Raw genomic sequence first — 144,179 nt, 5'->3', positions numbered from 1 at the left:
GTTATTAATTTCAAGGCGTTGTTCTTAGAGATATTTGAAATAAGATGTTTTAATGCAATTTTACTTGTTTTTTTAATTCCTTTTCGAGAAAAAAAAATGTTCTATATGAAATATTTAGCATGATTTGGCAAATCATTGATTTAATTCGCAATATGCTCAATTAATTTAGGAGAGCAGTGTATTGTGATAATAAGTAATTGGAATAATTTTAGTTTTGTACTCGTATTTTATATATGCAGAAGTTTGATCCAAACAAATTTAATTTTTCGTTTTGGAAAGATATTTTAAAACGTAATGCATTCTGACAACGCTGTAAAGGTTATTGCTTGGAGAGAAGCAGATACATAGGCCTATACGTAGCTCCAGGCACCCTGAACACCTGGCGTATTCGAGACGACAGATGAGAAAATGAGAAATGTAGGCTAAACATAACACACACAATTACTTTTAAAGGCTGCTCGGGAATTTTAATTTCTTGTATGTAAGTTACCGGTTACCACTTTAAAAATAAAAGTGGGAGGGAATTATTTCTGTCTGAAGAAAATACTTTCAGTATGACAAACGGAATTTTTTAAAATCATTAACTAGTTTTATATGGTATAAAATAAGGTTTTCGTATTGCCTGTTTTCAGCGAATATTTAATTTACATGAAATCGATAGAATTTAAGAAAAAATTTAATCTTGTTCATTTAACGTAAAATAAGATTTTCTTATTTTTATTTCTTCCTATAGAGTTTTAAATGCTTTGAAACTTTGTTTGTATATAGTGAAATAAGCATTATTATTGTTTTATTTCTCTAGAATATTCAATTGAAATGGAAGTGCAGAAATAGTAATATATTTTTTTATGCTCGACCATGCCGAAATGTAGTAATTATACACCTGGTAGCAGCCCTTTAATGCACCTCATTAAAGTACACCTATTCATTAAAGTTCAGATGTTCCACCAATCAGAAACCACCATTGTAGCAATATCAAAGCGCAAGTAGGTATCGATTATTCCCGGATATGCAATCGAAAGACAACTAGCGAAACGTCACGTAGGCTGGAAATCCAATACTGTCGCAGAAAGTTATGTTCTGTTACTATAATACTTAGCGTTAATTGTAAATAATATTCAGATAAATTCAATTTGTCATCTCGTTTTTCAATGTCTAAATCAATTTCAAGGTTATATCAAGATTAATCTTTATTTTACTCTCTAGATTATATCAAGGTCAATGACATTTGTTTCTAGGAAAATATCAATACTTTCGCGTCTGCGTACATCTCACAATTTACGAGATATTGCACAAGATCACTTCCGCTCCCCAGTTAGATTAGAATAACTTCAAGTTAGAAATATGGTCGAGGATAAAAAGTCGTATGAAACTTGCCTATAATGGTAATTAAGACGCTCGTATGAAAATTATGAAACTCGCTTGCGCTCGTTTTATAAACATATTCGCGTCTTAATTACTACCATTATAGGCTGGTTGTATAATGTACTATTATTATTTTGAAATAAGGGTATCTTATTGTCTGCGTTCTCTGAACATTTAATTAAAATTATGTTCTTGAGTTTACTTTCAATCTTCCAAGATCTTGTTTAACGTGAAATGAGCAGTGTTCATTCTCCGTTCTCTAACACAGTTTAAACACAAAAATTACACTATAAATCATGTGTATTTTTCTTACGAGTTTAAAGGCAATGTAGATGGCAGTGACCTTCCACTTCCCTATTCAGAATAAGCCAGGTGAAGGGGTTCAGAGCAACACAACCTGATGTGTACTCGCTACTGATTACAACGTTGCATGATCTCATAATTTACATACTTTGAAATGTACGTTTTTCTGGAAAACTAGAGCTGAGAAATTATGAAATAATCCTCAAGAGGTAATAAATAACTTTAAGTTAGAAACTTGATCAACTTGATCAATTTCTTTCATAGTAAACATATATAATTAAAGTCAAGATGCGTGTCATATAGCCCTAAAAATTGTATCATAATGAAGCTTCTGATTCATACACTAATCACTGCTAGACTGTTCAACATTCACAGCTTTTCTTTGGAGAACATTGAAGCTGACATCATTCTGAATAGAAGGAAAATTTAAAAATTATTCTATCTTTATTCATTCAACAGCAATAACAGAAGTAATGGAGTATCACATCAAGTTTTTTTTTTTCAAGAAAGATAACTATCTTTTCCATTAATATATAGATTTATGAGGCTGATAATGACTCTTTTAAACTTTGTTCAATATTATTCCTTGAAGAGCATAAAATGTACTTCCATAATCATAGTTATAACATTTTCAAACTTGACCCTACTATTAATCTAAGAGGAAGAATGTTAGGATATTCCCTGGTGTAATAATATTTTTTTATTACTTCTAAGTAATTTTAGTCTTTGAAAGAAGTGAATACTTACGCATATTTGTGAATAATATAATAAATCTTATTCAAACGATGCTTTCCTTTGTCAGAAGCTGGTATTTGGAATGTGGTCGTCCAGTATCAGCGAATTGTCTATTCCACTGGGACTCGTAGGAGAACTGATTTTTTAGTAGAAGCAAGTGTTCTTGTTTACTGTATGGCTCCTTACCAAGTTAGGATATCACCTAATATGCATATCTTGGGTGACCTTTCAGAAACAACTTATAAATACCTAGTAACCTCGCAGAAATATTCTTTCAAAAGTGTTATACATTTTCTTCTTGCATTTCCGTCGACTTGAGTTATAAAAAAAATTGTACAGTACATATTTTCAGGTATTTTGATTCCGTCTTATGAATAAGTTTATTGCCCGAATTATAATAAATAGCTGAAAGACCGAGAGGACAGGCATTCCATGTTACCGGGGTATCTCCAACTGCTTTCTTTCTTCATAGTAGAGTTCCATAAGCATTTCAAAATCACTGGGCAGGTCTAGGTGTTAAACATAGTCTTTCATTTTAGCGTCATATTTTCAAATAAATCAAATGGATATAGTGAATTAAGTAAATTGATCATTCTTTCTGCAAACTCGTGTAAGGAAGTGATAGATTAACCCTTAAATATTCGCGTGCGACAAATGGACACAGGTAGTCGCGTGGTAAATCGAAGTAAATCGAAAGAATTAAAGCCCTTAATGACTTTTTTGTAAATCAGTTTACTCATAGTATTAGTTTATAAGTGTGTTATACATTTCTACTCTAAAAAGCACAAACATTTGTGTGGAATTACAGAGAAAATACACAATTGCCAATCCTGCAAAATGTTCATGGAAGTTAGAGTAAAACATGAATTTACATTACATATATTATTAAGCTAGTATCGTCCAAATAAGGTAATGAAGACTTGATAAAAATCAAGATTAATAACGCTTGTGAATGAATTGGCACATAAGGTAAAGAACCCAAATAAGAGACACTTTTTTTTAACTGCTTATAAATGAGGATGGGAATAGACATTTTTAATCTGAATGAGTGGAATACATACAGCATTTCGTCTATTTTTAGAATTGACAATACAAATTTTAGTCAGTTGTTGTTATTACTTTAAATTATAAAAAAAAGTAAAACTGGGAAATACTGATGTTTTGAAAAGGGGTTCCAAATAAGAGATACGTGTGTTATTTAAGTATATTTTTGAACATGGACAAAAATTATCATCATTTGGCTGAAAATTGAAGCAATATATAACATTGTGAAGTCATATAGATACTTTAATAAATTCAGGAACATTTTAAAATGGAAGAGATCAGTGCAACAGTGGTCTAACTCCTCTCAACAGAAATTTGTTGTTTATTTGGAATTTTTCCAAGTGGAATTAAGATGGTTTACGAAAAGAACACAAAGTCGGTCAAATCGGACATGAATGTACTAATCTTATTTCGGCTATTATTGCTAACGTTAATATTTTGCTAGAGAAAGAAAAATGATAGAATATTAAATTTGGATCTCCATGTTTTAATATTAAGTTGATTGCACTTATTTTGCCGACCCCTTTAATTGACACAATTCTTATTTCCCTGAATTGAGCAAGTTGGACAAACGAAAGGCTCATCATCAGTGCTGCAGTCTTCGTGTGCCCAACGACGACATTTTGAACACTGAATCTATTTCTCCCCCCTGAGCCCTGGTATCCTGTGAAAAAATTCAGTGCAAAACAAGCACTCTCCATCTTCATAATTGTCTCCATATTCCGAGTCACTAGAGTTAATTAATTGCATTTCCACATCGGATTCTTCATCACTGGACGAACCTAAGCATAGCTTCTTGGACTGAGTTTTCTGTGATTTTTGTTGTTTTTCGAACAACTTCTTGCGAGCTCTGTCTTTTCTTTGATTTTCCTTATCTAAACACTCTCTCATTTTTTTTTCTGATCAGAACTGATATTATGATAGTTCCTTTTCCTGCCCTGGATGACTTTACATGCGACTACCCACTGCTTGAAGCTTACGGCTCTTGAAGTGGTGGTGGTTGCTGCTGCTGCTGCTGTTGCTGCTACTTCTGGTAGGCCTAACTGTGGTATAACCAAAGTCACCGTTTCTGGCGCGTGAAATAACTAATGAGAACGTTGAGCGCGAGTAACTTATCTTTGCCAAAGTCTGTGGACATTAAAGCTGACAACTGTGACTCGCAGATTGCTTACGTCACATCTGTTTAGGAGGTGGTACCACTCTCAGTCGGAGTGGCAACAGATGCCACTGATCCTTGAATACACTGACCAGTCAGTGGACTGGTCAGTGTACTCAAGGACACATCCCAGAAACGCAAAGTGCGAGTGTCTTGCCTTTGACGCAATCAGTTGGCAACAAGACTGACAACTGTGATTGGCAGATTGCTTACGTGACGTGATGGATGTTACCGTTCTCAGCTACATTGGCAACAAGTGCTCACTGACTGGTTTTTTACTCAGGAATACGCACCACAAACGCTGCCACTGGCTAGTGGCGATATTTACACAGGTCCAACGAAATTTTCGAAATCAGGAATCACAATTAAATTTAATAGTTTTAATAATTACACAAGATTTTGATTTGAAATGTATAGAGAATATTTTACGCATTGAGCACTTATGTTTTGATCTTTAAGTAAGGTAAATATTGTCGGGCTAGCTGATTTTAATTGACTTTAGCTTTTGATATTATTGTCATCTCAATGAATAATTAATTTTAGTCATTAATAATGATAACTTAATCATTTCAATTAGTAATTTTTGTAATGAATAATTGAGGACAATGGATAATTAATGATTGACCTAATTCGTAATTAATTTTAATTAATAGTTCAATTAATCTTTCATTGATTCTTATGTACTGTAGTTGCTGACAGACAAACTGACACGATAGAAGCATTAAAGCTTTTCGTAAACTCTCAAAGATGAGCATCATAATAATACCAAATAAGAGTCCTATATAAGAGACACTGTCTCTTAATAGGACCCCTAGGTATCTCTTATTGGGGAACGGAGTAAGCAAAAATCAAATAGCTACCCAAGGTCATAAATTATTATCTTCCTTATTAGCAATCCACCTTATTAAATGCAACATTTTGCCAGCAATTTTATAAAATTAATAATAAATTTGTTGTAGCTTACATTACCTGCTATTCTGTTCCTCAACAAAAACCAGTAAAAAGTTCAAAATGTGAAAAATTACTTTTCCTGCTCTCAGCTTCGTTGCTTACTTTCAACTGAGGTTAGACAAAGAACACGATGCCTTGGAAGCACAAACATTGATTTACCATAGTTGTCGAGAGATGGCAAATTATACCGGAGAAGTTAACAACGTATCTCTTATTAGGGCACTGTCTCTTATTTGGGTACTTTACCTTATTCGTCATTTTTCCTACCTTCTAGACATTCTACGCATAGATGCGTGTTTCATATGGCTTTAACACACAATTTTCCTGGATGCAACACAAAAATTCCTTGTTTTATTGTCTTTGTTTCTCGGAAAAAAAAAAAACACTACATCTTGCACGTCAGGGATTCTCCTCTGTTTCTTTCGTCTGTGGGGAGGGGTCGATTTTAGAAATTTTAGCAGCACTAACTCGAAGACGTCTTGGAAATGTGGCTAGTCATTACTCCCTATTTGTTGTTTGGCCAGTTCATAGCCAATTTCTCTAAAAAAAATATATATATCCTATGATTTGTAGTGTGAGGACTCGTGTGAATAAATATGGTTTGGGCATTGATGTAATTCGTTACTTTTTCTATCTGAAAGAAACTCCAGTTACCTGAATTAGTCCTATTCAAAATAATGTATAAATTAAATTATTGATTAATTAATTAAATATAGAAAAAACGCAAGGACGTAAAAATAAACACATTCTCACCTCATAAGTATGCAGATGAAGGTTTCAGAACTCTCTTAGCTGAAAATCTTATCGCCAACAAAAAGTTACATTATTAGTCGTGTGGGGGTCAGTGTGACCCAATGGCAAATCGACAGGCCCTAACTCACCCAAGATAACTGTTAGACAACAACGATGACAATGTCCGAAAGGTATCCTTGTTTTAGTAAGGTATGCAAATATAGAAGAGTATGGCCAACGTAATAATGAAAATACAGCTAAATTTAAATACCCACGGGTCAATTTGACCCCCACGCGACTACTTCATTACACTATGAAAATGCATATGATCTAATTCGTAACAAACGTTTACATGGCGCATGAAATGTTGAACCATTTGATTTTGATTTTGTGGCTATATTATTAAAGAAATATATTTCAAATTCCGCTCGCAAATGCAATGATCGCTGGAGAGTCCGCTAGGGCTCAGCACAGATCAGTGTCCCTACACAACACCTGATTCTCTGACGAGGCGTATTTGCATGTGTATGTGAGGTTTTGGGCTAGAGAACGTCCACGCAAGGGACCATTAAGGCCAAGTGTGTATTTGGGCTGCCTTGTCAAGTCACTGAATAATTGGCCCTTTCTTCTTCTACCACACGGTGAGGGTGAATGCGTCGCGGTCGAGCCCCACGTTGGGCGCCATTTGAGGGTGGATGCGTCGTGATTCGGGCCCCACGTTGGACGCCATTTGAGGGTGGAATCGTCGTACTCGAGCCCCACGTTGGGCGCCATTTGAGGGTGAATGCGTCGCGGTTGAGGCCCCACGCTGGGCGCCATTTGAGGGTGGATGCGTCGTGATTCGGGCCCCACGTTGGAGACCATTTGAGAGTGGAATGGGTCGTTATTGTGGTCCTCAATCGATGATGATGTACGGCTGATGCCCCTCACTCGCACCAGCCGGCAGGTCCACGGCTGTCAGCACTCGTTCTTCGAGAAGCGCGAATAGGGTAGGCAAATTTATTATTGTTTTAAGTAGTGGGCACCAGCCCACCCTATTTCGACGCTCGGTGTAGCATGAGATCCATTCAGGGTAGCCGAAGTACAGTTGTGGTGTAGGATGATGTCGGGAATAATACCAAGCCTGCTACTTAGAGAAAAGGCAGTGTTGATTTCGAAACTATAAGTTTATTGTCGTATTCAATTGGTAAACCCTTGAGTATGTATTTCCGGCTGAACTTGTAATTTAGTAGTTAGTCGCACTTCTGTATCAACTCTATGGCAGCGCTGAATATACTCTATTCAATACTATAAACTCGATCCTCTGTTCAATACTCTATAATCGAAGCTCCTATTCGGTCACTCCGCTTTCTCTCTATCCGAACGGCTCCCGACGGTAACGTTGACGAGTAGCCTCGTCGATGACAAAGTTCTGTCTATCGAGTCTTCACCGGAAGAAAGACTAGTAAGTAGGGCCGTCGACACCAAAAAGCTCCTCTCCGCGCCATGTCAACCTTATTTATTAAAACCTATCCTACGCTAAAACTAATTATCCTATTGGCTAACAACTACGTCATTTAACCGACCTAAAATCTATTTTATATTGGTCCCAAGTGACCTCATATGCTGAACCGAGATCTCTTCTGATTGGTCACGAAATACGTCATCTGTAAATTTAGACTTGGACTTCCCACAACATCAAATTAGTTAGTAGATTTTTCGAGAATGCCCGTTCTTTTGGAAAACCCCGAGCTTTGCAATTGCTTTCCCACGAGTCTTGTCCAACTTACGGATTCTACGCTTGAAAGCGCCTGTATACAACCCCGCACAAGGTGGCCGTAAATCTGTCCGATGATGCTAAGTGACTCAGTAAGACGAAACACCTGCATGGGAAACTAATTCTGACAAAGTCGCTAAAACTTCCCCGCGAATACATGTAACTAAAATACGGTGATATCAACTACGCTATTAAATCTGTCTCTCCGTCTCCTAATTACTGCTTCAACGGTCAATTCGGAATGGTACATGGCCATGTTGCGAAGCCAGTTCCTTGCTGCACTTTATGTCACTCGATTTCTAATGCACATGCAGTGGTTTATGCAGAATGGAGCCCGACCACACAGCCAATGTTGTCCTCGAATTCCTGCATCAAACGTCTGGTGAAAGAATGTTGTCGCACAGCTTTCTTCACCGTCATCAATGTAGTCAAATTTGGCCACCTCATACTCCCGACATCAATCCCTACGATTATTATCTTTGGGGATTCTTAAAAGAACACGTTTTCCGTCGGCATCCTCAAGATCTGTTGGAACTCAGAGCCGTGTTGTGGAAGTGTGCAACACAATCGATGAAGATCTGTGCCGGCGAGTATTGCAGAAATTGAACTTTCGTCTTGAAGAGTTACTGTTGCAAAACGATGACAACATTGAACAAGTTCTTCACTACCATCAATTCTCCACGAGTTTATGATTCTAAGTTTATGTACTTAGTTCGTCATTTTATGTGACACAGTATTCAAATAAATTGAAATATAAATACTTCATTTCGTGCGCCACCCTGTACTATGGTTATCATCAGGTTTTTGGTTGCATAAATATGAACACAAAATCACTTAAATATAATACATAACATCGCATCATAAAACACTATGTTACATAGAGGTTAAATGTTAAAATAATGAAATGAAATTGTACATAGATGTAGCAAAGTTAAAATCAAGGTAACATAGATACTTTTACAAGTAGTTTACGCATGGTTAGAAGTGCTCAGCTTGTGTTGTGAGGCATTGTAATTGGATATTTCCATTATGCACGTGTAACCCCGATGTATCTAGTTATGAGGCATCTGACATGATATTCGTACATTTATTTGATTTAAAAATGTTGAAGTTAGAATTTAAATGTTAACGTTATGTGGAATAAAATGTTACTTACAATTTGCCGAATCGTGGTACAGACTGTAACATAGGCACCGGATGACTACTGTATTATGTTCCAGTTATACAATACGTTTAACGTTCAGGTTGGAGAAGGGGGGAGGGGAATGTTCGCTTGATTGACAGAGAAGTAGATTCTACGTGATGTTTGGTAAAGGGGGTTCTGGGGGTTTGTAATTTGTTCGTTTAATAGCTGAAGTTTTTTATTGCAATGATTGACAATGAAATATTAATCAGCTGCATTAATAAATCTATTGATTATTTTCAAAATTTGCAATGTATTGTTAACAATGTTAGCTCATGTCCAATTTCTGTTAAATCACTCACGTTTTACTGTTTCATAAAGCTTTCTTTGTTCTGGTTGTAAATGTGTCTCTTAGATTTATGTTATTACTTTCGCTTGGCGTAATAAACTGAATGTTTGAACTACAGTTTTACTGTATGTTTGTTTATTATTTAATGGTCTCTATGTTTTCCCCGCTATCACTTCAAACAACCTTCCATTTATCTTACCTCTGAGCAATAGGTGTGTAAGCAAAGTTTCTTAAGTCAGGTTCCGACAAAGAAGAATGACGTTTTTATATTGTGTAGTATAACAGACAAAAAAGAGAGTGAAGTGTTCAAGGTCGCGTGCGCATAGTCACGGTTGACTCTAGTAGAAGGTCAGAAGGCGGAAACTTGGCAACATGTGCATCAGGCATCAGTCTTCTTACGAGCGCGTGGTATATGCGATTTAAGCCTTGCTTTCACGTATTGAAGGGTACTTATTTACAATTGATGCTGAGTTTTTCTTTTTTAAGTTCTTGCATGAAATCGGCCAAGTATGGATTTCTAAAATGGTCCTCGAAAATATATGAAGCAGCAGACGATATAGAACCAGAAAGAAACAAAATGGTAAATGTACCGGTAGCTCCCTTTTTTTAGAGTTATCCAAAACCCTGATACTTTTAGCTTTGAAGCTGATACGAGGGTGGATCCAAAAGTAACCGGAACCGTACTGTTGCGCGCGCATGCTTTGTAGTCACGAGTTGGGCTGTTAGATGGTGTTAGTTTGGGGTCTCCCGCGACCGTTAGTGAGCTGGCGTCAGTCTGAGTTAAGTGGGTTGTTTGTGGTGCTGTGTTTGCGTTCCTGTTTCAACCCTTTGACGATTAGTGAGATGACCGACCACAAGGAACAAAGAGTGTGTGTGAAATTTTGTTTTCTGTTAGGGACAACTGCAGCCGAGACCGTTTGGATGCTTCGGCAAGCCTTTGATGATGATGCTTTGGGGAAATCACAGGTCTACGGGTGGTTTTCACGTTTCAAATCTGACAAATGTCAACTGAAGACATGCCACACCCCGTGCGTCCTTCGACAGGACGAAATGACGAAAACATTGCCAAAATCAAACGTGAAATTGATGAAAATCGTCGAAAGACCATTGACGAAGTTTCTGAGGAAACGAACCTGTCATGGAGCACTGTCCAGCGAATTTTAAACTAAGATTTCCTCATGAGACGGGTGTCTGCGAAATGTGTTCCTCGCTTGCTCCCAGATGACCAAAGAGAAAACTACGTGAGAGTTTGCCGCGACTTGAAGAATGAAGTGCAGAACGATCCAAATTTTCTTAAAAGAATTGTGACGGGGGATGAGTTTTGGTGCTATGGGTACGATCTAGAATCAAAGCAAGTATCGAGCCTGTGGAAAACTCCAAATTCACCACGACCCAAGAAAGCACGTCAAGTGCGATGCAATGTGAAAAGAATATTGATTTGTTTTTTTATGTGAATGGCATTCTCCACAAAGAGTTCGTTCCGCCAGGACAAACAGTGAACTAACATTTATATTTGGATGTGTTACGAAGATTACGAGAGAGTATGCAACGAAAACGCCCCGAAATGTGGAGAAATGGGGTTTCTTCACCACGACAATACTCCAGCCAACACAGCTCTGACGGTCCGACAGTTTTTGACAAACAACAACATGGTGCTTGTGCCTCAACCACCCTACTCACCCGATCTGGCCCTGTCGGACATTTTTTTTGTTTCCACGGATGAAGAAATGTCTGAAAGGAAAGCGATTCAGTGATGTGGATAACGCTAACGGCTTTGAACAGTATCCTTCCTCAAGAGTTCCAGCACTGTTTGCAGCAGTGGCAAAAGCGTTGGGACAAGTGCATTAATGCACATGGACAATACTTTGAATGGGAATAAATTACTGTGATGTAGATTTCAAAAAAAAAAAAAAAAAAAAAATCCCGATTATTTTTGGGTCCCCCTTGTACATCCAGCCTTCTGAACATATCAGCTTATGCCTCTTTCAAGGTATCTTCATATTCCAGTTACCTGAGGTATTCTGAAAGTTACATTGCTCACTTTGTATTGGTTACTTGGTAGGGAAAGAAACCAACAAATCACGATATTTATTTTGATACTTCGAATCAAGGAGGACTTCACTCTTCCTTCAGATTTTGTGCTTTACATTGCAACAATTGCCTAATACAGGCCTACAGAACTCGTAAGTAGGGGAAATATGACGTCAGCTCACTCCACTTCTATTGGGGATGATCGACTTCGGCGTAGAGTTGTTTACATTCTCTGCCCGTGGCGGCACTGTAATTTTCAAAAAAGATTGTAATAAATTCATTATATTTATAATGCATTATCTTGTTTCAAGGTTTACAATTATGCTAGATTTCCTGTCGGTACTTTCTTCGAAATTTCTTTGCAGCTAACCTGCTTTACATTTTCGAAAACTTTCCTCCTACCATCACCTACGGAAACATAAATTTATATAATTTAAGTAATGAACCTTTAAAGCCACTATTCATTTCAATACAAAATGAACACGACTAACGTCCTTAATTTAACAGTATATAAATAAATAATCAATACTTATAGACTTCATAATAATGAACTTACCCAAAAGTTTGTGCATTCCATAATTCTTAATATGGGTTTGGAAATAGTATTTCTTCACGGGGTAGATTTTGCCATGTTCCAGTTCTCTTTCCAGTTCACGTATTGTATATTTATTTATTTATTTATTTATTTATTTATTTATATTTATTTATTTGGCTGCAGTGCGTTACAATGTTGAATGATAGCATTGGCATGCGGTCATATAGCTATCACTAACTGATCAACGTACAATGTATTTATCGTCTTATTACTAGTAAAAGCAGTTAAGACCAGTCATGCAAGTTTTGTAAAAACAGGAATTAAAACTTTATTGTTGTACGAAACATCATAATAAATTCTTCAAATAAAGTAATTGGTTTGTTGCCTGAATGCAACATTTCGGACTTATTTCATTTTAGTAGAATACAAAGCACGGAAAGACAAGTCGGAGACTACTTAATTTATTTTACACAAAAAGTGGACTTAATTGGCTTTACTAGTAATAGAACGATATGTACATAGGTAGACATTCTTACATTATATGCACACATACATTTTAAAATTTATTTTACATGTCTTTTAACTTATTTATTTTCCTCATTCATTTTTTCTAGTTCTTTCTAAAGGCATGTCCCTAAGGATTTTATTATCTGTTCATTTGTAATTCTTGATAGCGTATTGTATACCTGCCGCCGCGAGAATGAATGTTGATGCAGCCGAGCGTAACTAGAACGCCATGACCGCACTGGTAGAAAAGGTGGGTGGGATAAGAAGGGGTAGTAAAGCAGTCGTTCTGAGGAGCTACAGTTCTGCAGATCTGGCCTAATACACTGTAAATACACTGATTTGAAACAGTGTTAATGAAGAAAACTATGTAAAATATGGGAATTAAAAGAAGTTGTTGAAGTTACTCTCAAAAACAGTGTTGTGTAGTGATGTTGGCTTTGTAAACGATGTATGCCCACGTGCGATGGAATAAGTTAAACTTGCTGATAAAATACTTTCAGGCATTATGAACATGGTTAAATAATATTATTCAATGGCAAGGAATGATATCATAGCTGCCAGTAAACCAGTGTATGGTAAGAGAAAATTGCAGACATTTTTAGAAAAAGATGAAAAAATGTAGGCCTAAATAAGATAAAACGTATTTAAAATAGTGTGCGGCCTAGGCCTAGACCAGGCCTGCAGAACTCGCCTCGCTCCACTTCTATTGGGGATGATCGACTTCCGCCCCGAGAATGAATGTTGATGCAGCCGAGCGTAACTAGAACGACGTGACCGCACAGGTAGAAAAGGTGGGTGGGATAAAAGAGTGGAGGAAAGCAGTCGCTCTCAAGAGCTACAGTTCTGCAGGCCTGGCCTAGACATTTAGGCGTAGGAATTGTACAGTATGTATTGAGTATTGCATGTAATGTAATGGCATAATGTTTTGATAAACAATATAGAACTGCTATATCGATGTTGGAAATAAGATAAAAATATCTAATAATAAAGACATTATTCCTTTTAAGATGTCTACAGTGTCTTTTAATAAATGAATATTAGTGAAGTTTGAAACAAGTGGCCTAGCCTAACTGGATAGATCCATTAATTCTGGCTGAAAACCAACTTAAGATAGGCCTTTGAACTAAATAAATACAGTGTAACAAACTGTGTTAATATTCAAGCCTATGAATTTACGAGTCTGAATTTTGTTCTTACATAATATATGGAATATTTTTATAAACAATATAAAATTATAGCATGTGGGAAATAACGAGAAGAATAATGAAGACACGACATAACCCTTAGGAATCCTTGTATTAAATTACAGAAATTTGTTCAGAGATGATATTATTCAAGATTTTAAAAATATATACAGGATTAGGCCTAATTACTGTGTTGCAAATGTAGGTATATATCTATCTATAATCCGTAACGAATAATAATAATAATAATAATAATAATAATAATAATAATAATAATAATAATAATGGCTTTATTTAACCTGGCAGAGTTAGGGCCGTAAGGCCTTCTCTTACACTCAACCAGGATTGAAACTTGCTTACATAGTTGAACATAAAACTTGATCGGAATTAAGTAATTACATACTGATACAATTTAGGTACATAATGAGATCAAAAGAGGTAGTTGGCTCCTGGCTCCTTGTACGACGTATGATTAACTTTTTAAGGGTTTTCTACTGATATTAACATAAACTCTTTGGTTCTGTTAGTGAAGTATTGACAGCAAAAATTTAAATTGTTAACTGCCTCCCATTGGAGGAAGCCCAGAAGGACTCATTATACTCTCCTACATGAATGTTACAAGTATTAAATGTTTACATAAATTTGTTGACAGAAAATTAAAATAAACATATATGAATTATAAAATGAAGAAAAAGAAATTAAACAGAGTGAATATGATGATTCAGAATTTGGGAAGAGCGTTTCAAAACTGAAGTTATGATGTCAGTAGTAAGTATCTGTGGTAGTTCAAAAGTCTTCCTGAAGCTTTCAAAGAACTTGGGAATCACACCACGAGCTCCAATAAGAGGACCAATCACCTCAATGTTTTCAAGCTGGTATTTTGCTTTGAAGTAATCAACTGTTGGCAGATAAATGTTGATCTTTTCTTGATTGCCATCCTCCGGCTGGCTACTCCCCGTTTCAATCCTTAAGGTAGGATCAATTATATAATCTTTCATGGTAGTCTGGGAATATGCTATGATGTCAATACATTTAGAGCAGCCATTAGTAGCAAGGCAAAAGACTTCGTCTTCTACTGTCCAAGAATTTTTTTTTCAAAGCAGTTGCAATTAAGGATCGAACATGATGATGTCTGGCATTTCGGACAGACGACACAGTATTGCCAATTTGAGCCCTCCGACGTTCTACTAGAGTCGACCGTGGCATAGGGCAAGAGTTGGAGTTTTGTCTGTACTCAGTCATTTGTCAAGATGGCTACATGTTCTGTGGAATATCGCATTGCATGTGTTGAGTGGGTTTTACGTGATATTTGGTAAAGTGGGTTCTGGGGGGTTTGTAATTTGTTCGTTTAATACCTGATTTTTTTTGGCAATCAATAATTCCTTACTTACATTAATATATCTATTGTCTGATTATTTTCAAAATTTGCAGTGTATTGTTAATGGTGTTCAGTTTATGTCCAGTTTCTGTTAAGTCATTTATGTTTTACTGCTTGGGTAAAGCTTTCTTTGTTCGGGTTGTAAATGTGTTACTTAACTTTATGTTATTACTTAGTTAAGTTTCGTTTGGAGTAATAAACTAAATGCTTGAACTACAGCTTTACTGTAGGTTCGTTTATTTTTAATGGTCTCCTGTTTTCCCCGCCATCACTTCAAACAACCTTCCATTTATCTTACCTCTGAATAATAGGTCTGTAAGCAGAAATTCTTAAATTAGGATCCGACGGAGAAGACTGACGTTTTTATGTTGTATAGTATAGCAAAACAAAAAAGAGAGTAAAGTATTCAAGGTCGCGTGCGCATAGGGTAAGAACTGGAGTTTTGTCTACGCTCACAATCATTTTGTCAGGATGGCCACGTGGTCTGTGGAACATCGCGTTGCATTTGTTGATTTCTTTATAGTAAGTCAGTCAATAGTGCAAACACAACGCAATTTCCGACGGCGCACAGTGGTCCAAAATCCATATTTAGGAGGACAAAAGTAGAAAAATCATGTCAAAAAATGAAATAAAACCCTTAAATTATATCTCCTATATAACTGAGTAACACTTAACACTTAATTGATAATCTTCATCAGCGGAGGTGGCTGCAGAGCGAGATAAGAAGCCGGTAACATACCACATTTCGACCACCCAACATTCTTACTCAGCAAGGGCCTCGAGTTTGCCGTTTTCTTTGTGCTGTACCTCTGTTATAAGCGGTCGATTCCCTTCATATTTGATATCAACATGTCAAGTAGTTCTTCAGGTATGTAACACTGTTTGTTTTTTTTACATTTAATGTTGTTACAGCATGTTAAATGAGCATGAATAGACACGGGACAAAATATAAATGCGTATAACTATTGAGTGTAGACTTGGCTGAGGTAGAGAATTAAAAAAACATCCTTTGTTCCGTTCCAAAATCATCTTTTTCTTTTCACTTCCTCGAGTATTTATCTTTATTTTAAATGAAGTCTTAAGGTACACATATTTTCGAAAGTAATATGTATGCGCACTATTCTTTCCAAGTGCAATAGTGCAATTTTTCTCGATTGCAGTTGTTTAAATATCTGAGAACCGAATGTTCTTCTGAAGTACAATTCAGGGAATGCAAAGTGTTAATTGTGTATCAAATGAGCTTCCCGTGTGCCCAGAAGGTGCAATAGTACCTAAAATGGTACATTTTCATCATAATTTATCGTTGGAGAGCAAAGGAATAAAGAATATGAGTTTTTTTTTTAACGAAATGAACATTGGCTTAGTGGGTTACTTATTAAATTAAGTTCTCATCGTGATAGTCATGAAAATTTAGAGAAAACTTACCTCTGGAAAAAGTCGTGGCTGCCCAAGAAGACTTTTTCATTCGAGCAAGTACGAGGTCGAAACAAAGACAATCCAGAACTTCGTGTAATTCAAAAGAACGCGGATACGTTTTGCCAAGGAAGATAAATGAAATGTTTCCATTGTTATTAAAAAGCAACAATAGGAACTCCTCGTACAATTAGACCAATGAAAAGAAGTAAACCTAGGTACATCTATTCACGCCCGTTCATACACTCCAGAAGATGCTCTGGCATTGACGGTGAATCCAAATTAACCAGACACCGATGAGTGTGTCTGACATAAGGGTACAGAAGTAGAAATTTTGACAAATATGCGTATAGCAAAATTTTAGAAGTCAAAACACTTACCCCCAAAGAAGAATCGAATACTTACTATTACAGAAAAATGGCAGAGGTAGGATTGCAAAATCCTCATCAGAAATAGGTTTCTAACACTTCTGAGTTTGTTCTAGGTTATCGAGTTGGATTTGTGAAGTAGGGTGAAAGGTTTCCTGCTCTTCAATCAAATCATCACTGGGTTTTGATAATTCAACAAATGCGGGGATTCTTGTTCATGTACAGTGGAGACATAAAAAACCGGACCGACCCTTGTAGCTGATTTCAAAGCCTTGTTCACTCCAGAGCACGATAGATTTGTAACTAAGTCTTTCGTTGTTCGAATCCTGCCTGGGAAGGAAACTTTTTTTTTGTTCCTTATTCAAATTTATTCCCAATACTTTTCGGTTGCAGCGATATTTTACTACTTAATTAATTTATTATTCCCAGAACATGAATTTTACTAGCAATCACTGTTCACAATAATAGTACTACTACTAATAATAAAACTACTACTACTACTACTACTACTACCACCACCACCACCACCACCACCACCACTACCACCACCACCACCACCACCACCACCACCACCACCACCACCACCACCACCACCACGACCACGACCACGACCACGACCACGACCACGACCACTACAATTACAGCTACAGCTACAGGATCGCAATATTAAACCTAAAAATATATTATATTGAAAAAAATATTTTTTCCATTTGGAGTGACAATAAAGTTAGAGGACTTAAATCCAAAATTGCTTAGGTATAAAACTTTATTTATTTTCATTTCTTTCAATATATGGGACTCTGACCAATATACTCTCAAAATAAATACAAAAAAAAATCTATTACTTCTAACTCCATATGAAAAAGCTGCTGCTTTTGTGTATGTGTATACATTTTCAGTCGTCTGTAAAAGCACAACCTCTCCTTTACCTCTTATCCTATCTCACTCCTTTTCTCAGCAGTCTGTTCCGCTCGCGAGTTGCGAGTCTTCTCAGGGAGTATAAATAGTGTACAGTCCTGCTTTAGATCTATCGGTAAATGAAGTTGGAGGGTATTAACGTGTGGGCAATACTAGGCTTTGACCTTCACGTATTAAATATCAAATACTGTATCTAATTGGAAATATTTCGGCGATAATGCTTCCTTGCCATATTTGACAGTTTTATTCTGCGGCTACTGCGTACATCACATGAATATCGGCCATTTCAGTATTACTCAATCCTTCCATTATGACAAATACTGGCGAGTGAGCTTCCTGAAGGTCAACAACTTAACTTAGAATAGTGTTGAATTACATGTGACAGAAAGATGCGTGTGTAGTCTAAACTGATAGGCGTTTCATAGTACTGTTATTTCATAAAAATTACTCCGGAGTATGTACAGGGACATCATTTTATTTTTACTAACATTTTTTAATGTTAACCTGGCTATACCTTTCTATTAACGATTGAAACAGGAAATACCGTTTGCTACCCCTTACACGACTGGAGTTCGATGATATCGGCGTAAAATACAAATCACTTTACTAGGTATAGGAGGGAAGAAAAGTAGTTCATCCATTTATGTAAACTAGGAAATACCGCAATTTTGAGTTTGATAATTTTCATTAGGTTTTTGTTTAATCAAAATACAGTACTGTATTAACACTTAGTGTTTTTACTCACGAATTGAGCTATCCATTCGGACGTATTAATTATGCAGTGTATATTGTACTGTCTACAGCACATTAGCGTACAATATAGAGAATGAAGTTAAATTGAAAAATAATCATAATATGGATATTTAAACACATTTTTGAAAATGGTGGCCGTTCATTTCGATACAGGCTTCAGTTCTTTTGTGCATATTATAGCACTATAGACTAATGTACCTAATTCCAATTACCAGTTTCGTCCTTCGTACGGGTAACTCATGTTGAAATAATTCCGTACCTACTCTATAAAAGAATACCTTACGTACTGTAAATTTAATCTTCACTTCTGCCCGATCCGAAAAGATAAAATTACTCAGAAATGCTATCTACTGTCCGTTCAAGTGGTTTTGTCGCAGGGTCGTAGAAAAGGGGGGAATCACGTGACAGTTAATTACTTAACGAGGCCCTTTTATTTAAGTTATTCTGAACAGTTGTATAATATTACGTAGACGTCCAATTCCTAACAGAAATTAATGTTTTCAGAAAAGAGCTAAGATAGCCCAGCTACTAGACTTAACAGAGGGGCGAACAGAAGCAGATGCGGGAAACCGGGATGCGACGTAGGCAAACGGACGACAGTATCTGTACGAAAATATGATTCAATATTGAAATCTCTTTCGTCACTGGAAAACGCTAACATATTTCTGGAACTTACTATACTCGCTAACTCAGTACCGCTTACGCGCCCTCTGCTCTGTGTCGTGAACGGCTGGAAGTTTACTAGTAGAAGGGGTGGGAGTGAAGTACATTCAAAAACTCAGGTACAATAAAAATTGAAGTAAAAATAAAATGATGTCCCTGTATGATAAGACTTTCTTGTGTTAAATTCTAACGTACCTTGTTTACATGTTTCGACCTTTATTGGTCATCCTCAGAACTGGTCGTTGTTGTGTAATCAAGATGTAAAAATTATTCGTATATCGTAACATATGTGACTCTATACAGAAAAACTCTTAATAAAGGGGAAAAAAATGAATAGGTCCTTGACTTACAGACATTTTTCTTAAAAAAAATATCAGTTAATATTCAGCATAAGGTAGATGATACATTGTTTCATATATTTATTTACGTTTTTTGAGTTAATTCTGACAAGTATTTTGGTCATGAATGTCATTAATTCATGTAAGTGTCGCTGGTTAAAAATGCATTTTTAGGGAAGAAGAAAACTTAATAAAAACAGTTCGTATTATTTTTCTATAGTTGTGTTACCGAAGTCTCCGAAAGGTCTGCAGTTTATTTGAAAATATCAAAACAGGAGCAAATAATAAAACTCGGGCAACGCCGGGCAAGCTAGATTTTACAGAAAGAAACAAAGCATTCCTTTTCTGTATTCCGTTATCACTAGCCTTGTGTTAAATTTACAACGTAATATGTATTTTCTGTAAGTTACAACAGTTTTACGAATATATAAAAGTACATTTTTTGCTATCTTTTTTTTTTTTCATAAGGCCATTATTTTTGCCTGGTGACCTTCAAGGGTCAATGCATAATTGAGGCGGAGGCTGGGAAAAAGGGCACATAAGAAGAAACCATGTTTTGAGATTCAGAGCTTTGAAGTTTTATTTTCACTGCACAGAAATAAAAATAAATATTAACATGATCTCACACCCCACAATTTATTTGAGTCTTTTTCAATTACCATTTATTTCTATCGGGCGAGTATATATTGAAGTGTTGAAATAATATTACAAAATATTAGCGGTATGTGCCCTTTTTCTGCCCAACTACGAAAGGTACGAATTAAACAACTAAAAGTTGAGTAAATATTTGTTTAATACATACTAGAATCACAAAACACAAGAGTTTGAATATTAACAAGAGCATGGAGTAGCCTATACTATAATCATTACTTTACATATCAGACATTGCTTCCTGCTCCTCTGTACCTGAAATGTGTACAGTCCTTTCTTCATCAATAAACTGATACAAATCTTGAATGTCTTTCACTTTTTGACTCTTAATCATGACGTGTTGATGATCAGAAGGTTGGAATGATTTTAATATACGACTTAAGAATTTCTTGCTATCTTTCTTTTTTCCTTAATTCTAGACCAGCGTTGTCAGACAGAGACTAAACGGAGCGGAGCGCTCCACTAGACTCGTTGTGCGCTCCGGTGTTTCCACAGGCATAAGCAAGTTCATGCTCCGACTATAGCTCCACAACCGGTTTTGGAGCTTACAACTCTGACACTACTGCTCTAGACTCTCTTTTTACCAGTATGCACAGAACGATTGCATGATTCATTTCAATCTTCCTCGTGAGGATCTATTTCTATTTACTTAAAAATAAATTTTAAGCTCAGAACTAATGAGTTATTTATTAATTTTATAAACACTAATCAATAATTTTTATTGTTCAGAAATAAAAATTATGAAGGAATTATATAGTGGAATTTAATTACGGTCAAATTTTTTGCATTCGATAGATATTGGTGAAAAAATGGGAGTATAAGGGTACAGTACATCAGTTATTCATCGATTTCAAAAAGGCGTATGGCTCGGTTAAGAGAGAAGTTTTATATAATATTCTTATTGAATTTGGTATTCCCAAGAAACTAGTTCGATTAATTAAAATCTGTCTCAGTCAAACTTACAGCAGAGTGCGTATAGGCCAGTTTCTATCTGATGCTTTTCCAATTCACTGCGGGCTAAAGGAGGGAGATGCACTATCACCTTTATACCTTCACAGAGGGTTTGGAATTGAACGGATTACACCAGCTTCTTGTCTATGCGGATGACGTGAATATGTTAGGAGAAAATCCACAAACGATTAGGGAAAACGCGGAAATTCTACTTGAAGCAAGTAAAGCGATAGGGTCACAAGTAAATCCCGAAAACACAAAGTATACGATTATGTCTCGTGACCAGAATATTGTACGAAATGGAATTATAAAAATTGGAGATTTATCCTTCGAAGAGGTGGAAAAATTCAAATATCTTGGAGCAACAGTAACAAATATAAATGACACTCGGGAGGAAATTAAACACAGAATAAATTTGGGAAATGCCTGTTATTATTCGGTTGAGAAGCTTTTGTCATCTAGTCTGCTGTCAAAAAATCTGAAAGTTAGAATTTATAAACAGTTATATTACCGGTTGTTCTGTATGGCTGTGAAACTTAGACTCTCACTTTGAGAGAGGAACAGAGATTAAGGGTGTTTGAGAATAAGGTTCTGAGGAAATTATTTGGGGCTAAGAAGGATGAAGTTACAGGAGAATGGAGAAAGTTATACAACGCAGAGCTGCACGCATTGTATTCTTCACCTGACATAATTAGGAACATTAAATCCAGACGTTTGAGGTGGGCAGGGCATGTAGCACATATGGGCGAATCGAGAAATGTATATAGAGCGTTAGTTGGGAGGCCGGAGGGAAAAAGATCTTTGGGGAGGTCGAGACGTAGATGGGAAAATAATATTAAAATGGATTTGACGGAGGTGGGATATGATGGTAGAGACTGGATTAATCTTGCTCAGGATAGGGACCAATGGCGGGCTTATGTGAGGTCGGCAATGAACCTCCGGGTTCCTTAAAAGCCAGTAAGTGAATAAGTATTTAGTACTCAGCACAATTTGGCTACAGCACATAGATAAAATATACACCGTGTCCCGCTTAGAGGGTTCGAGAAGTAAGTGTTAATTTAAAATATAAATAATGATTTTATAACATAACTTTTTGTATAACTTGATGTAAAAACCTTCAGAGTTTAAAAAATTTTCCAGAAAAATATTGGGAGCTGTTCGAGATACAGATACTTTGGAATGAAAGAAATTATTATATTTACTTACAAATGGCTTTGAAGGAACCCGCAGGTTCATTCCCGCCCCCCACACATAAGGGCGCCATCGGTCCCTATCCCGAGCAAGACTAATCTAGGCCATATGATCATATTCCACCTTCCTCAAATCCATTTTAATATTATCCTCCCAAAGGTTTTTTTCCGCCGGCCTCCCAGCTTTATATGCATTTCTGGATTCACCCTGCCCAACTCAAACGTCTGGATTTAATGTTCTTAATTATGTCAGGTAAAGAATACATTGCGTACAGTTCGGAATTGTGTAACTTTCTCCATTCTCCTGTAACTTCATCCCTCTTAGCCCCAAATATTTTCCTAAGAACTTTATTTTCAAACACCCGTAATCTCTGTTCCTCTCTCAAAGTCAGAGTTTAAATTTCACAGCCGTACAGAACAACCGGTAATATAACTGTTTTATAAATTCTAACTTTAAGAATTTTTGTCACCAGACTAGATGGCAAAGGCTTCTCAACCGAATAATAAGAAGCATTTCCCATATTTATTCTGCGTATAATTTCCTCCCGAGTGTCATTTATATTTGTTACTGTTGCTCCAAGATATCTGAATTTTTCCGCCTCTTTGAAGGATAATTCTCCAAATTTTTATATTTCCATTTCGTACAATATTCTGGTCACGAGACATGGTCATATACTTTGTCTTTTCGGAATTTACTTCCAAACCTATCTCTTTACTTGCTTCAAGTAAAATTCCCGTGTTTTCCCTAATGGTTTGTGAATTTTTTCCTAACATATTCACGTCATCCGCATAGACAAGAAGCTGATGTAACCCGTTCAATTCCAAATCCTGTCTGTTATCCTGAACTTTCATAATTGCATACTCTAGAGCGAAGTTAAAAAGTAACGGTGATAGTGCATCTCCTTGCTTTAGTCCATAGTGAATCGGAAAAGCATCAGACTGAAGCTGGCCTATGCGGATTATTATTATTATTATTATTATTATTATTATTATTATTATTATTTTATTATTATTTTATTATTATTATTATTATTATTATTATTATTATTATTATTATTATTATACAGTATGTTATCATTACGTAGAAACGTAGAGTGACAGAGGCCAGGTTTTTAGTCGACTCAATAACAACATTGAAAATATCAGTTACGTGATCTTAATTTTTTTGTTGTGTAACGATAATTGTATTTTCTTCATAAGTCGAATGCTTCTGTAAGCAACCCAAATTGTGAATATGAAAACTGTGATAATGAAAGCGATGACGTCCAGCAATAGGTACTGATACCACGTGAGGTCCACAGCTGCTGAGCGAAGGTGACGCGCACCTCTATGCCTGATGACGTACTCAACCCACCAGACTGCGCGGTCCAAAGGACTGTTAGGCTGATCGCTTAATCTGGTCGACATCTTCCTCATATTTTCCTTGTATCTGAAATAGAAAGGCAATGCCAATGAAGTAATGTGTTACTTCTAATTTAAGGATAGATCTTACTGCATTGGTGTCATCTTTAATTCTTAATATTTTCCTTGTTGATTATTGAACATTTAGGTGTGAACAGGGTTCTCAGGGTTGCAGCCGCAGCATTTTTGATATCGGTTTTGTTGAAACTTTTGCTGCGGTTGCGACCAGTGTTGCCACCCAAATGTGCCAATGATACTTTTATTGTTTGGATAAATTTAATGTTAGATGTGATGAAAATAAATTATTTATAACAATTATTAAATGCACAGCACAGTCTGAGCATATTTGCTGACGATATTTTTAGTTTTCCGTAGCGTAGTTTCAAACAGGAGGGTTGCCAACATTGATTACGTGAATATGCTGTTGGTTATCATTTAAGTATATAGGCGTTTTTAAAAGCTTCATAGTAAAAATAATGCCATTTTCTGAATACTAGTTAGGGCAGAAAAGCAAATAATAGATTAGTAAGCTATCGCATGAGTTTCATAATAATGCGAACATGACCACAAAATGTACATTGAGAAGTCAACAAGCAGATGGGAACCTGCAGCATGACTGCGGCTGCAAAAGTAGCGCCTTGTGTGTGAACAGACTCGCAACCTCCAGTTGCAACATTTGTAGCACTCGGGTTGCGCAGCACGAAAAGTAGCGTGCAGCGCGCTACTTTTGACTTACGTGTGAACTCGACACGCAACGTTTGCAGCTGCAGTACAAAAATTGCGCAGCAAAAGTAGCGACGTGTGACCGTACCTTAACTTGTACTTCCTTTACATCATAAGCAGGCTTCGAGACTTTGACCCGATACAATAAGTTTACTGTGCATGCACTATATGTTGTTGACTCGCTGCAGGTAGATAGAGATGTGTTCAGGTAACAACGTTACTATTTAGAGTAGAGTAAGTTAGTATGGGGAAACACGCATATGTACATTCTGAAAGTAAATATACAATACACAATGATAATGTCAAAAGAATGTGAAAATCATTTATTCTCCTGTCTTTTATAAACATTTGTGTTTAATTATACACAGTGTTAATGGTGGAAATAAGCATGTAGTAATTTTAATTTTTTTAATTTATCCTATTGGTAATCTTTAGGAAGTGCAGTTACAGTACCGAATTGCAATGTAGGCCTACCTACTACAAGATACATTTTCAGTGTCTCAAACATAAATCTTTTTTGGTTACCTGCCAAAGTTTGTACTGTAGAAAGCTACGCTCTACGTCGCTTGACGTAATAGGAGCAAAACGAAAAACCTAACATCATTGCAGTCTCTAAGAGACAGTCCTTTATTCTCGGATGACTCTATGTCCACTAATTTGCTGTTTATGTTACACAATGTTCCATATCCGTTATTTTTACATAAAATTGATTTCCACTTCTGTTTTACACGTTCAGTAACCGGTACTTGTTGATGTCTCATTAATTCTCTGCATCATTTTCTAAATTAATTTGAGGGCATCCGGCACCTCTTGCTCTGACTTTTCTCACCGTGTACTACTTTCAGACACAGTTTGTATGAAAACAAAATTATTTGTCAGAACCTTCAAATCCAGAGCGTTTTCCTTTGGGTATTTGTTGGCATTCATTCTACAGTACCCCCACCCACTGTGCGCTCTACCACTATACTCAGTACGCCGTTATGCAGATTTCCCACTGAACTGCTCTATTGGGTCCGAAGTCTCGAAGCCTGATCATAAGTAAAATATATTTCAATTGATAATGTTAAATAAGTATTATGATGACAACGATTGTAATATAGTGAAGATGATAATATTATACATTCATTCATAGTTTTCTGTTCAAGTGCAGGCCATTCACTGCAAACCCAGCTTTCTCAAACCTCCTATTTTCCGCCGTCGTTTTCGTTTCGCATACGATTCATATATCGTAGTGTTGTTTATCATCTGATATTTTCTTCTGCCCAGAACTCTTTTCCCTTTCACCATTCCTTCAGTAGGCATTTTCTTTTTAGCCAGTGACCCAGCCAATTTCATTTTCTCTCTGTGGTCAGTTTCGGCATTAATCCTCTTTCACTCTTTCTAGCACAGCTTCATTTCTTATAACACTGGTCAACAAAATTTAAACTTTTGTCTGTTAAATGGGAAACAATGGGTGATCCTAAGTGACTTTTTTGTGCTGATTTCAAATCTATTTACATAACATTTCCATCACCCTGGGTTTTAGAGTAATCACATGAGAAACATTTTTCGTATCTATACATCATAGTATTACGATATCTTAGCTGAAATTACATTTATTGACCTAAAATGTAGGTATGTGAAGCATATTTTCGTCTGTACTTTGCTTGAAGAAAATCTCTCTTCAGTATCCAACAATAGTCTGCCAACATATTTGGACATCATTTACCCTGGTAGCGCCTTTCAATTTCAACGATGTCCTGGTGGAAATGCTCCCCGTGTTCGTCGCTCATAGCCCTAGGTTTTCAGGGAACAAATAGAGATTTCCAGGGTCCATGTCTTGTTCTAGTCTATTTTGTTGTTAAAATAAAGTCATAAGCTCTTCTAACTAGAGGAGGAAAATTTTGCCTCTGCGCTTTTGAAGTGATCTCACCACACACTTAACAGAAGTTGTTTCTATCAATAAGACACTTTCAAGACATGTTTCTTATACATTATACACTTACACACTACTCCTTACAATGTACTATTAGGTACGGTATTATACACTTCTATCACAATTCAATTGACAACGGAAAAGAGCACAGAATAAGCTTATTTCTTTAAAGAAAGCTTCTATTCATCTGGGAAATTTACCTTACAATCAAGTTTTGTGAGGGAAATATCATTGTTGTTATTCGTGAATTCACAGGCAACAATAGCAAACGTTACAAGTCAATTTTTGACACAATGTAATGAAATATAAATGTAAAATACGTCTTCTAATCAGCATGTTATATACCACAAATGCTAATAAACAGGAACAAATTTATTCTCAAAATAAAAAAAAAAATAGGTGGGTGATGGAAAATTTCTGACTTCATTTTTGGAATCAGCAGATGGCAATACATAAGAAACAACCGAAATTATTTATTTAACAAAGTCATTGTTGACCAGTGTAATTATTAGCTGTCCATTTTACACGCTTCATTCTTCTCCATATCCACATTTCAAATGCTTCCAGTCGTTTCTCTTCACTTCGTCATAATGTCCATGTTTCTGTCCCATATAATGCCACACTTCACACATAGCACTTCACTAGTCTCTTCCATAGTTATTTTTCCAGAGGTCCGCAGAAGATGCTCAGATGCTCCTTTTACTATTAGAGCCTTCTTTGCCCTTGCTACCTTCCTTTTGACTTTCTGGCAGCAGCTCATGTTACTACTTATAGCACATCTCAAATATTCGAAGCTGTTCACTTGTTCCACTACCTCATTTCGAATTCGCACGTTTACTTTCCTTAAATTTCTTCCGATAACCATTGTCTTTGCCCTGGTTGCATTTATCTTCTTCAGACAATGCTCACAGCTGTCACTCAGCTTCAGTAGTACCTTCTTTATACCTTCTAAGGGATATGGTAATGGAATTAAAGGTCAGCTTTGAGAAGTAGATGGGATGAAGATAAAATAAATACAAACTAGATGAAGCTATAGAATAACTCTTCTCGGGTTCTCACCCAGGTGAGTTGGATTGTTGCTTCCAAGATTTCGATGACTAGCTCTGCCGTCTTCTTGAGATTGAAGTACCGCGAGACCATGTCTAGCCGGTACATAAGTGGTCAGTGAGGCTTTCTATTGCGTGCCAATCAGGAGTTTGTTCCTAGTACCGATTGCCTGCCGTTTTCTGGTTGGTCGAAAATTGTTGATTACAGTTTTTCACGTTGTAATCAACTGTAGGCCCCTGTCTCTGTTGAAATTGTCATTTAGTTGGATTTTGATGGTATCTTTGATGACCTGGTCCTAATAATCCGTTGCCTTGTCAAAGATAGTGGTGGCGTAGAAAACTATCTTGTGGCTGTGTTGCGCTGCTGCCGACTTATCGGGGTATAGTCTTATGCTGCGTTGATGTTCCTTGCAGTGTTCCATAATGGTGTGTCCCGCCTGGCCAATGTAGCATTTTCCACACTCACAAAGTATTTTATAGACACTAGGTATCCTAAGACGAAGATCGTCCTTAACTGGTTTCAGTTAGTTCTGCACCTTCGTGGACGACTTATGGATCGTCTTAATCCCGCGTTTTCTTAGTACCCTGCCAATCTTGCCTGAGATCGGGTCATAAAACTGGATATATATGCTATGCTCGTCTCCTCTTTTTCCTCGGCGGGTGGTTTTTTAGACGAAGATACAATATACGGCAAAACAAACGACACTGAAATACATTGTTCATAACGTTTATGAAGATTATTCAACATGTTGATAAACAAAGGTTGCTGTAAGGTCACAAAAATGACATTATCTTTTGCATAATTAGGGAATATTTGTAGATGGGTCATCTGTCTTAAAACTGATTCTTTCAACATGTCCCATATGCAGGCATCTGGAGCCATGAAATCTGGGGAGCAGGGAGGGTATGGAATGGAGTTTCACAAGAAATTAGGCGATCTCCGAAGTGTCGTTGAAGAAGGTCAAGTGACTCTCCCGTGATGTGGACTGTAGCTCAGTCTTGCTGCATACATTGCCGTTGGATGCGTAAGTTTCTGGAGCGACAAAAACAGCGCAAATCCCGCACGAATTGGGAAATAGTGAGGATTCTGTAGAGTACCTAGTTTATTGTTTTTGGATTCCGTGCAGCATCCTAGACGAAATAAGAGCCCAATATTCCATGACCGGACACGGCGCACCAAATCGTAACCCGCGCACTGTGAAGTGGTTTCTGTGTAACGACACCAGGTCGTTCAAACCCTAAAAAAACAAGTTATTTATCGCTTGATTTTGCCATCAAGGTGAATATGGCTTTCATCTGAAAACCAAATGTTGCTTATAGATCCTGATACTGTTCTTTAACGGGAAGCAAACTTGGCCCATTCTGACATCCTACTTTCGTATGACCGAAAATAGTGTTCCATGATAAACACCTTCTTTTGTGAGAACCATAATTGCAGAAATCAACACAACACTGAATTCACAATATATCAATCTCCTAGTGGCTTGTGCAGCAAATGCTGCAAACTAAGTTCATTAGACGTTCAAATAAAAATTTTTCAGATTTATTTTCAATGAAGAATACCAGACATTTTGAAAGTTATTTGCTTCCATAATAATGAAACATACTCCCTCTGAATGGTTTTTATGCCAAATACTTTTCCTTGAACCTGTCCACCTTCAGTTTTTGAGTTTCAACTCGAAAACGTAAGTAACAATGTCAGGAAGATCAATGGGTTTTTCATGTGGGAGTAAAGCAATAGCTATTTCAGGTCATTGTGGATTGTAGGTGAAAGTTAAAAAAAAGTCAGGTTTGCTATGCTTTCGAACAATAGACATGGCATCTTGGTATAGCTGCTGCATGTAGAGCTTGAAATATAGAGAGTAAAATCATTTTATCCTGCTAAAAGATCTTGCTGAAATAATCGGGTGACCACAGAATTTTGTAGGTCTCTTATTTTATCAGTAAGTAATACCTTTGAGTCTTTCCTTAGGAACTGTAATAAAATGTTTGCTCTCTCTCGAGTCAATACTGAAGAGAATGACGCATATAAATATCTACACCGTACCGCCATTAAGTATAGGAAAAAGGCCCAAGCCCACTTGATTAATAACTATAAAATATTTGATATTTAATAACAATATTATCTTACGTAAGTTTGTAGTTGTATACTATATAGCCGCCACTCTGTAAATTATAGAAATGAAGATCTAATTTAAGATATTCTCTACATCTACTGTTATAACCCCGAAACGTTTCACTTTCATATCATCAATACAGCACGAATATGTATAATTAATGAAAATAGTCACATCATAGGATTAACTATAATAATATTTCATTTCTAATGGTAATAATGTCATCAAACCACCTCAAGTTTTGTAAATGTTTAGTATCCAATACAGAGCTGTACTCAGAAAATTACACACCGCAGAATCAGGCCTGTAAATTATTTTTAGTAAGTCTTGAAGTTTTTAATATAATAACCAATTGAATTTGAGCTCTAAATATATCAGCAATTCTGCAGGTCATGGCCTTCGTGTAATAGCCTATTGTTTATTGTAGTGTGTGTTTTGTTTTATCCTGAAATGCAATTAGTTCTCAAAATTGACGGAAGATAGATTTTGGAAAATAGGAAAATATGTAGGAAAACTAACCCTTCACTGAAAGTTACTATTTTTCTGAAAATCCGTAGATGTTAAGCTTCAACATGACGGGTCATTCATTAAAATCCGTTCAGGTCTTTTCCCGTCATTTCGATTACCAGTTAAAATTATATATACGAGTATTATACAATGCATTCTTCGTTGCTAGGGAAACGTGGACAGCAGTTGAGAAATAATTTCAGTGTCGTTTGTTTTTTTGCTTACCGTAGTTCATACTCTTGAATAGTGTTTAAGACAAGGTCAGGTGTTACGTCATTTTTTCTTATTGTAAGAGATAGAGTTTGTGAAGTGTATTCAAGAAAAGTGAAGTTGAGTTAATAATAAGACAAGTGCATAACTTCAACATAGCTTCGCGACACGAGTGCAGTTTGACAGCTGTTATGCGTCGTCTTTCAGAAATATAGTTACAGATACGGGACTCACACGTCTCACGCCCATATCCTATGAAAGGAAGATAATATATTGTGACAGCCACGTCGAGTGTCGATCACGCGTCCCACACAAGGGGGGCGCGCGAGAAGACATGAGGCCCGATAGACGAAGCGAGCTCCTTGGAGCGCTGAGGGCGCGGCGTGGAGGGGAGACGAAACGATGGTCGCTGCGGCGAGGCGCGACATAAGGAGACGGCGACCGCGGTAGAGAGGGGCAAGTAATGCGCCTGCGACTGAGGGGAGAAATCCAGAGAATTCGAGAGGCGCCATCTTCTGGGAATCTGTAGAAATTTCCAGCATCGTACTTTCCGGAAACTATGGTTTAGTTATAAATATGACACGCGAGTGAACTTGAGTCAGTTATTTGCAGTCGTTGCTAGTTTTGGCCAGCAAGGCAGTCTTGTGTAGCAGTGAAGCCAGCTTCGAGACCGGAGTTCGACTTGTGTGAGTGCGTCCGCAGCTGTGTGAGTGCAGTGGACCGCAGTTGGGGGACCTGAGTTCGAAGTTCAGTGGACTGTCTCTGAAGGTCTGGGGTTCGAGATACTGTGAACTCGAGTGACTGAGCTAGAAGAACTAGCCAAGGCATACGAACTGTGAACTGAGAACTGACAGTTCTGTTTTGTAAATAGTGCTTTGTGAACATTAGTTAAGATTAGCAGTACCTTGTTGTTCGTAATAATCAAAGTGAATTGTCATTGTCGTCTGTGGAGTGCAGTAACGAATTCTGTGTTGCTGTTTGGAGTGGAAATCCCATTGTTGTCGGGAATATTTAAACTAAATTATAGAAAGTGACTATTGTTGAAACAATAAAGTTACATTATTGTTTTGTATTAAAGTTACAAAATTAACGTCCTTTAGAGGAATCAATGCAGGGAACACTGGATTCGAGGCCCATGTTCCTACTACTACTACTGCTACTGCTACCGAACCTGGGTAGTCCGTATAATGGAAGTTGGCCAAAAAGAAAATACACCCAAAAAATTTCGACCAAGAATATTGACCTAGGAATATTCGCCCAAAGTGATTACACCCAACGATTTTCATTCTCACCCTCACTCACGGAAAATTCACCCATTGCGATGAAGTTTAGTTCTTTTTATAGTAAATACATTTTAGCATTTAGCTCCAGTGGTAACATTTGTATTCGGAAACGTTTAAGCGTATGAATATTTTGAAGTTCTTTCTTAATAATTCAAAATTAGTTTCCGTGGTGATAATTTTATTACACAATTCTTAAGTTTAGATGAATATTTTGAAGGTATAAATTTTCAATGTATAACCATGGAGTCAACACCTGTGGAGTAACGGTTAGCGCGTCTGTGCCGCGAAACCAGGTGGCCCAGGTTCGATTCCCGGTCTGGGCACGTTATCTGGTTGAGGTTTTTTCCGGGGTTTTCCCTCAACCCAATATGACCAAATGCTGGGTAACTTACGGACTCATTTCACCGGCATTATCACCTTCATTTAATTCAGACGCTAAATAACCTAAGATGTTGATAAAGCGTCGTAAAATAACTTAATAAAATAACCATGGAGAAATTATTCCAAATGAAAGGAGTAGGTATTTTACTCATTCATAAAGGTTATATGTACAACCTTGACTCCAGAAATGCAGATCGAACCAAGGGATATTGGGTTTGCAGAAGGAAACTTCCATGCGAGATCTTCCAGGTATACCACCAGAATTTCGTGTAACAAGCGGGGAACAGTTTTTGTTCTATGATAATTTAGATGATCGAGATGAAGATGATAGGGTAAATTAGGGTCGGTTGGACAGTCGGGCATGTTGGGCACTTTGTACTTTAACGCGTTACCTCGCCACTTGTGGGCACCACATTCTGTTAGAAATCAATGACGGAAGTAGCCATGAGTGGAGGTACTTCCGTCATTGACTTCTAGCAGAATTTGGTGCCCACAAGTGGCGAGGTATCTGTTAAAGTACACAGTGTCCAACATGCCCGACTGTCTAACAGACCTTAATTTACCCTATAGATAGAATATTAGAGTATATATTTATATATTATTTTAATGTACCGAAGTACATATGATATTTCCATGCAGATATTCTGTGTCATCATACGATGAAAGAGTGATGGAACGGAGAAAAATTCTCTTCGGCGCCGGGATTTGACCCCGGGTTTTCAGCTCTACGTGCTGATGCTTTATCCACTAAGCCACACCGGATACCACCCCGGCGCAGGAGGGAACCCAAGAGTTGGAGCTTAATCTGAGACGATTCTGTCCTGCGCCGGGGTGGTATCCGGTGTGGCTTAGTGGATAAAGCATCAGCACGTAGAGCTGAAAACCCGGGTTCAAATCCCGGCGCCGAAGAGAATTTTTCTCCGTTCCATTACTCTTTCATCGTAGAATATTAGAGTATTACGCAAATTGCACCAATCAAAACTTAGTACATTGTCGGTACATTTGAGACCGCACCGTAAATATTTACGCAGATTGTGACAATTCATGGAGAGTATGCCGGTAAGGCACTTGTTTTTGTGTACTCCCTTGTACCAAATAAAAGGCAGGCATCGTACGAAATAATACTCCGATCGGTTTTACAGCAATTTTTGGATTATGGCTGGGATAATTCAGAACCATCTGTTGCCATTTGTGACTTCGAGATGAGTATAATAAGAGCAGTTCAACGTGTTTTTTGACATGCAACACTCCGACTTTGTTTCTTCCACCTAAATCAAAGTATCTGGAGGAAGATACAAGAACTAGGACTTCAGATTGCGTACACTGATGAAAATGATACTACCATCAGACAATGTTTCGGTGAATTTTCTTTGTTATAATTTTCTCTTGGATCAATTTTTTTGGGCGAATTCTCCTGTGCGTCAATCATCCAGGGTTCAAATTTCATTTGGGTGTACTACTACTACTACTGCTACTGCTACTGCTACTGCTACTACTACTACTACTACTGCTGCTACTACTGCTACTGCTACTGCTACTGCTACTGCTGCTGCTGCTACTACTACTGCTACTACTACTACTACTACTACTACTGCTACTACTACTACTGCTACTACTGCTACTACTCCTACTACTACTACTACTACTACTGCTGCTACTACTGCTACTACTGCTACTACTACTACTACTACTGCTGCTACTACTACTACTACTGCTACTACTACTACTACTACTGCTACTGCTGCTACTACTGCTACTGCTACTACTACTACTGCTACTACTACTACTGCTACTACTGCTACTGCTACTACTACTACTACTACTGCTACTACTACTGCTACTACTACTACTGCTACTACTACTACTACTACTGCTACTACTACTACTGCTACTACTACTACTACTACTGCTACTACTACTACTACTATTACTACCACCACCACCACCACCACCACCAAATATTTTGCATCTTATTCGCACTATTGACTTACATAGGATTGTATATAATTTCTGTAATAGCTTGTTTTATACTGTGTTTGGTTAGCATGTCGAGATCCAATACCACTCCGGCTCCTTTTTCAGCTATATTCCGTACATTGAGGAACTGATCACCGAAGAATGGAATACCTATGAGAGGAACACTGGCTTTAATGGCTTCCAGTGTGCTCTGTAAGCCTCCGTGGTAAATGAATACTTTGATGCTGGGATGATCTGAAAGGAAAAAAATAAATGTTATAGCCATAAAATAACGGCAATGCAATTGAAGCGTTGATATCAATAACCATTCAAGTCCACTTCTGGCCATTCATTTTTTGCAAATTTGAAATTAAATTTTGGATGTTTCCACAAGTGTTACGACTTTAAAAGTTGATATACTACTTTGTCTCGATCTCTAAAACAACCAGAAATATTACGTGAAAAAAAGTAATAATTAGGTAAGAAATAAAAAAAAAGTTTTTTGCATTCTTCTCGAAACTCGTGTAAATGGATTTGAATGTTTATTGATCTCACCGCTTCAATTTTAGGCCAATTAAAATTTTGGCGTTAATTATTATATCTCAATAAAAGTAACGATTAACTGAAGATAATTTTTCTAAAAAATAGAAATTTGATTTAGTAATAAAATAAATAAATTCACATACCTTCTCCACACATATTACCTTTTCTTTGATGAAGAAACGCAGAATTTAATACAGCGATGAGAATAATGATTTATCAGTGGCATAGTTAAATCTTGCATATTAGTTTTCGACATAAATTAAGAATGGTAATTTTAAATAGTGAAGAAATAAAATCAAATACTTCGGAGCATGTTAATTATAAAATACAGGGTGTGTCAAAATTGGTGTCAAATATTTCGGGGACGTGTTCCTAACACCAAAACCTTACAAAAAGTTCATATGAACATTGGCCTCAAAATAATTTATTTCAGAGTTACAAGACAAAATTTAATGTTACAAAAATTGCTCGAAGTGGCTTCCTTCTGCTTCGATGTGTTCCCTAAACCTGCGTTACATGATCTGGCGTACTCTGTTGAAAACACATTCGTTGAATGACGTCCAGAAGCACATCATCAATTAAATGATGCAAATCATTTCATTCTGTTCACTCACAGAATACATTTTCTTCTGATTTCTTCGCTCTACAAAATACAAACAAATAAAAAACCACCAAACAATTAGCGGTCAATGAAGGGACAAATCCTTTAATAACTCCCTAACGAATGCTTTTCGGACCCATGTTCTTATTAACTTTTTTAATTGTTTTGATATTAGGGACACGTCCCCGAAATATTTGACACCAATTTAGATACATTCTGTATAACAAATTGGAATATTACAATAAAATACTAAGTTCGGTTTGATGTAGTCTGATAACAAGATACATGGAACACATGCTGCCGGATTTTGTCAGCCAGGGGCGTATATTGCGGATGTTCAAGGTGTGCGCTGGACACCCTGTAAATTCAGTAATCTCATTTTTTGTTTTAAGTTGTTTTATATAATGCAACAATAATTTTAATTTATCACAATTTAAATGCGTCGTAATCTCATTGGAAGTTGACGTATATAGTTCAAGACTAATTTTAATTCATTACCATTTAAATATTTTAAATGCCTGCTGATTGAATGTGCACACCATCCCCAGAACGGCTTTCGTTTTATAACATACGCTCTGCCTGACGAAGTGGGATGAGTTCTAGTCTGGTTGTCCTGTCCGTATAAAAGAACATCCCTTGCTGAGAGTTACTGCTATAATTCTCTGCGTGCGCACGGTGGCATGGTGGCATGGTGGGGATACTCGCTTCTCTCAAGCTCGCAGGTCGTCCTGTATACAGGCAGCTCAACTTGTCAATAGCGTTACAAAATATTGTGTTTGACGTGTGTGTTTACTGTTTGTGTGAGTGAATTTACTGTGTTTAGGTTTTACTAGGGTTCATAGTTGTGTGCCAGCGTAGGTGAACAATTTAAATTACTTATTTAATGATAATAGCACTTGGAAATGTACACTGTAAAAGATCTTTTGCAAAAGCCATTCTCTTCTCGCCCACTAGGAGAGAAATTACACAGGCCTATAGTGAATAAGGGTAGACCTACCCCGCCACTTCCGAATTTAGTGCAACAATATAAAACAAAAAGCGAATAATACACTAGACATTTTTCACGATATGAAATTGTATAATAGTTAGCGGGTTGTGGAACTTCAAACAGGTTATTTTTCTGGCCATGGTTATTGTTTGATCATAAATAATGCAATTTTGAATAACGTTATTTGTAGTTGCCTCCTTTCTCCGGCATTTGCAGGGCAGTCATTGAAACAAGGTGATTAATTTTTAAGAAATTGTGGTGCGAGGACTTTCAATAATATTTAAATGTCATTTTCTTTTAATTTTATGTCATTTTTCCTTTAGTTTAAGGGTATTTTAATGATCATTTTAAGTAGATTTTTAGGTCATCAACATCCGCCCCATAGTTATTATTTATAAATAATACTTAATTATATATTAAAAATGGCAGTTAATGTTGACCCGATATTCCACTTAGGCCTATAATAATTGTGCGAGATAGACCAACTATATATTTGTAACAGAACACCCAAACTCCTGGTTCAGCATACGCCACTGTTGTCAGCATAGATCAACTGAATGAACAATAAAAATAAAGTGTGTATTCCAGGGTCCCAACTCCTCATAAGAGCAACAAGACTAAGTCCGCAAAATAATACCAGTAATGTTACCTGTGAATTTATACTCAGGAAAAACGTAGATTCTAACATAAAGTCTCTTATTACATTCGAAAACAAAACTATGAGAAAGATATTTGAACCCACTGTGGACAAGGATACTTAGATAAAGCTAAAAAATAGTGTACTGAGAATCTTATACGAGGGGGATCCAGGAAATAACGACCGTTTTGTTGTAATAATTAAAAAAAATCTTTATTTGAAAAAACAAAGTCTGTTACATAACTGAAGCTTCCTTTACTTCTCTACATAATCACCACCTACATTTAAACATTTTTCGTATCTGTTCACTAGCTTTAGAATTCCCGTGTTATACTCCTCTGCCGCCAGTTCATTAAGCCAGGTGTTAACTGTCTTCTTCAACTCTTCATCACTTCCAAAACGCGTACCACCCAGAAAGTCTTTCAGCTTAGTGAAAAGGTGAAAATCGCTAGGAGCAAGGTCTGGACTATAGGGCGGATGATCAAAGATTTCCCAAACGAATTGATCCAGCAATTCTCGAGTTGAACATTTCGCACCATTTTCTCACATTTATTTCATTCATTACAGTATCACCATACACTTCTTTCAATTGCCGGTAAATTTCTGCAGGTTTCAAATGTCGGGCATTCAAAAATCGAATCACACTCCTTACCTCACAGTCGGCGGGATTATCAATCGCGTCGTTCATTTTGAAGTAACACAAAATGCACAATGGCGACTTGTTGCAACCAGTACTCACAACATTATGAGAACACATGTTAAGGAAGCCAGTTGACCTTCAAACAAGGAAGGGGAGTCAGCTGCGCGGCAGGTATGCGCGAACGGTCGTTATTTCCTGGATCCCCCTCGTATAAAGATCCAGATGTAGTAGTACTGGTGAAAAGCAGACAACTACGATGGCACAACAACACTCCTCAATATTATTCATTCTCTCCCACCGAAAATTCTCATACTCATCTTCTTTCACTGTGGCTGTTCCTCGACTTTGAAATTCCCTATCTAGTAATGTCAGAAAATGTCAGTCATCAAATCAATTTAGGAGTAGACTAAGGAAATATTTTTCAAAGAATTCTAGTTAATATAATAGATGTGTCAAGTGTCTCAATGTTTGATGGTTATTATTACAGGATAAATATTTAAATTATCTCATTATTATTACTTATTTACAAATGGCTTTTAAGGAACCCGTAGGTTCATTGCCGCACTCACATAAGCCTGCCATCGGTCCCTATCCTGTGCAAGATTAATTCAGATTACTATTACTATTTTGATCAATGTTTATTATTGTCTCACTAATATTACTTATCTAACTTCCATTATTCACTTCCATGTTGTTTTATAGTTTAGATAAGCCTATTATATTTGATCAGAATTAGAGTCTGGCCGGGCGGAAGAGAAGGCCAACTGATCTTAGCTCTGCCAGATTAAAAAATAAATAAATAAATTAATAATAATAATAATAATAATAATAATAATAATAATAATAATAATAATAATAATACTAATGAATATTGTATTAAAAGTCATGTTTTGTAACCTATTTTTTTATTTTCAAATGTATGGGAATTATTGTAGTCTACTTTTTGCATAAATGAATATGAAATCAATGTGCAAAATTTCAGCATTCTGTCTCTGATGGTTGTGAAGTTATGGAATAATATGTGTGGAAATATTGCAACTTCAGGGAAATTTAATTTGAATGACTTAGCTGATCTGTATTGTGTTAGTACATGTCCATTTAAATAGAAGAAATAAATAAATAAACTAGGTATATTATACAGGGTGTTTTCTGGCTAGTGTTACAAACTTTCAGGGATGATGGTGAAGGGCACATGTATCAATTTGAGATAAGCAACCCTCATCCGGAAATGACTGAATCCAAAGTTATAAGCAAAAATAGTTGTGGAAATGGAATTGTAATTTCGCACCACGTGCCCTCCTTCCCTTAATATTTGGAACAGTCGTGGAAAGATGATATGGGCCGGATGTCTCCTATATGGGTACTTGACCCGATACAATCTCTGAGCTTGTCTACTGTTCCCATTGGCTCATCCGTATTCGAAAATCAGGTCTGCATATTCCGCTCTCGTGTACTCCTCCATTTCACTAGGACTATCGACTGGACACTGCAACTTGTACACATACACTGCTGTCTACAGACGTGCATATCAGGACCGACCATGTCCGTTACACATTACGCTATCTGCATTGCTTTAGTGTAGTTTCCTGTCGCCACCCCTCAGACAGCGCACTGAATGAAATACTGTAAGTAGACAATGTAAACAACGTCAGATGAATACAGTATGTGTAAGATATACAGATAAATACACATAAATAAGGTGTACAGAGGAATAAAATTATGTCATTTCCACACAACTATTTTTGCTTGTAGCTTTCGACTCGGTCATTTCCGGGCCAGGGTTCCTTATCTCAAATTGATACATGTGCCCTTCCCTATCATCCCTGAAAGTTTGTAACACTAGCCCGAAAACACCCTATATATCACTGTATTCAGAAAAAAGTGCGTAATTTTTTAATACAAATAAACTTCAAAATCATTCACTTGCATATACTCTTAATGATATTGCTCAACACCTTACTAAAAATATCAGAAGAAATTGAAATAAAAGAACGTAAATGCTGAATTATATTATTTCTTCTTAGATTATGGAAGTAGCAGTTGTCTATGTTACATTTTTATGGACAGAAATTTTACAAAAATTATTCAAGAATTAAGGGCATGTTACTGTTTACAAATAGACAGACGATTTCATGAAAACCATTTTTCTGTCTGAGAGATGATGAAAACTATTACCTTTTCAGAATATAAAAATGGCGTTGTTTGGCAGAAGGACAAGAAAACTTTAAGGAAGAAGATATAAATGTAGATACTTTACGTAGAAGATCCTGTTGCGGAAACCACTTGGCCAACTTGACGTTGCTGGGTTGTCCCGGCAACTCATCTGTGTCCCACTTCCACAGCACTCTGAACTGTGGCAGGTCCGAAAACACGTCCAGGAACATCTGCCTTACATCTGGTGCCAGATTGCCACTGTTAATATTAGTCCCGAAGTTGAAGTATATCACGCCCTCAGGTGCTCCATCCAGGAAGTTTTGCAAGTCCTGAGCATAAGAATATGACCTTTAGTCTATTAGAAAAATATAAAAAAAAAATATTACTGATAATCTGACAGCGGATTTTCTGTCCCGATTCTGAACGTTAGGTGTACGTCAAATGCAGGGTGGTCACTCAGTATGCCAAGGAACGTGACATCTTGTCGCTGTGTAGGGACCGAAATCCGCTGTCTGCTGATAATAAATGGCTGAATATACAGTTCCAGTCTTAAGCTATTGAACAATCTCCAGACAAGTTGCGTACCGGAAATGTCCTGCATTCGACATCCAAAATATGTCTCCTATTTCTTAGTAATGTAACTCAACTCTCGGAACATTTAACAATAATTTTGGTTATTAAATTTATCTGTATCATACTGAAGGCTGGAATAGACGGCTTGTTAATCGACGTCAACTTTAACTTCAGTTAAAATATGTTTCTAGTCATAATGCGATAACATTTTTATTTTGGTCATATCAAAAGTATGATGCGCGTTAGAATAGCGAATATTTATATAATACAGAATATCGTAATAGTAACTACACACTTAGAAAATGTATGTTTTTAGGTTTGTAGGACATACTACGTACGTACATTGATATGATTGGTAGGAAACAGGAAATGACGCGTAGTGTTAACAAATGAATAATTCATTTATTAACCACAGTAACCATTGTAACTTAAAACATAGTAAATTGGGAGTATAAGGGTACAGTACATCAGTTATTCATAGATTTAAAAAAAGGAATATGACTCGTTTAAGAGAGAAGTTTTATATAATATTATTATTGAATTGAAATTAGTTCAGTTAATTAAAATGTGTCTCAGTGAAACTTACAGCAGAGTCCGTATAGGCCAGTTTCTATCTGATGCTTTTCCAATTGTATTGTATTGTATTTATTAACATTCCATGGTATTCATACATGCTTACAGCTAGAATATGGAACAAGTCAAAAAACTTAATACTATTATAAAATCTTAATTTATAGTCACAGCCTAGATGAAATATATACAGATGAGATTTACAATATAGTCTACTAGTGCAACACATAGTTTTAGTATCAATTTCATGAAGTGTTATTGAATGTCATGAATTCACCTACAGAATAGAAGGCGTGAGAAATTAGGTACTTCTTTAATTTGGCCCTGAATAATTTTATGTTTTGAGTTTCATTTTTTATATCGATAGGGAGGCTATTAAAAATTTTTACTGCCATATAACGCACTCCTTTTTGATAGCACGATAGACTTGCAGATGGAGTATGGAAGTCATTTTTTGACGTGTATTTATGCTATGAACTGTTGAATTAGTTACAAAGTTTTCACGATTACATATGAGAAAGACTATTAATGAAAAGATATACTGACAAGCCATGGGCATTATTTGTAGTTTTTTGAAAATAGTCCTACACGATTCCCTAGATTTGGCACCTACTATTATTCTAATTACTCTTTTTTGTAATAGAAATATATTGTTACTATCTGTGGAATTTCTCCAGAATATTATTCCAAAACTCATTACCGAGTGGAAGTATGCAAAGTATATTGTTTTTAAGGTATTGATATTTACTATCTTTTGCATAGATCTAATAGCAAAACAAGCTGAATTTAATTTGGGGGTAATTTCTTTAATATGATTTTTCCAATTTAACACATTATCGATTTTTAAGCCAAGAAATTTGGTTGTTGTTGTTTCTAATAGGGATCTATTGTTAATTATTGCGCTAGAAATTTGCGACGTTGAATTTGGACAGGATTTAAATTGAATTATGTTAGTTTTGTTACAATTGACTGAGAACCAGTCACATATTTTGAAGAGAATTTCCTCTGTTGAAGATTGGAATGTGTTGGAGTTATTGGCTGTAATTACTATACTTGTGTCATCTGCAAATAATATGGGATGACCTACATCTTTTATAAGGGAGGCAAGATCATTTATAAACACTAGAAAAAGTAGGGGACCTAATATTGATCCTTGAGGAATTTCATTATTAATAGTTCCCCATGTCGATGTAGATTTCATAGTTGTATTGATTTCAACTTTCTGTTTCCTATCTATGAGCTATGAGTGAAACCATTGGTGTGCAACACCTTTAATTCCATAATAATCTAATTTATCTAGCAGCATTTTATGATTTATACAGTCAAATGCTTTGGATAAATCACAGAAAATCCCTCCAACTTGTAATTTTTTATTTACTGCCTCCAGAATTTTGTCAGTTAAACTAAATGTTGCATTTTCTGTGCCTTTATTTTTCCTAAATCCAAATTGTTCTGGGACTAAAATGTTGTATCTTTCTAGATGATGATATAATCTTTTATACATTACTTTTTCAAAGATTTTGGAGAAGACTGGTAGAAGTGATATGGGTCTGTAATTTTCTGGAGACGTTGTTTCTCCATTTTTGAAGATAGGAATAAGCACTGAATATTTTAATCTGTCGGGAAATATACCATTGAGCATTGAATAGTTACATAAATAACTTAATGGCCCAGCTATAATATGTGAACTCGCTTTTAATATTTGCTTGTTATTTCATCATACCCTGAGGAGTTTTTTGACTTTAGATTTTTAATAATTGCAATTATTTCTTGTTTGTTTGTTGGAAATATTTGAATATTTGGGAATTTTGTCGGAAAATATTGTGTTAAAGAATCTAAACTGTTAGTAACATTATCTTGGGGGATGTTGAGGTTATCAATTATTGTAAGAAAATATTTGTTAAATATGTTTGCAATTTCATTTGGGTCTGACGTTTTTGTATTGTTAGATATAAGGGTTTAGTTTGTTACTTTACTTTTTGATCGTACACTTTCTTTTTTAATTATGTTCCAAGTTGTTTTGATTTTATTATCAGAGTTTTGTATTGTTGTATTATAGTGTAATTCTTTAGCTTTTTGAATTACTTTGTGTAATATTTTTGAATAATTTTTATAGTGTTGTTTTAAGTTTGTATCATTACTGTTTCTGCTCTGTATGTATAATGATCTCTTGGTTTTGCATGAGATTTTAATACCTTGTGTAATCATCTATTGTTACATATTGTTTCATTTTTATACTTTACAGGAAAACTGGATTCAAAAATATTTAGAAATGTTTTATGAAACTCGTTGAATTTACTATTCATATCACTTTGACTGTATACTGATTCCCATGTTTCATTTTTAAGATTTATTTCAAAATCATTTAATGATTCCCTGTTTATATTTCTGAATCTCACTTTAGTTGGTTTTTTTTTATGATGTGTTAATATTTATACTTAGGAGTTGAGCATCGTGATCCGAAAGACCATTAATTATTGGGGTTGTTTGAGATATACCAATTTTTTTATTTTCCGATGAATATGTTGTCTATTGCAATAGCTGAATCCCCTTGTATTCTGGTCGGAAAGTTTACTTTGTAAATTAAATTGAAAGATGCTAGCAATGAATTTAGTTGATCTTTCCTATTGCTTTCTGTTAGATAATCGACATTGATGTCTCCGCAAATAATGCATTCACGTTTCAGTTTCTGTAAGTATTCTAGTGCCTTTTCCAATAAATGAATAAAATTTTCGTAGTCTCCAGATGGTGCTCTATATAGACATATTATAATGAAATTATATGTTTCATTTTCTAATTCAACAGCACAAATTTCTAAATCCCTGTCTTTGCAAAAATGTGAAAGATCAATATTTTTTAATTTAAGGTCAGATTTGAGAAATACACTCACGCCTCCATCCTCAAGAGTTTGTCTGCAGTAACTAGCACCTAATTTATATCCTTCCGGTGAGAGAGACAATATTTCCCGTTGTTTCATATGCTGTTCGGTAATACATAGCACATTCGGATTTAAATGTTCAGAAACTAAGGATGCAAGGAGTTCATCAGTCTTATTTCTTATACCTCTTATATTCTGATGGAATACACTGAATGTTGATTGTATTACGATTTGTTGATTCTGTTTATTATTATTATTGTTGTTATTTTGACTTTTTTTATTTACCCTAAAAAAGGACAAGCCCTGTGACGGATTACAACAGGAATTTTATTGTCACACTTGCCATGGTCACATTGAAGACTGTCAGCAATGAGACGCGTTAGCGAGTCCTTGCCTCGAGAATTCAAATGCAGTCCATGATTAGTGTATTACTCTCTTACAATGGAGGATGTGTCTATAATATTAATGTGGGCCATGTCCCTCTCCAATTGAGCCAAGTCAATCCGCAGTTTTACACTCTCAACCCTCCTATTCATCCACTGCTTGTCATGCCTCTGGAAAAGGTTCACAAAACCCACATTCGTATGGCCACTCTTCTGTGCAATGTTGTGTATATCTCCATCAATTGCATAATTGAGGTTCCTGTCTAGGCTGTTTCCTGCACCCCCACTATAATCACATGATCTTCTTTATCAAGATCTTTAGCAAGCGCAGATAGATCCCCTACACCATTGGACAGAGAAGCATTGGGTTTGAAAAAGCTGGTAACAGTATATTTCTCACCCAATGAAGCCTGGAGCCGTTGACTTATTCCTCTACCATGGCTGCTACCTAACAAAAGTATCTTCTTCCTACGCTTGGGCTCCGATACTGAGTTGGAAGGAGCATCAGATTCAGGTTCTAGAGAATCCAGAACAGAGAATCTGTTGCTCAGTTCCACTTCAGTGCTAGAGGTAGCAGTGGCAGTACTAGGGACACTGGAACTCTTCCCTTTACGCTTCTGATTAGAGACCACCTTAAACTCTGGTGATTTACTTCTAACTTTAGGCTTTATAGATTTCAAGGCTGCAATTTCCTCATTAGCAAGCTCTAATTGTCTGCGTAAATGGGTGATGGTTTCCGCCTGTTCCTTTACAATATATAATTGTTTACATATTTACATTTCCATTGACTATTTATATTTTCAGCATTAGTATTTGCACAGTCCCAATGAAAGCATATATTACATTGCATACAATTTACACCTTGACACACTTACCTTCGACATGCACCACACTTATCTGACATAATGCACATTTTCACTTCACTCACTTCACTTCACTTCACTAATGTTCTATTACTCACACTAGCACATACACTTTTTGAATTTACTATGCTAAACTAAATTAGGCCTAAACTATAACAAGACACGAAGTTGTATTATTCTTATATTTAACCTTACCTCTTAATATATCACTTCACTTCACTTGTATTATTCACACGGCACACGACACTAGCACAACACTTCTAAGCTTTATTATACTAAACTAAATTAGGCCTAGACTATAATAAGACACGAAATTATTCTTACATTTAACTCCACCTCTTACCTAATATATTTTGTTCTTTACAAGTAGTTTCACAACAGTTCAATGTTATAAAATATAAATATGTACAGCAAAATATTATAAAATATAAATATGTACAACAAAAATACAATGAGTCAGAGTGGTTTTAGCACTGGTCAGAGACTATTCAATATGGCGGCCGGATCAGCTGATTGGGAGTCAAGGAACTAATATTCAATTATAACTATTTTAGTTTTTACGTATTTATGAAATTTATATATGTAACTGTAGGAAACAAGTTAAATATTTAGTTTATATTAATATTTTCCGATTAAAACACTGTATTACCTCTGAATTGTTTAACAAATACGGAGCTTACTTTTGCTGCTGAAGTACGCAACCAGAGCTGCCACCATCAATTCACTGTGGGCTAAAGCAAGGAGATGCACTATCACCTTTACATTTTAACTTCACTCTAGAGTATGCCATTAGGAAAGTTCAGGATAACAGAGATGGTTTGGAATTGAACGGGTTAAATCAGCTTCTTGTCTATGCGGATGACGTGAATATGTTAGGAAAAAATTCACAAACTATTAGGGAAAACACGGGAATTTTACTTGAAGCAAGTAAAGAGATAGGTTTGGAAGTAAATCCCGAAAAGACAAAGTATATGATTATGTCTCATGACGAGAATATTGTACGAAATGGAAATAAAAAATTGGAAATTTATCCTTTGAAGAGGTGGAAAAATTCAAATACCTGGGAGCAACAGTAACAAATATAAATGATACTCGGGAGGAAATTAAACACACAATAAATATGGGAAATGCCTGTTATTATTCGGTTGAGAAGCTTTTATCATCCAGTCTGTTAAAAAATCTAAAAGTTAGAATTTATAAAACAGTTATATTACCTGTTGTTCTTTATGGTTGTGAAACTTGGACTCTCACTTTGAGAGAGGAACATAGGTTAAGGGTGTTTGAGAATAAGGTGCTTAGGAAAATATTTGGGGCTAAGAGGGATGAAGTTAAAGGAGAATGGAGAAAGTTACACAACACAGAACTGCACGCATTATATTCTTCACCTGGCATAATTAGGAACATTAAATCCAGGCGTTAGAGATGGGCAGGGTATTTAGCACGTATGGGAGAATCCAGAAATGCATATAGAGTGTTAGTTGGGAGGCCGGAGGGAAAAAGACCTTTAGGGAGGCCGAGACGTAGATGGGAAGATAATATTAAAATGGATTTGATGGAGGTGGGATATGATGATAGAGACTGGATTAATCTTGCACAAGATAGGGACCTATGGCGGGCTTATGTGAGGGTGGCAATGAACCTATCGGTTCCTTAAAGCCATTTGTAAGTAAGCAAATAAGTAAGTAACTTAGTCCTGACAACACAAGTAACAGTTTTCACAAAATGTTAACGAAAGAAGAAATATTTTTCGCTTTGAAGACCGCTTACCAAAGCGGTGTAAGTGCTGTACTGAGGGAATGGAGAGAGAACATTTCGAGTCAAATCTACCAACACGTAAGGCTGTTTACAATTTAATTCATTAATTTGAAACTAAAGGTTCTGTTTTGAATGCATCTTGCAGTGAGCGACCTAGGACAGCACCAACTGAGGAAAATGAACTCAATATTTGTCTTGCTGTTATGACTAGTCCAAAGAAGTCCACAAGACGAGATTAGCGGTAGAGTTTCCAGAAACGTCGCGTCGATCAATCCAAAGAATATTGCATCAGCAGGACTTGAAAGTGTACATTCCGCACCTGATAGGCTACATAGTTCACTGGAAGATGATTCAGACAGGTGGCTAGAATTTTGTGAAATTATGCTCGAACAGTATCGATTTGGCCAGAATTTATTTCTTAACATTTTGTGTTCTGATGAGACCACATTCAATTTATCGGAACATGTAAACCGACATAACTGTACTTAATTTTACACTGAAAACCAAGAATCTGGAGAACAACATTCAGCTGTGTTTGCATATGTGTCAGAGTGTTCAGGCAGACTTCAACTGTGTACTGATGAAGAAGGAAGACAGTTGGAACATAAAAATAGGTGATGTGTACTGTACTTTGTTGGTAGGGCCTGTATCATGTTCAAATTATTCAAAATTAACATAAGTGAAGTATGTAGTTACTTTTTCTCCATCCTGTATATTTAGAGCCCAGCGCTTGGTCACCGGCCCACTTGTAACAGATTACATATGTACAGAATATAATGCACTCTGCAGAGTTAGTACATTCAGTTCCTAGTCTCGTTTTCGAACCTTGATACATTGACTAAACACTAGTTGAGGTATTATTGGTGGTCATGTTAATGCTGAGAGTGATGATGAGTCTGAATTTGAAACGATACTGGTTTGATAGTTAAGGTTATTTTTCAGATACAGTCCTACTGCAACAGTAGGAAGGTATTAGATTTACTCCTGTCTATTTTTATACTTGTGGTATTGAAGGTGGTTGTTCGTTATTGATGTTGATGTTGATGATAATGATATTGGAAAACGTAATGATAAGAGTGATGTTGAAAATAAAATGAAAATAGGCTATCTTACTGTGTCTAATGGTTGAGGTTCTCTCAGATGAATTCCTCCTATTTCTACAACGGCAGGAACATTTGGTTGCGTGTAAGCTATTTTGCTTTCGTAGTTAACCAGCAAAAGGCTAACATTCTTCTGCAAGTCTCCAACATACGGCAAATCTCTTCCGAAGTACTCTTTTGCAATTTTGTCATGAGCAGGCATCATTATCATGAACCAAATATATCTGAACAGCAATGAATACAAGAAACGTACGAGCCTTTCCCAGAACGTGGCTCGATCTGAGATGGGGATATTAATATCCGTTATATAAGTCGGGTTAGTAGGATTGGCCACTGAATCATGTCCTCCATGTATCAATGCAAACGGTGAGATACCGATCAAAGGTGCCGAGAAGTGGTATGCATAAGCATTAGAGCAAACACATCCGAGCCATTCTATTATTATCACATCAAAGTGATTCTCTCCTTGTAACAGCTTCTGAACTTCAGGCTTTTGAAACATTATTCTGCATAAATCTGTTGATATTTCTGCCATATCGGAAAGTAAATTGAATATTTTCATATTCCTTTTTTCCTGTGCAGCGAAAATATATCTCTTCTCCCAGTATTCAACTGAAATTGACATGTCTATTTCCGTATAGTTTTTCACATTCATGTCCCACACAGGATCGGTAGTAATGGTGACAATTTCGTGGCCTCGTAGCTGTAATCCCCTCATCAGTGATCGGTATATCATTTGGTGACTTTTTGACGGTAAGGGAAATACTCCCAATATTCTTGCCCCCAAAGCTGTCGACGCCACGAAGCTTATAATCTGAAGAACGTAAATAATTTTACGCATGCTTGTTGGTGAGAAGATATGAAGTGTTACCTGGAAGGAAATATTCAACATATTATGTAGTGACACAATTTCGGGATATTTGTTGTTAAAGGAATATATTTTCCAAAAGGAATTAGCATGTAAATTGTATGAAGATTAGGTAGACAGACAGACAGACAGTTCAGTCGGTAGAGCGTTCGCGCTCTAAGCGAAGGGTCCCGGGATCGATACCCGGCTCCGGAACAATTTTTCCTTGAAATTATTCAAACCTGCTTTACAGGGAGCTACTACCTGAAAGCCAGATTTGTATAATACATTCGTTACTGGAGGTACGTCAACAGAAAGCCACAAATGAAGTCACACAGTATTGTGTGTACTCATAGTTGAGTTCTGGCGTCTTGTCAGCTCATTTGAGTTGTGTGGAAATAAAAGGAATAATTGTGACGGTGTCGTGTAGAGTTCCTGGGGTAGCTCAGTCGGTAGAGCGTTCGCGCGCTAAGCGAAGGGTCCTGGGATCGATACCCGGCTCCGGAACAATTTTTCCTTGAAATTATTCAAACTTGCTTTACAGGGAGCTACTACCTGAAAGCCAGATTTGTGTAAGATAGATAGATAATGATATATATATATATATATATATATATATATATATATATATATATATACACACACAGAGGGTTAGTTAAAAGTCCCGCACCACCTAAATAACTTTTGAAGCATGTGCTTCAGTGACATGAAACTTGGTATGTTGGGATACCCATATATTAAGAACTCAATAATGGTATTACTGAGTTTTTTCTATTTTCGGTTTAATCTGAAGTAACTCCAACTCTCTTATTTTAAATGGAACACCAAATATTTTTTTTATTTTTGAATAAAGCTCATTAAGAGCTTTTCAAAAAGTACCCACACTTGATACTTCTGTACAAATTCAGTGTTGGTAAATAAGAATGGATGTGGTGCAAGATATTCCTAAAGCCTGGTTAAATCATTCCTTAAATGGTTTCTATGATCGAGTGACACATTGTAAAGCAGCTGAGGGCTACCAATTTGAACACATAATTTAGAAGGTGCGCTAGCTTTGTTTTGTTTTTGTTAAGGAAGGAGTATTTTATTATTTTAATATTCGATACACTTTTCTGTTTTCTTGACTTAGCAACACTGAATTTGTGCAGAAGTATCGAGTGTGGGTACTTTTTGAAAAGCTCTTAATGAGCACAATTCAAAAATAAAAAAAATGTTGGGTTTTCCATTTAAAATAAGAGAGTTGGAGTTACTTCCGGTTAAACCGGAAGTGGAAAATACTCGGTAATACCATTATTGATTTCTTAGTATATGGTTATCCTCACATACCAAGTTTTATATCACTGAACCGTATGCTTCAAAAGTTATTTAGGTGGTGCGTTTATTATTTTAATATTCGATACACTTTTCTGTTTCCTTGACTTAGGCCGTGTCTCAAAGCTTCATTTTCAGCTGAAGTGAACTAGATTGTTGACTAAATAGCCGGATGTGACGTCAGAAGTTATGATCCAAAGCTACATAGTGCATAGAAATCAAGTCCGTAGTAGCTAGTCAACGAAAATGCTTGCTTGATTGATGACTTGTATACTAAACAAACATGGATACCTCATCAGCAAATGGGGTTATGAAGTCTGAAAATGCTTTGGAAGTGAAATAATGTAAATATAATGTAGAATAACACGTTAACTTTGAACACTGACATTGTTAGTACTTTCTGTACAATGTTTTAAACATTATTGTAAAATATATTAAGCCCTTATCTTTTCCACATAACTCGTAATGAAACTGCATTAGGACTCTGCCTTCTTAATTCAGTGCTGCACCGTGATTTCATGGTTTTTAGAAAAATAGTCATGTTTCTTATTTGTTATACAATGCAACCATAGTTTAACGAAGATTGACATATCATTTAGTTTTAATGTGTAAACTTTATATTACTTGCTACATGTTTCCATTGAATTATGGTAATAACTTAATTTTAACCATTGTATTCTACGTCTTCAGTAAATGGCGCTTGGCCCATTATGGTTCTGAACCCTTCAAATAACTTAAATAGTGGTACAGCATATACAGTGATATGTAATTATATTTCTTTCTTTCGAAAATGTAAGAATTCACGGTCTCCCATGTACCATTGCCATGGAATGAATAAATGTGTTTTTTCTTCCTACTCAAAAATTTTATATTTTGCACATAGGAATTACTGCAGGAACAACAACGCTACAATCTGAGGCGGCGGTGAGAATGTATCGTATTGTTATTTTAAAAGTCTTGTAATTTCAAAAAAGCGATTTTGGGTCTCAGGATGAATAATTATACATGTTAACACCAATTATTTTTGGAAAAGCGAAAATTATCAGAAAAATTTCGGTTATATTATATTATGTTATGTTATGTTATATTATATTATATTATATTATATTATATTATATTATATTATATTATATTATATTATATTATATTATATTAGATTATGTAAAAACTGCGTTCATAACGGATGTACTCCGATAAGTAAGTTTTTAATTTGTTGTGGGAGCTCTTGAATCTCAGAAGGAACAACTTTTACAACAGCGCAACTTAATCTGCTTGGCTCATTTCCCAATTTTTTTGCATTGCATTTATTGCATATATATTTTATGTATTTTAACACGATTCAATTGAGCATAGTTAAAATTTGAATTATAAAATAATGGATTGCTAAGCTAACGTACTACTGCATACTAAATCAATACACTCTCGTTGTTCGTTAATTCTCTGAGATTGAAATGAGTGTGTACATAAATATTATTTTAAGAAATACAGAAAACGAATGTAGAAAATAGCGTATCAAATTTTCTGTGTATAAGAAGGTATTTTAATCTTACCTGTCCTCGATTTACTCAGAAGTTACTGTAATAACATTATAGCAGTATGTCCATCTAGAGAAACTACACTTTCCAATGGTGAAATAATAATTAAGTATACAAATCGGTTAATTTAGCTTCCGATATTACTTCATACAAACACAGAAACATTCTCTGTAGGCTATTTTTAATAGCTTTCGATTGTTGTTGTATAAGGCCCCTTTTTCGATTGTTGCCTCTTATAGACGAAGTCATTTGTTCTTATTTCATTGCACCGTCTTAGATGGCGTTATTTTAATTTTAAAACTCATTTATCTCATTAAATATCAGTCCTATGAAAATTTTGTAAAGAATAAAACTTATCGGAAATCGTTTTCAAAGAAACTTTTGTTATGTAACATTGTTTACAAAAATCAATAATAAGCGAGATATTTCGATTTATTTAATTCAGGCCCCCTTATAACCCCCCTTTGAGTAAAGTATTTTGAATGCCTATAGCCTAAAATCTAAGTTACAACGAACTTAATTTATATTCCAATTTTCATATAAATCGGTTCAGCCATTATCGCGTGAAAAGGTAACAAACATCCAGACAGACATACAAACAAAAATTTCAAAAAAGCTATTTTCGGTTTCAGGGTGGTTAATTATATATGTTAGGACCAATTATTTTAGGAAAATCGAAAATTACCATAAAAATTTCGGCTACAGATTTATTATTAGTATAGATAAGAGAGAAGAATATTACGATTAGGGTAAATGAAGGTATTAACGCCATCAATTCAGAAAGTGGCTTACAACTGATGTGAAATACGAACAATAATATTAATTTGTTAGATATTGATCATTTGTAGCATCTCCGTAGAATGTACATTTTAAAAGTTGTAATTGTGACAAGGTTTTACAGCAGTACAAATAGATAAAAGTATGATGCATACAGGCGCTATTACCTGCGATGAAGTTGTTTCGCTTTATGAAATCAAGTGTAAAAACATATGCATAATTATTAATAATGTAATAAATTTTATACTTACGATACTTTTCAGTCAGAAATATTTGGAACGTGGTCGTCCAGTATTAGTGAATTGTCTAAACAACTGTGACTCCTAGGAGTGAATATTCAGCACACACTAGTATTTTTCGAACACCTTCATGCTGAGTAATTCCTTATCAATTTAGGATATCACCTGTTCCTGCTATGCATATCTTAATGTAGTAGGAGTAATGTTACCACGAATTGGGTGACTTGTTTATGTTTAGACCTATGTAATTACTTTCCAGAACAGACTAGTCTCTGAATACACTAGCTCACTGTCTTATCGCATTTCCGTCAACTTGAGTGATACAAAAACTTATAGAGATGTCGCCATGTAATTTGTCCGCGAGGTGCGCAGATGGTGTCGGGAGGGAGGAAGGGAGGGCGGGCGGGCGGAGCTTACAGCCTGATCAACCGTATGTGAGCTGAGCGTGTCTGAGCGGCTGGCAGTAGTATCGGGAAGAAGAGTGTAGAAAGGGGAGGACTCCCGTCACGTGAAGGTAGAAGGGACTGAACAGAAATTGGTTTCTGCGTCGCGGACAAATTAAACGGCAATATCTCTACGTATTTTCTCGTCTTTCTATTCCGTCTTACGAATGAGTTTATTGTCCATGTTGTGCCTAGAACAAGTACAAAATTTAAATTATCTGGGTTGTGAAATATCTTATCAAAATGAAAAAGATGTGAACAAGAAAATCACCAAATTTACACCAATTTTTGGAATAATAAATAATACATTAAAAGCTAAATTGGTACAAAAATCCACAAGAATAAAAATATGTAATACTCTAGCATTACCCTGCCTTTTATACGGAAGTGAGATTTGGACATTAAGGAAAAGAGATATGAGCAGAATCAAAGCGACGGAAATGAAATTTCTCAGACGGACAGCAGGATATACTCTTTTAGATGAAAAAGGAATGAAGAAATAATGGAACAATTAGAAGTAGAGTCAGTAGAGGATAAAATAAACAGATACAAACTAAATTGGCTACACCATGTAAAACGAATGGACAATTCAAGAATCCCCAAAATGATGATGCAATATCAACCCAGAGGACATCGACGGTTAGGAAGACCCTTTAGAAGACTGCCTACACAGGCCTAATTCGTGACGGATGTTGATGATGATGATGATGATGATGATGATAATGATTGTAATAAGTACCTGGAAGACCGAGAATCGGTTGGTAAGTAAAGGGGGATGATCGCAGCTGAGAGGCCTTTTACTGAGGATTTGTGGACAATTTCAGAAAACATATTGTTGGCTGTGGGGATGAGGTACATCGCCAACATAAACTGATTTTTATTCCGGCCTTCGCAACTATCAGAGCAACAAATTAGTTTTTTTTTTTTCATATCGATTAGCCATAGTTAGCTATTTGTATCTACTCGTATAGAGGGTCGTACTGAAAGTCATGAGCATGGGTGGGCAACTCGTGCTCTCAAAGTGTCAACACAATCTCAGTGCAGGTAGAACGGACTCTCTACTAGCTGTACTGTCTGTGTGCGCTTCTTTCAAGACACAAGTTCGATCGCGTCTGCAGTAAGAGGCGGCTTGTTGTAAGCGAAAAACAATATAATTCCCAGATCATTTCCCCTTTAGTTACGAATAAAAAGATAATTTTTTTTATTAAGAAGAGAGGTAAAGCTTGTATTATGCTAGGTTTACACGGCGACAGTTTAGAGCGAGAGAAGATCTAAAGTATCAGGAGAGCTATCTAAAGGAGTGTTTACACGGTGATAGAATATAGCTTCCCTAAACCCATTAGCGAGCTCTCATGAGATTTATATAACTCTAAACTCTAATGTTACTCTCCGGACCGTTTACATGGTGCAGACAGTTTAGAGTGAGAGAAAGTGTTACGAGCATATAGAAAAGAACAGGGTGGTCAGTGCGTTTACAACTATGGCAGAAACACGTGGGGAAAAACCCTGGATATCTCGCCGGAACACGCATGGAGCTTACACATCGGACCTGTAATTGGCAAAAAAGACACAACTATGAGGATTGTCATTAGTATAAAGGAAAGGCTGTTGGTCACATTACGCTTCCTTGCAACAGGTTTATACCCTAAACACATTATTTTATTGTTCTTAACATAATAATAATAATAATAATAATAATAATAATAATAATAAATAAACGTATGAAAATGGTAGACTACATTGCTCATGTAAAATGTATTAAGCTTCTTTCATTATGTTCGAAAAGATATGGTGTATGAATTGAACAATAGGAAGGTAGTGCCTGAATTTATAATATGTAATATCTTTTCATATAAAAAATGACAACCATTTATTTTAATATAATTGATACGTAGAAGTTTTGAACTTACGTCTATTGACCATAAAATATTGTAAGAAGCATTTAATACGCAACGATGAGTCCTTTAAATGTCCCAAATGTCAATGTCAATAAGTGTTCTGCTACAAATACGAGTATCTAGAACCGAACAGCTCTCTTAGCGGCGGAATTGCCTCTCTACATTTACACGGCGAGAGTTTAGAGAAGAGAGGGCTAGAGATTATAGCTGAGTATAGCTCGTGCGGAACCTGGTAAAACTTGGAGGGAGAGAACAGTATTGTGGTGTGGGATCGGCTACCGACCGATGTTATGTGACGAGATACAAGCGAGACTGAACAAGCGTTACCCCATCCACTCTTAACCGCCCGTAGAACTGGTTTCTCCATCAAGGTCAAGCTTCACCAGGTTCCGTTCGAGCTATATCACCGTGTAAACGGTTTTGAGAATAGGTATCTCGTTGACTCTAATTAGATACTAGAGAGACTAAATAGAGCGGCCTTGAAAACTGCTCTCGCCGTGTAAACACCCTAGACAGAGAACTCGCATATGCTCTCAACTCTCATTATAGCTACTCTAAATTATTCAACTCAGTTGAACTTTCTCATAAACTCTCGCGACAGAAGCAGTTTAAATGACGGCCAAGAACAATGGAGTGTCGAAGACACGAAGATTGATTGAAGCATATGAATTGGAAAGTTGTTTGTGGAATATGTTTAACAAGAATTACAAGAATAAGGACCTTGAGAAATCAGGCATTGTCAAAATTAGCTGAGACTGTTGAGGCGTCTGAATTTGGCTTTTAGTTTTTTTAATTTATTGTAATTTGGCCGTAATTTTAGCAAGGTCCATTGTTTTAGTTGTTGATTTGTAGGTTTTATTCTTGCTTATTTATTTGCTGGAGGAGGTACAGCGAAAGGTCCATAACCTCCAGTAAGTGCGAACTGTAATAATAATAATCAGGGAACGGATTTATATGGACTAAAAATATATGAAATATGTAAATATATATGTAGTTATTTTTACCAAAATATGGAATTAAATATGGATTTTTACCAAAATATGGAATTAAATATGGACTTAAAATTATAAAAAAATGACTATGTACGTTAAATATTGGTACATTTTAATCAAACTAAACAAAAAATATAATGGACGTACCTTATCTTCCAATGTAGTTTCAACAAAACACAATTTTTATTGTCTGTTACCATAACAATAGGTTACAAACATTTCTTTCAAGTGCTGAAAAGTGAATCTTCTTCTATTGTCTCTGAGGATAGATTTATACTGACTAAAAGAGCGTTCGACGTCACAAGAAGTAACTGGTACATAATTCAATTTCACAATGTCTGCTGGGGATACGTCCAAGTTAATCTTCACTGTTGATTCACCACTCATCACAGCAACAACCTTTTGTAGTTCTTCATATCCAGGGTTTTTTGAAAGTACAGTGTCCACCTTAGCTCTTACTGCATCTGCAACTTTACCTCTACCACGATTCAGTTGTTCCACAGTACTATTTATAATTTCAAAACTTTCAGATAGTGAAAGGTGCCTATTTTGGAGACTTTTGAGCGTTTTTATGATGCATGAAAATGTATGCTGAATGTGAGCTAAGTCATTCTTCACACTTATGTCACAGGTAACTGTTTTCGCAGTATCAATTGAGACTGCATCTTCAGAGTCCAATGCAAGGAGAACATTGTTAATAGAGTCTATATGTTCGGCATAATATTCAACTGCTTCTAGCCATGTACCCCATCTAGTTAAAATTGGCTTTGGTGGCAATGGAATTTCAGGGTACATTTCTTTCAACACGTTAACTCTACTGGGAGCTTTGAGAAATACTTTTTTCACTGATGAAATCAACAAATCTACTTTAGGGAAATTGTCTCTGACCACTTCTGCCACACGATGAAATGCATGCGCCACACAAGTAAAATGAGTCAATTTAGGATATACAACAGATAATGCTTGTCCAGCTTTGACCATATAAGGGGCAGCATCGCTAATAAAGAATAACACATTATCGTACATAATACCCTTTGGCCACAGGATACCCATAGCTTCGTTGAACAGTTTAACTATAGTTTTGTTATTGCACTTTTCTAGAACATCACAATGTAAAAGAATTCGTTCAGAATATTGTTCACTTAACAAACCGATAACTACATTACCAACAAGTCTACCTTCTTTGTCGGGAGTCTCATCAATGGAAACCCAAATTGAACTATCTTTAATTTCATCTCTTATCTTCTGTATTGTCTCATCGTAGATGGATGGAGCATACGTCTTCCTAAGTGTTGACTCATCCGGGATTGTATGTTGAGTATATTTTTCAAGGAATTCCCTGAAGACCTTATTCTTTAGTTTGTAGAGAGGAATATCAGCAGAGATGAGAGAACGGCACAGGTCGATGTTAAACTCAGATCTTACATTCGATGTTGTTGGTTGTGTTAAAAACAATTGTCTCTGCTTGGAATTTAGTTGTTTGTTGGCCTGATGTTTACTAGTTGTAATGTGTTGTTGCACCAGGAACTTTTGTGTAGATGATACTGCACACTGACACAAATTACAAAATAATATTTTATTGTCAGTTGATAAACCATCTTCTTTAAATTCTGAAATGTAACTTGTTAGTTTTGATTTTAAATTGACTGAATGACGTACTTTTGGCATATTTACCGTCTTTATAGTATGATTTACAAAACTGAACCTATGTGTACTCTGACTGGCATTTAACTGTTGAGCTGCACAACTGAAGTCTGTTAAAAATTTTAAATTAAATTAATACAGTTTTGTAACTTACTTTCCCATTGTTGATAGGACTGCTAATTTTCAAATAACTCTGATGTTAAAGGGATTACTGAACATGTGTTTAAATCTCTATTGTTGAAATGTATTTTTAAAAGTTAATGGAATTTTGTTTTGTTTTATTGTTAAACCTAATATAATATGGACTGTTTTATATGAAATATGGAAAATATATGGAAATTAACGAAAATATGTACTAAACTCTAAAATATGGAAAAATATGGAAAATAAAAGTAGGATTTTTCAACCCTACACATTGTGAAACATAAAGATAATGCAAAATATAAATTATATTAGCTTTATAAGTAAATATGTATTTACATATAAATCCTTTCCCTGTTTATAAGAATAGGTTGCTCATGACTTTCAGTACAACCCTCGTATAAGAGGAAATTTCTTGGGACCCTCTTCATCCAAAGATCTCTGACCATACGTGCAGTAGTGGCAAAAAAATCTGGACCGACTTTGTAGCTGATTTCAGAGCTTTGTTCAATCCAGAGCACGATAGACTGGTAACTAAGACTTTCGTGGTTCGAATCCTGCATGGGAAGGAAACTATTTTTTGTTCCTTATTCAATTTACTCCCAATACTTTTCGATTGCTGGTAAAATTCATGTTCTGGCAATAATAAGTTAATTAAGTAGTAAAATATCGCTGCAATCGAAAAGTATTGGGAATAAATTTGAATAAGTAACAAAAAAAAAAAGTTTCCTTCTCAGGCAAGATTAGTTACCAGTCTATCGTGCTCTGGAGTGAACAAGGCTCTGAAATCAGCTACAAGGGTCGGTCCGGTTTTTTTGCCACAACTGTACATACAACCGCTCCCAGTGACACAATCATGTATGCCTGAATTACAGCACACGAGTTGTTGAGAATAGTACATGTCAAAGTGGGTTATTTGAGGGTATACATCTGCTTCTGTAAATTAAAAGTTGTAACATAAGCATCTGAATCTCCAGAATTCTTTTCGTTGTTACTCGTTGCAGCAAATGTGGTTCCGCTTTTCGGTTATGTAATTCTTATTCTATTTTTGTTGATGCCTGTCCAGCCTTTATTTTTTATGGCGAATGAGTCGCAAGTTGCCCAAGTATGAACTTTTAGTGCTTGGATAATTAGAATAAATTTAGATAGAAATATTTCATGGTACCACTGCTAACTGGGGGGTTTTCCTATGTGGTTGGGTGCATATTCAGCTATAATTTTATCTACATCCTACTGACATTGAGGTTCGGTGATAAAAGTATTTTGTTTGGCTTTTTTTCTTTCTGGAGTAGAGGCTGTCATAAGTAGGAAAGTTCTTAATGTGCTGTATTGTTTTGTCACTCCGCACTATGTTTTCACCATGTTTTCTTGCACCTCCTCTGTTATCTGAACCTGCCATTTCGCCTTTCAAGATTTTTTCTCCACACAACTGAACTCGTCTTGGGTTACACCAAGAGTATCACAAAAAGTCTTCAGGCAAATGCTAACTTGGAACCTCCATGTAGCAGTAAGAAATATTCAAAGAAATGCTGCCCTCCACTTTCGCTGAAATGATCGTATTTACCATATCTTCGTCTTTTTATCAACTGGGGATGAATGAGTCTTTAGAGAGAAGAAAGACACTCTTTCAGCTTTCCCAATAACGGGACTGCCTCATTGGACAAAGGATAACACACAGAGTGAAAACAAAAACAGACCACAAAAGAGAAATGTGGGGAACGAACAAGAAAGGGAAATTAAGTGCAGGACGGATAAGAGCATACATATAACAGGCCTAAACATAGTAAACAAACAGATTAGACGTTCAAACAAAAGTTCTTCCTCTTTAGGAAACAAAGTACAGGTGGTATTTTAAAATGGCAAGTGATCCTCTGATAGCAGTAAGGGAAACATCACGAATGAAGTCGTTGTTCAGCTGGAACTTCTTGCAGAAAGTGACAAAGAGGCGAGGTATTGTGCCCCTAGCGCCAACCATTAGCCCAACTACTTCAATGGAGGTGAGGTGATATTTATCCAAATAGAATGGAACTGTGGGCTCATAAATTCTGAATTTTTCTGCGTGGACTTCAGCGGGCTGTTGTTCCTGTGCCTCGAACCTGACTGTCGGGTCGATAATGTAGGCGGATGTAGAGCCTGGTGGAATGGCAAGCATGTCAATTCGCCGACAGGATCCCTCTTGAAAGATGTCATGGACTTCTTCGTGTACAGTGAGACCTTTCTTCCTCAAGGCTTCGGCAATCATGGACCTGTTGTTGCTTGCTGTAGTCACCCAAATCGTAAAATTCTTCAAAAAGTTGTTTGCGATACTCCAAACTTATTTCTTTGCATGAAAAAGCACATTTGTATGTTGTCTGCAGGAAAACACCAAAATGTAGCTGTAGTTATATTTCTAAGAAAACAATTGAAAAGGAGAGAGAGAGAGAGATATGAGGGTTTTATTTTCTGATTCATCATTAATGTTAATGTATTACACCTCACGTAACTAGTTGCAACTATAACAGTTATTTTAATAACAGCAAAGCATCTGTAGCCTGCCTGCAGATGTTTAGCCTACAAAAACTTGAAACTAACCTAGGAATGGTTATCCCTGTTTTCGGGGATTTATGCTCTTCACCTGAGTTTCTTGATTTCTTCGCCTTTTTACACCAATTATCTGGACACTTTTTCTTTGTCTTAGGCTTCGAATCCATATTAATAATATTACAGAAAGTATCTGTGAAAATAAAAAAAATGAACACTCAACATAACCTCAAACTTTAGTCAATAACATCAGATTTGCAATGAGAACAAGGAAGCAGTTGGTTGCATACCAGGCGTTACAATGTTTTGACCAGTGCTGCCAACACATAAATTGTATCCCCATCAGTCTATCACCTGGAAATCCGTCAGAATCAGTCAAAAATAAAAAAGTAAGACCCATTCAATATTTCTATATACAAATAAAAGGAAATATTAACGCAGCTTCCTTAACAATTTTGATTAAACTAATAATAATAATAATAATAACAATAACAATAATAATAATAATAATAATAATAATAATAATAATAATAATAATAATAATTCATTAGTTTTGCAGTTGATGTGCTTTGTTGGTCCAAAAATTAAACAATTACAGATGCAGCTAAAAAAAATCAAAGGATAATGTAAATCGTAATTTCCTCCAGAAAATCCGTAATCCTTGAAAGCCATTCTTTTCCCGTCTGCTACATTGAAATTCCGTAACTTTTGACGGAATTTCCGTGGTATGCAGATAATGTGCTTTGCCAATGTGGAACATGGGATTTGCAACGTGTTTTTTTTAATGAAATGTATTTTACAAAAAAATGTAATTTACGACGTTTTGGAAATGCACGATTCATTTGTTTGTATAAGCTTACATATTAAGTCTGATTAATGTAATGTGTTTAATACATTACTAGTCAGCGATGTATGCAATGGAGAAAGAAAGTGGCCAGCATAATCCATTATCTCCTGGCTTAGTCGCCTCATGAGTGATGCCTTATTGGTGTCACTGATGATGTTCAAATCTGTCTTCGAACTGTTGACTAAATTGAAGAACTATTGTATTTACGTAAAGTTAAATATTTCTCACTTCATTTCTTGCAAAACCCTCCATTGAATAACGATGTGTGTTGTTTGTTGTTTGAAATGTTTTCAGTTGATAACAATACTGTCTCTTCAGATATTCTATGACTGTGACGCATTCTCTTTGACTGGTACCTATGTAATTATAACTTCTGTTTTACTCAACATATGGGCGAATTGTAGGAGTCGCGTACACATGTCAGGTTTTACGATAAATGCCCATTTGTTTAAGGATTTTTTCGAGGTATTAGACTGGCGATAAATTCAAGATAATCTCTCGCATACTCCGTTCTATGTTATGTAAAGTGACATCTTTTGTCATTTTAGGTCAACTAACTACGTAGTTTTGTGGCCGGTGGGAAAATTTATGATTAAATTCCGGGTACGTCTTTTCATGTTACATAGAAAAATTATTATAGTATTATCTAATATTTTCTTGAACGAATGTGACCATTCTTTCAGTCAAATTGTCATTGCAAATGAATATATAATTCTTTAATTATACAGTGTGTTCGGAAAATGTTCAAACACAGCACTGCAGAATAGGTAATATATGAAATGTTTTAGAGGGTGGTAGGGATGATGTAGTTGTGAAACGCCTTGTGCTGCGGTAAGCAGAGCATTGTTTTCGGCGTTACAAGATTTCAAGTTAGTAGTAAGTCAGCGGCTTGGAGTAAGTGGAGGTCATAGGAAGCAGTAAGTAGATATAATGGAGGAAAGAGATACTGTAATGAATTTGATATCAAAGAAGACTGCTCTTCACCATTAGACGAAGTAATCTAATCTGAACAGTAAAAGAGTAGTGGAACGGAGAAAAATTCTCTCCGGCACCGGGATTTGAACCCGGGTTTTAAGCTCTACGTACTGATGCTTTATCCACTAAACCACACCGGATTCCCATCCCGGTGTCGGATAGAATCGTCTCAGTTTAATTTCCACCTCTTGGGTTCCCTCTAGTAGCCTGCTCTCTGCACTACGTCATAGAAGTCTATGAACATAGGACAATTTCCACATATGTGCGGAGGTGCACTCGTTATGAGTGGCGGATTGGCCGGGATCCGACGGAATAAGCGCCGTCTTAAATCACAAAGTGATTTACGCATATCATATATATTATTTTAATGTACCGAAGTACATATGAAGTTTCCAAGCAGATATTCTGCGTCATCGTACGATAAAAGAGTAGTGGAACGGCCAATCAGTCAGTCATAGTATAATTTCCTCTTCTGCTAACAACGCCATATAATCAGCAAATCTTACGCACCTTATTCTTATTTCTCTTACTATCACTCCTCCCATGTTCTGAAAACAGTTTTTTACTAAATCCTCCAAGTAGATGTTGAACAGGGTAGGTGATGAAGGACATCCTTGACGTACTCCTCTCCCAATTTCACTTCCTTCTGACATTTCTTCTCCTATCCTGACTTTCAGTCGTTTCATATGAAGATTACTGAACAATCTTCTGGCTTTCCAATCCACACCAATTTTCTTTAGTTGAAATTGATTCGACATTGAATTCTTGTCTGATGTTGATACTGTACGTACTTTATAATGTAGTAATCTGTATCTTGAACGGAGAAATCTCATTTCTGATAGTTCATTTCGCTCTACTTGGTCTCATGCCCATGTTGAGCTTTCGTATCCATATAGAAGTAATGACCTTGAGATAACTTCGTATATTTCTGACATTGTTCTCTATCGCAATTAATGTTTAATGCTATTTCTATTGTCCAACAAGACTGTCTCAATCTATTTAAATTTATTTTTCGTCTACTATAATTTTAGCCATCATAGGTTTTAGTTCTTGTTGATTGTCGTATCTCATTCATTAGCAACTTTTCTTAACTATGTACAGCTTTCCGAATTCTATTCTCGGATCAGATCGTCAGCAAAGAGAGAGGTATGAAGATTTATGTCATTAATAGTTAAAACAGCCCTTTTTGCTTACATCGTCCTATGAACAAACGCGCAGGAAGGCTCTGTTAATGAATGGTGGATTTTAGGTGACCAGCAAGAGCCGTAAGTGCGTAAAAACTATGATTCCCGCCTAATACAACCCGTTACTGACCTTCCTGCCTATTCGTACCGCACCAAACATTACTTTCTCAGCCGGGGAAGGTTAAGTGGGGAGTTAAGTGGTGACTGCAGTGACTCAATCGAGTTAATAACGCCCAATCTTGAGTTAAGGGGAGAGGATGGTATTTTTTAAAACTTTTTTCCTATTTGGTGTAAAATATTAATTTTTTGTATGTATAGAGCTCATAGCTGTAGCAACTCAATCAAATATAAATATTTTGAAAAAAATTATTTGGGGGCCCAAATTTGAAAAAAAAAATACCCAATGCACCATTTTACTAAAACCGATATATCTAAACCATTTTTAAATATAGATTCAAACAATTTTTTGCAATGTATTTGCAAAAGCAAGCTCTACAATCTGACTGTAACAGAATTTTGATATTAGTGCCTACGTTTGTAAAATAAACAATTAAAATTTAATAACACTTTTTTATTTCCTTTTTCGCAAACAAACGGACATATTTTAAAAATGAAATCTATTAACAAAATTCTGTTACAGAGAAACGTTTCCTAATAGTCTAAAGAATGTGTGTTCTAAATTTCATGCATGTATCTTTAATAGTTCAGAAATTATATTCATTTTTATCTAGCGATGTAGCAAAAAATGAAGTTACCGGAAACAACGATAAAATGGGCGTGTGATTTAAAAATCCATAGCGCAGGAAGTTTAAAAATGGCGTCTCAACATCTGATAAGGGCACAAATACCCATAAAATGTTATGCAATGCTCACAGAGTATTCTAAAGATTTTTTTTTTAAATTTTACTCATTTTTCACAAAAAAATATCGTCCTCTCCCCTTAAAATGTCCTGAGGTATCATAAGCCAAATTTTAATGACTTCGTCATTGTTAATATTAAGAAGTGTTGGTGAATGATGACACATTTTCCTGACTTCTTCGTTAACATCAGCTGCAGCTGTACCATTTCTCAATTTAGTTCAATGTTCTGTAGTTCTTGAATTGTTTGCTTATAATGTAAGATAAATTTTTTTCTATGCATGACGCATTTTCATCAAAATGTAGATCATTTAGCATAATCTAGGATGCACCACAAGGAGGCGGTCTACTAAAGCAGCTGTGGTGTAGAGCAATGTTTCTCAACCGCCGGGCCGCGGCCCCGTACCGAGCCTTGGCGTCAGTTATACTAGAGATATTCTCCTGGAATTTGTCACTTTACTCTTCTAAGCATTATTTCACTAATAAATATTTTATGCTCGACCATGCCGAAATGTAGTAATTATACAGCTGGTAGCAGCCCTTTAATGGACCTCTTTAAAGTATACCTATTCATTAAAGTTCAGGTGTTACACCAATCAGAAAATACCATTGTAGCAATATGAAAGCGCAAGTATCGATTATTCTCGGATATGCAATCGAAAGACAACTAGCGCGAGATTAGACAATATTAAACTCAGTCGAAAAAACAACACACAAATTAACATCAATTCACCGTCATCTTCCAGCCTTTCACAAAGCACATTCCCGCAAATTCATTTCACCAATTGCCGGAAAAAATCAATATGGTCGAGCATAAAAAGTCGTATGAAACGTGACTATAATGGTAATTAAGACGCTCGTATGAAAATTATGAAACTCGCTTGCGCTCGTTTCATAAACATGCTCGCGTCTTAATTACTACCATTATAGGCTCGTTGCATAATGTACTATTATAGTAGAAATATTCTTAGGAAAATAATTTTCGTGATTGTGTCGGAAAGCGCAGATCTAGTTCGTCTCTGAACTCTAACACTCTAAAATCTAACTAAGTAACATCTGTGTAGAAAATATTATTGACCAACCCACTTATTTCTTAATGTTCGGGAATTTGTCAGTTTTTGAAACCTGCCAACACATTTTTATATCGCATATCTTTGTGAAACTGCGTTTTCTGCCATGAAAGTGCTTAAAACGAAACCTAGTAACTACCTGCTGTGACTTTATGACTATCCGTTTGGCTATCACTTCAGTTCATCCCAGATAACAAGCTAAGGTACTGGAGGCAGCAATAAAAGTTTCACTAGCCTCGCTAAAACCTTAAAAATTCTCAGTTGTAATAAAAATAGAATATATTAAGTACTAAGCACACAAAAAAAGTTAATGAATTCTAAACTCAGACCTTGTTTTTTAAAACTATATGCTCTTAGTTGGAAACTATTTCTCATTTACTCTAATCTAATATTATCTAGTACATCTACTTTGGCAAAGATATAAATGATAATTTACAGTTATTTTATACAAAAATCTGCGGCAACGCTGGCACTGAGCCACTCAATTATAAGTATCCTATGAGCAAAACTCAGCTCGGACTCCACGCGGCGCTCATGCTATACCCCTCTTACTCCCTTACACGCTGGGAACGGGAGCATACGTCATCTGCGCGAGACGCCCGCTGGTTTCTGCGCACTGAGTTTTCCTTGTTGGATGCCTATAGTGTTGGAAATAGTGTTAAAATTGGGAGATTCATACCTATGTATACATAAAATTACATACATTGCGTATAAAAACATTTGGCGTGTATATGTGTGATAAGTGTTTCGCCGAAATGTTAGCACCTTTCTGCTGCTTCCTCTGCCCAGCTGATTTCTGTGGTGAGTTACAGTGCATATTCATTCTCCTCATTGCCATTTATGTTTCAGACTAATATCATTAAAATGAATTTAATAATACAGTGATCAATGTTATAAATTTTATCACTAAGCAGAATAATATTTTTAGCTTTAGAACAATCATTAATACAATATGGTATAATAAATAGGGGTGGAGTAGCATCATCTGTATTTAATCCATTAATTTTATTACACAGAAGATTTGTCTAACCAAAAATATTGATTATCCAACAAATTTAATTTATATAGATTTTAAAGTATTAACTATTGAAGAAATTTATAAATATAGTTTACTAACTTACTACCACAGAAATCAAATAAAACATAAATCTAATCGACATGAATATCGTACTCGAAGACAAAAGTCAACTTTCCCATTAATTGAGCCTAAATGTCATACAAGTGCAGTTCTTAAACATGGTGCTAGTGTCGGCCCAAAACTTTATAATAAACTTACAAACCATTTTTCAAATTTAAAATATTTAAAAATTAAAGCTTTTAAAATAGGAATTTATAAAATTATTCATGATATATGTAATATTAACAAATGTGTGTAGTTTTTTACTTTTTATTTCTGTCTACAATATTCATGTTTTTATTGAATATCACTGGCGTCTGTCTGATTGTCAATTTATATTAATTGTGTTTTTCTCTCTTTTTCTCTTTCTTCTTCTTCTTCTTCTTCTTCTTCTTCTTCTTCTTTTTTTTTTTGCTCTTGTGTGTTATTTATTGGCTTGAATTAAGTTACTTACTGTATTTAGTAAACCGTCCTTGTAAATTTTATGTTATTATTGGCTAAGACCACACCGTACACGAGCCTGGCTCTTACGGTAGTGACTAGAAACATTTTGTTTTATAACTTAATTTTAATTTGTACTAACTAGCTAGCTAGTTAAATAAATTAAATTAAATTAAAAATAAATGCTATAAGTTTTGATGGTCAGAAATGGATAATGTGGCAATGAAAATTAGAATAAATTAATTAAGGAAACTATAACATATTACAAAATTTCTTTAATCAAGTATCTCATAATTAATTAAATTATTTGTCAACACGTCACACCGTTTTTATAGTGTAGCAATACTCTTTAAGTGTTACGATTACGTCACACTCAATTATTAATACTTATGTTAGTTAAATGTATGAACTTTAAACTAATTGAAAAACGTATTTACTAGTAAATGTGTTGCAACGGGCCCTGGTCTTATGAAAAAAGAATTTACTGGGCCGCGGTCTGAAAGATTGAGAACCACTGGTGTAGAGGATGAAAAAGGTAACTACTTCCAATTAATGAAAAGCGAAATTACCAATGATTTCATGAGCTCAATAAAAATCACTACAATTATTAATATAGTTACAAGTTTTAACTTCAGTGCTATTTGGTAAAAAAAAATGATTTTTAACTGGGATGTTACAGGCTTACTATTTGGAGCGAGGGGTTGTTTACCAAAATTTACATGTAATATCCTTAAATCCTTTAAAATTCCATTTTATGAGGTTCAGAAGATTGTAATGTATATTCTGGAGGCCTCTCTTCAAAGTCTACATTATCATTTAGATGTTAACATATCAATTTTTGTTTTAATGTACAAATCGAATAATTATTTTGCTCGTTTCATTTCCCTTTATCCTTTATGTTTGTTAATTCCGGGTCCCAGTGGTCAACCTCACTTGAGGACGGATGATTTTAAATAAATCTTACTAGTCATTTGTGTACAACTTAAAAGCAGATTTCAGTAGTACAGTTTTTTTGTTGTTATAATGGACTTCGAATTGCATTTTTACAAACGTGCTACGTTGTGCAAATAGTCCAAATATTTTCTACATTGTCGTGATGTTGGTACGTACAAGATTAATTTCAGTAATATAAACAGCATGTGATGGGCTTTCTACTGAATGATGCATCGAACATGATGTGATGTCAGTTAATGGATTTTGGAAGTGACGAGAGTATCCATAAATACAATGTGTCACATGTAATTCTCATCGAATCTTCAAACAGTAATTGGAATACGCAGAATTATTGACTATCAGCTGTTGCTACCGTGAAATCTGAAACTAAATACATGTTATTCCCATTCCTGCTTCATTACATGAGGTCTTAAAAGTTCCACATAAAAAGTGAGCTGTTGCAACACTTTCGTTTGTATATGAAATGATATTGATGCTGTTGTTTGTCTCAAACTACTAATAGAAAAATGAATGCCAGTTTAATGTAGAAACTCGTGTTTTAATTTTAGATTATGGAAAGACAGTCGACAGTTTATAATGAAACAAACTGTTTGATATCTTCATACTAAATGAATATACTATTGTGTTTAGATAGCTTGGTTGGTTATAACATTATGCAAGCCCGTTTTATACTGATGAGGAAAGAAAGGGATGTATGGGTTAGTCGCTCAGCAGCTCTTATAATGTTCACATGTTTTCTTTGTTCAAATTAGTAGAATACTGACTACTATAAAAATTTTAGTACTGTAATGGAAGCAGTAAATAAGTTTATGCTCGATCATGCCGAAATGTAGTAATTCTATACCTGGTAGCAGTCCTTTAATGCATGTCATTAAAGTACACATATTCATTAAAGTTCAGGTTTTCGATTATTCTCGGATATGCAATCGAAAGACGAGGGAAACATCACGGAGGCTGGAAATCCAGTACTGTCGCAGAAGGTTATTTTCTGTTACTATAATAATTAGCGTTAATTGTAAATAATATTCAAATAAATTGAATTTGTCATCTCGTTTTTCAATTCTAAATGAATTTCCAGGTTATACATTCTTTGCATTACATCAAGGTCAATGACATTATTGTTCCTCGGAAAAAATCAATACTTTCGCGTCTGCGCACATCTCACAATTCACGAGCTATGAACAAGGTCACTTCCGATCTTCTGTCAGATACAAGTAAAATGAATACTTCTGAATATTATCAAGTTAGAAATATGGTCGAGCATAAAAAATCGTATGAAACTTGCCTATAATGGTAATTAAGACGCTCATATGAAAATTATGCAAAAACAAACATACTTGCGTCTTAATTACTATCATTATAGGCTCGTTGCATAATGTATTATTATTTTATTGTGAGTGGAAGAGTAAAAAGAGAAGACTGCATTCTGTTAGGTACGAGTGTTTAAATAGCAGCTAGTGGAAAAACTGTGATCGCCCATGGAGTGCAGGTACGTGATCAATGTTTTTAAACATAGCTATAACTTATGTTAGCATGCAAGCAGTTCTCCTCCTTCCCCTTCCTGTCCCACTGCTTCTGCTGAGAAACTGACTCACTCCACTTCAACTCTATTCAGATGTTCGCGCGTAACACACAACAGTACCTATTAAAATACTGAATGCCATTATAGATTTTTACAGTAACAATTAAAAGAATATAAAATTTAATCTAATATTGTAATGGAAATTAAAAGTTCCTAACTTTATTTTATTTATTTTAACTGAAATCTTGACATAAAAACGATGCTATTTGCAGATGATCAAACTTGCTGATATGCATTTCATTTATGGAAGAGCAAAAGGAAATTAAAAAAAAAAAAAAGTTGCAAGGTTCAATGAGTCAAGATATCATTTACGATACCAACTAGTTTATCCAATGTTTATGAGAAATCACCAACGTTTGGAAGAACAGGTCGTCTGCAACCAAACTTCAAAAGGATGGCCTTGATTTCGATTCTAGCTGGTTACACCGACTAACATAATATCTAGGCTTGTAACTAGCAAAAGGAACGTTTCCGGACATTCATAATTGTCTCCTCTATCATCCCTAAAAGTTTGTAACATAGTCACTGAATCACCCGGTATAAAAGAAGAACGTTGCTACGACATTTGAAGGGTTCAGAGCCATAATGGGCCAAGCGCCATTTATTAAAAACGGAGAAAGCAAGGGTTAAAGTTAAGTGAATGCCATAGTTTAATGAAGATTGACATATCATTTAGCTTTAATGTGTATGCTTTATATTACTTTGCTATATGTTTCCACTGAGTTATGGTAATAACTTCATTTTAACCCTTGTTTTTTACGGTTTTAGTAAATGGCGCTTGGCCCACTTGGTTCCAAACCCTTAATTTCCTTTGCATCAGTGCATATACCCTCAATAAAAATAGTTCCATCAAACTTCAATAAAGAAAAATAAAATAAAATGCGACAATTTAGTCGCGGCCTTGGAAAAAATAGTATACAAGCCTACACAACGGGATCGAAACACATTTTCTCCTCAATACATTTATAGCCCTCGGGCTACAATTATGTACCTCGCGGAAAATCATGCGTTTCTCTCCATTAATGTATAATATTCTATTATTGATTTTGTTAATATTGTTCTTTTTGGTTTCAGGTACATGTCACGAAGTTCCTTTCGTCCAATTTTGCAGTCGTAGAGCATCTTTTGAAACCTACTATCAGGTAGTCTCTCAATGCTACGGTATATTTATACTATTTCTCTTCATAGTTTTTATTTTGTGTTGTTATTTAATTGACTTATAACTTTATGATTGTATATGATTTGTTTATATTTAGCCCGCGATCACAATAAGGAGCAGATTTATGCTGCTTAAAATATTCCTATTCGTTTTTATATGTGTGTTGTTTAAACTTTATTTAAACAATTACTTTGTTTAATTTCAGTAAAAAATCCTGTTACGGAAGTATATACTTTTTGAAGCTTAAATATTTCCCTCTGAAAATTTTTCTGCTTATTTCTCCTGTCTAGGAACGTTTTAAGTTTTTCTCTACATATTGACAATTTCTACTTATTTGGATTTGAATAAAACTCCATGATTATTTTCATGACCTGATATTAAACCTATATATCTGTATCACGATATAGCTGTAATCTGCTTATTTTTGTCAGGATAGACATTTCTCACTACGAAAACTGAAATTAAACTAAATTAAGTTTCTGCCCGATATGATTGCTGGTCTGTTATAATATTTTTTCTTTGGTGTCCTTTATCAAACACAATTGGACAAAAAAAATATATAAATAAATAAAGGTACCTGTGTGTCAAAAATCTCAACTTTTCTATACTGGATGTCCGATGAAAGATTTTTATTATCGTTTTTGAAAACTCAGCTACAGTATTTAAATTAATATGAAGTCTGCGCTTGGTGAATTGCACAGAGTTTCTCTATACGTGGCATTATGATTGACAGGCCAACATGTAAATCATCTTCAAGATGCAAGTCTTTTTTTTTTTTACTATTTCCGTAGTAGAAAAATGCTGTTCACACAAGTAGGGTATAAATTTGAAAACGGAAGTTCAAAATAAATTTTTAGTTTATTCGGCACCATGGACTGATTTGACAAAGCATTTCCTCATATAAGACACTCTGGATTTTGATTATATTCATTGCTACGCCACGTAAAACTATATTGCAAGTATTCATCACTATATTTACGAAACGCAGTTTTTGTGAACCCTGAAGGGAATTATCGCTCACATATTTGAATTAGCACTGCTGTCATCTAACCCATCTGATTCAGATTGTCTTTTTCGAATTAAAAATTTGTCCATGACTATTACACTCTTCCTACGTCATACTACTTTTGACCAATAAAACGGTACGAAAGGATGTATTTCAACCAATCACGGCTGCTTATCGCACAATTTTATCGCGTCCCTAGCATTTGTTTAATTTTATCGCGTCCCTAGCATTTGTTTAATTTTATCGCGTCCCTAGCATTTGTTTCTTTGTTTGCCAACATTTGAAACTGCGCTATATATATATATATATATATATATATATATATATATATATATAAAATTACAAACCACTCCAGTCGATGCACAGCAGTTTCAAATATGACTCGCATTGGCATTCAAGAACAAGAATTAATAAAAATCACTGATCATACCTATGCATCTTCTGATATCCGATTTACAAATAAATGAAGAGCACCATTCGGAAATCCTGAATAAGTTGAATGCACCATGTAGGCCTAAATCAACGAGTTCCACTTCTATTACGCACACGTCCAATATAACATCAATTGAACCACCAACCATATTCAAATTTGAAAATTCTACATTCAATAATTATTCCTTTTAAAATTATTCATTCGGAAATTCTGAATAAGTCGAATACACCATGTAGGCCTAAATCAACGAGTTCCGCTTCTATTACGCACTCGTCCAATATAACATCAATTGAACCACCAACCACATTCAAATTTGAAAATTGTACATTCAATAATTATTCGTCATCGTCGTTAATTAAAACTTTTCTAACACTTGTGTATATTAGTTAGGTTATGTTATAGCTTCTGCTATATGATATTATGGATAGTCAAGTATCAGAGATTGTTTAATATTAAATCATCTGTCAAGTGACGTTGATTACTGGGATTCGGATAATTGAAGTGTAATGTTACATTTTAATAAAAATGAAACTGAAACAACAAAGCCTTCTTGACTAGTAACATTGCCATCGTGTATAATAGATCGAGAACTTCTCGACGAGAAGGCATTGCTCACTACTGCCATCTAGCATGCATCTAGCGTAATATTTGTAATGTTGAGATGCTACAATAATACATTTGAAGACAGTTATATTTTCGTAAGTCAATATTTTATTGTATTGGAGTACTTTGTTACTTCTAATCTTTATATACTTTCTTCTAATCGTGTAATAGTCAATTAAATCCCACTCGAGTTTTGATTTTCTCTAGATAAATCAAAACGTCTAGTGAGATTACTGTTGATAAAATCTAAGTAAAGCACTTTTGATAAAATGTCGCACTATCACCCGCTTTCACGTACGTATATACTGAAACTGACCAATATATTCTGACTATTCTAAACTCTGTTTTTTACTAAGGACTGTTTTTTACTAAGTGGGAAGAGTAAGCAAATTACAGAGCATTGTTGTAGGTGTTCGATTTCATTCGAATTATCGCAGGCAGGAAAATTAAACTGAGCATTGTTGCAGGTGTTCACGTTTCATTGGTAAAATCTATCTAAAAATGAAATAATGTACCATATCAAAGACTTCGTTGTAAATAAAAAAAAAATGTGTTGTAAAGAAACTTTCTGAATGGCATAAAATTTATTTTGTGCGAGATCGTGCGTATTTGCTTGCTTTCCGCACAAAACCAATACGCGGTAAGTGTGAAATACCACATTCAGTATTCCCAACGTAACACACATAACAATTTCCCTATTCTTAGCTCTTAAGCGTCATATTCATTTTACTGCTTTAGGCTTTTAACATATTATTTTTAAAGACGTTCAACATTGTGATAATTATAAATTGGAGACTTACTACTGCAATTTCACCTAAATTGCACTGTTAATTATTGTTTTTAAATATTTGCAAAAATTAAGTAAACTCTACTACTCCACTAAAGTTATTGCATTCGTGATGCAAGTAATATTAAGGAAGTCTTGAAAAAATCAACAAACTTGCCGATGTTATTACTGCAATATGTTATATAAATAATATTGTTAAAATATTAAAATGAAAAATAAATCATTACATAACCTTACCGTTTGTTTTAAGTTCGCATTTATAGATTGGAGGAAAAAAAAAGAAAGACGTATATCACGGCCTGCTGCAATATAGTAAACACAGAAAACATTTTATAGCAACAATGTTGAAGAGAGATATTTTTGTTTTCCAAAATTGCCGTCATTGAACAGAAACCAAGATGGAGATTTCATTGCAACTAATTAGAAATTCCTCTTTCAGATATGTAATAAACGATCTTTGCACAAAATAATGTACGATACACGAGCGGTATGTTTGTTTTCATGTTCTCGGAAATTAAAAAAGCTCAACTACGTTTCGCTTTTTCAAACTTTTCCTCGAACATGAAAACATCAACATACCGCTCTTGTAACGCATATTACTATTACAATTCCAAAATTCCGCGACACACTCCATGGGGCTGCGCTACACACCAGTGTGTCGCGACATAGTAGTAGGGAACCCCTGATCTATGGGGCCCTTTAGTTATTGCAGCACAGTTGTCAGGCTTCTTAATGGTAGGAATTAACATACGCGTTAATGTTTTTGTTAATTTGCAAGAAAAGAGTTCATTTTATTTAATAACAGCACAAGGATAAATCATCTTTTATCAGTTCCTCTAATAGTAAGTGTAAAATCATGACCAAACGGATAGTATTTATCGCTTAAAACATTGTTAACATTAGTACAGAGTCATCATTTTATTTTTACTTCAATTTTTATTGTACCTGAGATTTTGAATGTACTTCACTCCCACCCCTTCTACTAATGAAGTTCCAACTGTCCTCCACACAGAACCAAGGCCGCATATAGTAAGCAGTACTGAGTTAGTGAGTATAGTACGTTCCAGAAATATGTTCGCGTTTTCGAGTGACGAAAGAGCTTTCAATATTGAATCATATTTTCGCACAGATACTGTCGTCCGTTTGCCTACGTCGCATCCCGATTCCCCCCCCCCTCCTGCTTCTGCCCGCTCCACTGTAACGGCTAGTGGCTGGGCTGTCTTAGCTCTTTTCTGAAAGCATTAATTTCTGTTAGGAATTGGACGTCTACGTGATATTATAAAAATAACTTAAATAAAAGGGCCTAGTTAAGTAATTAACTGTCACGTGATTTCCCCCCTTTCTACTATCCTGCGACATAACCACTTGGACGGACAGTAGATAGCATGTCTGAGTAATTTTATCTGTGCGGGTCGGGCAGAAGTGAAGATTGAATTTGCAGTACGTAAGGTACTCTTTTATAGAGAAGGTACAGAATTATTTCAACATGAGTTACTAGTACGAAGGACGAAACTGGTAATTGGAATTAGGTACAATAGTCTACAGTGCGATAATAAGCACATTAGAACTGAAGCCTGTATTGAAATGAACGGCCACTATTTTCAAAAATGCGTTTCAATATCCATATTATGATTATTTTTCAATTTAACTTCATTTTATATATTGTACGCTAATGTGCTGTAGACAGTATAATATACACTGCATAATGAATACGTTCGCATGGATAACTCAGTTTGTGAGTAAAAACACTTATTGTTAATACTGTACTGTATCTTGATTAAACAGAAACCTAATGAAAATTATCAACCTAAAAATTGCTATATTTCCTAGTTTACGTACATGGATGAACTACTTTTCTTCCCTCCTATACCTAGTAAAGTGATTTGTTTGTGTTTTACGCCAGTATCATCGAACTCCAATCGTGGAAGGGAGTAGCAAACGGTGTTTCCGGTTCTTAACTCTTAATCCAAAGGTGTAGTCAGGTTAATATTAAAAATTTTAGTAAAAATAAACTGATTATCCTGTAGATTGGAGACTAATATGGTATTAGGTATTTTTGTTGTATTCTATCCCAGGAATAAGCTATTAATATCTGCAGAGTTACATTACTTTCACTCCATGTGCTTCACCTTTGTCGCAAAATGATTCGCATTCTTCTTCGGCACGTGGGCTAGGTCATGTACATCCCACTCAGTCTCTTTTAGGTCTTGGACTCATTCGTGATTTGATTACGTACACGATGAATCGAGTAATGCAGGATATAAGCCAGGTCGCAAACATGGGAATGACGGCAAAGAAAGCAATGACGTCAAGCAACAGATACTGGTACCACGTGAGGTCCAGAGCCGCTGAGCGTAGATGACGCGCTCCTTTGTGTCTGATGACGTACTCTGTCCACCAGACTGCGCGGTCCAAGGGATTTTCAGGTTGATCGCTCGCTATTTCTGATAACTTCTTCATACTTGCTTTATATCTGCAAACATAACAAACGGTTAGCCTGTATGTGGGTTCTTTGATTAAGAGTGACACATTTGAACATTAAATGTCTTTTAGAGATGCTAATAAAAGATGACATAAAATAGTAACAGGCTTAAATACCAACTGCAATCCAGGAGGAATATGAAGAAGAAATGTGGTATTACGTTTTACTGAGATTACAAAATTTTCTAGTTTTATTTTATACGTTGTTAGAACCAATTTCAGCAAACTATTACAAAGACATTTTTGACTAAAGAAAATTTAACTTAAAGAGGGGAAGTTAAGGACAATTAAGTTTGTGTGCATTTCACCAGTGTAATAGAGATATGAACTAAAATCAATAATTACTATTATGTACCGAAGTACATATTATATTTCCGTTCAGGAATTCTGCATTATCTTATGGTGAAGAATGGGTAGAGCGGAGAAAAATTCTCTTCGGCACCGGAATTCGAACCCGGGATTGAAACTGAGGCGGATTGTAAAAAAAAATTGTAAAAATATAATTGTGATTGTAATCTTGTAAAATTTTGACTTGTTCCACATCTTAAAGCTTCATTGCTAATTATGGAATACAATAAATGAAGTGAAAAATAAAAACAATGCTGGATTGAAAACTGAGAAGGATTCAATCCGGCATCGGCTTTTGAATCCGGTGTGGCTTAGTGGTTAAAGCGTCAGCACGTAGAGCTGAAAACCCGGGTTCGAATCCCGGTGCCGGAGAGAATTTTTTTCCGTTCTACCCATTCTTCACCATATTGTAATGCAGAATTCCACCACGGAAATATTATATGTACTTCGGTACATCATAGTAATATAAGCGTAACTAATCAATAGGGTACGGATTTTTAGGTCGATAAAATGTAATTTTAGGTGCTTAAAATAGGCTTAAAAGTGTAGGAATTAGTCTCTAAAGAATTGAAAATAGGCTCTGGCAAAAAATAATGTTTTCTTTATAAACATGTTACAAAACATCAGGAATTCACTTCTAGAATTTAATAATTTTAAATGCTTATACACCGTTACCACCACTACTACTAAAAGTACAAGAACAACACATATCTAACTACTGGGTGTTCGTTTCAAAGTGTGTCATGACGTCACTGGTGAGTCAGCGATTTGAAGCGAGTTTCAGCTCTTGTGTCAGAGAAGTTGCCTATTAATCAAAGCGTTCAATCTGGACTTGAGAACGTGTGCTGTATAACTTGAACGTCGTAGCAACAGATGGCGGTCTGTACGATCTGTGTGCTACCATAACCTCTTTCGAACTGTGTTTTGCGCAGCCAAGTCGTACGCAGGGTATTTGTTATCATCGGTTGCGTACGACAACATTCCACAGTACAAATCAAATGCTCCGTGTCCATGTTGACCGTCGAAGTTAATGTCAACAAATACGTAAGTAATCGTCTTAACCCTCTCCCCATATCCCGACAGTAAGAAAAAACTCACCTCAGTACATGTTTCGAAACAGTTCACATTCCTGCCACTACCGGCGTTACCGTACGTATCGGTAAGTACTCTTCTGAATGAACGCCGTACTTGGTAGGCAACTTCTCTGGCAGATAAGTAACACACCTCTGCGGAAGTGTAGGAAGTTTGAATTCTCTAGGCTCATCGACTAGCCATGTGACGGCATACAGCGAGCCATGACACATTTTGAACTGAACACCCAGTAGTTATAGCATACATAAACTAAACAATAAAATGTGAAAAATGAGTTTCAGACATAAATTCAGTACACAAACAACTCAAATGTAATCAATTTTTATCAAGCCTTGTCCGTTAATGTCCATAATTAGCTTCACAATAAATTACTTATACTTTTTCTAAATTTTCAAGTAAAAAGCAATGCTGTCTGTCACTCAACACAAATTTGTATGCTGAAAATGAACGCTCCACGTCCACTGAAGTAACAGGAGCGTATTTCAATTTTAACACTAATTGCACAGGAATGTTACATTGTAAATCCGTGTTCTTCCCTGCTAGGATGTCTGAAGCAGTACGCAGGTCCTTCAGCGCTACATTTCTCTGCAGAACTTGCTCCAGTTTATCCCGTACTTTATATCCAACAGAACCAGCAACACATTTCGAATATGAAATACAAATTTTCGAAATAAGATGGCTGTTTTGACCGATTAGAGATACAACATACTTAATAGGTCAAAATAGACTTTATCATCAAAATAGGTATTTTAGGTGCTGTTAAAATACCAATTTTAGGCATAATTTTATATGAAACATGTCCTTGCAAGTTTTTATGAACTTATCTTTTAGGGATTAAAATAGGCTTTTACCTAATATCCGAAGTATAGTGATCACTTAGTGAATCAAGACGGCGCCTTGTTCCGTCGGACCCCGGCCACTTAGTCAATCGTAATGAGTGCACCTCTGTACATAGTGTTGGACATTGTGGCACTGTGACATATTCTTGACACAGTAGGCTTACATGAGAGTAGGCCACCAAAAGGGAACAGAGAGGTAGAACTTAAACTGAGAAAGATTCAATCCGGCATTGGAATTTGAATCCGGTGTGGCTTAATGGATAGAGCGTGAGCACGTAGAGCTGAAAACCGGTTTCGAATATCGGTGCCGAAGAGAATTTTTATCCGTTCTACCCATTCTTCACCACAAATTTAATTAGCTAAAGCTTCTTTAAATTTTCACAGCTTTCCTGTTTTGTAGTAAAATATAGGCCATCGTGTGTGTTTGGGAACGGATCCTCATTTGTCGTCCAGTTTTGCGAAATCATTCATTGCTTTCAAATCGCACGCAGTTTATAGTGGAAACTAGAGAACGAGAAAAGGACGGTTGAACATCTTTATAACAAGGAGCGGATTCATATGCATTTAAAAACCAATAAATGAAAAGAGAGAAAAGGAGTAATTGTTAATTAAAAGTTACGTGATCAAATCTGTGTCGTTGCAAGAGCTCTTGGAACTTTTTTTTATTTTTATGTCGAGCAACTATCTACGAAGAGGAATATCAGTGATTGGTAACATGATACCAGTAATTGAATTGTTGCGAAACTTATGAAAACTATAATACATTTTAGAGACAGTACTATTTGCTGATGACCAAGTCATTTTTACAGAAACCGAAGATCAACTACAGATATCAGCTTATCAGCTAAACAAAATAATGTCACAATATAATTTAGAAACTTCAACTGACAAAACAAAATGCATAACCTTTCAAGGTAAATACAGCATAAGACAGGGCTGGGTATCGGGAGCGGAACCAATCTCCAAACGGAGATCCTTAATATTCATCCGTCACTGAATCAACGCTGCGCGGTGTTCGGCGGGGAAGAAAGTGGATGAAGAGAAATCATATGGCTCCCCGTGAGAGAGTAGAATCCCTCTTGCTGCCCGGCCCTGGCGTAAGATAAAAAATAATAATAAATAATAAAGCCATTGAACAAGTTCGAAGTTTCATTTATCTAGGATGTGAAATTTCATATATCCATCAAGGAGATATTGAGCATAAAGTACACAAGTTTCAGAACTTGTGTGGAACAATCAAAAGAACATTGAAAAAGAAAGTTAGAGAGGAAACATTACTTAAATTCTACAAAACAATGGCTTTACCTGTATTATTTATTTATTTTAAATAAATAAATAAATAAATAAATAAATAAATAAATAAATAAATAAAATAATACAGGTAAAGCCATAGTTTTGTAGAATTTAAGTAATGTTTCCTTTCTAACTTTCAAACTCTATTAATGTAGGATCAGAAAATTGGACCTTGAATACCAAAAATAAGAGAATGGTTGAAACATCGGAAATGAAATTCTTACGTTATGTAGCTGGATATACCCTACGGAATGATGTTATGAGAGGTAAGCTGCATATAACTGACTTAAATAGTATGATTAAAAAAAATAAAAAAAATGGTTCCAATATATACAAAGGATGACACTATCAAGACCAGCTAGATGCCTTTATGAATACATACCAAAAGGAAAACGAAGTATTGGTCGACCACGACTACGATGAGAAGACGACCTCTGAGTCGAAACGGATCGGAATCCGTCCACCTTGAGGTAGATGATGATGATGATGATGATGATGATGATGATGATGATGATAAGAAATAAATCTCTCATGATAGAATTTTTCTAACTGTACTCACGAAGGATCATGGATTATTTTGTGGATTGTGTTCAGGATGACATCCTTGGTGATATCTTGGAAGTCCACGTATATTCCTGCACCCGCCTCAACAACCTTCCTCACATTGACATCTTGATCTGCGAAGAAGGGAATCCCGATAAGAGGGACTTGGGCCTGTATAGCTTCTTCTGTGCTCTGCATGCCTCCTTGGTATATGAATACTTTGATTTTTGGATGGCCTGTAATTATGAATGTTACAATGATTAATTGATTGTGATTGAAGATTAAATTATGCTATATAGACTAAATTAATAACTGAAAAAAAGAAAGTCTCCTGGATAGGATGACAATGATACGCCGGTAACAAATGACTAGGGGTCGGACAACCTCACAACCCCAGTCCATCATGTGCTTAGCGGCCAGTGCTGCCACTTGAATTCTCTGCCTAGTGGATTCTTGGCTACACAAGCACTGCGGAGAGACTTTTCGATCGCACTGTACAATAAAATAAAGAAAAATGTGAAGTTAGGTATTCAAGTAGGCCTACGTCTGCCTCTAGAGGAAGAAATTAGGTTCTGTGATTTTTTGAGCCCCTTATTGATTACTTCAATAATGAATGAAATAATTAAGAAAGTTGAAACTAAAAATGGTTACTCTATGGGAAATGAAGAAACGAACATTTTATGTTATGCTCGTGATGTTTCGTTATGAAAACGAAAATGACTTACAATGATGATTTTACCTGCTTCATATAATCAGAAAATTAATTAAACATAATTGTATCTTGTCAGAAGTACTATACTTCATTCCATAATGTCTGACAGGAGAAGTAAATATTGCCGGGAGAGGAGAAGAGTAATATAGGTGATATTCAACCAATGGCAGAGGTCTTATTCCACGCTTATTTTGAAGTTGGGCTGTCTGAAGCGTTCTACCCCCATCTAACTTCAAGACAAGCGTGGAATGAGACCTCTTTCATTGGTTGAATAGCACTTCTCTCCTCCTCTGCCGGCAATATTTACTTCTCCTATCAATCATTATGGAACGCAGTATAGAGCTATGACATAATCTTGAGTTCCTATAAGATGCTAGTTATTTTTGGATAATAATATTATTGAACTGTTGTCTAATTCATATATTTTGGTATAAATATTACTTACTTACTTACTTACTGGCGTTTAAGGAACCCGGAGGTTCATTGCCGCCCTCACATAAGCCCGCCATCGGTCCCTATCCTGAGCAAGATTAATCCATTCTCCATCATCATATCCCACCTCCCTTAAATCCATTTTAATATTCTTCCCATCTACGTCTCGGCCTCCCCAAAGGTCTTTTTCCCTCCGGCCTCCCCACTAACACTCTATATACATTTCTGGATTCGCCCATACGTGCTACATACCCTGTCCATCTCAAACGTCTGGATTTAATGTTCCTAATTATGTCAGGTGAAAGAATACAATGCGTGCAGTTCTGTGTTGTGTAACTTTCTCCATTCTCCTGCAACTTCATCCCTCTTAGGCCCAAATATTTTCCTGAGAACCTTATTCTCAAACACTCTTAAACTATGTTCCTCTCTCAAAGTGAGAGTCCAAGTTTCACAACCATAAAGAACAACCGGTAATATAACTGTTTTATAAATTCTAACTTTCACATTTTTTGACAGCAGACTGGACGATGAAAGCTTCTGAACCGAATAATAACAGGCATTTCGCATATTTATTCTGTGTTTAATTTCTTCCCGAGTATCATTTATATTTGTTGCTGTTGCTCCAATATATTTGAACTTCTCCACCTCTTCGAAAGATAAATGTCCAATTTTTATATTTCCATTTCGTACAATACTCTCGTCGCGAGACATAATCATATACGGTACTTCGTCTTTTCGGGATTTACTTCCAACCCTATCTCTTTACTTGCTTCCAGTAAAATCCCCGTGTTTTTCCTAATCGTTTGTGGATTTTCTCCTAACATATTCACGTCATCCGCATATACAAGCAGCTGATGTAACCTGTTCAATTCCAAACCCTCTCTGTTTTCCTGGACTTTCCTAATGGCATACTCTAGAGCAAAGTTAAGAAGTAAAGGTGATAGTGCATCTCCTTGCATTAGCCCACAGTGAACTGGAAATGCATCTGACAGAAAGTGACCTATATGAACTCTGCTGTTTGTTTCACTGAGACACATTTTAATTAATCGAACTAGTTTCTTGGGAATACCAAATTCAATAAGAATATCATATAAAACTTCTCTCTTAACCGAGTAATATTACTAGCTATGCAAATTTAAGAAGGTACTCTTTCAACAAAGAAATAAAGACCGACATAATTGCAGGTTGTTAAAGGCAAAACATTTGGAAAATACGAATACACAAATGTGTTGTTAGACTAATTTTCATGTACAACATAATCCGTGCCAGACACAAATGAAAAAAAAAAATGCTTTTAATATAGAAAAATTTGGGTGAAAGTTTCAATAACAGTAGCAAATAAAACAGAGGGACATATAAACAGAAGTCAACAAAATAAGACAGGATTTAAAATGAACCAAATATACTATTGGGTTCAAAGCAGAATCATATAGTCGTATATAAAATACAGGTAACTTAAAGAACATTGAAATGCTATTCGTTTTCGATATGGTTTAATAAAATAAAGTACTGTAGAAAATATTTTCTTGTAATTACGAAAGTTACTGTTAATAAGTTAAACATCACTACTACACCTGCTTGCTTTCTCAACGTTCAACAGCCACACCGATGCCAAGGAAAACAGAACCTACATCATTAAACATTTACCTTTAACTTGAAACTCATTTAGTTATATTTAGTTTCTATTTCCATCTGGAACGTGAGTTTAATAATTACATCCATGTAATTTAAAGAATGCAAAATGAAATATACATTATTTTGCCAAACGTAAAAGAAATAATAAGTTGTAAAACTGTTGTGTACCCCGCTAAAATTAACTGATACGGGTCTAATACGGAGAAAAAAGTGAAGATTTATGTCTATCTATAGAAATAAAACTAAATGTAAAAGCAATATTTTAATATAAATAAAACATAAGACAGAAAGATTTAACATTCGTAATGAGAAACATGTTGTTTAGTCAACTGTCCGAAGACAGGTTTGAACCTCATTAGTAACACCAATAAGTCATCACTCATGAGGCAACTAGACCAGGAGATAATGGGATAGGGAGGCCAATTCCTTTCGTCCAGGGGGGAAGAAAGGAGCGTGTGAAGTGGACAGACAGAATAAGAAACGAAGCTTTGTTGGAAAGAGTGGATGAAGAAACAATGATGCTGAAACTGATCATAAAGAGGAAAAAGAATTGGTGGGTCATTGGTTGAGAAGAATCTGCCGTTTGAAGGATGCACTAGAACAGTGGTCGTCAGCACTCGCTGAAATGTGCAAAGGGTAAGCGGTGTCGTCCCGTGTGCACCGTCGTGCAGCAGGAAGAGGTAGAGAGCATACCCGCTAGCAGATACGAGTGCACCATGGTGCACTGTGTTTTCCGCGGGTAAGAGACGCCAGCCCCAGGGTGCTGTTCGCTGAGGACCGCTACACTAGAAGGAATAGTAAACGGTAGAAGATTTTGGGGCAGAAGATACAGGGACATCATTTTATTTTTACTTGCATTTTTATTGTACCTGCATTTCTGAATGTACTTCACTCTCACCCGTCCACTAATGTCCTTGCTCCCGTCAGACACACAAACTTACGGCCGCTGTTGCATTCAAAATCTTCAAGCAGTGAAGTAAACACTGCATTGTATAGTGTGTTTCAGAAATATGGTTGCGTTTTCTATAGAAGAAAGAACCTATATTAATAATATCGTACTAAAAATTATATTCAAGAAACGATAAATTAAATTTCAGAGAATATGCTTCAAAATGTTTTTAATAATATGCGTAAAGAATTGAAGCAACCATGAACGGCAACCATTTTCAGCAACTTGTTTAAAAATTCAGATTAGCTTATTTTTAATTGAGGTGGCTAGAAGCAAAGGAATTCTAGTGACATTTGTAATAACATGAGTTAAGTGCATCCAGTGTAAGCTAAAGTATCTAAAATTTTAGTGGCAAAGGGATATTTTAATCGCATCACACATTAAAATTTAAATAAAAATTTCACCGGTTTTACGAAAGCTTAAATATGTAAACCCCATTTTCTCAAAAGTAACAAGTGCACTTACAGCCCTTTACTTATGAGCCCCTCAATTTAAATGCCCTCTCTATATTGTATGTTAACATCAATAATTAATATGCTAAATAAAGTAGAGATTACATAACGAACATAGCCGCCTAAAAAGTTGAGTTTTTGAAAAAAAAAATGTTACTACTCTACTGTATTTTGATAAATTCCGTAAAAGTGATGATCAAGCTGAAAATCGTAATATCGTATTTCCCTACAACATAAATGGATACACTACTTTTCTCTCCTCCTATACCTAGTAAAATGATTTGTTTACATATTCACTAGTAACATCAAACTCCTGTAATGGAAGGGGGCAACAGTGTTTCCGAGTATAGCCAGGTTAATGTTAAAAATGTTGGTAAAAATAAAGTGACGTCCCTGTATATCAGATGATAGACGACATTAAGATGCATGGATCATATGAGACGACAAAGAGGAGGGCAGAAAATAGGAAAGACTAGTAAAAACTGGGTTTGTAGTGAAAAAACCTGCTCTTGGGCAGAACACTATGAATGAATGAATTCATATCCATTGTATTTTGTTTTGGATCATAATATATTGCAATATACAAACAACAGGGAAATATTTAATATACGGGCTGTTTCCGAGGTGGTGTTACAAACTCAGGGATGATGGCGAAGGGCACATGTATCAATTTGAGATCAGGAGCCGTGGTCCGGAAATGACCGAGTCGAAAGTTACAAGCAAAAATAGTCGTATGGAAATGAAATAATTTTATTCCTCTGTACACCTTATTTATGTATATTTATCTGTACATCTTACACATACTGTATTCATCTGACGTTGTTTACGTTGTCTACTTACAGTATTCCATTCAGTGTGCTGTCTGAGGGATGACGACAGGAAACTACACTAAAGCAATGCAGATAGCGTAATGTGTAAAGGACATGGTCGGTCCTGATATGCACGTCTGTTAGACAGCAGAGTATATGTACAAGTTGCAGTGTCCAGTCGCTCAGTCCTAGTGAAATGGAGGAGTACACGAGAGCGGAATAAGCAGATCTGATTTTCGAATACGGATGAGCCAATGGGAACAGTAGACAAGCTCACATATTGTATCGGGGCAAGTACCCACGTAGGAGACATCCGGCCCATACCATCTTTCCACGACTGTTCCAAAGGTTAAGGCAAGGAGGGTACGTGGTGCCAAATTACAATTTATTTCCGGACCATGGTTTCTTATCTCAAATTGATACATGTGCCCTTCGCCATCATCCCTGACAGTTTGTAACACCACCTCTGAAACACCCTGTATAAGATCTGTGCTCAGAGAGAGATTTTGAGACATAAATCAAACTAGAACTTGCTAAAATCTGATGGACAAAAAAATATTCTGTCCTTTTAGTTTAGTTATCATTAAAAAATTAAGTGTAAGAAATATGATGAAATAGTTTGCACTTTACATCACCTTCATACAAAGAACGTTATGTTAGAGAGTATTTACTTAGAATATCTTGTTGTGGTAGCCACTTGGCCACTTTGACATTGCAAAGTTTCCCTGGTAATTCGTCACCTTCCCATTTCCACAGTATTCTGAAATTTTGTAGTTCTGAAAAGGCGTCCAGAAAAATCTGCCTCTTCTCCACTGACATTCCGTCACTTCTAACGTTGGTACCAAGGCTGAAGTAGATTACTCCTTCGGGTGCTCCGTCAAGAAAATTCTTCAAATTCTGGAACGGCATAAATACTATTCATTTCTTTCTCTATATGCCATCGATGATATTGCTTCGTGTTTAAATTAATTTTGGCGAGATAGAAAGCACATATAGTCGTTGTTCCTACAATAACTCCTATATGCAAAATATACAATTTTTCAGTAGGAGGAAAAAACACATTTATTCACCCTGTGGCAGCCGTACATAGGAGACTGTGAATTCTTACATTTTCGAAACGAAGAAATATAATTACATATAGGAGATTTTATTACTTGCTGTATCACTACCTACTTAAAGTTATTTACTAGAGGAAAAATCTGAAAGCGATAAATATGTTACATAGGAGTTATTGCAGGAACAACGACGATATATGATCTTGCCTGTAATAATACTACTACTACTACTACTACTACTACTACTACTACTACTACTACTGCTACTACTGCTACTACTACTACTACTACTACTACTACTACTACTACTACTACTACTACTACTACTGCTGCTGCTGCTGCTGCTGCTGCTGCTGCTGCTGCTGCTGCTGCTGCTGCTGCTGCTGCTGCTGCTGCTGCTGCTGCTGCTGCTGCTGCTGCTGCTGCTGCTGCTGCTGCTGCTGCTGCTGCTGCTGCTGCTGCTGCTGCTGCTGCTGCTGCTGCTGCTGCTGCTGCTGCTGCTGCTGCTGCTGCTGCTGCTGCTGCTGCTGCTGCTGCTGCTGCTGCTGCTGCTGCTGCTGCTGCTGCTGCTGCTGCTGCTGCTGCTGCTGCTGCTGCTGCTGCTGCTGCTGCTGCTGCTGCTGCTGCTGCTGCTGCTGCTGCTGCTGCTGCTGCTGCTGCTGCTGCTGCTGCTGCTGCTGCTGCTGCTGCTGCTGCTGCTGCTGCTGCTGCTGCTGCTGCTGCTGCTGCTGCTGCTGCTGCTGCTGCTGCTGCTGCTGCTGCTGCTGCTGCTGCTGCTGCTGCTGCTGCTGCTGCTGCTGCTGCTGCTGCTGCTGCTGCTGCTGCTGCTGCTGCTGCTGCTGCTGCTGCTGCTGCTGCTGCTGCTGCTGCTGCTGCTGCTGCTGCTGCTGCTGCTGCTGCTGCTGCTGCTGCTGCTGCTGCTGCTGCTGCTGCTGCTGCTGCTGCTGCTGCTGCTGCTGCTGCTGCTGCTGCTGCTGCTGCTGCTGCTGCTGCTGCTGCTGCTGCTGCTGTCATCGAATACATATACCTGTATCAACCCAGTTAATGGCAGTCCTGTTATATTTCTATTTCTAAAGTAATTTCCCTTAACTCTTACAATAAATAAATTAATTAGTTACTTATGTTAAATACTTTTAATACCGGTTGATCCTTGTTGAGTCTGAAACATTTTTAAATAGCCTATCTAGTCATTATTATGACAGGAGAACTTTTATTTTATTTATACTTACTTACTTACTGGCTTTTAAGGAACCCGGAGGTTCATTGGCGCCCTCACATAAGCCCGCCATTGGTCCCTATCCTGAGCAAAATTAATCCATTCTCTATCATCATATCTCGCCTCCCTCAAATCCATTTTAATATTATCTTCCCATCTACGTCTCGGCCTCCCTAAAGGTCTTTTTCCCTCCGGTCTCCCAACTAACACTCTATATGCATTTCTGGATTCGCCCATACGTGCTACATGCCCTGCCCATCTCAAACGTCTGGATTTAATGTTCCTAATTATGTCAGGTGCAGAATACAATGCGTGCAGTTCTGTGTTGTGTAACTTTCTCCATTCTCCTGTAACTTCATCCCTCTTAGCCCCAAATATTTTCCTAAGCACCTTATTCTCAAACACCCTTAATCTCTGTTCCTCTCTCAAAGTGAGAGTCCAAGTTTCACAACCATACAGAACAACCGGTAATAGCTGGAGGACCACCCCTCATCGGCTGTCCGCGACTGCTTATTCAATATATTCACAGCTACCCTCCATATCTGGAGGCCGTCTCCTCGATCCGCAACCTGAGGACGCGCCATGCCGTGGTGATAGGGGCCCACAATATACATGCTTTATTTTATTTATAACCTAAAACAATTCAGATAGCATACTAGCAGAGATATTTTTACACAACACAGAACAAACATACATACTCAACAATTAACACAACAAATATGCAAACAACATAATATACTGGCACAGATACGTAGACGACATACTCATACTATACAAAGGAAACAAACGACAAATACACAAACTACACCAATACATAAACGAAATACACCCAAAACTTCAATACACACTAGAACTTGAAAACAATAACTCCATAAATTTCCTAGACATCACCATAACAAAAGTTGACAACAAACACGCCTTCAAAATATACAGAAAACCAACCACCACCACCACCACCACACATACACAACACAACTAATCACTCCACACAACACAAACATGCTGCATTCAGGACAATGGTACACAGATTACTCAACATACCCATGAGCCGACAACACTACAATGAAGAAGTGAACAAAATCAAATACATAGCACAAGAAAATGGTTACAACCCATATATAATAGACAACATCATAAGGAAGACAAAACATAAACTCAGCAAACACAAAAAAACACAAAACACAACACAATCACAAGAAATACATCACATTAACATACGAAAACAAAAACACACACAAGATCGCATCCTCATTCAGAAAATAGAAATACAACATAGAATATAGAACAGAAAACACACTACAATGACATCTCAACACACAAACAAATAAATACAATCACACAGGTGTATACAAACTCACATGCAATAGTTGCGACAGTTTCTACATTGGACAGACAGGCAGATCATTCCAAACTCGATACGAAGAACACATTAAAGCAATAACCAGAGGACACAATACATCTACATTTGCCGAACACATAACTAATGCTAACCACACATACAATAGCATAAATACAGACATGGAAATCTTACACATATAACCCAAAAACCAAAAACTCGTCACACTAGAACAATATGAAATATACAGACACACTGAAACACACCCTAATCAAATTCTCAACACACAGATCAATTTCAAAACACACTCTATTTCACACAATTCTTCATCACACGAACTCACCCACACAACAGGCAGCGAAGTTGAGATAGCGCCCAGATCTAGTAGGTGTCAAGTAGCACCGAAACAGCTGTGAGCCACACATGCTTACATAATTAACACGAGTAAGATCGCCATTTAATCAATTATTTATATTCAAGTGTTAAAAGTAGTGTACGAAAGATTCAACATGTATTATTATTCTCATTATTATTATTATTACTATTATTATTATTATTATTATTATTATTATTATTATTATTATTATTATTATTATTATAGAGGTGACGGCCTCCAGATATGGAGGGTAGCTGCGAATATATTGAATAAGCAGTCGTGGACAGCCGATAAGGGGTGGTCCTCCAGCTTGGGGGTTGGGCGAAGGGCTAACAACCCATCACCGTAAAAAACAGCTTGTTACGAATCCTTCAATGGATTCGAGGGAGGTGGGATATGATGGTAGAGACTGGATTAATCTTGCTCAGGATAGGGATCAGTGGCGGGCTTATGTGAGGGCGGCACTGAACCTCCGGGTTCCTTAAAAGCCAATAAGTAAGTATTATTATTATTATTATTATTATTATTATTATTATTATTATTATTATTTATGTTTTGGTACAGAACAATTTGATTTTACCTATCTACTTAGGTGGTATCTGGTAATAGTTGCCAACATTAAAATGTGAACCTCACTATAGTTTTGTTAGTGTTGCAAATTCATTCGTGAGATACCTAAAACATATTTACTTACCTTTGGCAGCGGTTTCGGCTTATGTAAATGAAGACCTCCTATATCGACCATTGCTGGCACGATGGGTCTCGGATAGTGGAATGAGAAATGTGATGACACCAATACCAGACTGACATTCTTGACAACGTCTTCAATATATGGCATGGAGTTGTCTTTAAAATGCTTTCTCACTAACGCATCATGAGAGGGTAATATCCAGAAACGGTACACGAACTGTAATGCTACGTAGTGAACTGTGGCATGTATACGTTGAATGAAATTCGGACGATCCGTGTAACTCAGAAGAATATCAGGAGAGTAGGCAGGATGCGCCGGGTTGCCAACGGTGTCGTGGATTACTATCGTTGGAGGGATAGAAGATATACCAATAACAGGAGCTCCAACCTTATAGCCTATAACAGCGAAACAAGGAGACAAAATCCATTCTATCATCACTAAGTCAAATTTGTTGTCTTGATAAAGAAAGTTTTTAACCTCTGGTAGATTCAGTTCCACTTCACATACGTCAAGCCCAAGTTGTATGAGATTCGCTGTGGTATAAATATAATTTAAACCTTTGTCCCTGTTTTCGGTCAAGGAACTTAATCTGTTTTTCCACATAGTATACGCAGCAGAGAGGTCGATTTCGATTTCTGTGTAATTTTGTAAACTGGAATCTCGTATAGGGTCTGGTGTGAGTACAGTGATGTGGTGTCCTCTGGAATGAAGCTCCTTCATGAGTGAACGGTACACAAGTTGGTGGCTAATAGATGGGATGCTGAAGACGCCCAAGATCTTCGCAGCTTCAGCGAGTCTCACAGCTAGAACACAAAACGCAACAGCTAACACTTTCATTTTGGTTCGGACATGAGCCAACGACAGTTAGAAGTGTCGTTACAAAGCGAAGTTGTGGAATGAACGTTGTCGTTACACGGTTTACTCTATAACCCCATCGTAGCTCAGAACTGATTACGCGAAGGACTCCTGTCAACACTATGCAGACGACCTTCAAATATACATACAAATCACACTGGCGAAATAAATGATGCAATAACTAAAATTAATGACAACCTCGACTCAATCTGGACATGGACACGGAAATTCCGACTTAAACTAAATCCAGAAAAATCATAGTCAATCCATTCACGTTTGTTAAGCACTATTACCATACCAAATTTGTCCCCGATTAAAGTATACGGCACCGAAATTCCGTTCAGTGGATCAGTAAAGAATCTACATAGGTATTTATGTGGATAAAAGTTAAATTGGAACATTCAAGTTGCAGAAACCTGCAAAAAAGTATTCTCATTAATCCACTCGTTTAGGCGATTGAAGAATTTTCTACCCTTTTCTATGAAAATAATGTTAGTGCAAACACTCGTGATGCCCCACTTCGATTACTGTGATATTCTGCTTACTGACCTAAGCGTTACTTCGGCGCAGAGATTACAACGTGTTCATAATATGTGCGTCCGTTTCGTCTGCAGTCGCCGGGCTGATCACGTAACACCATCTCTCGAAATGTTGTCCTGGCTCCGCCTAGAAGATCGTAGGAAAATCCACTGTCTTTCCATTCTCTTTCACATATTGCATTTCTCCACTCCTGTCTATCTTGCGTCTCGTTTTCAAAATTTAACCACCCATCGTAACCTAGACACTCGATCACAACACTCCTCAATATTATCCATTCCCTCCCACCAAACATCCTCATATTCATCTTCTTTCACTGTGGCTGTTCCTCGACTTTGGAATTCCCTACCGATTAATGCCAGGGACTGTCAGACATCAAACCAATTTAAGAAAAGGCTAACGAAATATTTTTCTAACAATTCTTGTTAACAATAATAGCTGTTCCAGGTTTCTCAGTGTTTAATGGTTATGTATATATCACAGATAAATATCTAAATTATCTCATTATTATTATTATTATTATTATTATTATTATTATGTATTATTATTATTATTATTATTATTATTATTATTATTATTATTATTGTTATAACTATTTCTTACCAATGTTTATTATTGTCACACTAACATTACTTATCCAACTTTCATTATTTACTTTCATGTTGTTTTATGGTCTAGATATTAATGTAATAACTGTGTAAGCAATTGTATTCAATTAGAATTAGAGCCTGGCTGGGCGGAAGAGAAGGCCTACTGGCCTTAGCTCTGCCAGATTAAATAAATAAATTACTATTATTAAATTATTATGTCGTCACAACTTACAGGTCTGAGTTGCTTCTAGCAGAAAATATCGGTGTCATAAATGTAACACGTAACATAAGTAACGTGTTTTTTAAAGCCACTGTTTGAATTCCGAAGTTATCCAGCGTGTTATCTCAAAAATAACTTTTATATTCCATCGGCAAGTCTATCGTATTATCAAAAATGAGTCCGTTATATGGCAGTAACAATTTTTAATAGCCTCGCAATGGATATAAATATGAAACCCAAAACATAAGATTATTTAGGGCCAAATTAAGGGTATATGTACGTGAACGACCACAAATATTATCAGAAAATGCAGGCTCTAAATTTCTAAAATTTTTTAAGAACATGAACTCATAATTGGACAAAAATAACAATGTACCGCAACAAGGCTTATTAGAACTTAAATATATAATAAAAGTATAAAAAAGGTTATTAATAATATTTTTCAAACCAGTTTTATCGAAGTATGAAAAAAAAATCTGCAGTTACATCATTTGGTAACCATAACATTGTTATGGTCTCTCTGACTCTTTAATATTTTTCCTGCATGTAATAAACATTTATTTCTGAAAAGTAGACTACTCTCAGACATGTAGAGTTGTTTATTTTAATACAATTAATTTTTTATTTGTCCTATATCAAATATATTATTTATATAATGTTTTGTGACATAATTTTTATATTTTCAAAGAAATGGGCATTATTGTAGTCTGCCTTTTGCATAAATGCAGTTAAATCAGTGTACAAAATTTCAGAATTCTATCTCTAATTGTTATGGAGTTATGAAATAATGTGTGAAAATTTTGAAATTTTGGAAATTTTAATTTAAAGTAAAAAGTGAATTCTAAAAAAAATATTATTAGTAACCTTTTATACTTTTATCAGATATTTAAGTTTTAATAAGTCTTGTTGTGGTACCTTGTAAATTTTGTCCTATTCTGAGTTCATTTCCTTATAAAATTTTAGAAATTTAGAGCCTGCATTTTCTGATAATATTTGTGGTCCTTCACGTACATATACCCTTAAAGAAGTACCTAATTTTTCATGCCTTCTATTCTGTAGGTGAATTCATGACATTCAACAACGCTTCATGAATATTTCTGTTTTCTATTAAGTACCTATTGATACTAAAATTTTGCGTTGTACTAGTACACTATATTTTAAAACCCTTCTGTATATATTTCAACTAGACTGTGACTATAATAAAGACTTTATAGTAATGTTAAGATTTTTTTTTTCGTTTGACATGTTCCATATTCTAACTGTGAAGCAATGTACGAATACCTTGGAATGTAAATACAATACAATACAAGTAGGTGTGTAATAGAAGTTTCATCACCTAAATGCAGTAGTTGTGTAACGAATGTATTTACAAAAATTTTCATTGGTGCTATAAAGTCCACATTGCATAATCCAAGTGGATAATTGAGTCTTCAATTTTTTTAATTTTCATTATGGTCTAAGGATATTTGTGTAAACCTATGTATATATTTCAGATTTTATTCCATAAATTACTATGCATTTAAGATACATTTTTCATTACAGTATATTTATTTTTTTGTTCTTACTGTTTTGTTTAATTATCTGAGTTTCGTTTACGTACAGACTGTTAACTGGTATGTGGGAAGATTCTGCAAAATACCTAGAGGATCGAAAAACAAGCAAACAAGTTCGTGTAGGCCTAATGTATAGTCAATTTGACTTTGTTTTCAATTAAAAGGTGCATGTTACTTTGTACATGTTTGCCTATTGTAATTTTATTTTTAGGCGTTTGTTTGCAAATTCCAGGCAAAATTCTACGGATAATGCTCAAAATGGCCACTATGGGTTCTAATACAAGCTTCTCAGTTACCCACCATGGACTTTTTCACTCTTTCCCATATTGCAGATGTCTTGTATCTGCTGAAATTTTTCTTCAACATGCTGGAGAAGAATGTCAATGTTCTAAATAGGTCTTGAATACACGATTGCTTTGAAATGTCCCCATAAGTAAAAGTTCAAGTGATTTAGAGGTCAGGGGAACGAGCGGGCCAGAATGTTGGTCACCCACGACCATTTCATTTATGAGGGAATCGCTGACTTAGAATGATTTAAGGAGAAAGAGAGAAATGTGCTGTACCCCGTCATGTACCTCGAAACTTTCACTATCCCTTGTTCTGAGTTGCTAAGTAACAATAATGTGTAGACACAATTTTGTTACAAGGCCTACTGACTTAATAAATGTGACCCACTAATGTAATAACTAAACCACATGAAATTAAAAGCCTTACCTGTAATTAAAAACAAAGGGAAATTTACTACATATTTACATGAACTTTTTTTTTATGTTCTCTAGCCATTCTCCAAACGTTTTCAAGTTTTCTAGACATTATTTAACACTCTGTATAGCGCTATGGAAACTGATGCAGTTTTCAAGAATTGCACTGACATTTTTTATTTTCATATCTTACTTTTTAGTGTTATTTTTAGGGTTCTAAAATGAATGAGTATAATTTAACTTGTTTTGTATGTCATTGCTTAAAGAATGAGAAACATCGCAATGAGTTAATTATATTTGAAATTTGATTTGTAGTTTCTTCAGCTTATAAGAAACTAAGATTAAAATATTATGGTTCGTAGAAATAATGTGCTAGAATTAGAGCATGCTACATATTTCAAGTTTGTCATAAATAAAATAGGTTCAGTTTACAAGTGATATAATTTGTAACATATTTATTGGTCGTCGTTTGTCACAATAAAATGTTAAGACGCCAGTCTTCTGCTGTCTTTGAAGTGAAGCATTTGATGTTTGTCCTATAGAGTCAAGGTCTGCTATAACTTAGCACTGTTGACACCATCAATATGGAAAATATAGGCCTACTAATTATGTAGAAAAAAATTGCATGATTAATTATTTACAAGAAACCATGTCTGAACAAATCTCTATTACTAACCAAGTTGCCTAGTAAGTTTGCGTTTGAATTCAATTTTATTTCGACAGTCCCTGATGCTAGCTGGTAGCGAGTTCCAGAGTCTTGGCAGGGCTATTGTGAAAGAGGATGAGTATAAGGAGGTGCGATGGGATGTTATTGTTAGTATTGTTTCATGGCGAGAGCGTGTGTTCAGACTATGGTGGGAAGAAAGGCAAGTGGCAAGTGAAGCGAGACGACAGGTACGAAGGAATAGAAGAGTTCAAGATTTCGAAGAGAAGGAGAAGTGAATGTAAAGTTGTTTTCTTATCTAGTTTAAACCAACCTATTGCTTCCAGGGATGGGGTAATATGATCATACGAGGCACATCCAGAAAGTAAGTTTCCCTATTAAAAAAAAAGAACACACACTTTCAGGCAAACATTTATTGGCGACAGGTACAGCAATGTTTCAGCTATTTTTCAACATAGCCACCATCAGAATTGAGACACTCGTCGTATCGTGGGATCAACTTTTGTATCCCTCTGTCGTAGAACTCTGCCGCCTGTGAATGAAACCAGCGTATGACAGACGTCTTCAGCTCTTCGTCGTTGCCAAAACGCTCACCGGAGGACAGGAATTTCTTGAGGTGCAAGAAAACGTGAAAATCGCTGGGAGCAAGATCAGGACTGTAGGGTGGATGATCAAACAACTCCCAGCCAAATTCCGTCAAAACAGCTGCTGTGCGCCGAGCCGTATGTGGACGAGCATTGTCATGGAGGAGCACAACACCTGCAGTAAGCATTCCACGCCTCTTGTTTTGAATGGCACGTCGCAATTTTCGCAGTGTTTCACAGTAACGGTCAGCGTTCACTGTTTCACCTCTTGGAAGGAAGTCAATGAGCAGAATGCCCTTCCTGTCCCAGAACACCGTGCACATCACTTTCCGTACAGTCAGGTCTGTTTGAATTTCGTCCTGACCGGAGATCCACTGTGCCGCCAATGCATTGACTGCTGCTTGGTTTCCGGGGTGAAGTGCGAAATCCAAGTCTCATCGCCCGTGACGATCCTGTCGAGGAACTCGTCGCCGTCATCATCGTGATACCGTTGCAGAAATGTCAGTGCTGCTCCTAAACGTTGCATTTTGTGTTCGGGTGTCAGGTTTTTCGGCACCCACCTGGCACACACTTTTTTGAACAGCAGGTGCTTAGTGACAATCTCATGCAACAAGGATTGCGATATCTGCAGAAAAGGCTGCTCAGCTCCGTAATCGTGAAGCGACGGTTCTCCATGATGCACTGCCGCACCAGCTCAACACGATCGTCATTGATGAGGGACGGTCGTCCACTGCGCTCTTTATCATGGACATTTTGACGATCTTTGGAAAACTGCCTACACCAGCGACGCACCATCTTCTTACTCATGATGTTCGACCCATAGACCTGATAGAGCTGCCGATGAATTTCAATTGGCGCAATGCGGCGGCGGGAGAAGGAATAAGAGCTTCCATTTCGGACCACTGCTGCCACGCTACTGGCACCAGGCGGGATCTGTCCGACTGGCATATGATTGATACGTCATAGATCTGTTACGCATGCGCAATTGACACGACTAATTACGTTTACTTTCAAGGGGAAAAATCGGGAAACTTTTTTCTGGATGCGCCTCGTATTTATGAACATTTCTTACAAAACGAACACACAAATTATGAGCGTGTTGAGATTTCGTTTTGTTGTCGCTGGAAAGGTCAGTTAGTAAAATGTGAGCATAGTCAAAATAGGGAAATACATGCGTCTACACAAGGGACTTTTTTTTTAAGCAAGAGGGAAGTCGAATCAATTTCATGACATCAACAATATATGACCTTATTGTAGGAGGTGTCTAAATACATTCACTTTTGATTCTACAAAATCACATCTAGGCGATGCGTACTTTTGCCCTGGCTCCTGAAATATTACACTTATAAGGGAAAGTATTATTGGAGCAGCAATACTAAAATAATAAAAGACAGTCAAATGTGGAATTACTTTTGAGCGGGGACTGAAGGCCCATTCACAATGAAAAATAAACATAATGTAAACGTTACGGTAAAATCACATCATTCATGATGGAGACATAAGCATAATCGCAAAGATACTTGGTAACCATAGAAACATAATAACGACGCCATTTCCTCATATATATAATATATTCGTTGTTGGTAACTCTATAGCATCTATTAGGTCCTTTATGGTTGTGCTCACAGATGGAGTTACTTGTCAACAATGTGACGCTGAAACGTGCCTAGGTTACTGCCCAGCGACAGCCCTGATGTATTTTTATATTTGTGATGATTGGTTAATTAATATTAACTTGGCACAATCACATTCATACAAATTTCCAGACTCTAGACACCCAGGGAATTCTTCCTCTTCAAGAATCGAACCCGGGACCTACTGATCTGGAAGCCAGCATGCTGACCAACAGTCTATTTCCTCATATTGTGTCGTGATGAGGCTATAGTAGCGATCCTGGTGGCTAGCAACTATCTATGGATGCATATTTCAACAGTCTATGTTTGCATATTTAGTAAGTATAGAGCTTCGAAACTGTATATACTAAACTGTGATATAAGCATGAAAGTTTGGAATTCGGAAACTTTGATGTTAACGTCTAACGGCAATGTTAATGTCAGTGTTTATGTGAATCATTGTGAATGATCCCATTTGGTAACCTGGCCGCAAACTTCTGTGCTTATGTTACGGTTATGTTTAATTTTCATTGTGAATGGGTTTTAAATCACTGTCGAGAAATCAGAGGCTTGGCAGTGGTTAATGAGGAAAACGCGTCGATAATACAGAGCTAGTCCCAAAGTGGAAAACGGCCCAACTTATGTATTACTTAGAAATGTCCATTGTCGCAGCAATTTCATGTCCTCAACAGAAATTAATTATTGGTTTTATCTCTGGCATAATTGTAATGTTCCTTGGAAATTATTCTTATCTTTATTAAATAAATTTTTTAAATTAGATAATAAATCGGACAATACAAGGAAAGATGTTAATATAGGCGTATGCATTAAAATATGGAAGTAAATTATATATCCAAATCCATGTATTGTGGGTCCCTATCACCACGGCATGGCGCGTTCTCAGGTTGCGGATCGAGGAAACGGCCTCCAGATATGGAGGGTAGCTGTGAATATAATGATTAAGCAGTCGCGGACAGCCGATGAGGGGTGGTCCTCCAGCTTGGGGGTTGGGCGAGGGGCTAACAATCCATCACCGTAAAATACAGCTTGGTACGAAATCTAAAAATAATCTCGGAATGGGACTGATTCTCTGGCACAACCACAGCAAAGGAATAAGGTTACGAGGTTTGGTACCTGGAATATTACAAGTCTATATAGAACAGGAGGGTACCATTAGTAGCATAGCTAGATATAGAATAGACTTTGTGTGAGTGCAGGAGGGTAGGTTAGATGGGATGGCATAACACAAATAGGAGATTACCTGTACTATGGGGAAGGAAACGATAATCACCAATTAGGAACAGGATTCTTTGTTCATGAAAGAATAACATCAGCAGTAAAAAAGGTCGAATTTATCAGTGACAGGTTTTCATATTTAGTACTTAGGGTAGATGTTGCGATATCGTAGTTATAAGTGCTCACGCCCCTATAGAAGAGACAGATGACCATATAAAGGATAGTTTCTATGAGGAATTGGAACAGACTTTTGATCAGTTCCCTAGATATCACATGAAAATTTTTATTGGGAGATTTCAATGCTAAAGTAGGACGGGTGAATATTTTTAAACTCACTATTGGAAAAGAGCCTACACGTAACTAGTAATGATAATGGAGTTAGGTTAGTCAACTTTGCCACATCAAAAAATTTAATTGTCAAAAGTACAACGTTCCCCCATAAGGATATACATAAATATACCTGCACTTCTCCATATGGATTGACACATAACCAGACAGATCACATCTTGATAGATAAAAGAAGACATACTAGTATAGTAGACATTCGGACCTTTAGTGAGGACAGACTGTAATTCTGACCATTATTTGGTAATTGGAGAACTAAGAGAAAGACTATCAGTAGCCAAGCGAGTAGAGCAACAAGTTAATATTAGAAGATTCAATATTCCGAAATTAAAGGATGAGGAAACTAAGCAACATTATCAGGTCGAAATTTCAAAAATAGGTTTGCCGTATTAGCAAGTTCCGATGAAGTTGAGGAAAAGGTAGATGTTAATAGCGTGTGGGAAAATATCCGAGATAGTTTCAGAATTGCAGCTGAGCAGAGCATGGGTAATTATGAAACTAAGAAAAAGAAACCGTGGTTTGATGAAGATTGTTGCATGGTAGTAGAAAAAAGGAAACAGGCAAAATTGAAATTCTTACAGGATCCAGTTGAGACGAATAGAGATAATTGTTTCAACAAAAGACGGTAAGCAAACCGTACACTTAGGAATAAGGACAGAAATTACTTGAAGGGAAAACTGAATGAGATAGTGAGAATAAAAACATTAGAGATTTATATAAGGGCATAAAGGAATTTAAGAATGGATATCAGGCAAGGGTAAACGTAATCAAGGATGAGAATGGTGACTTGCTTGCAGACTCTCATTGAATACTGAACAGATGGGAAAACAATTCTGGGCAACTATTAAATATACAAAGGCCAAATAGAAATGATCGGGACGAAACTTAAATGACGTTTGAGATGGACAGGGCATGTAGCACGTATGGGCGAATCCAGAAATGCATATAGAGTGTTAGGTGGGAGGCCGGAGTGAAAAACAACTTTGGGGGGCCGAGACGTAGATGGGAACATAATATTAAAATGAATTTGAGAGAGGCAGGATATGATGATGGAGACTGAACTAATCTTGCTCAGGATAGGGAACAATGGCGGGCTTATGTGAGGGTGGCAATGAACCTCCGGGTTCCTTAAAAGCCAGTAAGTATGTGTGTGTGTATGTATGTATATATATATATATATATATATATATACACACACATTTAAAAGTAAAAGTCTCGAAATATGCAATGTGGAAAATAATGTTGCCTTCATTTGAACTTAGAAACCATGACCGGTTAACATCTATTTTTCTTTTTTCAATATGCTGTGCAATTGCGTGAAGTTTCGCGTTCTAGTTATCTTACTAAAAATGTTTTTTATATCAAAATATGACTATTAATTGACATTAGTCTACAATTTTTCTACCGTAGAATGCGAGTAAAACCTACTTTTTGAGAAAGACTAATGGAAACTAATAGAGACATATTCAGGGTAGCGACATAGGGTAGATTGTCATTTATTTAATCCTTTTCTTTCATTGTTGTCATTATTATTATTATTATTATTATTATTATTATTATTATTATTATTATTATTATTACTACTACTGCTGTTATGATTATCATCATTATCCAGCACATAAATGTCAATAAATAGATAAATTAATTAAATAAATAAATAAATACGTAAATAAATAGATAAAAATTATTATTGTTATTGTTATTATGCATAAATTAACAGTTACAGGCCCCTAGTAGTAGTAGTAATAGTAGTAGTGGTAGTGGTAGTGGTAGTGGTATTTGTAGTTGGTAGTTAGTACTTAGTAGTAGTAGTAGTAGTAATAGTAGTAGTAGTAGTAGTAGTAGTAGTAGTAGTAGTAGTTAGTACTTAGTTGTAGTAGTAGTAGTAGTAGTAGTTAGTACTTAGTTGTAGTTGTAGTAGTAGTAGTAGTAGTAGTTTGTGGTATTGTAGTAGTAGTAGTAGTAGTAGTAGTAGTAGTAGTAGTAGTTAGTGATGTTAGTATAGCAATAGCCTAGATCATATATATCCAGATTGTTCGGCGTTATAGGCTTTGACGTTAACACCTATTGTCAGGTTTACTATGCTGCCATCTAGTGGTTACATAAGGAGTCTCGTCATAACTCCCATTTGAATTGCATTAGCGACTGTACTGTCATCTCATGTTCGTTTACGGCGGACGGGTGGCGATCCTGGCGGTTGGTCTCTTCAAAGTGCAACCTATTTTAACATAGGAATGAACAATCTATATGTGATCTGGGGTACAACTAAAGTATACTAGTAGTACCTTCTCTTTCTCTCAGCCAGTATTAGAACAATAGTAAATATAAGAATGGCAGAAATAGCCCAATAGGTACAATATACAACTAATGATACTACTACTACTACTACTACTACTACTACTACTACTACTACTACTATTAATAATAATAATAATAATAATAATAATAATAATAATAATAATAACATGAAAACAAGATTACTTGTACAGACAAAAAATATTAGTAAATTGATATATCAAATAAATAATTATAATAATAATTGTAATAATATTTATTATTATTTTTATTGTTATTATTATTATTATTATTATTATTATTATTATTATTATTATTATTATTATTATCTGAAAGTGGGAATAATACAATGACTTTGAAGTAGAAACAGTAAGTAATCAACACTAGACTTCGAATTTGAGGTACATAAACTCTGAAGTTATTTGCACACAGGATAAAGAATGTCTGGCCATCCTACCCCATTATAGGAGAGGAGGCCTAGTTGATTCATAAGTGGTGCCATGTCGGTATCACTTGTTAGGTTGAATCCTGTCTTCGGACAGTTGGCTAAACAACAAGCGATAATGATAATAATAATAATAATAATAATAATAATAATAATAATAATAATAATAATAATAATAATAATAATAATAATAATAATAATAATTGTGGTTTGTGTATACAAATTTTGAGATTTTTCCGGCAATTCCTACACCTGTAATGAAAATTACGCATTTATTGGACTTGATCTCACTGAATAATCCTTCATTGGGTTTAAATTACGGACTGATATTTAACAGAAGAGGAGAATTGTGTATACGAGTTTTTAAATTTATTCCAGTAATTTTTATGCCTATAATAAAGAATTATACCTTTACGTGGCTCGAACTCCGGAAACAGTGCCTTCACTGAGTTCAAATTACAAACTGGTATTTAATGGAAAGATTCATTGAGTATACTAGTTTTTCTATTTTTTTCAGCAGTTCCTTTGTACCTATAATAACGAATTACATATTTACAGTTCTTGAACTCAGGATGAAATGCCCTCACCGGGTTCAAACTACAGACTTATTTATCAGAAGAGGTGCATTGTGTATACCAGATTATTGCAGCAGAGTTTTATACTTATAATAAAAGAGATTTATGGGTTCTCGAACTCAGTAATTTATTGCCTTCGAACTAGCTACTACGTATTATAATTTTTCCAGTCTCGAACTCTGGAAACTACGTCGACGGCAGTTCCATAGATGAAGCTGTAATCATTGCAGAATAACTGCCGCTTTTTTATGTTCGGCTCTTGTGAAAATGTGTATTTGTTTATGTGTGTGTGTGCAATGCCTACCCACTTCCCTTACGTGATTCGGGTTACGCCAACGGCACGTGGTGTTCCCATGCGTTCACTCATCCAAGTATTGACCACGCCGAATGTTGCTTGACTTCGGAGATCGGATGAGAACTGGTATTTTCAACATGTTATGGCTGTTAAATATGTACTTTTGTTGTTGTTGGTAACTCTATAGCATCTATTAAATGGTTTATGTTTGTGCTAACAGATGGAGTTATTGTCAATAATGTGACGCTGAAACGTGTGTTCAGATTACTGCCCAGCAACAGTCCTGATGTATTTTATATTTTGTTGATTGGTTAATTAATATAAACCCGGCACACTCACAATCACATTCATACAAATTTGCACACTCTTAGACACCCAGGTAATTTTTCTTATTCAAGAAAAATTCAGCAGACACCCAGGTAATTTTTCTTATTCAAGAAAAATTCACCGAGAGTGGAGCCTGGGAATCGAACCCGAGACCTCCAGATCTGTAAGCCAGCCTGCTGACCAACAGACCACGGAGGCACTGTATGCGTATTAAGTGCAATTTCTCCCTCATTCCATTACATGTGTAGATCATTTAAATAAATCTCATTTGATAGAGAAATGTGTAAGTACCTAACCTAATGATAGAAATATACTGCATATGCAACATGAAATTTTCAACACTTGCATAATTGTTATCTCTTGCGCATAGTACGCTTAGTCTAACATCTAATATATAAAAGTGAATGTGGGTATGTATGTTCGCTATACAAATCTACACGCTTTGACCAATATATGCCAAAGTTTGCACATTTAACCTTCATAACCAGGAGAAGAATATAGGCTATATTAAAATTGTTAAAATGGACGTTAAATTAATTAAAACAGTAAAAAATAGAAATAAATACGATCAAACATTCATGTATAATACTAAAATGCAATCTTCTATAGTCAATTGTTCTTTATTATTGTCTGTTGTATTCAACATCGACTTCCATGAGGCCATGGAAAAAGCAAAACGATATAAAATAACATTGTAGATACATCTTGAAGGCCAAAATGTGGACAATTCATGCAGTAAGTATCCTTATGCAGTCCAGAACCGTATTATGTGTTTCTCGAGACAGTTGTAGATAGTGAGCAGACTGTGTTTTATCAAACGAATTCTTAAATTCTTTGAAATCACAAGAATTGCCAACAGATAATATAATACTTAATATTGAATCACCAATTGTACTATTGCGAAATATTGATCCACAAGACTTATGCAATGGAATAGGAATTGGTGTGAAAAAACTCATGACAAACGTAATAGAAGTGACAGTATTAACTGGCAAAACGAAAGGAAAATATATTTTTATCCCAGATATCCTTATGATAGCCAGTAACATGCCATTCGATTTTAAGCAACTGCAATTTCAGTGCAACTAGCATTCGTAATGACCGTAGTAAAATAAAGCTCAAGGATAGTCGCTCAAAGTTGCAGACATTCACTTAAATCTCCGTGTTTTTCACATTGTCAATAATTGCGTAACTTGCTTTCGAATGAGCACACCTAAACCTATATACACATTTATACAAAAGACGGGAAAACGAATTGTATGCATATGAATGATATTTTTGTCATGTTCCTAATGTAGTATGTGAATATACGTAAGCCCACTGAAAATAAGACATTAATTTACATTTTCTCTATTTTTGTTCATTTGAATTGATTGGGATGCCGATATTTTAAATCCAAGATTTGGACGGCTATCATTTCGATATACTACTTAATTCTAAAATATATATCTTTCAAAATATTATTGCCCATGTCCAATAATGTGTTATCTGTGTAATCAGGTTGCCAGTGTAGTATGTCAAGCGTTGTGGAAAGAACGGTCACTTTATTTTCTATAACATAGGATGTCTTTCAGAATATTATTATTTATGCTGAACAATGACTTCATGCAAAATGATACTCTATCTGCATTCTGTATATAAAATAAAAAGTAATATATTTAATATGTTCTGAATTTGTTAGATATAATATCTTAAGTAATATTTAAAAAAAGGCCGGGTATGATATAAGCGGGCGTACAGCTGTCAAGGTGTAAAAAATATTCCAATATAAATTGAATTACATACGTATATATTGATTCTTTGGGACAACCGATAGATAAATTTAGGCCCACTATGACACCCCAACGATTCAGACTGGGAACAAGAGAATTCTCTAATTAGCATCAACTGTCTCTGAAGTTCAAGTGAAAGCATACATAGACATGAAATTACGTGAAATGTATGTCAGCACAGCTTCAGTTAAATGTACAGATCTTATAATTATTTTTTCTCTGCCTCTGTACAACGTCACATTTGTGGCGGGGGGGGGGGGGAAGGAGACAGCAGAAAAATTAATGGTGTTTAATACGCTGACAGCCACCACTAAGATAAAGCACTTGAAATTTAGCGGTAACTGACCGGCAGAGATAGATAAACAAAACAAATAAATATATAAATTTAAAACAAAGTTGAACGTCAGGCACATGATAAAATATTTTCTTTTCGGTGCTTGATCTACAATTGTTTTAAATTTAGTTAAACCTGGCAGGCATTTGGCTAAGTAGTATTAATTCATGTAAGTGAAGTTAAGTAAAGATTCATCTTTATGTGCGAGGAAAGCTTAGTAAAACAATTCGTTTTGGTTGTCTATAGTTGGGTTTCCGAAAATTTTAACAAACAGTTCATTTGAAAACAGAAGCAGAAAGGAAAACCCGGGCAACGCCGGGTACTTTCAGCTAGTTACTATATAAACACGAATCATACTATAGAGTTTGGTCAGCCAGGTCTGATGCGTAAGCTTGTTTAATATCTTTGGGGTACGTCGTGCGATCTGGGAGACACATAAGTGTGACCCAGGTTAGCCCTTCCTTGTGGTGGAGATCATCTTGAGTCCTTTCAAAGCTACGTGAGACCAGTGCTGACTTTCTTCTTCGTTGCTTTGTTTGTAATGAAAGACAGTCCGAACGGTGGGGAAAACATAACTGGTCAATGATGGAAATTTAAAAATAAAGTTTCCAAATTGTATATTAATATATTGAATTAGTGCATAATTTCTTAGCTTTTTTCTGTACTTCCATTAATTTAACAAACGAACGCTGGAGAAACGCTACGAATTTATGCTTTAATTCAATAGCAATATCAATACTACTGATAATATTAATAGTGCACATATTGCCAAACTGGCTGGAGAAATTGGAATACTTGAGAGGTGTGAATGATCGTTCGCTTGATTTTAACCCGTCTTCAGTTGACTTTGAAAGCCTTTCTTGTATCATACAATCAGGGTAACGCACGAAGTGAATGAAACCTCTATGAAGAGTACTTACAGTAATAGACCGAGCAATGTAAAATTAAACTTATTTATTTTGCCGAATAAATCTCAGTGTGCTTAATTGTGCTGTATAATGCAAAACAAAAGAAATTAACTCATTAATATGAGAATAAGAAAAATATTATACCTACGTAAAATCACAAATTTTAAGCAAAAGGCGTGCACAAAAGTTCATAAAACAATTTTGCATAGAGTATGTTATAAAGATAAGCGAAAATCTGAAAGGTTATTTTTGCGAGAGAGAGAATTAAAATTAAGTTACACTTTTGAATTAAAAGTGAGCATTTTAATGCCGATATTGTTGATTAAAAATTGGAAGATGAAGTAATTGCACAGTATATTTCTTCAATTTCTTTTGACTGCAGTATAATTAATAAGATGTCATAGTTCCTTATTCATAATAATTAAATTATTAACGGTTTTATATAAGAATAATTTTATTGTTGTGCGAACAATCTTCAATCAATAGGTTATTGAAGTTAGGCCTACATAATGAAATTCCTTTAATAATGCATTTTGTTGTTAATTACTATCATATTTATTTTCCTAAATTATACATATCGAAGCAAACGCTTCTGAATTTATTTCTATGTACAGTAATTAATAATTTTTTTTTATATAAAGGTGACAACATAATAGAAACATATTCAAATTTTCTGTATTAAACTGTTATAAAGTAATTTTAAAACATGTTCATCCTGAAAATATTTCTTGAATTACGTAAAATAACTCAGGTTGTCCGTATACTTCGTCTACAGGGTTGTTTCCGATCTCTGATAATGAATTTGAATGACGTCGTGTGCGTCAGGAGTCACACGACAACTGAACTGTGGCGCGAGGTGACAGACCAGTAGTGAGTGATTCAAAGTCAGAGTGCACGACGACTCACAGGAGAAATTCCCAAGAAAATCGAGCTTTTTTGGGAGGAGTACATTACGACTCTTTCCAGTGCCAAGTACAGTTAAGTAAAAATGAAGAAGCCTGCAATAAACGAGGTTTCGTATTTTCAAGAAAGGTATTTCTGTGTACTTATGGGAATGGTAAAGCTCGAATAGAATTAATTTGTATCATCTCGTTGGGTGCGCCGACTTGTGACGGAGAGTGGATTTGCTTGCTTTTTCCATCCTGGAATTAATCCCATCCGAGCTTTGCCAGTCTTATTAGGTACACACAAGATGCCTGTCTTGGAAATAACGAAACCACGTGTTCTGCAGGCACCTATGATTTTCACGTTACTGTACTTGGCATCGGAAAAGGTTGTTATGTACCCCTCCCAAAAAGACTCGATTTTCTTGGGCATTGCTATTGTGATACACCGTGCACTCTGATTATGAAATCACTCACTACTGGTCTGTCACCTCTCGCCACAATTCAGCTGTCGGTGTGATTCCTGACGCACATTTTCCAGAATTTAAATTATATGCAAGAATTAAATCTAGATCTTTAATAGAAAAAACACGGGGAGCGGTTTTGGCGGTAATGATAGTGGTAGTGGTACATATTATGTAATTCTTACTTTTAGAACTCATGTTCAGCAAATTCTCGTATTCCTGGAAAGACTCTTGCATTAAGTATACCCTACACGTATATAAAACAGAATGTAATTTTGTTCCAGTAAGATAGTCCACCCACTGAACCGATTTAGTCAGAAACCTAATGAAATCTTTAGTGATATACCGTAAAAGTTTAATTAAAAACTTTCCACAAGCTTTGAAATACAGGAGCCAAAAGAAGTATCATTAACGCATGTTCACGCACGCACACACATAGAAGGATCTTTATTTCAAGGTGTTACAATTCTTAAAGGCTTACGTCTTTTATTTTTATACCAAGAAGGGAAATTGCGAATAGATTTAATTTTATGTATTATGTAGGCCTATAGAATTCTTTCGCCGATTTGTTTTTGTGGATTGGGTATGCTCTTTCCAACTAAACGATCTGTGATTCGTTGCCATTGTGGGTAATGTAAGAGGTTATCTTTCGTCCACGAGATTGTATGTATATTCCTTGTTATGTGTTGTGCTGTGTTGTCAGTGATGATCCTATGCCATGCTAACCACATTACTAGAGAGGTTCGAAATGTGTTCCAGTCTATCTTTTCCTGCACCGCATGAGATGAAATATGACTAAAATGAAGGAACAACTAGCGGGAAACGAACGGGACTCGTGCTCCGAGGCTAGGGATCGAACCCCGGTTAATTTGAGTACCTGGTAGGGGTTTTGTTTTTCCGAGATTTTTCGGATTATAAGGCGAATGTCAGGTATTTCCATAGGGATTCTCTGTCTCGGTGCGCCCTCGGATTTTCTTCTTTTCCGATCTCTTTCCAACAACATTGAAGGGAACTTCTTTGACAATGAAGATGCCTTACAAACTTGGCTTGGCTACATCAACTCCAAACCAGCAATTTCTTCAGACGCGGAATCTAAAAACTAGCCAGCGTTGATCGAGAGTCATAGATAATGTACGACAATATTTTGAGTTGTGTTCTATTCATTTAAAATAAAAGCTTTGGTCAACCCAATAATTTGTAGCGTACTTGTTCATTCATATTGTGTGACAGGTAAACTAAAGAACGATCAAGGGCTATTGTAATAATTAGAGAGAGCATTTGGTGTACGTAAACCGTTGAGTTAACTGCTACACGCACTATATCGTAATGTATTAGGGAGCAAGGAAGGGAGGGGGTGAATGTCATCGTGTCGCTACAATAACAACGACTGTAGTACAGTTCCTGCAGCAAATTATCTTTACTATGCAGTAATTTCACTTTATAATATTAAGTAACGTATTGTTTATATTGTGCATTTAATTACAACATACATAGTTATGTACCGAGGCGTAGATGGGAAGATAATATTAAAATGGATTTGAGGGAGGTGGGATATGATGGTAGAGACTGGATTAATCTTGCTCAGTATAGGGACCAATGGCGGGCTTATGTGAGGGCTGCAATGAACCTCAGGGTTCCTTAAAAGCCAGTAAGTAAGTATACATAGTTCTGTGTTACAAGATATTAATACACATAATAATATTGTATATAAATACAACATAGAAAACAGTATATTATTTTGTACTACTTTGCTCTTCTTCATGACTGCATTTTTTGTTACAGTGCACGACAATATACGCACTTCATTAAGCGTTCAGAGGTGAACTTGGTACGATATTCCGTGAAGCAGCATTTATACTGATTGTGAGAAAAACTTCTTTTCACATCGCATGATGTGATCGGGGCGAACTTGAAATATGCTATGTTACTATTTCCATTTGTTTCGTGCCTTGATAGTTTGTCCACCATATCACACATTACTGAATAACCTGTATTCTTTGCTACGATATTTTCCAACCTTTGTTGCACTCTTCCACCAATCCCTCCCGTTATCTGTTTGAGGCCCAATTGTTTATTATTATATTGGGTTATTTTACGACGCTGTATCAACATCTAGGTTATTTAGCGTCTGAATGATATGAAGGTGATAATGCCGGTGAAATGAGTCCGGGGTCCAGCACCGAAAGTTACCCAGCATTTGCTCATATTGGGTTGAGGGAAAACCCCGGAAAAAACCTCAACCAGGTAACTTGCCCCGACCGGGATTCGAACCCGGGCCACCTGGTTTCACGGCCAGACGCGCTGACCGTTACTCCACAGGTGTGGACCCCCCAATTGTATAAAACTCCTTGACTAAAGATCAACTTTGATCGAAGATCGAAAAGTGAACCGAGTTCAGACACTTCTTCTATTGTATAAAACTTTTCTGCAATCAAATTACCTTGGTTCAAATGCAATCTAAGTTCACGTGAAAAGGATTTGGCAACATCGCTTAAACAGGTGAAATACGTGATGCGCGGACCATGTTATACAGTTTTGTTCAGTGTTGCCAATCTAGCGACTTTAACTCTTTTTCAACAACAATTTCTTTTAACTTTTATATTGCTGAAATAGGGATTTAGTGACCTTTTTAGCACCCCATAGTGACAAAATTTAATCTTTCTTTGTTGATAATGAGAAATCTAGCTACTTTACAACTACTTTTTGGCGACTTTCCGTACACTCTGTTGGAGACACTGGTTTTTTGTGCAATGTAAATAATGGCGGACAATAAGAAGAAGGTTGACTGTTCTCCGAGTTGTTATCAGGTTATGATGTTTGATACTGCTAAACATAATAAAGCTTTATAAAACGACAATTTTCGTTTAGTAATACAGTTAATTGAAAATTTATGAATGTACCTATCATATCCATTAATAATTAATGGTTGTTATAAACATAATATAATTATAGGTTATGTTATTTGATACTGTTGAACACGATAGAGCCTTATAAAATATAAGATTGTTTGTGTATTAAGGCAAGAAATTGAAAGAAATATATATATAAATGTACCTATCATATCTATTAATATTAATAATAATGGATATTTTATTTGCACAATCTGTCACTCGTATATTTCAAACAGAAAAGACATAACTGAACTTGGATCATCTAACTTAATCGGAGAAATTTCTTCAGTCAAAGTTGACTTTAGTTTGAGACAAATTAATCTCAGATTAGACTTTATACAACACAATATTCCAAGTTCAGCTGAAACAAGGATCAATTTAACCTCTGATCTAAGATTTAATGGTTTATACAATCGGGCCTGAGTGACTTGCTAGTTCTACTAAGCTGATTGCTTCTTCTATGGTTAAATCGGAAGATTCTAACTCTTTTATAGTTTTAGATACACATTTAAAATTATCACAGATTAACAAAATATAGTATCATCATGTAATTGTGGAAAAATCAACATTTGTACAGTGAGAACTGCCTGGTTCGCATTGGCATCAAATTGATTGATCACAGCGACATTGTTCTCATAATGTTTTGCACTTACGGTAAACATAAGTAGGACAAATTAGAAGGACTGCGATAGGAAATAAAGTAAATACAGAAAATATTGTAGAAGGACCAATAAAGAACAATATAAAGAAGACAGGAAATTCAAATACCCCAAGAAATGCACAGGTATTCAAAACTATCTCAGACAGCACGTGTAACATCAGAGAGATCAGCGCGTACAATGACTGTACCTAGTAGGTAAGACCCCTTCCCCCACCTTGTGACGTAATCAAAGCTCTCGGTGTTGTAAACTTGTGTCCACTGATAACGTACCCCATCTGCTCTCTTTGGTAATAATACCTAACGGCGAATACAGAAAAATGTAAATATTTTCATTGCTGGAGAAAATAATTCAACGCACGAAGAACTATGAAGACTATACGAATAGTGTGTATTCATTTCGTTTTCCAGATCTACATAGGCCTAAATTCAAAACAGATCTCCAAGGAGACCATGGAAACAAATGAATTTCAATATTCTTACAAGTGTTCTATTTCGTAGATCCAATATTTTCATAGTCTTCCTGATGTCACATTTACTCGAGAGTGGATTCTTGATATGAGAAATAAAATGACACGGTAAGCAATCCAGGATGTTAAAATAAACACGAAAATGATGGAAGCAGTGACGTCAAGCAGAAGGTACTGGTACCACATCAGGTCAACCGCTGCTGAGCGGAGATGAGCTGCGCCTTTGTGTCTGATGACGTACTCAATCCACCATATTGCACGGTCCATGGAGTTGTCAGCCTCATCACTGAGCCGATTCGCCAGTTTCTTCATGTTTTCTTTATATCTGTAATTGTAACACGAACACATATAGATTTCATCGTTATGTAGTTATGAATACGAATACTGAATGAACATGATTATATTCTTGGTTTGTCGATATTATTTCTGTCTGTAGGAGTTGTCAGATAAAGGTATAGACAGTGGATACATTTTATCTTTCCACGCTCGCGGAAGTAGAGTAGAAGCGGCAGTGCACAGCGTAGCTGCCCATAAACGCCCCGCATTGATTGCTCAGTTGTGAGGAACACACGAGATGAACAATAGGACGGATAGTTTTTGCAATTTGAAATTGTGGAGTGCTAAACATCTTCAGAGACATAGTAGAGCGTGGAAAGATGTAATATCATCATCATCATCATCATCATCATCATCATCATCATCAACATCAGGGCTTAAGCTATAACTGGCTCGTTCCGGTCGCATGAATTACAAGTGTTGTATCCATCTCCTTCTCGGTCTGCCAACATTCCTTGCACCTTTCGGTTTATAATTTAAATTTATTTTGGAATGCGGTCATCTTCCATCCGTTCTAGATGCTGCATCAAATCGTTCCTATATTGAGATCTTTTTTCTGTTAATTTGAATATTTTCAGTTCTTTTCGAATGTCATCATTAGATGTAATGCGTGTACTGTTTTTTTTTTATAGGTGGTAGGAAAAGTTAATAGAAACTGAAAATTCTTCAGTCTGTAACCATTTTTTCACATTAATGTTCTTATGAAAAATGGTAAAAAGGAGAATTATCGCCACGAATACAGTAATCCTTTGCTTTATTTTCTATAGAAAGAGCACAACATCTTGCAGTTATAGACTCAATTAGATCATTATCTTATCCTTAACAGAAATGTGACATTCATCGTTTTTCCTGCGAACTCTTCATATTAATATAAACAGATTTATCAGCATTAATGTTCAACATTTCTCAACGAAACTTTGTGGATATAACTAAGAAACTACGGAGAATCGATTTATGCATTCTCCGGGAAAAGGACCCATACTCCAAAATGCTGTTCTGAGATATATAGAGTTGAAATTTTTAAAAGCAGTGCAGGGCATATAAAATATATTAAAATAAACAGGTTTGTCAGCATTACTGTTCAACATTTCTCAACGAAACTTTGTGGATATAACAAAGAAACTACGGAGAATCGATTTATGTATTCTCTGGAAAAAGGGCCCATACTCCAAAATGCTGTTCTGAGGTATATAGAGTTGAAATTTTTAAAAACATTGCAGGGCCCTTAAAATATATTAAAATAAACAGGTTTATCAGCATTACTGTTCAACATTTCTCAAGGAAACTTTGTGGGTATAACAAAGAAACTACGGAGAATCGATTTATGTATTCTCTGGAAAAAGGGCCCCTACTCCAAAATGCTGTTCTGAGATATATAGAGTTGAAATTTTTAAAAACACTTGCAGGACATATACAATATATTAAAATAAACAGGTTTATCAGCATTACTGTTCAACATTTCTCAAGGAAACTTTGTGGGTATAACAAAGAAACTACGGAGAATCGATTTATGCATTCTCCGGAAAAAGGGCCCATACTCCAAAATACTGTTCTGAGATATATAGAGTTGAAATTTTTAAAAACATTGCAGGGCATATAAAATATATTAAAATAAACAGGTTTATCAGCATTACTGTTCAACATTTCTCAACGAAAATTTGTGGATATAACAACCTATGGAGCTATGGGCCCTTATTGCAACTACGTCCCCAATTGTTTCATAATACTGTTGTACAGAAAATAGCATATGAAACACGTTTATAATGTTATACAGTTATTGCACTGTTAAAAATAGGAAACAAGCGAAGCGAGTTTCGTAAACATTGACTCGTGCAATAAATTATAACATTATAAATTTGTTTCATAATATAGGCCTACTATTATTACCAACTCAGCCGCAGAAAATGGTTTGAAAAGAAAATAGTCCTTATTGCTAGTGTTATAATTTATTTGGAAGTAATAATTACTGTTATTTTATGAAAAAAGCATGAAGTTCTTATTCACTTACGTTTTGTTGCAAATTATCTCACTGATTGCATCTAATATCACTTCTTTTTTTAGATTGTTGAATTCCACGAAGATTGCTGCTCCAAATTCAGCCATGTTTCTTACAATCCTGTCTTGATCCACGAAGATCGGAATTCCTATTACAGGCACACAAGCTTGAATTGCTTCTTCTGTACTCTGTAGTCCTCCTTGGTATATAAACATTTTGATGTTTCGGTGACCTGTAAGTCAGGAGAAAACAGGCCACGCTCGTGATCTATGTCGCAGGGTTAAACCTAATCATTGTATGTTATTTATTGAAGTGGTACGCAGTTATGTTAATGTAAGCATGTGTTGTATATAGCTAGAAGTATAACACTGTAAATGAGTGATGTCAAAGCAGTCGCATTTTTCTGACCTTGACGTCGTGCGCGGGCATTAAGCGCCAGGTATGGAAGGAGGAAGGATTATGAACAGCAAAACCTATCCTCTATGAAAAGGAAACCTGCACAAACGAAAAATAAATGTGAGGACGGAATGATTTACTATGTAAAATAATATTATAAAACAGAAAATGCCTAACGCGAAAACGGAATCAATTTTTGGCCACCATTTATGTAAAAAAAACATGACTAAAACGGATAATTTTAAGCGTAACTGTTGCTAAATTCTTTCAAACCATTTTTGATTTTGCGATAATTCTGTACGAAGTATGACATAATTTTTTGTGTGACTGTGAATGCAATGATCTGGAAGACTTTCGCTATTCTTTGTCAGGCGTTGGGGGTGAAGCTTCTCTAACCGTGTCACTATTCTGTGCTTATTGTCAAGGACCCGGGTAGGTTAGTGACCTTCCTGTACAGTTATGTCTTCCAACCCCCTTGCATTTTCTTTCATGTATTCTCAGTTTTGTGCTAACAAGCCGATACAGTGATAAAGGACAGTGCGAGTAGAATAAAACTGTGAATAATTATAGTGTAGTGTCAATTTAGTTTCACATTTTTGTTTATTTATTCTGAGTACAGTGTTAAATAACAGTGCGAATGAAGTAAAACTGTGATATTTTAATAAAAAAAAGCCTAGATGACCAGTTCTATCATGGGAGAGTGACTTCATAATTTTAATGGAGCAATGAAACGTTAAGGTCGTAAGGTCATACTGTTTTTAGACAATGCTATCCAAGGATTGATTTGTCTACCGTGAAGTTAATCTATTTTCCATCAAACACAACTTCAGTTACACAACCGATGGATCAGAGCGCAATTTAGGCCTACACTCTGAACTGATGCAGGACGCGAGGGAAATCCTACAACGTTCCTTTCAAAAAAAGTCGCGGCAATGCACTTTAAAAGATGTGTGGGCCAAGAAACTAGAGCGCAGAGAGAGAGAGAGAGAGAGAGAGAGAGAGAGAGAGAGAGAGGGGCTGCAATTACGTAAGTTAATAATTATGAAAATAAAATTCACTTTGCAAGTGCCGTAGTAACTTTTATTTCAAATTATTTCTTCATTGTGTTCTTCCTACCGTGAACATATTGCAGTATTTATTCTTAGTTTTGCCAAAACTCAACCCTTTGTAAAACGGAAACCTGTGAAAACGGAAAAAGAAAATTCTGGAACGATCGCGTTTCGTTTTAGGCCTGTTGGATTTATAAATCAGTGATGCAGAAACTTCGAATGGAACGTGAAATTTTTGTCGTTTTTTTATATGGCTTCTTTCTGTTTGATATTTTCTTTAACTATTGTCTGTAAAACAAAAGTACCTACCAACACCAATTTCGTAATATTGCAGTTGTGTTTTGAACGTTAATAAGTAATAAAGAGTTAAGAAGGAATAATCACTTAAATTCCATGGTAGTACAACTATACAGCATTAAGTGAATGAAAAACATCATTCATAAAGAAAGTGATATCCCAAAGAAAGAGATTGAGTATCTCATATAAGTTGGAATTAATTGATATCTTTAGCATTATAAAAGTAATCAATAAACTAATCAAAATAACATTATAGTACAAAGCAAAGTTACCTAGGTATATTTTTAAATGTAACTAATATTACATAACAAAACTCTCATCGCATTATGCTTTTAAGGTGATATTGGTGCGCAACTTCCTATCATCAGAATGTTAAATTATTTTCTCGAAACCTGCTGAAGCTATAGAACTGACATTTTTACAACACATGGGCACATATCTTTTGTTTATGATGTAACAATGGTTGCTTTGCTAATTCATTTCCTTATAAAAAAATTTTCCATGCGAATATTTTCAAAATTTGTAATACACTATATTCAGTAATATGTATTTACGATATATAGAAAACATTGTTTCATTGCCAGTAAAACTCTTAAAATGTCATTTTTCTATAAAAAGTTGATAAAACATTCCTTTTGAATAAAAAAGGAAACTTGTGAAAAATTAGCATTAAAATTAAAACTTACATTCTTATAATGCACTTATACTTCTCAGACTAATCTAAAAATTAACATGGATACAGTTTTAATAAGTTTATTTCCCTTCATCCAATGAGTCAGTGCTGGCCATCCCCTGTATATACTGTAGCTCGATCAAGCGACATATACTAACTCTTTCGTCTGTCTCTTTCCTTTCCGCTGTAAAGCGCTCAGGCTCTCCTGAGTTCTAAAGCGCGCGCTTGCGCCTGTGGGCATCAGTTGACGTCACTGCTGTAAATAGTCTCTCATATTTATGGTGTTCGACGAAATTAGATAACGTAGCCTAGCATTAAATAAAGCCATTATTATTATTATTATTATTATTATTATTATTATTATTATTATTATTATTATTACGATAAAGTGTCGTCATATGGTTTGATGCAAATTTTACGAAAAAAAAAGGTTCTTTGAATAGGAACGAAATTAATCTAAAGAAGAATGTGGAGAATTATGATGAACATATTGAATAAATTATAGGAGAAGAAATAATGGAGGTAAGTGGAAATGGAAGAGGGGTACGATACAAGGATGCCCTTTATAACCTAGCCTGTTCAACATGTACTTGGGGGAGGATTTAATGAAGAACTGTTTTCAGAATATGAGAGGAGTGATAGTAGGAGGAAGGAGAATAAAATGCATAAGATTTAATGATATAACGTTGTAATCAAAAGAGAAGACAATGCATTTTAAATTCTGTTTTATATAACGATGCTCGCAACTGCTGAGATTATATCAGCGTCGCCGGTCTCCCGGAATTTTGTCCCGTAGGAGTTTTTTTTGCATGCCAGTAAATGTACTGATATGAGCCTGTCGCATTTAAGCACACTTAAATTCCATCGACCAGGGCCTGGATCGAACCCGCAACCTCGGGTACAGAAGGCCAGTACTCTAGCGACTGCGCCACTCAGAGGAAGAGGAGGTGATACTAAGGGGTATGCTGTTGGAAGTAAATGACAGTGTGAGCAGTATGAGATGAAGTTAAATCCAGACACAACGAAGACCATAGTCATCAGAAGAAGAAAAAAAAAAATAAAGTGGGTAATTGTGCGAATTCGAAATTAGGCAGCATAACAAGTAGACAGCTTGGAATATATTAGGTGTACTATAAGCAGTAATATGAGCTGCTTCCAAGAAGTGAAAAGGAGAATAGAAACGGCAAAGGAAGCTTTTTAATAGGAAAAGGAGCATAATCTGCGGACATCTGGAAAAAAGAATTAAGGAAGAGACTATTGAAGTGTTTGTATGGAGTGTGACTTTGTATGGGGCAGAAACATGAACATTACGACAATGTGAAGAGAAACTACTGGAAGCGTTTGAAATGTAGATATGAAGAAGAATGGATTGTATGAAATTGACAGACAAAATAAAAAAAAAATAATAAGTTATGCTAGAAAGAGTGGTTAAAGAAAGAAACTGCTGAAACTGATCAGGATTACTCGCTATGAAGAAACTCCTTACTGAAGAATACACTCGAAGGAAAGACAAAAAAAAAAAAAAAATGTTCGGAAAATAAGATGATAATATCAGATGACAGACAACATTAAAGTATATGGATCGTATGTGGAGACAAAGAGGTAGGATTCTGAGTTTGCAGTGAAGGACATCAGGAAGTATGAATGAATATAAATAAGGTTGTAAAGACAACACATTCTTTAATAAAATGAAGTGCTGTATCCTATAAAACTTTACAAAAAAATTTAAAACTTCTTTCTGAATGTGGGTGATTCAGTTGCTATGGCAACATCCATCGCGCGGGATGCCGGGCTAGCAAGCAAAGAGTCCAGATCCGTCAACAAATCGCATATATTGCAGCAAAAACGATTACGTCATTGTTGACTGCAAGTTTTGAATGAAGACTGGTTAATTTATATTGTAATCATTTATATCTACATTGATATTATTTATATATACACCGTGTTCTATAAAGATTTGAGGTGTTAAAAAACTTTATTGTGAGTAAACTATTGAACATACGTTAATGAAACCAGTCCAGAACGAACAAGGAATTGAAACAGGTTCTTTTATGTACCAATGTTGAATGTGTGTACCATGGTTAACACACCACACATCCACACTATAGAATGGTTCTTGCCACACTTGCAGCAACATGGACCAGTCGATAGTGTCAATCGCTGCGATGATACGCTGCCTTAGGTCTCCTATATTATGCGGCATCGGTAAGACGAATACCTTGTCTTTGATGTAACTGCACAAAAAAGAAGTCACACGGTGTCAGGTCCGGTGATCGCGGAGGCCATAATGTTGTTTTGACATCCAGTTCTCTATCTACAATTTCTGTTTATTTCTGTGGGTTGCGCTCAAGACATGTCTGTACACGATCCCTGTCTTCCTCTGAAGTTAATGGGTGTCTAGGTGATTTTCCTTTGCACAGAAAACCTGTTTCTTTCAATTATTAGTAAATTTAATTTTCGCTAGATGGGTTCTTTTCGAATTTTATATGTAATGCACGTAGGGCGGTAATCACTGACTTAGTAGTGTGAAATCCCAAAAAGCAGAATGATTTTTCCACCCGTGTAGCAACCATTTCACAACAATAAGAATTACGAGATTCATTTGTACAAAACAAAACGGCCTAGCGGCAGGAATTTGAAATCTTGGCTTAACAAAATATACAAACACAAACTGTTTGAGTTGCTTGTTCGTTCTGGACTGCTTTTATTAACTTAAGTTCAATAGTTTACTTGTAATAAAGTTTTGTAACCCCTCAAATCTTTATGAAACACGAAGAATGACGACTGCATACCGTTTAGTTCGGCATTACTCATTATTTCAGGAAATAACGAATTATTTCCTTAAGTAATGTTTCGTTTTTTATAAGTCATGCAAACGGTTATTATATTTTAAAATTGGCTAAATGGTTAGTCATATCTGTGGTCTCTCTGATATTCTGAACGCCTTGCATATTTACATACTTAGAACATCCTGCTGTGGAAGCCATTTGACCAACTTGACATTGCTTGGTCGCCCTGGTAACTCATCACCTTCCCACTTCCATAGAACTGTGAATTGCGGCAGTTCTGAGAACGCGTCGAGGAATATCTGCTTCTTCTCGGCTGACATTCCGTCACTTCTAACGTTAGTTCCCAGACTGAAGTAGATAACTCCTTCTGATGCTCCGTCAAGGAATTCTTGCAGGTCCTGCCGGTTATTCGAAACACTGATTTGTACTTTTAACTTATTCGCACTTTTGGGTGATTCAAAATATTGTGCTCAAACTGAAGGAACTTACAGAGGATTTGGTGTACAACAATTTTACAATAGGAACTGATGATCAAGGAAGTAATTCCAAGTCAGTATTGGCCTGTGAATGTCAGACATTACCTGCTTAATGGATAACATACCAATGAAGCAATAATCATTTGTACGTAAATTTAAGTAAAGATTACATGAACTAAATAATTAATTTTGTGTTACACTAAAAGTTGTTCAAACACATTCAATTCAGTCATGACACTCTCTCAAATACCCCATGTACCCCCCGAACCACATCAGATGCTGCAACTATCGTGTCTAAAAGTATTTCTGAATCTTACACAGATTCGAATACACGAGGCTTTTGATACGCCTCTTAAAGAAGCAGTCCGGAGACATCAAATCAGGGGAGCTGGCTGGTCATTCAGTCGGTCCTCCTCTTCCGATCAAACACCCGGGATATGCGATATTTAGTAAGTTTCATACAGCAAGAATGAAGTGTGCTGATGTTCCGACTGTTGCATCTAAATCTACTGACACGCGATAAGTGTAACGGTTTTAACAGCTCTGGAATAACTCCCTATTCATACCTTGTGACGGGAGTTCAGGCGCAAATTATGATTACATCCGCAATGTAGTATTTGATGTTACGGGCTTGTCCTGACAGGATTACTTGGAAGACAAAAGGGCACTACTAGAAAAATGTTGTACTTTAAATCCTCTATAAGCTTCTTCAGTTTCAGTCAACCGTTTTAAATACCTTGTAAATTAGCAAACAACTGAAGATGTAATATAGACGGTGTGAGAATCACACTTTGTCTATTTAGCTTAGTAGTATGTCGGCAATTATAGATTATAAATCGCACTAAAGTTTTATTAGTAATTCGGTGTCGTTTTTTTAGTTTTTTTTTCGGCTCATTAATAGTCACTTTCACCAGTCGGCAGTCAATCTACAGATTAGACTAAGTTTAGTGGTATGATTGCTACATTATGGTCTCTAGATGGGGTAGAAAATGCTTCCAGATAGCACAAAATTGATTACGATGCCAAATTACAAAAAAAGTTTGAATAATTTGGTTACTGACTAATATTTTGTCAGTATAATTTATACAAAATTTTCTACCGATTTCATATCAGAGTGGAATTTCAATTTTGAGCAGGTATTATTCTCAAAGTTTGGAAGAAACACAACTGTAGTTTTGAGACAGGTGTTTATACTAGGTCCTGTTAATAAATCTAAAATTAGGTAAAGAATTTCCAGTGAATTATATACTCAGTGACGCTCAAGATTCTAAATAACGTTTTGAGTGCTTGGAAACATCACACATTTTACCAACTTCAGTATTTCATTATGTTACAAGAGAACTTCGAGACGCGTCGGCACGAAGGCCAAAAGAACAATGAAGACATTTGACTTGAGAGTCATACAGACTGACCAAGAATGTCTGAAAATACTTTCCTATAAAATATGTATTCATTTTAGTTATTAGGCAATTGAGAATTTGTTTAATATCTGTTGGATCAATTTCAAACAGTTTTCAACAAACATTTTATGAAATATCTTCTGTTTGCGATATGCAGTACAAATTATTTCCAGTTCCTCGTTGGAAATATGCGGGGACACAATCGCAATTCGCGAGTGTAAAATCAGTAGCGGAATAAATATGTGAAGTAGACGACAATTGTGCTTCAATACTGAAACGATATTGAAATGTTTTAAGGGAATTAGTAATAGAGATCTCACCATTACAGAGAAACGTTGCTCAGGAAGACAACCTATTCTAGATAATGAGGTTAGTAGCCGTGATAATTGTCAGCAAGTCTTTAAGTGTCTAAGGCTACAGTCCGTTGTAACCTCCACAATTTGAATTGTGCCAAATGGGGACGATTAGACCCTAATCAATTGACTGAAATACAGTAAGGACTTAGGAATATCACTTTGGAGTGATCTGGTTCTACTACTTATTGAAGATGATGATAATGATGATCATGAAGAGAGAGAATCTTTAAAGTATCATGGATAAATCTGTCATAAGTTAAAATATTGTCTAGAAATTTTATTTATCTACTTTGCAAAGTGCCCTGTGATTTCATAGATTTAGGTGAGTTGTCGTTTTAACCGCATATAGTTAGAGTCCCACCGTATTTGTGACAAGAATATTATTATTGTTAAATTTTTAGAAGTGTAAGCCATAAAGGGAAAAAGAAATTTGTTATGAAGTTGAGAAGCTCAGAATAAAATTGTTACGTTCCTAGCGATTTACCTTCTTCATATAGGCTACCGGCTTGAATAGAAATAAATTTTATTGGCTACCCTGAAATTTAATAATTATATCACAGATACTGTTTATATGTAAACATACTGCCAGTAAAGGCAAGAACTTCATATTACTTCGTATATGATATATAGCAAAAGAAATGCAGTAGTTAAACTTCTTAAACTATCCTTTTTCCAAATAAAATAAAATTATTATGTTATCGTAGTTTATTTAGCTATAGCTTCAATATTCGTATTACATTACATATTTTGCACAGCTTGCTCTTCTTTTATTATTTGTCTTCGTACCCGGTCTTGACATAATTTCGTCCTGAATATTTTGGATATTTAAATTAATAGAAGTGATATAATATGTCCACCTAATAAGAAAATATAAGAAACAAGAATTGTTTCGAAGATTTATTCACACAGTTTGTAATAAGAACAGTACGTCAAACAAATTTACAGATAGTTGAATATGTAACATGTGAAGGTGAAGGTTGAAATGTTTGGTACTGGAGAAAGTCACATGAACCTTATCTTCATATGTGATGATATGAAGATGGATGTTATTCACATTTTTATATTCCTCTACAGTTTTTAATATTGTATCTCTGAGTATGTAATTACAAACTATATTTCGGAATATGTATGATACGACTTTGTGTTAAATTGTAACGTATCTTGTTTACATGTTTCGACCTATTTATGGGTCATCCTCAGAACTGGTCGTTGTTGTTATTGGCGCCTCTTGTTTTGTTTCCTGTGAGGGACTGTTCGTGTGGTATAATGTAAAGTCAGAGTGTGTGTGTTCTGAAATTGAGTTGACACTCTTTGACTCTACATTATACCACACGAACACACCCTCGCAGGAAACAAAACAAGAGGCTCCAAGACCAACAACAACCAGTTCTGAGGATGACTCATAAACAGGTCGAAACATGTAAACAAGGTACGTTAGAATTTAACACAAGAAAGTTTTATCATACATATTCCGAAGTGATACAGTGTTAAAAGTTGTGTAATCAAGATGTACAAAATTATATGTGTACTATAAATGTTTAAAACATGGTAAGTGAAATATACTCGACTAACCTGTGGTAGAGGTTTTGGTTGCTGCAGATGCAATCCACTTACATCGACGACAGCTGGGACGTTTGGTCGGTTGTACAGAGATAAGGAGTCGAGAGTCAGTATCAGCAAACTCAAATTCTTCTCAATATCTCCGATGTATGGCATGGAGTCTCCAAACTGCTGCCTTGCAATGGCATCATGTCTTGGTAATACTGTGGTATGCCACAACCATCTGTACCACATAAAATACCAAACACTGGAAACTCTTTCCCAAAAGGTTTTATGATCAGTATGGGATAGAAATACACTAGGTATATAAGCCGGATGTGTAGGATTTCCAACACAATCGTGGCCATTGTCTAGAGTGCCAGTTGAAGAGATGCCAACCATAGGGCTGGATAGAAAGTAACCATACCCATATGCGCAAGGTGTTGAATGCCATTCTATAATTACCAAATCAAAACTGTGCTCCAAGAGTATTGTCTGAAGAGTTTGATTCTTATACATAATTGTACACATCATTTCAGTAGCTTCCATTAAAATACGAGTGAACTTCTTCTGATGTGTGTCTTCATCTTTGACTGTACTAGATTCGAAGTTCTTTGACCACAAGGGAACTGTATCGGATGTATCTATTTCGGTGTAGTTCTCGAGACTTGAGTTTCGCATGGGATGAGTTGTGACGACAACCACATGATGTCCACGAGAGTGCAATTCTTTCATCATAATTCTATAAACAATTTGATGGCTGAATGAAGGCAAAGGAAAGATTCCCAAAATGCGTGCCGCATTAGCTGATGTGAAAGATATAACCAGCTTGAGGAATACGTGGCTCGTCTTCATATTTTATTTATAAACCCATCTGGAAGTAGTAAGAGAAACAAATTTGAGTAATAAATATTATTGGTGTTGGTAAGACTACTATAGAAGGAGAAAGTGGAATGAATGAGAACTCCACAGAAATCTCAGTTCATTCCTGATGTGTAATAAAAAGTGGGGTAGCAGTTTATAAAATCAATTGCATTACATAATATTTCATTATTCTTCTTATGTAATTTTTAGGATAGGTAAGGATGGATATAAGGAGGAAATAAATACTAGAGGAAGAGGTACAAATATGGAATACAATTTTGTTTGTTTGTTTGTTTTTTTGGTTTCGGAACCTACATGTTTGAATACTGAACGTGAAGTATCGTTCTGATTATTGCTGAATGTCATTGTGAATAATACACCGGACATAGAAATTCGGAAGATGTTATAAAATGTAAAATAATAATAATAATAATAATAATAATAATAATAATAATAATTTCCTCAAAATCTAAAACATTTCCTTCATGAAAATGGAGGTACAAATATCGAATACTACTGACAAATTTCAAGATTAACGAAATTGCAAAGTCAAATTGGACTCTACTAAGAAAAGCACAGAACAAGCATCCAGCACCTTCATTAGAAGTTTGTTTTCCCCAACCGTAATACTGAATCCAGGACAGTAGTCTCTGACGTCTTTTCAAGAAATTGTTTTATGGTTTCTTGCATTGCCTTTTCATTCCAGGTTTTCCCTACTCTTACAGGTGCCAACACTAGTAACGAAACAGAAAACTGGGATATAATGATGAAATACTAATAATAATAATATTTCATATTTGTGCCACACTGATGTAAGTCAACCTCAAAATATATCATAATAATTTTAAAACGAAATAAATTAAACATATTTACATTTCTATAAACGTAGATGATTTATCTTTAAGAATGTAATATATGATTTAATACTAGTATTTAACATTGAAAAATAAGAAAATATATATTCAAGAAAATAACTTACCGCCAAAATTTTCATTTTCCTCGAAAACGCAATAATGATACATGTTTGAACCAGTTTGTAACTGCAAACTAACACAGTCCCGCGAAAGAGAGTATTATCAGTCTAGTATACTCCATTTTATATCAAGGAGTGCAGTTCGGTGGCTACTTTAAACACCCACTTACAGATTTATGACTTCCTATACAAGCACTTTTGACAATTCCATCCTGTCCCCTCGTCCCAACATTGCATAGTTGCCACAGTCCTAGTGACCCTCGAAATGAGACAGCGAAACTGACGGGATTCTTGGAATTCGGAAAAGATGCGACAACTCTGCCTCCACGTGGATTTGACGGGAGCCTGTCAATTCTTCTGAACAAGGGTTGTGATTGGTTACTAACAGGAGAAGACAAGATTTCCGTCACAGTAAGGAAGACATTTATTTATGACAACCAATTAGTAGGGGGGGGGCAGTAGAAGGTCTGTCGGCAAAGTCCTTTCTATGAAACTGCACTCCATGAAATAAAATAAAGTATATATATATATATATATATATATATATATATATATATATATATATACACACACACAGTCAGGAAACTCAATACGCAGTAAATATGCATCCATAAGATAGTTGCTAACTACTAGGATCGCTACTATCGCCTCATTACAGACAATGTGAAAGAGCACCTGCACAGTCTATTGTTCATAGTACCCTCATAAACTCAAGCTTCGTGACTGTATATATCAGACTGTGGTAATAGCACGTAGTAATTTGGAAGAATTCCGCTAGAATACAACACGTGTTAGGTCGTATATCACACTATTTCATATTTATATCCCTGTTTCGTATTTGTGACACTTCCTCTACCACAAACAGGATGAGTTGAGTGTTGAGGATGTGTTTTTGTGAGTCTATGTATTGTACTAGTACCGGTATGTTTAGTTTCTGACTTTACAGTTCAGTGTTTAGAATTTTCATATCTGTTTTTAATTAGGCCTAGCTGTATTTGTGATCGCAGATAGTGATGTGTTCTACTTAGATGGATGTATTGTGCAATTTGATTATGGCTATGATACAACGAACACAAATTATTGTTAACTTAACGAGTGTAACATATTATTAGTAGGGACTGTATTCTGCTTCATTGCGTACAGAGATAACATTAGTTGTTAATACACTATATTGGCGTCACGTCATTATTTGACGCGTGGCACAGGAACCATCAGGGAACACTCACATCTTGTTCGTGCCGCAGTTAACGTTAGATTCATAATTCAGAAGTAAAGCTCGAAGTCTGTACTACTGATAAATAAAAAGACCTTTGGGGAGATAGAAACGTAGATGGGAGGATAATATTAAAATGGATTTTTGAGGGAGGTGGGATATGATGATAGAGACTGGATTAATCTTGCATAGGATAGGGACCGATGGCGGGCTTATGTGAGGGAGGCAATGAATCTGCGGGTTCCTTAAAAGCCATTTGTAAGAAGTAAGTAAATATTGATGCTATGATGACCTTCCTACAATTTAATTTATTTGCTCATTTGTTTCTTTGTACTGGTAATGGCAGAGTTAAGGTTATAAGGCCATCTCTTTCACTCATCAAGCATAAAAATACATATCAAATAGGCTATAAGTAACATCAATACAGAAAATAATAGGGCAATAATAATAATAATAATAATAATAATAATAATAATAATAATAATAATAATAATAATATAAAATTTGCATTGGAACCCATACGTTAGAACAGGTAAACTAATTTAAATATTTACGGTCTTACTAATAAAAATCCTATATACAGACGTTTAACTGTCTTATACAATGAGTAGCTTGTTTATATGTCGTGTGTGAATTCCTTACTAATAATGACTACATATGTCGTGTATAACAGTGTAACTGTTACACACCTACGTCATAATTTCGTCATTACTTCGTTATGAAAGGTAATAGAATATCTGAGGTCCTCTATTGCATCCGGTAGAGCGCTCTAGTGTGGTGTGTTAAATATCGATAGTATAACTGGCTCTAAACGATTACCACACTACATTTTGGTCAAAGAGTACAAGCTACAGCAATATTATTCTAATAATTGTATGATCTTTGGTTTGTTCTTCTGTGGTTACAAGGTAACCATCATCATAAAATGACAGTCGATACGAACAGCTGTTAGGTGGGCGGCCTTTTTTTTCTGTATATACAACGCTTAAACAAGGGGTTTCGTGTGTATAACTACTGCAAAGCAATTCCCATTGTATAGTTACAGCCTGTTTATACGTCCATAGCTTATTCACGGTTTATTAGTAACGTTTTCTGACTCAACTCTGCATAAGTCTCGTATAAAAACTATACACTGTTTATTAGTAAGACTGTTAGGTTATAATTTCACATATTTACCTGTTAGTGATATATCTGAAAACATTTTAATGGAGCCTTAAGAACCATCAACCAGGTTTTCACAACCACGAAAACCAAAAAAACACACCAGGTTAAAAGCATATAAAGTTCTAGCAATGCCTGTCCTCATGTATGGTAGTGGGGGCCTGGACTGTCCGAAACTCAGGTATTCAACGCCTAACAACTGCGGAAATGAGATTTCTAAGGTGGACTGCCGGCTACAGCTTGCTTGACCACAAAAGGAATGAAATAATTACAAAGGAATTGAAAATTACACCTATTTATGAACATCTCAACCACTATAGACAAAAATGGCTTAACCATGTTAATAGGATGGACTGTTCCAGACTCCCAAGACAAATTCTCCGCTATATACCACATGAAAGACGATCTTTGGGACGCCCCCTGAAAAGATGGACGGAGACCGTAACAGGCCACTAGGCCTAATACCTGCAAGGAAGGACGATGATGTCAATAATAATAATAATGATAATGATAATGATAATAATAACAATAATAAAATGTAGATGTGTTTAGTTACATATTATTCTAAGTGTTGAACTATTACAGTTTAGTGTTAAATAAGACAATTTTAATAGAAGGAATGATTAACATAATGAAGGAAAACTGATAATATTAAAAATAAATATTCTACAAAAATAATGTTTAAAGAAAGATCATATTCTACGGAGAGACGAAAAGCAGTCTTTGTGACAATCGGATTCTGAAAGTAGTCAATATCTAACAGCCCTTTACACTGTATACACTAAAATACGCTATATTCACTGTTTATGCTATTATAAAGAATGAAGAATTACATTGATTAAACATTATCTATATACTTTTGTACACAATTTACAACAAACAAAAGTAGGCCATATTACTATGAAGTAAAATACCTTGCATTACAATACATAAAACATACATAAGCTTAGTAGTGTAAATAATGTTTGATCAGTGTAGCCCTACATTCTTTATTATAGTGTAAAAATAGCGAGTTCTAGTGTACATAGTGTAAATAATGTAAATTGTAAATATTAGTGTAACTGGATGGAGATAAGCAACAATAGACCAACCGACATTTTGAAAAAAAAGTGAGATATTTGCTCACATCTGTTGTTGGCTGAATTATTCAACTCGGAAAAAATTAGGAATGCGATATCTGTACTCTGACGAAATTTATAAGCAAAATTCGTTTAGTGAATAAAATTAATTAATTTAATTGCTTTGCAATATTAATTCAACTGCCGGTCTGTTATTGAAAATCGGTTAGTCTTTTTCATTATTATTAGTGCTAATTTTTTTGTAATAGAATGAATGTTACAATATTTCGTGCATAAAATATTTAATTAATAACGAAACTTACTTCAACGGTGAATATTTCGAAAATATGTTTTTGTCGGTTGGACTGTTATTGCGTAACTCCGTCCAATTGTTAAAGTGATTCATGTTTTGTTCTGTCCCACTTTACGAAACAAGAGTAGTGTGAGCCACCGTTCAAGTTCTTCGCTTGCTAGATGCACGTGCTTCGTCCAGTTAAAAACTAGGGTTTAAAAACCCTGTGGGTTCTTTCGGGTAAAACCCACCTGAAAAAGTATTTTAAGTATTCTAATAATACTGCAAGTGGTATAAAATCTTCCTTTGTTAATAAATTCTAATCATTTTTATTATTCTTAATTTCATATTATTTCATAATGTGCAAATAATTTAAGTAGGTGTTTATCCATTTATTAAAATGCCTAAAGTGATTATTATTTGCTTAATATTTAGTTGAAAAATGAACCAAAAATTCTTAGATTTTACAAAGTAGTAGCCAATCATGAATAGTGTATATTTGGATCAATACAAATAACAGAAATAACTATTGTTATAGTAACAGTGAACTATGATGGTTATTCACATGATAAAACCTATATAAACAGCTATTAAATCTGTGTTTATAAATTTTATTCACGTTTATGTAGTTGTTTAAGTTTATTAAATGGTGCAAAGTAAAACTTAATTTCATATTATTGTAAATTTCTCAATAGTATCCACAAATCAAAATTTTCTTTTGTTAATTTGTGACACGCTATTAACTCGTTTGAATTTATGTGCAAAAAATCCTTTATTGAATTTGTCGAAAAAAATTTCGAGTATTCTGGAGCCAGTATATAAGTACTGAAACATAACGTCAACTAGAGACAGCTATTTTAGCGGGCTGTCGCATCTCTCTAAATGATCCTCGCTATTACTTGAAGTATGAAGGTTGGCTTCAAACTCTTCCCTCTTATAAGTTGACCCCACTCTAACTCCAGCAAATCAGGGGAGAGGAACTCCAGGACTCTGCACCCGCATTGTAGCAGAGGTAATCAGGTAAATTCTCTGGAGTAAATCGAATGAGGGAATCCCCTTGAAGGAAGTTCCGGATTCTGTTCTCAGTGGAATCCTCTTACTGTGAAAAACGGTTTTTATTAAAGTTAAACCTACTTTGGGTTTGGATGTTAAAGTATGCCCTACCCATCTCAAACGTCTGGATTTAATGTTCCTAATTATGTCAGGTGAAGAATACAATGCGTACAGTTCTGCGTTGTGTAACTTTCTCCATTCTCCTGTTACTTATCCCTCTTAAGGCCGGTTCACAACAAACCGAGAACTGAAACGACAACAAGAACGAGAACGGAAATAATGTTAAAATACGTGTATTTAAATATGAGCGTTCACAATACTTACTTGTGAATGCTCATCTTTAAAAACATTTATTTTAACAATATTTCCGTTCTCATTCTCGTTGCCGTTTTCATTCCCGGTTTATTGTGAACCAGCCTTTAGCCCCATATATTTTTCGAAGAACCGTATTCTCAAACACATTTAATCTCTGTTCCTCTCTCAAAGTGAAAGTCAAAGTTTCACAACCATGCAAAATAACTGGTATTTAAAGTGACATACAAGTGTTAAATTGTGTAATCGAGAATGAAAAACGTTTGCTTGCCTTTTTCCCACTTACATATTTAAAACTTCAGATCAGATAGATTATTTGTGCGTCCATCCACTGGCGTACTCCTTGAGCAACCACTCTAGACACTTGGAAACTGTGGCAATTGGTACCTGAAATATCGAATCTTTTCTTTACTTGGCATAGGTGTGCATATTGTAAGACTTTTTCATCAAGAATAGAATAAGATTACTTCGGTATTTGCACATAGAGTTTATGTTATAAATTCTGCGTATTTAAATAGGTATATATAAATATTGTGGTAAGTAAATGAGGAATAACTTACTGGAACAGCCTTCCTTGAAGCACGGATAGAAATGTAAGCTTTTTTTGAATAAACCACAACTTTATAAACTAGCACACTGGTTATATATTGCGATTATATGACTGATATGTTACAGCTGCTTTGAAAATATTTTATGACCCATGACTAGTGTAATGAATGAATACTTCATTTCTCTACAAATTATAAAATAAATTACTGCTATATAATGTATACTGTTTTTCCCACAAATTCTTCATAAAATATGACTGTTTTGAAAGTTACCATTTCTATGTCTTTACAGTATAAAAGCACATAATAATGTTTTTTCTGCATCGATTCTTGTTCGGGAATTAATTCAACATTCAGTATATAACAGTGTTGTTTGTACAGTTCTATTTTACAAATAAAACGCTAATTTATCTTATGAAAATATATAATTTAATCTCTTTTCAAATGAGAGAACTATTACACATGAACTTTTGAATACATTAAAGTAAAATAATTAAGTATAAAATTCTGAATACATGAAACAAAACATAATAAACAAAAACATGTCCAATTTCTATGTAATAGTCTTGTTTGTACACTTTCATTATTTACAATTTTGAAAAACAATGAGTATCTTTTCGAATTTATTACTGCTTGCCATCTCCTTCTCATTCATTTTGCCAAGTTTTTACATTGTTCTGGTTAGATTTTAGCCCATTTTTCTCTCACTTCACGTTTGAAATCCTCTGGTTGTACACTTCTGCTCTCTCACACTCTTTTTCAAAATTTCCAACGAATGTATGATAGGGTTTAAGTGTGGTGATTGAGGATGTGTTCGCAGTTGTTAGGATATGTTCTTTATGAGTCGATCCTTATTGATTTGAGCATACAATTCTGAACTCCTGTCGTTTACTGTCATTGTCTTGGTGGAACATATACATACGTGGCATCCCCATTTTTTGTGCACTGTGCCCAACATTTGACTTTAAAGTGTTATTGTACACATACTTATCCATAATTCCACCTTTGAACTCAATATTCCCCATACCATTTGCACACATACATCCTCACAATAATATGCGTCCACCCCGTGTTTCATTGTAGGTAATATGTTGTTTCTGTCGTTATCTGTGTTGAGCATTCTCCATATTCTATAAATGCCATCGGAACCATAAAGACTTATCACGTCTCATCTGACCAAATCATCCTGTTCCAAAATTCCTCATCTTTACCAACATGTTCTTTATCGAAGTCCAATCTTCGAGTTTGATTTGTCTCACTAATTTACTGCCTCTTTCGTGGTCCTCTGCCATGGTGTAACAATTTTTCCAAAACACAATACGGATAGTTTGATTACTGATCTCCGTGTTTGGAGACTCTTCAGTCATGAATCGAATTTGTGGAACACTTATTCTTGGATATTTGACAACTTGATTAACCTTGAATCTTAATTAGTTTGATTACTGAGCTTCGTGTTTGAAGACTTTTCAATCATGACTCGAATTTGTGGAACACTTATTCTTGGATATTTGACAACTTGATTATCCTTGAATCTTAGTAGTTTGATTACTGAGCTTCGTGTTTGAAAACTTTTCAATCATTACTCGAATTTGTGGAACACTTATTCTTGCATATTTGATAACTTGATTAACTATGAATCTTAATAGTTTGATTACTGATCTTCGTGTTTGAAGACTCTTCAGTCATGACTGTAATTTGTGGAACACGTATTCTTGGATATTTGACAACTTGATTAACTATGAATCTTAATAGTTTGATTACTGATCTTCGGGTTTGAAGACTTTTCAATTATGAATCGAATTTGTGGAACACTTATTCTTGGATATTTGACAACTTGATTAACTGTGAATCTTAATAGTTTGATTACTGATCTTCGTGTTTGAAAACTCTTCAATCATGAATAGAATTTGTGGAACACGTATTCTGGGATATTTGACAAGTTGATTAACTATGAATCTTAATAGTTTTATTAGTGATTTTCGTGTTTGCAGAGTCTTAAATCCTGACTCAAATTTGTGGAACACTCATTCTGGGATATTTGACAACTTGATTAACTATGAATCTTAATAGTTTGATTACTAATCTTCATGTTTGAAGACTTTTCAATCATGAATCGAATTTGTGGAACACTTATTCTGGGATATTTGACAACTTGATTAACTATGAATCTTAATAGTTTGATTACTGAGCTTCGTGTTTGAAGACTCTTCAGTCATGGCTGTAATTTGTGGAACACGTATTCTTGGATATTTGACAACTTGATTAACTATGAATCTTAATAGTTTGATTACTGATCTTTGTGTTTGAAGACTCTTCAGTCATGACTCTAATTTGTGGAACACGTATTCTTGGATATTTGGCAACTTGATTAACTATGAATCTTAATAATTTGATTACTGATCTTCGTGTTTGAAGACTTTTCAATCATGAATCGAATTTGTGGAACACGTATTCTTGGATATTTGACAACTTGATTAACTATGAATCTTAATAGTTTGATTACTGATCTTCGTGTTTGAAGACTTTTTAATTATGAATCGAATTTGTGGAACACTTATTCTTGGATATTTGACAACTTGATTAACTGTGAATCTTAATAGTTTGATTACTGATCTCCGTGTTTGGAGAATCTTCAATCATGAACCGAATTTGTGGAACACTTATTCTTGGATATTTGACAACTTGATTAACTATGAATCTTAATAGTTTGATTACTGATCTTCGTGTTAGAAGACTTTTCAATTTTGAATCGAATTTGTGGAAAACTTATTCTTGGATATTTGACAACTTGATTAACTATAAATCTCTCGTCACGTGCATTTAGCAATTTTTGCTTGGTTTTTCTTGCCAAGTTATTCCAAGTTCCGTGATTTCGAAACTTTTCTACAATGTGTTGTACCGTAGAATGTTTTTATGCACAACTTTACCTATTTTTCTATAGGAATAGCCTTTCAGAGTCAGGCGAACAATAACTATCTTTAAATCGGAACTGAGCTCCTTACGACGCTCCATTGTACACAATTCTGAATGACAGACTAATAGCAAGTAACCTCCACTGAAAGACAACCCTGTGCGCACTGCATGCTTGTTTACTATGAATCTAAACATAACTACCCTCTGTCAGTGGGTTAAGTGTACCAGCAACAGTGTTACATGAATTTTACTTAATATGCAGTTTTAAATTTTTATGTAAGTAACAGGTGTATGTAAATTAACTTTATTCATGTCACTGTGTTCGTGTTTAAATCATCAAACATAATGCATTAAGTTTTATTGATATATTTTAAATTTTAAGCCCATTTCAAAGGTCAGTTTAATAATATATATACACACACTGTTCTATACTGTATGTATGTCACACGTCACCAAACACAATAATAGCTATTGTGTATTTGTTTGCGTGTGGCGTTACTGTCCAAACTACAAAATTATGCTATTGTGATACTGTAAAATAATATGACTAGTCACGTAAATAACAGCCAGTATAAATATAGTAATAATGTTACCCTATTTATTACGTTGCGTAAGGTTTCGATAATAATGACAATATTTATTTCAGGAAATTCCTCATTTATTATAACGCTGTTAAAAATTCCGAATAGTCCTAGAAACAATAATAAGGTAATTAATTTATATATTACAGAAACATAGCGACGACTACATTTATATCGCTCTGGCTGTATCATTATTGTTACAGTGAATGTGAAAAATATTCGAACATTATAAAAAGTAGTTGTAATGGACTTAACAATTTTTTAATTCATAACAAAACATATCTCAATGATGGCATACAACAGTGATGTGAAAGCAAGCGCATTTTTCTGACCATGGCGTCGTACGCGGGCATCAAGCGCTAGGTATGGAAGGAGGAAGGATTATGTATATGAATAAGCAGTCTGATTAAGAAGACAATGGTGCACAAACTTGAAAAGGAACTTGAAATTTTATGTCGTTATTTTTATATGGCTTCTTTCTCTTTGATAGTATCTATATTGTTTGCAAAACAAAAGTATTTACATCAATTTATTAATATTGCAGTTTTGTTTTAAACGTTAACAACACAACAAAGATTTAAGAAGGAATATTCGTATAAATTCCATAGTAGCACAACTATACTGTACTAAGTGAATGAAACACATTATTCATAAAGAAATTGATATCCCAAGGAAAGAGATTGAGTGTGACATAGTATGTTGGATTGATGGTATCTTTAGCCATATAAAAGTAATCAATAAATTGATCAAAACAGTATTACACTATAAAGCAAAGTTACCTAGATGCTGTATATGTTTTAACTGTAACTAATATTGCATACCAAAACTCTTATCGCATTATGCTTTTAAGGTGATATTGGTGCGCAACCTGCCTATCATCAGATATTATTTTCTCGAAATCTGCTGAAGCTATACAGCACACATAAGCACATATCTTTTGTTTATGATGTAACAATAGTTGCTTTCTTAATTCATTTCCTTACACTTCGTCGTAATGTCCACGTTCTGCTCCATACAATGTCACACTCCATATAAAACACTTCATTAGTCTCTTCCTTAGTTCTTTTTCCAGAGGTTCGCAGATGATACTCCTTTTTCTATTAAAAGCTTTCTTTGCCATTGTTATCCTCCTTTTCACTTCCTGGCTGCAGCTCATATTACTGCTTATAGTACATTCTAAGTATATGAAGCTGTCGACTTGCTCTACTACCTCATTTAGAATTCGCAAGTTTACCTTCCATATTTTTGTTCCTATGATCATGGTCTTCGTCTTGTTCGCATTTATCTTCATCCCATACTGTTCACAGCTGTATTTAGCTCCTGTAGCACATCACTTAGTATCATCTCTTCTTCTGCTAACAGCGCCATATCATCAGCAATTTTTATGCATTTTATTATCCTACCTCCTCCTATCACTCCTCTCTCTAGGAAGTGCTTTGTATGGAGTGTGACATTGTATGAAGCAGAAACGTGGACATTACACGAAGTGAAGAGAAGCGAATAGAAGCATTTGAAATGTGGATTTGGAGAAGAATGGAGTGTGTGAAGTGGTCAGAGAGAATAAGAAGTGAAGCTGTGTTGTAAAGAGTGTTTGAAGAAAGAATGATGCTGAAACTGATCAGGAATAGGAAAAGAAATTGATTGGGTCACTGGCTGAGAAGAAACTGCCTGCCAAAGGATGCAGTGGAAGGAATGGTGAACGGGTAAAGAGTTCGGGGCAGAAAAAGATATCAGATTATAGAACCCATTAAGATATGGGTCATAGGAGGAGACAAAGAGGGAAGCAGAAAGCAGGAGAGATTGGAGATAAGCTGGGTTTGCAGTGAAAGATCTGCCCTTGGGTAGAACACGAAATGAAATGAATTACATATTTGAAAAATAGTAATAATGCTAATAATATGATATAAAATTTATTAAACACTTACCAAAAGTACAAAACAAGAATTTCTACATTATCACTATCATCGTCTTCTTCTTCTTCTTCTTCTTCTTCTTCTTCTTCTTCTTCAATTTCAGCCGTAGTTCTGGAAGATGAAGCACCTAATGTTTCTGCTGTGTATGTTTCCATTGTTCCATTTTAAAAGAATATGTTGAGGCAAGTTAAAATCATGGCAACATTTACCACGCCGTCTCAATGCAGCCTTAAGTGTCAAAATTGGCCGTGATACCTTTGTCCCCATTCTATTTATAATTTTGGTTTTAATTATATTCATTTGGCTAAATAGCTTTTCTACTTTTACATTTGACCAGGGAAGACAGCATAAAAAGTGCGAACTCGTCTAATTCTTTGAGTGAGATCATAATTATGTGAAGCAACTTTATACTGAAAAACTTCACACCAAAAACCACTCTTAAAACATGGTATGGTGCCTCCATGTGTTATGTATGATTCGGGGCTTCCCCTTGACTGCAGACGAGAGGAATGCTAACACAGGACAAATTCGAGTTTAGTTGTTTAAAGAACAATTTCCCACTGACCTGAGCGCGAAAAAAACTAGATTTCCCACTGCCTACCGTTCAATAATTGTTCCCCAACGAACTAGAGAGAAAAAAACTAGATTTAGTGGGAATACCACCGTGTTGGCAACACTGTACATGACCTCATTGTCATACATTCACTTTTGATTCTAGGTGACGCGTATTTTCGCCCTGGCTCCTGCAATATTACACTTACAAGAAAAAATATTATTATTGAGCTGCAAGACTGAAAGAATATATTAATGATGGCCCCGATCACATATAGATTGCACATTCCTATGTTAAAATCGGTTGCACTTTGAAGAGAACAACCGCCAGGATCGCCACCCGTCCGCCGTAAATGAAAACGAGATGGCAGTACAGTCGCTAATGCAATTCAAATGGGAGTTATGACGTGACTCCAAATGTAACAACTAGATGGCAGCATAGTAAACCTGACAAAAGTTGTTATCGTGAAAACATAACGCCAAACAATCTGGGTATATATGATCTAGGATGATGGTCAAATGTCGGATTGCTATTAGAGCAGACGAACTAAATCATTGTCGACAAATCGAGGACTTGCTGATGTTTAATGAGGAAAGCGCGTCGATAATACAGAGCTAGTTTTATGTTAAAGACGTTAAAGTAGAAAGCGGCTCAACTTATACATTGTCGTCGCAACAATTTCACTCCTGAACAGTAGTTAATTATTGATTTTTTTCCTTACATAATTTTTAATTTTTCTGGGAAATTATTTATATTTTTATCAAATACATTTTTGAAATTGGAAAATAAATCGGGCACACAAGAAAAAGGTAGGTCCTCCAAATATGGATTTATGTAAAATAAACTTGGCTTCACTCCCACGTAAAAACCATAATCGGCAAAGATACACTTTTGTGTTTAATACGTCACGTCAATAAAAAAATGCAATTGCATGAGTTTCCTCGGTCTTGCTATTACATTTAAGTATTCCACTTCCCAGTGGAAGTAAACACTCAAACAATACTCGTTCGTTGACATTGACAAGCATATTTTGGGTTAAATGAAGTCTTCTTCTTTTTATACTTCTCATATTCCTTTATGTTGTCTATAGTAATAATATTATTGCATTATACTCTTTCCTCGTTCTTATCGATTTGTTTACATGCCTCGTAAGTTGCCAATACCACAAGTTGTCTAGTTGCTTTACAAACAAAAAATACAGTGCTGTGATGATTACTTACCTCACTGGTGTGGTAAGTGAAGTGATCACAAAGGGAACATTATTTTATTTAATAAGAACGACATAGTAGGCCTATAATTTGTGCAGTTACTGGAGCAGTATTTTCCATCTTTTATATAGCGTCAAACGCAGTGATGTCAACGAAAGCGCAAGCGTGTCTCATTGAGGCTGACGGGACTCTTGACTTCTTATGAGTGAAAGAGGAGATAACGTTCTTTGTCCGATATATGGAAAGGATTTAGTTACAAAGAGAAGCAATGTGAAACGCCTGAAATTATTAATTGATGTACATAATGATGTATTGAAATTTTGTTGTTTTATTGACATTAAATAGTAATAAATATATGTTTAATGTATTGTAGAGATTCTTCCTCCCTGCATTGCATTTAAGTTTACAGAATTAAGTACAAAAAGAGTATGATGCTTATAGCGTAGACTTGTTACGAATTCTGCCTAAAAATTGTCAAGATACGTCGTCCATAGATTTTCAGTTTGACAATGTTCCTTACCATTGTGATGTCCTTAGGTTAAGCCAGGAAAAATTCTGTGAACAGGGCCAAGTTGGAAGTCGCTTTGCCGGATATTTATCCAGAGTACGAATATTTGCAGCGCAAATTATTTATATATTTGGCAGTAAGCACGTATTTGAGCACTTATGGACCTCACAAAACCAACCCAACCCAATACAAGCACATGGTGGGTAACTTTCGGTGCTGGACCCCGGACTCATTTCACTTTTATTCAGACGTTAAATAACCTAGGTGTTGATACAGCGTCGTAAAATAGCCCAATAAAATAAATAAAGAAAATATACTGTGTTTATTATTCTTTGCAGGCCCATTATTTCATTTTTCCATATGCACAATGTCCTGCAATTTATTTCACTTTCGTATTGGTAAGTTTAAAGGAGAAAAACAATGTTTTTATACTACTTGGATTATTAGATACACAGTTATATAAAAATTAATTATATTCTAGCTATTAACTGAAACTATATAAGTTAATGAGAAGCTATGTATTTTATAATTCATTGCAATTATTAGAAAGGTACACACTAAAAAACCTGTTATGATTTCTTGTTGTCTTGTATGAATGTAACATGTTATCTGATATTTAAAAACAGTTTAACTCATCTTGCAGTAACAGGTCAATAGAGTTTACTTTGCTCACCCCTTTTTATTCTCTGCTGCTGCCCACAGAATAGATTCATTGCAACCAGTTAGCGCTTGATAGCACGCAGAACCGTCTACGTGCTCTTGACCTTGACATCGCTGCGTCAAAGTATTATTAATTTTTGTCGTCTGATCATTTTACGAAGGTGCTATACACATTCTTGTACCTCTTCTTAGACTTTTCCTGTTTTAAATCAGCACAACTTATTCTCCACGTCTCTTCTATCTCTTCATCCTCTGGCATGTGAACTAATACTTCAGCTATTATCAAATACCACAAAATCATACATAAGGCCTATGTAAGTTTCAAGGATCAAAACTTAACTGCCTGAATAAACATTAGATTAACATCGAGAGAAGGGAAGCTACGTAGTGACCTAACAACGAGATGTAAATATTTATTGTAACTAATTTTCACTCACGAAACAAATTAATATTGTAAATCACTTCAATTTGTTATTTAATTTAAGTGCCGATTGTGGATATGGCACATATTGATGGCTAAGAAGTTATATTTCGTATCTGTAAATTTGTAGGCAATTCAAAAAACCGTTCTAAATTAATTTTTTTCTCAAAATAGATAAATCTTTTATACAGTATATTTTTCTGTCTTGCAAGATTTTATATTCGAGAACAAAATATTAATAACTGACCAATTCTGTCAACATAATGATAGGCTATTGTAGTTAGCCTAAATGGCCATTTTTGCAGATGCGAGGTACCAATTCTTAACCATCAATATTAAGTGCTTTAACAGAATGTCGGAAATAGAAAAATTTCTATTTCGTCTCGTTTTTTTTAACTTTTCCTCTATTATACAGGGTGCATCAAAAGTCTGGAACCACATAAATATCTTTTTATTACTATATAGCGGATTTCACGTTAAGAAAATAGCATTGAGCATATGGGACTATTCCATCAAATGACCATTTGCCATAGAAACGCCTGCCTACCACATAGCTTGTACAACGTTTTAGGCAAGGCCCATAAAACCAGTGTTTTTTTCTTAACGTGGAATCCTTTATAGGCGTTACCAGTATTTGTAAGACCAAATGCTCTACCAATGACACATTCGATTCTAGCCCTCAGTTATCTCAAAAGCCGTCATTTTGAATGGAACTTCGAAATTTTATGTGGAAAGGAGGTCATGTATACTCAAAAGCATGTGCAATTTTCTAAAAAAAAAAAAAAAAAAGGATCAATGGTAATCCGTTTTGAGATATCTCTAATCGTTTTCTACAAATATTTTGTAACTTGGTACAGTACTAAGGACGATTTGGAAAATATATTTTTATGCAATTCTGGTGATTAACGTTTTCTGCTTTACATATGGCAGTTTCAATGCATTGTTGTGATTATTTGAAGTTTTACTATAACAAATTTCTTTATTTTCGTGATGGCATTATCGAAAGAGGAAAGAATTGATATCATTCTGCAATCTGGTAGGTTAAGCCACAGAAATGTTGTAGCAGGCTGGACGAACAATCCCTGGACATTGGATTGGTCGGCGTGGACCAGTAGAATGGCCGGCCAGGTCTCCAGATTTAATATCCCTTGATCTTTGCTTTTGGTGTTACATAAAGAGCGTGATATATGAAGAGAAAATTGAGAATGTGGAGAGAACATTTTATAGCATATCCGGGGTGACTTTAGCTGAAGCTTCACTGATACAGTTATTTAAATGTTCTCCCATTTGTTGGCTTTCTGTGCGTGTCAAAATTATATTTATAATTATTTTGCATAACCTGGTATAATTTAATATAATTCAGTATTTTCTTACCTCATGTTTTAATTTAACGATGTAGACTTGTATAATTCTGAGCGATTCCCTTTAAGACTAGGTACTTTGTCGAAGGAGAATATTGCCTCTTTAATCATTAGTATTGCAAGTACCATACCCGAAAAACAGGATATGCAGCCGCCAATGTGTTTTTTTATATGGAAGGGACTATTGGGCTTGAATTGCTCGTATTTTTTCTCTAGTTGCCGAAAGATCACATACAATTGAAGACCTGAATTGCAGAACATCCCAAGTCCATAGAACTATTTTTTTTCAGTAGAGACAAAAAACTTTATAACTATAGAAGTTTTTGTTTCACTGAAGTAATTTTTGATCAGCGTGTGTGTCATGCTCCCTTTTACACTCCCTAAAAGTTTCAACAACCTACAGTGCCTAATTTAGGAGGAAATTATTAATATATAGCCATGGACTTGGGATGTTTTTCAACTCATTGTAAAAAAAATAGGTTATGGAAGAAAAAATCTCTTTATTTAAGATATGATTTAGACATCCTAACACAAATGATGGTAATAAGCATGAGAAAATAACAAATCACATCATTTGCAAGTAGGAAAAGTAAATTATCAGCTGTTTCTTTATTGGAAAAATTTCAGTCAGCTGCTTCTTCTTCTCCGGAGTGCATCGATATTATTTCATGTTGAAAAAATCCTGTGAGATGAATATAATGCTGCACCTAATTGTGATAAATACGTCACTAAACGTTTTAGATTTTCCAGCTTTTCTGAATTTATAGGTGGTGTATTGACATACAAGGTGAGGTTGCTAAAAGTAACATCCCGGAAAGGATTTTTCATCAAGGAATATATCACAAAATCTGTTCCTCCCATATTTTCTGTAACTGCGACTTTCCCTGGAAACTTGTTTGAGTACTTCTGACATTGCACTTCGCTGACATTTTACAATACTGTCTCAAGTGTTGCTTGTGTTCTTGAAAGTCTCCACATTGAAGTTTCCTTCATTCTTCACAATGTCATCCAATTCTCTCGGAGTTTCTACTTTTTCTTTTTTCCTTTTGAATTTTTCTATTTTTGCACAGTTTGTGTCACATGGAAGAAAACTGTGACCTTTTACAGGGAAGTAGTAAGTGATGCACTTGAATCTTCCAGAAGCAACTAGAGTTGTAAGATATTGAACCACTGTCATATTTTTGTTCTGGCTAATGCAACCATCGGAGAACAAGTAGAGAGAGTCAACTTCTGCAGACAGTACATTTGTAATATAGTTGTTTCGTGTTTAAACAACTTCATTAACACCCCTGTGTCCCTGAGATTCATTCCACACGAACATTGTGCTTTTTGTTGATTTTGCACTGTGAATACAAAAGTTGAATTGCCACAGCTGATAGAGGTAGATATCTCGTTCACAGATAGTAAGGGCATGGCAAGTTCTGTTGGAAGTCAATGTTATTTCTATCTTTGGCAAGATTTGAGAACTTTTTCTTGTTGTCGTAGAATACAGAAGCTTTTCGTTTGTGTATTGCTAGCTTTTGTGTCATCTGTCTCTTCAAGCCGTGATTTGTGCAGAATTTCAACTTGTTTCCTGACTCAGCACATGTATTATACATGTCCGTAGCACGACATCCGAAAGCATAGTTGAAGTTGTAAATACAGTATACTATTTGTGGAACCAACGATATTTTATCTCTACATTTACTTTTTAAGGAGTTGTATCACTTTTGATTTTAAGTAATTTTCTAGGTACTGCTTCTCCAGATAGAGGGTGTAGATTTTCATAATACTTACTTCTGATGATAGATATCGCCTCTTACTTTTATTCCTTCCATAATGGCTCACTTTATAAAGGAAAGGATCGCATGTGATCACCTACCGGATACAGATAAGAAAATAAAACTTACCACATTTAGGACTACACTAAATATATTAAGTGAAATATTTTAAATTTAAAAATCGAAAGAAAACAAATTAAACACACAGTACCTTACTTAAGGTCACAGCAGATTTACTATGTCTGTTATTATGTAGATGTCTTTTACCAGTACGAGATTGCAGTTATCGTTGCAAGGTGATTTACTCTTCCTTGTTCGATGCGTGAAGACTGAAAAATACATCCGGCATATGAGATTATTAGTTTTTCCTACAGATACCTAAAAATACATAATAATATAGCGCAATTTCATAGAAAAAAACTCTAGCAGTGGCTTTGAATATTTTATGAGAGTTCATAAATACTAATGGCAATATTTCATTGTAGCTACGATTGGTTATTTGTTTAATGTGGTATGTATAATATGAAAAAAGTATTTGAATATTTCAACTTACTTTTTACTTCTTAGTGAAGTTCTTTTTGGGAACATTTGTCTGTTAGCGGTCTTCGACAGAAAACAACACTTGGTGACATCAGTCCACAAAGATGAACGTTTTGCTTATTTTTGTCAGCCAAAACATTAAAAGTAATTACAGTAGATACCTTTTCTGTTTCACTAAACACATCACGACATTTTCTTCTGCATTCGCAGCTAGGGCCTGACATTCTAGCTGGATGTATTTTTCCTTTGCTTGTTGTATATTCTTCTCCTCCCTTTTCCGTTTTGCTAAATTTCTTTTCCACTTCTCACACACTTTACGTTTCTTTTTCCACGTATTTGTGAATCACTATCACTTGAAACTTCCTCCATTTTAAATAGTAAAATAGTCCACACTGTGGAGTAACGATTAGCCCGTTTGGCCGCGAAACCAGGTGGCCCGGGTTCGAATCTCGGTCGGGGCAAGTTACCTGGTTGAGGTTTTTTCCGGGATTTTCCCCTCAATTTAATTTGAGCAAATGCAGGGTAACTTTCGGTGCTGGACTCCGAACTCATTTCACCGGCATTATCACCTTCATCTCATTCAGATGCTAAGTAACCTAAGATATTGATAGAGCGTCGTAATATAACCTACTTAAGAATAGTAAAATATTATCTCTCACAAATTTTAATTTTCTCACTGAAAAGGTCGTAAGGAAACTGACTGAAATAAATATACATGTAACTGCATGGAAAAACTGACCAAGTCCATGGACTTGGGAAGTTATTCCATTCAGTAAGAATTATATTGCGTCATTATATATGGTAAGAGTTGGATTTCGGCTGTAATATAGTGCAAGGAGGTAGCCCTAGATATGTACATTAATTTTAACAAAACAAGTGAAAATCGAAAAAAAGTGGACTTGGGATTTTCTGGAATTCAGGTCTTCAATTTAATAGGATATAATATGATCGAAGTAGTATCACGATTATTAGTGGATTTTGTAGGTTAAGGACATCGTGTTTTGAATGTCCTCCTGAGTCCTGAGACATTTGTTGTTTCATTTTTAAAGTTCAATATAATTCTGCAGTTCAAAAAGAAAGTCATCGACATGAAAAAAAAATGCTGAAAAAAATCTGCAGGTTACAGTTAGAGCACAAATGGAGATATATTATACACAGCGTTCGCCTACGGGTGGGGCCAGCAAAGCGGCATGTGCTGATACATCGCTGTGTGCGCGCAAGTATTGAGACACGCTCGACAATCAAGGTCGACAGAGTTGTGAGCCAGCTGTTGCAGTGATTTTACGTGCAGTGCAGTTTCTTGACACAGTTGCTTAAATATTCCGCGTGTGTGTTTTGTTAACAATGCAAAACGCAAAATTCACGCTTGAACAGAGAGTTTTTATGTATGATGCATATGAGAAAAGAGTCAGGTACAGAAGTGCGTAGGCAATAATTATTTGAAGTGAAATGTCCGGGTGCTCCAATTCCGGGTAGAAAAACTGTTAGACGTCTTGTTAACAAATTAAGGACAACAGGGTCGCTAAATGCTATAATTCCTAAGCGAAAACGAAAAATTGATGAAACCAGTGCATCATTTACACGCTCTCCTAATAAATCTCTAAGAAGTGTTTCACAGGAAGTTAGTGTTTCAAAAACATCAGTCTCCACTGCTGCTAAACTTTTAAAATTAAAACCCTACAGAGTGAGTGTCGTGCATGAATCACGACCTAGAGACGATTAAAAACGAGTTCAGTTTTGTAATTGGATTTTACAAAGTATTGTGGACGGTACTGTGGATCCTCATTTAATAATTTTTTTTCTGATGAGGCGTGTTTTCATTTACCAGGTCATGTTGCTTCACAGAACAATAGGTATTGGAGTACAGGGAATCCCCACTTAATTCAGGAGGTTCCATTGTTTCACGAAAAGATTGGCGTTTGGTGTGCTGCTACAGCGAAGCAAATTATTGGGCTCATTTTATTTCAGGATACAGTAAATGCACAAAGATATCGCACTGTAATATTCGCGCCATTTTTCCAAATGTTATCAGATAATAGGAAACTCAATAGGTGTTTCCAACAAGATTCAATAACAGCCCATACAGCTCATGAATCCATGAACGATATAAGTGACGTTTTTGGAGATAGGGTTATTTCTTAGGACTAATGGCCGCCACATTCCCCCGACCTTACAGTGTACGAATTTTATTTGTGGGGGAACTCTAAAAAATAATGTCTATAGGAATAATTCTCACAGCATAGATAAATTGAAGGCGAATGTAATGAGAGAGATTATGAAAATTGCCGAAGACGAACTTATTTGTGTGAATGATAATTTTATTAAAAAACACCAGAAATGTGTGGATTCAGATGGACATCACTTCCAACATCGCGTATAACAAGGTTAGTACTACGTAGAAAAATTCTCGTATGCATGCTATTAGTATAGAAAGCGGAAGCTTACGGATAGACGATTCCCGCAAGCGACGCCGCTTTCCTGGCCCCACCCGTAGACGAAAGCTCTGTACTATACTTCGGATCTC

The 144,179-nt window shown here is 35.6% G+C and overlaps 3 protein-coding genes and 1 pseudogene across 3 annotated transcripts; all 4 read right to left on the bottom strand.

Annotated features, from left to right (window-relative positions):
• Positions 1-23,403: 23,403 nt before the first annotated feature.
• On the bottom strand, positions 23,404-52,471 carry LOC138703103 (UDP-glucosyltransferase 2-like). Its single transcript, XM_069830689.1, has 5 exons — positions 52,340-52,471; positions 47,632-48,489; positions 39,600-39,825; positions 33,969-34,188; positions 23,404-23,823 (listed from the first exon to the last, which is right to left on the bottom strand). The coding sequence occupies exons 2-5, from the start codon at positions 48,457-48,459 to the stop codon at positions 23,541-23,543; spliced, it is 1,557 nt and encodes a 518-aa protein (XP_069686790.1). The 5' UTR covers positions 48,460-48,489; positions 52,340-52,471; the 3' UTR covers positions 23,404-23,540.
• A 20,315-nt stretch (positions 52,472-72,786) lies between these two features.
• LOC138703100 (UDP-glucosyltransferase 2-like) lies at positions 72,787-90,143 on the bottom strand. The gene is made up of 4 exons (XM_069830686.1): positions 89,244-90,143; positions 85,238-85,463; positions 79,594-79,813; positions 72,787-75,454 (listed from the first exon to the last, which is right to left on the bottom strand). Exons 1-4 carry the CDS (start codon positions 90,075-90,077, stop codon positions 75,172-75,174), a joined length of 1,563 nt encoding a protein of 520 aa, XP_069686787.1. The 5' UTR covers positions 90,078-90,143; the 3' UTR covers positions 72,787-75,171.
• An 11,640-nt stretch (positions 90,144-101,783) lies between these two features.
• Positions 101,784-101,902, bottom strand: LOC138703850 (5S ribosomal RNA; annotated as a pseudogene).
• Positions 101,903-105,708: 3,806 nt separating this feature from the next.
• Positions 105,709-129,034, bottom strand: LOC138703101 (UDP-glycosyltransferase UGT5-like). Its single transcript, XM_069830687.1, has 5 exons — positions 128,976-129,034; positions 121,797-122,637; positions 118,165-118,390; positions 112,801-113,020; positions 105,709-110,781 (listed from the first exon to the last, which is right to left on the bottom strand). The coding sequence occupies exons 2-5, from the start codon at positions 122,616-122,618 to the stop codon at positions 110,499-110,501; spliced, it is 1,551 nt and encodes a 516-aa protein (XP_069686788.1). The 5' UTR covers positions 122,619-122,637; positions 128,976-129,034; the 3' UTR covers positions 105,709-110,498.
• Positions 129,035-144,179: the final 15,145 nt, after the last annotated feature.

This window comes from Periplaneta americana, chromosome 7, assembly GCF_040183065.1.
Source record: "Periplaneta americana isolate PAMFEO1 chromosome 7, P.americana_PAMFEO1_priV1, whole genome shotgun sequence".
NCBI classification, from domain to species: Eukaryota; Metazoa; Arthropoda; class Insecta; order Blattodea; family Blattidae; genus Periplaneta; species Periplaneta americana.
This window is presented reverse-complemented; position numbering and strand designations above follow the sequence as displayed.

Bases quoted from the DNA above. Each gene is read 5' to 3' on its own strand.
- LOC138703103 (XM_069830689.1), bottom strand. From the start codon at position 48,459: ATGCGTAAAATTATTTACGTTCTTCAGATTATAAGCTTCGTGGCGTCG. The intron at 34,189-39,599 runs GTAAAGTATCTA...TTTTCCTTTCAG, and splicing joins TCCGCAACAGGATCTTCTAC to ATCATCCCAGCATCAAAGTA. The intron at 23,824-33,968 runs GTAAGTCAATAG...TTTCTATTTCAG, and splicing joins GAAATTATATACAATCCTAT to ATACAAGGAAAATATGAGGA.
- LOC138703100 (XM_069830686.1), bottom strand. From the start codon at position 90,077: ATGAAAGTGTTAGCTGTTGCGTTTTGTGTTCTAGCTGTGAGACTCGCT. The intron at 85,464-89,243 runs GTAAGTAAATAT...ATGCCGTTCCAG, and splicing joins AGCCGAAACCGCTGCCAAAG to AATTTGAAGAATTTTCTTGA. The intron at 79,814-85,237 runs GTAAATACTCTC...TCATAATTACAG, and splicing joins ACCACAACAAGATATTCTAA to GCCATCCAAAAATCAAAGTA.
- LOC138703101 (XM_069830687.1), bottom strand. From the start codon at position 122,618: ATGAAGACGAGCCACGTATTCCTCAAGCTGGTTATATCTTTCACATCA. The intron at 118,391-121,796 runs GTTAGTCGAGTA...AATAACCGGCAG, and splicing joins AACCAAAACCTCTACCACAG to GACCTGCAAGAATTCCTTGA. The intron at 113,021-118,164 runs GTATGTAAATAT...CCTGACTTACAG, and splicing joins TCCACAGCAGGATGTTCTAA to GTCACCGAAACATCAAAATG.